Source organism: Populus nigra, chromosome 11 (genome assembly GCF_951802175.1).
Source record: "Populus nigra chromosome 11, ddPopNigr1.1, whole genome shotgun sequence".
Classification (NCBI taxonomy): domain Eukaryota; kingdom Viridiplantae; phylum Streptophyta; class Magnoliopsida; order Malpighiales; family Salicaceae; genus Populus; species Populus nigra.
The window spans coordinates 3,433,489-3,555,384 of NC_084862.1; the positions used below are offsets into that span (position 1 = coordinate 3,433,489).

Consider the following 121,896-nt stretch of genomic DNA (forward strand, 5'->3'; position numbering starts at 1 on the left):
AAATGATAATGGACTCACCCATTGAACATATATACCCTATCGTGTATTCCTGCTTTCTACAAAGGTCATTCTTGCTTGTGTAAACTAATACCAATGCATCCAATAGGAGCAACAAAATCATCGATCAACCATGACAGTTGGTGAAAGCAATCCAAACGAGATCAGAATTATCAGAATTCCACTAAGCTCTAGCATTTCTCCCTCCTTTCCGGCTAACAGCCTCACATAATCGGCAAGGCAGCGTGTCAAGGCTTGCTGCCCGAGTCTTTCCATAATTACCCAATACACCACATCTTCTCCATGCATGGTATTCAGCATAGGCTACAGGGTCATTAGCTAGGTCCTTGACATGAGAAGCCAATTCCTCCATGGAGTTAAATTTATTCCCATCTATTATTGAATGTGGAGGAACAAAGTCCAAAACATTGGGTGCGCCAAAGTATATTGGAACTGAACCAGAGTCTAAGGCATAAAATAGCTTTTCAGTCACGTAACTCTCTGTCCAGGTGTTTTCAATGGCAAGAACAAACTTATAATGAGACATGGCACAATGCAGATGATCCCACCATTTTGGTTTGAGACTGGCATCATTGGCACACTCAGGATAGAAAGAAAGGGCCTTGTCTAGCCCATCAACATTGTTCAAGCACTTGCCAAAGGAATGGTGAGGCAGCAAGCTGAGAAGGCTCTTAGCCAGCCGGTTTCTATCAGCAAGACAGCGTGACGAAGACCAATAAACAAGTGTATCCTTCGAAGAAGAAAAATAATGAAATCAACTGCTAGTTTCTTTACTGGCAATAACATAATTTCAATGGAAACTGAAAAACTAAAAGCTATCTAGCAAAAACAACAGAACAAGGAATGAGCATAAGCCCAACACTTACATTGTCCTTACGACGAGACACGTGATAATTTCGACCATTATGAAAGAGTGCACCAGCATATGTTGACTGAACATCATCTTCTGCATGATAGCTGATAAATAAATCCTCACGACCAGAGCGTTTCCTGCCGGCCTCGAGATCCATGTAAACACGAAGGGGATCCCCATTGCGCCTCTAACAAAACACGATAAAAATGGCCAATTTGAAGTAGGCTAAGAAAAACAATTGAACAAAATAGGGATGCACAAGTTACATGAAAAAACTAAACCAGGCTAACTGAGCAAACAACCAGAGGGGATCCAACATCTTGTGACAAGTAAAAAAATTGTAGCAGGGTGATCAACTCTTTTTCATTGTTAACAACAGAAAGAGTAATAATGACCACATGTCATTATCCAAAGATGTCGAAATTCCAGAATCCAGAGCACTGCCAGCTGCAGTACTGCTCGCCAATTCACCTAAATAGTTCTTCTGTGCAGCATATAGTATACAGCAGAATTTGCTCAATTTGGAATTTTACCCGCACTGTAATGAAAGGATGGCTTTTGCCTGTGCCTTCCATAACAGCCAACAAATACCTAATGAAGTATAACCCCAGAACTCCCTCTTTCATCTTCAAAAGCCAGCAGCTCTCAAAGAATTTATTTGTGCTTCATGACATTTGACCTAAGTGACACCCATAGCTTCATATATCTACTACCACAAAGTTCAAGATTGGAATCAGAGGAGCAACAAGTGAGTGTCAGATTCAGGATCTCTTTCACTGTGTCATTGCAGTGCCCACACAGCTATTTGTGCAGAAAAAGCATCTTCCTCCTTTCTTTCTAAAATCAGTTCTCTACAATTTTTGGAAGATGATAATAAAAAAAAAGAGAGACTGTTTTGGGGTGCCAAAAAGGTGTTCACCAAACACTCAAGCTAATCATTGCCGCAAAGCAGGAACGAACAGCCACTCAACTATTTCCTTGCAAAGCTAGCACTCATATGCATCACCTTCCCCATTGGTGTTTTTTTTATCATACTTTTCCCCACTGATGAAGTTCATGACTAGTAAAAACCCAAGCAGCCACCTGAGTGAGAAAAGGAGGCATCAAGAGAGAACTTTGGTATTCCAAATATCTCTCAAGGAAATCAATCTTCTCCTGTTTATCTTTACCTTTCAACAAAACTATATAAAGATTTTCTCACATCAAAATTCCCATTATTAGATATGAGCATTGCATTCTTATAAATAAGGCACTCTGCCCAAGTGTTTTTTCTGAGTCTATAGATGCCCATGGTTTGAATCATTTGATATTGATAACATCCCCCTAAAATGTTCCAAAGCAAAGACTTACACGCTTCCTCCTCAATCTATGAGAAGCAATCCAGATCAAATAAACTACAGAATAGACCTCCCTGAACATTACATGAGCTAGAAATATGGACACAAATATTGATGTGGACAACAGTGTTCCCAGATGCCAATCATACCATGTACAACTTATAGATTAATGGACTCAGAATGCCATCTTTAACAATAAAATTGTTCCAAACAATTTGCTGCAAAATCTGTCTAACTAGTCAATCCTCAAGCATCAGTTCTATGTTTATATCCAAAAACCAATTCCAATAGGCAATGTAGGAATCTTAGGTTCAACTTCAAATTCTATCATTGTATCAAAGAAATCAGCTACCAGTAAAAGGAGGGCACGGATATTTAGACCAAACAACAAAAATGTTTAAATAATATTATGAGCACAAAACCACATTTCTAAACACTACAAGATCTCATTCACTAATTACCGTATCCTCCCTATTTGATGCTCACCTATCATCACTTGATTATTAGAAACATAATCCTATATATCATTTAAGCAATACAAAATAAAAAAGGCGTCTATCTAAAAGTTTACACCACAGGTTTCTAACAACACATACATGTATGTATTGATTATAATTCCAAAAAACTGAAATCTCCAAACAAACAAATTTTGTTTCAAAACAAAATACCTGAAGTGGAGGAGTAGTTGTTTCAAACAACAAGGCATCAGGCTTGTCAGCAAGAACAGAAGACTTCGTCCACAAACAACTCAACCCACAACGACAAGAATATAAATTATCCAAATTGCCAGGAATCCAAGTCCACCCTTTAACCAAAACATTAACATGCTCCATCTTCAACTCACTACACCCCACATCACCATCAACAACTTGCAAAGAAGCAGACCCATTTGACCCCTTCGACCCAAAAGACCCCAAATTCTTGTGTTTCTCTCTAAACTGAACACAACCCACTTGAGAATCCCATTTCTTGAAAGCAACGAACAGATCAGTGAAAGGATCTGGTGTTGTTTTGACAGGAAAGTTTGGGTCTTTAACAGGTGAGGTAATTGAGGTTGTTATGGATGGAAATTCAAGAAAACCTGAGAAAAAAAGGATAAGGATTGTAAAGAACAGCATTAGTGTGATTGTGTAAGTGTTAAGGGGTTTTAATTGCATGATGAAACAGAATTGTCAACTGGGTCTATCTTCTCTTTCTCTACGGAGAGAAAGAGGAGATTTTTGGAGTTTTTGACTTAAAATGGGATCCTTTTCTTTCAGATTTTTTTTAGATCAGCAGTTTCTTCTGGTTTTAATACATCTGTTGTTCGTGAAGACAGAGGAGAATGAGAGTTGAAAATATACTAACATTACACAAAGATCAGTTAAAACCTGATTAACTAGTTTGGCCAAAGATGGATCTAGTCTTAAGTCTAGTCCACTCTGTTTTTTCGAACTTCCATTCTACTCTTTCGGTTGTTCTTAAATTTTCAATTATGATGGCTAATTTGACAGACGGCAAATGTTGTTCTGTTAAAAATAATTTCACGAAAATGTTTTTTTTTATGTTTATTTTCCTTAAAGTATTTTATTAGATAATTAGTTAACTTAATATGTTTCAACATAAAAAAAAATATTTTTGGCTAATAGAATTTTATAAAATAATTTATCAACTAACAACATTATCAATCATTTTAATCTTTAACACTCTATCACAATTATTATTATCTCACTGTAAACAATCCCTGATTATATTTATTTTTATTATTATTATTATTATTATCAACTACATTATTTCTATTATTCTTATTATTATTATTAATTTTATTTTTATCAAAATCAATTATTAGCTCTAAAATTTAACACTTTTTTCATCTTATTATTTAGCTTTTGATTTGTGTACTTGGAATCTTAATTAACCATTAAATTTTTAATTTTTTTTAATTTGATTTCTGATTTGGTTAATTTCAATCTTTACAATCACGTATCTTTTCAGTTTGGTTTTTAGTCTTAGATTTTTTCAATCAAGTCTCTAATTACCTATCAAACTTTAATATTTATGCAATCAAACTCTTGATTTGATCAAATTAACTCTTTAAAATTACAAATCTACCTCTAGACCTTTTCTTTCAATTAAAACATAAATTAACTTCAAATATCAATTTTTTCTTGCAATTAAGTTCTCAATAAAATTAATTAAAACTTCTAAAATTTATATTGAATCTTTACCTATTCAAATTTGTATTTCTTTACCCTAAATAAAAGTATTTTCACCAAATAGACCTTTGTCAATTAGAATTGAGTTGATGATTTTATCATTTTATATATTTTGATCCTCCAACTTTTTCATCTATCATTTTGGTTTTTAACCATCAGCTTAGACAATCTTCTAGGCTTTCCTCATATATATCCTCTTGTATTTTAGATTTTTTCTTTTATTTTTTCTTTTCTTGATTTTTATGGGGTAAAAAATGAGCAACAACATTACCATCTCAATTTAAAATTTAAAATTATTAAAAAAACTATAAAAAAAACATTTTAAAACTTAGGTAAAAAACTTTGAGGTTTGTCAAAACCCTCTAATGTGTATCTTGTATTATAATTTAATTAAAAACTAAAAAAAAATAGAAAACTTTAAACTTATAGTTTAGTCAACTTACTAGTTTATAGGCAAGCGCTAGGGTTAGATAAAAAAAACAATTGAACATAATAAAAAAAATATTCAAATTATAGAGAATTATTTGATATTATTATTAAACTCGGCTCAACAAGTCAACCTTGAAACTTCTCGATCTAATTTCTTGCCTAGCTTTATTTTAAAATTAAATCGTGGAGGCAAAAACCCAAGCCTGGGACCGATCCGGGTGGAGGCCAAAACCCGCTCGGGAATTGGCCCGGGAAAACCAGGTCGACCCGTGACCCGATCCACCCTGTCAAACCTGGGTGAGACCCGGTCAATTTTTTTTATTTTGACTGTCATTAAACGACGTTGTTTTTGGCTTTCTAAAATGCCAAAACACTGAAGACTGAAGAGTGAAGAAGAACGAAGCAAAATCAGTAGCCTAACTAATGTTACTCTTTGAAACCCAGCTGAGGAGTAGAGGAGCAGAGGACGTCTGGCCATTGATCGTTGTTGTTTCTCTACAAAAAAAGGTTTGAATCTCTTTCTTTCATTCTTTGTTTTCTTTATTCTTGGCCGTTTTCTCATTTCTGGCATCAATTTCAATTCAGAACTCTCAACTCCGCTGCCATCGAGCCCAATCACTGGAATTAATTTCAAGCACTGCCATAGATTCATTGTTCGTTGATTCATTCACAACCCAGTCACCTTAGGTATGTTTCTCTAGCTCGATTTTTGTCTTTTCTTCTGCCAGTCAACTCAATTTCTCTAGCGCGATTTCAACTTCTGCCAAAAAAATAAGAACCCTGTTGTGATGAACTCTAGAATGTTGTTACCGATTTTGCTGTTACTAAACTCTCTAGCCCGATTCATTGTTCATTGATTCTTTTGATGTTGTTACTGTGTTACCATTATTCGACAGTGAAAAATCATTGTGTGGAGGTGTCTAAAGATTGTAAGATTTAGCTTACAATTTGAAAATATATGTAAAGATTATGTTGTTTAATGTTTATGACTGTTTTATGAACAAGATTATGACCGTGTATTGTGTGGAATTGGATTGTTAGTTTGTTACAATTGTGTTGAATTACACGCCAAAAAAGGCTGCTAGTTTGTTAATTTTTTTTGCCTAATCAGATTTAGTGATTTACAGTAATGAACTTTTTTTCAGTGTATTTTGTTGAATCTGTATTATGTCTATTGCATTGAATAAAAACCATGGGGATGTCATTGTTAATTTCCTAAAGTATCAACTGAGTAGTCTTTTTCTGTTATATGTGATTAACAATGAGGCTGTCATTGTTAATCCAATAAATAGATTGCAAAGTGAGTTGGCTGTCATTGTTTGAAATGTAGATGTCATAAATGTTAATGATATTGAAGATGATTATGATGATGGAGTTTCAAAGGAGCATGCTAATGATTTATTAGGTTTTGACGAGATTAGCTCAATTCCATCGACATTTGATCCAAATTTTGCTCATATGGACACAGAAAAACTTAATGTGTTTATTCAACAAAAGAGAATGTGTTGTTGATTTAGAATTTATGTTGTTGGATGTTTTGTTTTAAATATTTTAGAATTTATGTGGTTGGATGTTTTGTTTTAAATATTTTAGAATTATATTTGGTTGTGTTTTGGATATTGAATTAAATTTATATTGTTGGTTTATAATTTAAATTTGGTATATGTAAGTGTTGCATTGCAACTAGTTATGTGGTTGATTTAGAATTTATGTTGTTGGATGTTTTATTTTAAATATTTTAGAATTTATGTGGTTGGATGTTTTGTTTTAAATATTTTAGAATTATATTTGGTTGTGTTTTGGATATTGAATTAAATTTATATTGTTGGTTTATAATTTAAATTTGGTATATGTAAGTGTTGCATTGCAACTAGTTATGTGTTTTTTTTTTTGTTTTTTTGGGTTGATCCGGGTCAACTTATCTGACCCGTGACCTGATCACTTGATCAGGTCGATGACCGAATCGGATTTCAAAACTATGCTAAAAACCAAAAAAAAGTCAGTGATCCTCTATGATGTCTTATAACTCGGTTCCGTTGTGAATGAATATGGGTTAATTTTGATGGCTAATTTGAGAGACGACAAATGTATTTTTTTATGTTTATTTTCCTTGAAGTATTTTATTAGATAATTAGTTAACTTAATATGTTTCAACATTAAAAAAAAATTAAATAAAATATTTTTGGCTAATAGAATTTTATAAAATAATTTATCACCTAACAACATTATCAATTAATCATTACCACTCATTTACAATTACTATTATCTCACTATAAACAATCTTTAATTATTATTATTATTATCATTATTATTATCACTCTCATCTACATTATTTCTATTATTCTTATTATTATTATCAATTTTATTCTTATCAAACTCAATTGTTAACTCTAAAATTTAACATTATTTTCATCTTATTATTTGATTTTTAATTTATGCACTTGAATATTAATTGACTATTAAACTTTTAATTTTTTAATTTAACCCCTGATTTAATCAATTTCAACCCTTACAATTACGTGCCTTTTTAGTTTGATTTTTGGTTTAGGATTTCTTCAATCAAGTTCCTAATTACCTATTAAATTTTAATATTTATGCAATTAAACTCATGATTTGATCAAATTAACTCTTACAAATCTACCTCCAGACTTTTTTTTTCAATTAAAACCTAATTTGACTTAAAATATTAATTTTTCTTGCAATTAAGTTCTCAATAAAATTAATTAAGACTTTTTAAATCCTATTGAATCTTTATCTATCCAAATTTTTATTTCTTTACCCTAAATAAAATTATTTTCACCAAATAGACCCTTTGTCAATTAGAATTGAGTAGATGATTTTGTCATTTTATATATTTTGACCAGTTTGGACAATCTTTCAGACTTTCTTCATGTATATCCTTTTGTTTTTTGAATTTTTTTATTTTATGTTTTCTTTTCTTGATTTTTTATGGGGTAAAAAATGAGTAACAACATTACCATCTCAATTTAAAATTTTATATTATTAAAAAACTATAAAAAATATTTTAAAACTCAAATAAAAATTAAAAACCTTGTGAGGTTTGTCAAAGCCCTCTAATGTGTATCTTGTATTATAATTTAATTAAAAACTAAATAAGAATAGGAAAATTTAAACTTATAATAGTTTAGTCACCTTACTAGTTTATAGGCAAGTGTTATTAAACTTAGTCCAACATGTTAACTTTGAAACCTTTCAATCTAACTTCTTATCTAACTCTATTTTAAAATTAAATCTTATAGGAGTTGTCATGATATAATCCAGTCAATGTGGCCAGTTCAAAGGCAACCTAGTTAACCAATAGAAAAATTCTAAGAAAAAAATTTAGAAAAAAAGGATGAAATTGACAGAAAAAACCTCCCAACCCAACTTCTTACCTATCTCAAATTGAAAATTAAATCATATAAGAGTTGTCTTGACATGACCAAATCAATTTGGCCAGTCTAAAGGTAATACAATCGATAGGTAAAAATAGTATGATGATGAAATTGAAAGAAAAAACTATTGACTTACCCTCTTGCTTAGCACGAATTTAAAATTAAATTGTGTGGAAGTTGCTTTAATATAATTTAGTTTACTTGATTGGTTCAAAGATAACTCGGATAATACTTAAAAAAATCTGAGTATGAAATTTAAAAAAAATTGAAAAAAAAGGGCTATTTGAAAGAAAAAGGAGTTTTAACGGTGAAGCTCCGAAAAGAATCTCAGGTTCTTAGATGTAGAAGATAATGTTAGTTTTGTACATAAGCCACCGATGATTAATTAGCCCAAATCTAAACTTACAGTACATTATGAGTTAAAAACTCTTCGAAAACCTATCTTATACAATTTATAAAATAAAATTTAGTTTATTTTTTAAATTATTTTAGGAAGAAACTATCCTAAAAACACCTTAAATATTGCTACTTGCACAGGCTCTAGAGTTGTGAAACTACGTGTGCTTTTATATATATATATATATATATATATATATATATATAAAATTGTGGTTTAAAATATATATTAAAATAATATTTTTTATTTTAAAAAAATTATTTTTGAATTAAACATATTAAAATGATATGAAAATATAAAAAATAAATTTTAAATAAATTGTTTTAAAATATAATTTTAACCAAGCTCCAAAAAACGTAGTAATTCCCTAATAGTGAAGCAATTAGTTATTATGGCACTACTTCACAATTAAATATTATATTTGAAAACCATCTCAATAAAAAGAAGTTTAAGTAATCTTACAAAAGTTTTTATATTAATTCTCTTCTAACACCTTCACTTCGATGCAGACAAATTATCATAAAAAACATACGTGTCACATTTGATTGATGACCAAGATCAAGCAAATAGTCTAATTGAAAAAAGAAAAAACAAAAGGGATCCTCGTCTAGAAAGGATGAAGATAAAAGCATAGTTTTTAGATTCAGTTCGAGTATCAAGTTTTGATCGAATTATTAGGTTAATAATTTTTTAAAATTAAAATGATATTATTTTAGTAAAAAATAAATTTAATAAGTTACAACCATGTTTTTTACCGGGTCATGCCGGGTTGCTAGGTCTTACTGAATTTTTTTTATTATTATTTTTTTTAACTCAATTCGGTTTCAATTATAGATCAACTCGTTGGTCAGCTAAATTTTAAAACTATGAATGAGGCAGCAAAATCTTTTCCACTCATGGACATATAAAATAATAAACTCTCCTTAATTAAAGACTTCGTTTATTGTTAGAGAATTTATATAAAATTATTTTAAAATTCTGATTCAACAATTTAAATTTTTAAATTAGTATAATTTTTTTTTAATATAACATAGTAAAAACAAATGTTAGAAAATTAACATAATCTCATTTTTAGGGTGTAATTTAAGGGGATATCCTAAGAGCCTTTATTGTCAAATCGCCCCAAACTGATACAGACAATTATCATATGAAAAATACAAAGATTACAGTTTTACATTTGATAGATCATCGATAAGATCAAGCAATCTAATACGAAAATAAATGGATTATTATCCAGAAAGGACGACAGATGAGACAAAATGTTTTTAACTCGTGGACAACTACGGTAATAAAATCTTTTTTTTATTAAAACCTTTAAATTTATTTGTTTTTATTGTTTAAAAATATTTTTTAAAAATTAAATTTGTATTTTATTTTTTTATTTACTTTAAATTAATTTTTTTTTTATATTTTCGAATCTTTTTAATATACTGATGTTAAAAATAAATTTTAAAAAATATTATTTTAATGCGTTTCCAAACAAAAAATATTTTAAAAAGTAATAACTATCACAATATTAAACAAGCTATTTGTCAATTATTATTATTATGTTATGATAGTAAAAACTTTGAATTTATCATCCTTATTTTTTCTAATTAAATTATTAAAGAATAGTTATGCATATATACTAGTTTTAAATTGAAAACATTTTCACTTGAGTGATATGTTAAGTAATTAATTAATATTCACTTGTTATGAATTTTTTATCTAATAATTTAAATTTTTTGATTGAAATAATTATTTAATATGATATTATAGATATAATAACTAAATAGTCATGATTTTTAATTTTATTAATTTTATTTTTTCAATTAAATTAATAAAATTAAATATAAGATAATAGTAAAGACTCAGAAGTTTAAAAAAACTTTTTTATTTAAAGATATATATTGAAAAAGTTGATATAAAATTATTATATAATAAATTTTTGAGTTGGTATGATTAATTATTTAATATACCGAGAGACACCAAATAATTGGTATTAATAAATTAATAAAACTAAAAATAATATAAAAAACCAGTTGAGAGATGGTGCAGGAGATGGCTGTGAAAGGGAAATGCAATCTTCGTATCAGCAGGCAATCTTTGTAGGTCCCCATGCTAATGTCTGGACCTGTGCACAGTCAAGAGTCCCCCACTTCGTACCATGCATCGCCATAAATGGACGGCTTCAATGATCTTGAACTCATTATCATAATTTTATTGTTGGAAAATAATTCAACTAGCTAATTGGTCTGTATCCGATCTAGTTTAATTTATAGGTATCAACGATGATCTAATCCAAAATCTTAAAACTTTAGAGATAGATTTAATAATTAAAAAGATTTACACTTTTTTAACCTTTTGAATTACGATCTTAGAATTAAAATTTAAAAATATTGTGTGCTCTTAAAGTCTAACAAAAGAGAGACTTTATAAGTAAATCCACAGTCAAAAAATTAAAATACAAAAACAGAATTGCTGATGAAAAATATTTTATTATTATTTACCGATATAAAATGCAATGAGAAATCTTTATTAGTAATTTCCAATGAAAATAAAGATGAAATAAAGATATTTCATCAATAATTTCACTGACCTTTCAGACATTATAAATCATCGACAAAATTCTTATCGGTGCTTTCAAAAGAAATTATAACCCAACAGTTCCCCCCACTTCTTCATCTTCTACTTTTTCTTCTTCAATTCAATTCAAACCTTAACCCTAATTTTTTTAAATATTTGACAACCCCCCTCTAAAATCCACCCACCCAACTTGTTAACCTCAAGACAACATCCTTTCATTAGTTCTATTTTTTATCAAGCTTTACTTCATCAAATAAGAAAACCCACCTGTTTTTGTTGTAACACCTATTTATGTTCAAAGTTAATTTATTCAAAACTTGTTTATTGAATTTGTAGTTATGATATGTATTTAAGTGTTTTACTTGTTTTATAATGATAATTTTGTTGTATTAATGTATGATTTGTAATTTAGAGTTTGTTTGGGATTTACAGGAAATGGAATTAATTTATCACTTGATGAAATTGAGTGTGATTTTGTAACTTCAGTTGGATAGAATTGAAGAAATTATAGGTAATTTAATGGGTACCAATTATTTTTTTTCAAATTTTATGATTAAGTTCAAAATTTGGGTTCTTTGGATTTCCTAAGCTATATGGGGATTCTTTTAGCAATTTAAAATAATTCAGAAAAAATTGATGTTATATTTTTGTTTGATTATTAAACAAATTGGTGTGAAATTGCTTTTAGATTATTACTAATGGGTTTTATGTATGGTATACACAATAGGCAATTCACTTTTTCTAAAGGTATCATGCCTCCAAACAATCTTAGTAGGGGATTCAAAACTCATCACTCTTATTATAGCCAATCAAGCAGGACCAATCAACTTAACAATAAAACCAAATCTCTCCCACACGATTAAGGTATCAAGCACTTTGTGTCTTCGTTTTTGTTATTGTTTTTTTTTAGAACCAACTGTTTGATATATTGCTCGTGTGAAAATTTATTTTAGGTTTAATAAGCTTTTAATATATGAAAATTGAGTGCGATTTGTATTCAGAATTCCTCATCTTTTACGTGTCTCCTTCTATGTCAATATCATTGTTTAAGCATGCATTCCTACTTTAATATGTCTATTTAATGAAGATTATTAACTTTATGAATGAATTCTACTAAGAGGTGCAATTGAATATTAGTTGAGAATGAATGAAATTAACGTGCAACCTTATTTTTAGCATGTTATTGTTATGCTTTTATATTTCAGTTCAGTTTGTTGATATAAATATAACTGGATCCATGTTGTTGTTCATGATTTTGGGTAGAGTAATTGTTGTGGTTGGGGATTATAAGATACAAAAAAATAAAAAATATTGTAATATTTGATGGAATCATTGGCAAAAAAATTCTATTAAAAGACTAAATAGTGATGAAATTGCCAACAAAATCTTTGACGAATAACGAGATACTTTTTAATGATGTTTTTCCTTTGGCAACTCAATTACCCATGGAATTTTACCTAAATTCCAATGGAATATTTTATCAGTGTTTTCTAATTTTCTAGTAGTGGTGCTCCATAACTTGCATAATTTTACCATTATTTTATATTGAATTTAAAAAATGACATCTAAAAATTAAAAAATTAAAAGGATTGAATTTTACTTCATATCATGATATTGAAACATGTTTTTTTCAATCACAAACCACCTCTTTAGTTTCTTTAAAGAAATCATTTTTGTTTAAGTAATTAGTATGCACAAAGCTTCTTTTTTTTTTTTAGAAACAAATATCTTATTTTCAGAAATCAAATCTATGTTCCATTCAATAAGTGTGTAAACTTCATTTCAATTTTTTATCATATATTTTATACATTAGTAATTTATGTATATAATTTCTTCTTGCATTTGAAATATAGAAGCTTGATTTAAGTAGTGAATACTTTGACCAAAAAAAAGGGGGCAGAAAACAACTATATATACTGATTATACATTTTAATTAAGCAATGCTTGTTTTTATTGTTTTCTCTTTGTCGTACAATGGCTTCTAGATCAACTTCGATATGATTGTATTTTATGTATGGATTGAAAAGGATGACAACTAAAATGAGGTATGGTTGCTTTTGTTAGGGTTTCAAAGATTTTATGTGCATTCAAATCCCATAAAAATGGATCACGAAACTTGGTTCATCTCTTAGGGTTCATTTGTGTGTACAATATTAGATATGTGTTTGTATTCTAGATGAATTTCCATGAACTCTGAATATGCTTATTCCTTCGTGGCCCATAACAAGTTGCTCTCCTTGTTATGTAGGACTTCTCTGTATATCTTATCTAATTCTTGATAGAAAGCACACTTCCCAATTCAAGCTTATAGGTTTATATTGCATGGTATTAGTTTTATATATATATATATATATATATATATATATATATATATATATATATATATATATATAAAAGGGGATTCTTCTCTTCCTAACCAATATAGGATACATTATATACATTAACAACTTCCCTCAAACTTAAAGTGGTAAAATGAAGACCAACTTGAGCTCGAAAACTAAATTTTAAAGACAATCATAAGGACATGCCTTAGTGTAGATATTAACAATCTGGTTAGTAGATGAAACTGAGAATAATCTAATAGTTTCATGGGTAAGATGGTGTTGCACAAAGTGACAGTCAATCTTAGAGAGTGTATGGTAGTGTGATAGCGGTTACTTTTCAAATAACTTTTTGTGTCGAAATGCATGCCAATGATTTTTTTTATTTTTTAAAAATTATTTTTGACATCAACACATCAAAATGATCCAAAACATACAAACCATAATAAATTTTAGCAAAAAAAAAATTTTGAATTTTTTAGGAACGCGGTTTGCACCGCGTTCCCAAACATATTTTTAATGTATTTTGCGTGTTCATAGAATTTATCATTGTGAGCAATCTAAATAGAACTTTGATTATCACAGTTGATGATAATTGCAGTAAAATGAATGACATCTATGTCTTTAAGTAACCAACGAAGCCAAAAAAAAAGTTGTATCAGCAAGGGCCTGATACTCAGCTTTTTTATTAGATCGAGCAATAACTATTTGATTCTTATTGTGTAAATACATAAAAGAATCACCTAAAAAGAAACAATAGCCAGTGATGGATCTATGATCAGTAAGGTCACCTACCCAATCTGCATCTAAGTAAGCATGAAGTTCAAACGACGAGTGGGCAAAGAAATGGAGACCATGAAACAATGTCCCCTTAATATATTTAAGAATATGAAGCATGACTATATAATAAGGTATACTATAATCATATCGGAGGCACTTTCCAAAAGTAAAAGCATTTTTAGATAGCAACATAACCTAGTTGAGGGACCATACTAATGATCTTAACCATTACCTACTTGCCCCTTCATTTCTTTATATGAAAGGACTTGTCTTATAAAGTACCTTTCACAGGCCTTTTTGGCCTAGTATAAAAGGAAAAGAACTAAGAGATGGAAGCCCATTATCAATATTGTTGATAATCATATAGTAGTATCTGAATATAGTAAACATTGGCTCCATATTAAAGATCCCCAACAGTTTCTTGAAAGTACAAAGGTAGGTCCACCTATTGGGGTAGAGCTAGACGAGACTCGGGTTATTGTAACAAAATACATCCTTTATAAACCCTTGCAAGGAAAACATACCTAAACTCATACATACACATGAAGGCAATAATGATAAAGTTACCCCCAACAAGTTTGTTGGTGACCTAGGTAACCCGATCATCCAACTCAAGCATTAGTATCGTGAAGTCTCTTGGTTACTTAAAGTTTGCAAATAACACTTTCTCATAAGATATTGTGCTTTGCTCCTTATCATGAGGAGCCCTAGGTATTCTTATTTGTCCCCTGAGGTCTGCAACCTCTCTAAGGATAATCTCATCTTCTCTTCCAGTAGAGAAGGGATGAGCTAGATCACTCTATGATCTAGGGCCTATTATAATGGCAATTGACCCCTAACGGGCAATCTTAATTTTAGGATTGAAACTGAAATTTCCCTCAAATGAAACAATCTTGATATTTCTAGAACTCATTTTTTAAAAAGAAAAAAATAGGACAAAGGAAAAATAAGATAAAATGTTTTTATGTTTACCTAGAAGAAAACATTTCTTTAAACGACTAAGAGACTTGATCTTCTCATTTAGGGCTCATGTTACAGAAAGCTTAGATAATGTTTTTGGAAGAAAAAAAAAAGAAATTGAAAGAGAATATAGTTTAAATAGGCCATCGTTTCTCACTTCTACTAATGAATGAAAGACATGTGGCTCATCTTCATAACACTAAGTAGGATAAGTGTTTATTACTTAGATTGCATGCCGCTAAGTGGTCTTTTCAAAGAGATTTGTGACTAGCCTCTAACATTAGTTGCAATCAATATAGGGAGGCATCGTATTTCTAGGGAAGACATAATGAATATAACCAGTTGATTTCCTTAAGGTTTTTCAGTCCTTTCACATAGAATGCATAAAAACTTGGGGGGTAATTAACGAATTAATATCCTTGAATTCAATTACACGTTGAGCCCGAGCGAACATAGGTATGGCAGCTTACTATAGACCCATCGCTCATGGGCTTGGCAATATGTAAAGTGTGAAGGGCTAAAAGTCTAGAGATTATTATAGACCCAATGTTGAGCCATAAGGCTTTAGTTATTCTTATAACTTTTAAATAAAATGTTAATGTCAAGAATATTCACCTCCTTACACCTTTAGGTATAAAAGTATTCTAAGAGCCTACCATGTTTTTATTTTTAATAATAATATGTAAATGATATTTGTCCTATATTAATGATGTGTAAGAAGTATTTTTTATTTATTAATATTATCAAGAAGAAATAATTTTTCATCCCTTCCATTTCAGCAAAATATATCACAAGGTTGAATGGCAAATCATTTATTAAAGCATGACATATATTTTGATATTAATTGTTTAGATATGTTCTCGTTGTTAAAACTAAAAGTGTTAAAAAAGATTTTATAAAAAGATATTAGCACTCTGCTTAAAATACTAGATTATATAATTAAATTAAATTATTTTTCAAGTATTTGTATTGCTTATAGAATTTTATTGACAAGTACCTTCAACATTTGCGACAGCTAAAAGATATGTTTCAAAATTAAAATTAATTAAATCTTATTTAAGGACAACAATGTTACAGGAAAGATTAAATAGATTGGCTATATTATCTATAGAGAAGGATCCATTAGCAAAACTCGATTTTAAAATTTTGATTAACCGATTAGCATCTTAAAAAGCAAGAAAAATTGTTTAAAAAATAATAAAAAGATATTTCTTAAATATTTTAAAATATCCTATTTATAATTTTATCTAAGATTTTTCTGATTCTGATCTCCTAACAATTATTTTCTCTCAAAAAGTGGATAGAACCCCATTTATGTTGTTAATTAATAAACATAATTTCAATTTGTTTTTCTTCGGAAGAAGTTTATAGGGTAGATGTATGTCAGGGGTTCGTAGAGGTTGAAAGATAGAAAATTTGGCCTTTGCAACCTAAAAAAATTCAATAAACTTTTCTCTCGGCCCATACTCTAATTCTGATCCATCTCCCCGTGCAGTGTTCAATAATTGCAGTGGATCACTTGCAAAGTATGTGCATTAATTGCAGGCAATTTTTTATTTTTTTTTTTAATTTTTGAAAGGGATTGCAAAGAATGTTCTTTATTTATAGGAAATTCATCCACGAGAAGGGAAAAAAATCAGTCACCTAACTTGGAAAACTTTCTTTTCTTCCCATACACTAACGACATTCATGACCAAAAGTTGTCTTCGTCATTCTTCTTCCTCATCTGTATACATGATGTAAGAGAAAGATATGCTACAGAAATGGAGCCAATATATAATCAGTTCTGACAGCTTGATGTTAAGCTACATGTGCTTGTACAGTGACAATGATTGGTAGTCACTAGCTCATAATATATATATATATATATATATATATATATATATATATATATATATATAATGAGATTCATTTTCCAATTTCTCTCTATTTAATTGACACTTCAATAATAATGGGATAAAATTGGTTCTTTTGGCGATTCATTGTTAGCGTTTTGTGTTTGGGTGCATTTTAAAAACATATTTAGCTTAAAAAATTATTAAATTTATATTTTCTTAGTATTTTTTTGTTATTTATATCAGTAACATTAGAACAAAAACTTTATTATTTTCATGTTTCGGAAGGTTTGTCTTCACATATAGTTAGTGGGGTATGGAAGTTTCAGTTGCCAAGTCACGAACACCATGTGAAACGAAGACATACAACGCATGCAGTACTTGGGCAATTGAAGGAGAACAGATACATTAATGGAGGGCACAATCATACGTCTCTCTCCCTGCAAATGCATGTGTTTTATATGTGGCTTTGAGTGGACATCAGGACTTGAGAAGTCCACGTTGAGCACATATCTCTACTACGGACGTACCATATCTTTTATGATAAAATGGGCGCACATCTAGCTATCCCTGGCTCTATATATAAATATTCGCCACCCCTACATTTTCATAATCCAACTCAAATGCAGTTGTTAGCCTTTTCTACCTTCTGTATAACATCACTGTCTCTCTTAAGTTAGATCTCTTCTGATGCCAAAGAAAGCGGAGAACGGAGGAGGAGGAGGAGGAAGAGCTCGGAAAGGGCACTTTGTGGTCTATGTGGGCAGTGAAATGAAAAGGTTCGTCGTTCCCACATCTTACTTGAAGAATCCTGTCTTCCTGCAATTGCTAGATAAATCTGCAGAGGAATATGGATTTGATAACAGAAATGGAATAGTTTTGCCTTGTGATGAATCCACTTTCAAAAGTCTCACTGCCTTCTTGGCGAAGCATTAATTACTCGTAGTATATGAGTTTTGTGTTTGTGTTTGCAAATGTAATTAAGTGGCGACTTGTCTGTAAATATAACACCTATTGAGAATGTTTCTAATTGTTCATCAGTCGTCAGTGTTATGTGATTAAACGATCATCAACGTTTTTTTTTCTTAATGAAAATCGATCAGAATTTTATTAACTGAATAAGCCATCAAGTGGCTAATAAAAGTATACATCAATACAAGTGATGAGTTAACTTTTTGTTAAGAATTTTATAAATAAAAATCTTTTTAAATCATATAGTTCTTGCAAATATATCATATTCAAGATACTTGGATGTTAAATATAAGATGATGTAGGTGTAATAAACATATATCAGATAACCAGTCAAGTCTAAAATCACGTGGATCTAGTCAATATGTCAGATTCAGGATACTTGAACTTGACAATTCATCAAGTCCAAGATAATATGAGTCTGACAAACATATTAGACCTAAGACACTTAGACATTATTAAATTTTAAAACTTTATGCTTAATCCTAGATAATCCTTTACAATATAAGTTTTAAAGACATAATAAGTTGTCATGCCTCTCCATCTAGAATAATTATTCATATTAAGCTAATGAATTCTCTATACTTATAGGTGTATATAAGATCTTTTAAGGAATCTAACATATTTATTATCTTATTAATAATATGTAAGAGGTATCTATCTCCCATTAATATTACAGAAAATAGAGAACTTTTCAAATTTTTCTTTTTATAAAAACGACAAGATTCAGAGTGTATAAATAACTCATAAACTATCCAGGTAAAGAATTCACAACTTCTTATTTCTTAAGATAAAAATACTTAAATTTCAAAACATTAATAAATTTAAAACTCAAAAATAAACATTTTTATTCGTTTAACCTCTTACTAATATATCCTGAAATCATCAACAACAGAACAAAAGTTGGCAGAAACCACAACCATTGTTGTTATTGATGTGAAGGAAAGGAAAGGTCTTGTCCTCTGGGTTAACAAATAAGGCAAAGGAGGCGGCTTGTGATTGAATCCTACTGGTTTAAAATGGGCTGCGTGATTTTTATTTCAACGCCCTTCATCTCGATTTTAAGATTTCAAAGTAATGAACTATTTGTATTTATTGGGGTTTTTTTTCTTCTTCTTCTTTGTGATTGAACTATTCTGCGTGATATATTTGTATTTATTTGGTTTAAAATGGTATTGCTTTTGATTATTTAATATTTTATTGTTTGATTTAAGAGTGTGAAGTGTTGATTCTTTGAGTTTATGCTTCTGTCAATATATCGGAACTTCCAAGTCTAGTGTTGGTGTTTGTTCTTCCGAGACCAAATTATCTATACCTTTTGTTTTCTTGGAAGTACCTTCTCCCTCTGCATTTATTCCCCTTGTACCCAAGTTATTTTCTTTTTCTACTCGTGTAATTTTATCGATAGTGTCTACTTTTCTGGTTTTCAAAATAAAAAAAAATAAAAAAATTTATTCACATCATTTTTTAAAAAAAAAATTATAACTCCCGAATTTTTAGCCCAAAACAGACCATGAATACTCCTACTATAAATAAAAAATAAAATAATTGAGATCGATTCTCAATAAACTAAATAATAAAAGATAACTGGAACACATAAAAGTAATTAGAAAAAAAACTTGAATTAATTTGGGTTAACTCGACTAATCCGCAACCTGGGATATGAGATTGGAAAAACTCTACAGGAAAAAAAATCATGAAATTCAAGGCTCAATAACTTGATGTCGAATGATGAAATTGAAAAAAAAATCAATTAAAAAAAATGTTAAGAAAATTAAATTGGACAAATCTTTGAAATAAGTGACCCGAGTCATAATATCAAGATTACTCTATAGAAGACAAATAAAAAAAAATATGAATAAAAACTCTTAATCATTATAAATTAAATTTTGTAATTAAAAAAATAAGAATCAAATATGACATAAAAACTAAATGAACTAAAATAATAGGGGATTAAATTGAAAAATAAAATAAATCAAGAAAATAAAAATAAAAATAGCAATTAAAATAATAATGATCAAATTGGATATAAAAGTAAAGTAAAATAAAATGTTGAGGGTTGAAATTGAAAAAAAAATCAATTTAAAAAAGCATCAAAAGCAAAAAAAATAATTATTAAAAAAATAATTATTAAAATTAATACAAATACAAACTCACATGATACATTTAATTTTTAAAAATAACAACATGAAACCCAAGACAAGAAGAAATAAAAGTGAAAGGAAAAAAATTCATTTAGCCTAACCATTGAGTCGCAGTGCATACAAGCCTAATCAGCAGGAAGAGAATGATCTTTTAATTTTATTTATATTTATTAAAAGTTCATATCGATTATAACTAAACTAGTTATGAGAAAAATATGAAAAAACTCTTAGATATTAATTTTAAATTTTTTGCTTTTATTGTGTTATCAAAATGTTAAAAGACTAAAAAATCCTAATTTTAAAAAATTTGTTTTTAATAGTATTTAAGTTTTTTAATTGTATTTGTATGATATTAAAAAATTCATTGGTTCTCGATTAATATAATAATGATAAAATGATTCTATGAAAGATATTGAAATTCTCTTAACTAGTTGATCTTGTTTGAAAATAAAAAAAAAATTATCATTTAAAAATATTAAATTTCTCCTAGTTAACTAATTTTGAGAATAGAAAAATGATGATCGCACTTTTCAAACTACAATGCGATCTAGGCACACAGTTGAGTGCTTTTATTTTATTTTATTTTATTTTAATTAGGGATATCTATATTAGAGAGTTGTTTGGATTAGCATCACTTAGTTTTTTTCTTAAAGAAACTAAAAATCTTAAAATGCACTAATCACTGAAGAAAATGGACGAAGAAAGGTTATTTTATTTGTTTCCATTCTAAATTCCAATGTTATTCCTCTACATTTTCTTGATGTATTTATGAATCTATTTAAAATTAAGATTAAAGCCCTTGATGTGAATTTGGAATTGGTTTGAAGTAATTAATCCATCATATTTTATTTTTATTTTTATCCTTTAAAATCTAACTTTGAAATCCAAAATTGATAGAGAGAAAAATTGGGCTTAGAGGCCCAGTCCAATTGTTCATATTTTTATATCAAATCTTTGTATTATATTTTATTTTTATTTTGATTATTTCTGGAACAGTAAAAAAAAGATAATAGAGATATAAATAATAAGAGAATAGGAGATGAAGTTAAATTTGTGTTAGGTGGTATTGTACAATATAAAGTGATTAATTTTTTATTATATTTTTGGTTAATAATAAATAAGATAAAATAAGATATTAAAATATCTATTTTATCATTAATATATATTAATGTCAAACTTAATAATTAGATTTTTTTTTACTTTAGTAACTTAGTTTACATTAAGTATTGAAATTAATAATAATATAATAACCTTAGTTATAAAATATGAATCGACCAGATATTTCAAGACCTTGATTGGTTTAGATTTTAAAAAAAATAAGGAAAAAATTAACTTGATTTAACCTAGTCAAAAACCCGGGTTGAGCCACGACCCTGTCAAAACCCGAGTAAAAAACCCATTAACATTTTAAAAATATATATATATTTTTTGTCGAAACAACCTTTTTTGATAATTTTTCTTGAGAAAATAGTAGGAGTTGACTCAGGTCAACGCAAATCGACACCCCCAGCCCATGACTTAGGTTAACTCAGTTGGCACTTTTAATTCATGACTTGGGCCTTGTCCCGAGTCAACCAACCCTAGACTCTAATTTTAAAATTAAAATAATAATTAATTTTATATTTACATGTCTTGGTTGAATAAGTTAGAAATTAAAATTTTTTTGCATAAACATTTTAGGGATAAAAAAGTACTATTTTTAGAAACATGTTTTTTTTATACCTCTTTTTTTGAAAATACAAAAACTTACTCTAAAATTATCCTAAAAATAAATTTAATTTTATATTTTTATTTCTTTAACTAAACATATTTATATTTTTATTATCTAACGATTTTTTAATTATGGAACCTTAATCAAAAGCTACCTTAAAATTTAACTTTGAAATCCAAATTTAAAAGATAGGAAAACTGGGCTTAGAGGCCCGGTCCATTTGTTTCTCTTTCATTATTGTTTCGGATCAAATTTGTTTTATCAGGGCATTTCAAGTTTCAACGTGATGTGTTCTAGCTAGAAAAAAATTTGAACAATCAATTACGATATCTTTTTTACCTCATGAAAAATTACAATTACTCATGAAATAACTTTAAATAGTCAACAATCTTAAAAAATCGAGAATCTCGTCCATTTATTTAAACTTCCATATAGAACCTACACCTATAAATTTTGTAAATTGTAAATTGTCGCCCTATAAATTGATTCCTGAAAATTTTGTAAATTGTTTTCATGAAGAAATCCATGGACGATGTGAAGTGTTGATACAATGGTGTTTAACTAGATTTGTGGGATGGTGGTAGTGATTATAATTGAAAATGCTTTTTATTTAGAACTGTATTAAAATATTTTTTTTATTTTTAAAAAGTTATTTTTAAGATCAGCACATCAAAATAATTTGAAAATATAGAAAAATATTTTTTAACAAAAATAAATTTTAAAATTTAAAGGAATGCGATTTGGATCGCGTTCCTAAACTTTTTTTTTTAATTTTTCATGTAACCCTTACTTATTAAAAATTTTTAATTTTTTTTAAATTTTTAATGATATAAGAAAAATCATGTAGCGGATCATTTGGCCAACATAGAGTTCATAAAAAAGTGAATTTAATTGTCTGGGTTTAATATTTTATTTCATAATTGAATGTTTTGACTATGCTAGGTGAAAAGGGAAGTTTTTTAAGTTGTTTGGTTCACGTTACGTTTGTAAAGAATCGAATACTATATTTATTGTTCTTCTTTCTCATCTTATTTAGCAATTTTTTTTAATAGCTTTAACAAACAGTAATGAAATTTTCATCTTTGATAAAAATAAAAAATTAAAGCTGACTCACTATCGAATCATGCTTGCTCATTCCCCAGTCCCCACGCAAACAATGGCCTTTCCCCGCATTTAAGGCAGAATAATAATTATTTTTTTTTTAACATGAATGTTTCTTTTTTTTTATTTTATTTTTATTAAAAATAAAAATATATATATACATCGACTAATCTCACGAATATTAAAGTTAACAATCATGTAAGTTTTAAGTAACTTTAAGAGGACTTAAACTCATAATTATTGAAGGGCAAACTTAAAATCTGACTAGTTGAGTTATTTTTCTGAGTTAATTAATGTTGTTAATTATTGTTGTAGTTGTAATGTTAAGCTTAAAATTATTTTTTTAATTTATTGTTTAATTTTTTACTTGATATTAATTTTTTATGATTTTAAATTGTTTTAATTAATTGATATTAGAAATAATTTTTTTAAAAAAATTCATGGCTACGGGAATCATACTGCAGCACAGGAAACGTGGCATGAATTTGTGGGTTTTTTTATACGACAATGCGATATTGTTAATAGCAATTAATTCAATATTTAATGTAATTAAATTTTTAGTAGTTGACCAATGCCGAAAGTATGCTCAAAATGGAAGGTGAAGTCACGTCACTTCACATAAGAGGGCATCGGCACTTCTTTATAAACCTCCTCGCCGGCGATGTTCCTCTCCTTCTTCACGTCTTAAGGGATAATTGCATTAAAATAAGGTATGTCTTTGTGGGTATGTAAGGGTTTTAAGTTCTTTATATGTACTGTTTTTCCATTGTAAAAGTATTTTTTAGATTATTTTGATATATTAAAATTAAAATTAAATAAAAAATATTGTAAAAATAATCACTGCCCTTAGAAATACTCCCTAAATGCATGCATGGTTCCATAGACGGCAATTTGAAGTGCCCATCAAATACTATGAGAGCAGGACGGCAAGAAATCAACCATAAATCTCAAATAGAACTCCTTCAGTACTGTAACCTACGTAGCAAGTACACGGCATCTAAACCTAAAACACATGGGTGTCCCTTCCCTCGTTATAGTTAATAGTTCATTGTCGGACGCTACTCCAGGGGTCAAAGCAATATATATATATATATATATATATATATATATATATATATATATATATATATATATAAAAGCATTGATAAGGTATCTCTTGGAAAATAGATTCTAATAATAAATTGAATTGAATGATATTTTTATTTAATATTAAAATGTAAATATATTAAGTTAACATGTGTGTGTTAACATGTGAAAATTAATTTTTAATTAACTCAATGTTAAGAGAAAAAAATAATAAACAATAGTACTTAACTAAAAAAAATATTAGTGAACTTAAATCAACTAAGCAAACTCGTGATATAAGTTATGTATATCATTAGATTCAATAAATTTTATATACTAGAGATTAATTTTTATTTAATTATATGACAATAAAGCGTATGAGAGTTTTTTTGTAAGAAAATTTCTTTTTTAAATGAAGAAAATTGTGATGGATGCATGTGGTTGAGATAGCAAAAATAGATCATTGATAAAAAAATGATAAAATTGTAATTTTTTAGTTTGGAGCTAAAAAAATTAGATCATCGATAATAAAAAAGGTAAAATTATATTTTTTTTTTAAATTGAGGGACAAGAAAAGGTATTAAACAAAAGAAAAAAAAAGAAAATAATAGCATGAATGATATGGATGAACTCGTTAAACTTGTGACTCGATTCATGAACTCAATTGGGTTCAATGATTTCTTTTATCAATTTTTTCTAACCCAAATATAATATAACAAAACTTTAAAAGGGAAAAAAAACAAAGAGAAAGAGCCAAAACGTAAGACCAGGTGCGTGGGCTTTCCAACCCATCCTATTTTTTTATTGGATGCTAATTTGGGTTAAAAATGTTCTTTTGTTCAAAGAAAAAGTTCAAAGATGAAATTAAATATCTAAAAAAAATTATTTTTCTAATCTACAATAATAAAAATAATTTATGAGAAGAGTAAACAGTAAATTATGCTATATGAATATATAAATTATGTACGATGTGATAGCTTTGTCTTAGTATTTCTCGCTTAATTCAACTCTTTATAATTTTAAGATTTTTGTATTTTGAATGATGTTGTCTGAATATATATATATATATATATATATATATATATATATATATATATATATATATATATATATATATATATATATATATATATATATTCATGCATGTATGTGTTTTAGTGAGTACATTCAATATTCATTATTGAATAAATATAAACTAATATAAAAATATTAAATGATTCACGTACCATTAGTTCGTGTCTTTTAGATGTAATATAAACTCAACTATCAAATTTAATAATATAAATATACAAAACCTATTAAATGATTTTGAACTTGGAATGATTATTTCGTTGAAAAGAGAAGAACACCCAAGACTTTATCAACCCACTCATAGTGGGTGGATTAGAACTAATTTAGTTGCTAATTTTGTGCTAAAGAATAATATAATATTATTTATTAAGCTTCATTTAATAATTTTATTTTTTAAATTAAAATGATTCTTTAAAATATTTTAGTTTTTTTATTTTATTTTTTTGTCAAGGCCCTCCCGGCCCCTTATAAAACTCCGTTCAAAGGGTTAGGCATGTGAAGCTCTCTACTATTTCCATGTCCATATTTTTGCTCTATTTAACCTTCTTCTTTTTTCTTTTTTTTTGTGTTCTGTGGAGACGTTTTGCCTTGATTATATTAAATTAAGAACTATGCTTAAATCAAGATATTCGTATCTTGGAGTCACGGAGCACTAGAACCAACTGGATCAGCCCATGTATTTATATTTGCAAATTACGTTATACCCTTAATGTAATGCCTCGGGCTGCTCCAAGAAATATTGGGTCGCCATCAGCAAGCACTTAATAAAATAGCTTCAGACTCAACAACCCAGATATAGCTAGCTAGTCTTAATTAACCCCTGGTAAATAAACAATTAATGGAGTCATTTGTATTAATTATCGATAATTATGAGGTCATAGATGAGTCTGCCAATAATTATTTTCCAAACTGCTAGTTGTGAGCTGCCAGTGTCTTTAGCTGGTGCAAAATGTTGGAACATATCAGACCATAGATGCTCTCTACTCTTCATAATTTTGGGTTGGTACGTGGGGCTTTGACCAAAATGTGTTCAAAGTTCAAACAATTGATTAAGATATTACTTGATATTGCAGTTTAATTATCTTTTATTTTTTTTAGTTTTAAATTAATTTTTTTTAAAATCATCGAGGGGCTATAGGGACTAATTAGTGTAATCTTAGATGAAGTGTGTGTGATTGAAAAAATGAATAAAAAAAAGTTGGATGTTGGGAGACTAAAAACATGATATGGTTCTTTATTTTGAGAGGATTATTATGGAAAACGATGGTCCCAATAAAATTGAGAGGTAACTTTGAGTTTTGGAGATTTGCAATGCCTACCAGGCTCCCCTGGTTCCTATTCTAGCTAATGATTGTTATAGGATATATTAATTTGGCATGCTTGAATAATTTGTACCAAAAAAATTTTGATTTCAAGATGTTTGGAAGTGCGGTTGTAATTTTTTTTATTTAAAAATATATTAAAATAATATTTTTTTATTTTTTTAAAATTATTTTTAACATCAGCACATCAAAAATACAAGTTTTACCATTCTCCTAAACAATTTATATGAAAAAAGGATGCATAAAGGTTATTTCATAAAAATATTTCTAAAAATTTTACAAGTTAAAAATGATTGAGGGGCAATCAAAGTTAGTTATTGTGTAACTGGTTAAGTTTTGAATTTATTTTTTAATAATTATGAGTTTGAGGTTTTTCAGGGTTATTAAAGATTTATATGATTGTTAATTTTAAGACTCATAAAATTATTCGAGATACATATAAACTGATCCGGACAGCTGCATTAATAATATATATATAAAAAGTTAGTCATTGATCTCGTGACAAATTTGCATTAGAGATTCACGTAACATCCACACATAAAATGTTGGAAAATCCATATAGTTCTTATAAACTTTTTGGGAGCATCAGTTTTCCTTTCCAGTCGAGAAAAAACCTCTGTGCGCATACGTTTGTGCCAGCTGAAATTTTACCCTCTTTTTAACAGCCGGTGAACCGAAGAAGCACCTCTAGATTCAAAATTAATGTGCCGACTTCAAGTTCTTGAAGCTTTTTTTGACATTTTCAAGAGGCTTACGTCGTTCACAGAAAGAACATCCTGAGAGTATTGAAAGCCATGCTAATTAATTAATGACCAAGCGGCAGCGGTTATAGCTTGGGAGGTGGCCGGAGGCTTCAACATATCTGAGAGAATAATTAACTCTTGTGAGAGTTGACTTCAATGGCAGATTTATTTCCCAGGTTAACTATCCTGGTAAACATGGGATCCTTGGACCAGCTCTTGAAAATGGAGACTGAGTGGCTTTCAAATCAGTAACTTAAGGAAACCATCCTTGTCTCCAAACCAAACCTACGTGTTTATATATATATAAATGTTCTTTTGTAACCCTTTTTAGAATTTAAATTCTAAATGACACGTAAAATAAAAACATATTCATGGGTCAATCTTTAAAATGAGATTTAATAGGATTTAATTTAAATTATAAATGGCCGGTATGGAATACCTAAATTCACCCTAAAAGAACAAAATTAAAAGAAAGAATAAATTGATGCCTTTTTTTCTTTTTTTCTTTTTTTTAAATCAACAAGTTTTTTACTGGGTTTTACATGAATTATGGGTCAACTTATATTTTTAATTTGATTAGACTAAATCAATTTTTTTATTTTTTTATTCAAATAAATTCATCAAGTTAATTCTGGTTTATATCGCTATTATTAACTCTTTTTTTGTTAAATAAATGATAATTTTTAATCTATCTCATCATTCCCTACTACTCACAACCTTGATTTCATGAATTTTGACAGAAGCAACATCTTTTTTTTTTTTGATAAATTTTTTTATACTCTAGCTCTAAAGATAAATTAATGGTAGCGTGCAACATGTCATCACTCTATTACGGGACTTAATTTAATCTCATTTTTAACTAACAAAAATACAATTGGCAGCCCCTGAAAATCATGCCACAAAGAGGCCATCGACCGTTGTTTAATAAAACGGCAATAATGGCAGGCATCTCTATGGTCAAAAACCTAAACCCAAATGAAAAATGAAAAGTAATGACCTTTAAATTAGGACTAAGGTCAATGATATCGAAAATGACAACAGCCGCGATTGCTGATTGATGGCCGGCGGGGACTTTTACGGCCTTCCATGTTTAAGAAGAAGACAGCTTATTTTATAGGTAAGTGGTGTTATCATTTGGTATAGATAACTATTTGGTGCGTGTCACACATGATTTAATTAATTAACTGATTATTGATGCAAGTAGAGTGCGTATATTATTATTATTATTATTTAATTTGATAATTAACATATAAGCAAGTGATGTACGCATCTTCTTTTTGAGTGACAGTTTCTAATATATGTCTATTATTATATATTATGCCGATTTGTTTTTCTAATAATGGGAGATTATTGATAAGCTTATTCCTCTGCCTACAAAAAAAAAAAAAAACAAACCTCCTCTTGGAAAGAAAGATATTGGTTCCATAATGCTTTTAAAATGTGATGAATTCATTTATTCATGTTTAAGAGTGTGGTTTCAGTTATGTTTTAAATTTTTTTCATTTAAAAATACATCAAAATAATGTTTTTTTATTTTTTAAAAGCCATTTTTGATATCAACGTATCAAAATAATCTGAAAACACTAAAAAAATATTAATTTAAAGTAAAGAAAATTTAAAAAAAAAACATTTTTAAAACGTAAAAACAAACAGAACTTTACAGAAATGGCCTTTCCTGACTAAATTGTTAACTTAGTTATATCTACAAAATAAATTTTCAATGAAATAAGGAACATTATGATATTATATTTAAGTTAGTATTTGAGTTTTGGATGCTAAGCGACAACCATAAAAAAACAAGAAGATGAAAGATTTATTTTTTATACGTGGAGGAGATATTTATGTTTTTTTTTTTTGTGTGTTCTCGGTATGGAAATATATCATTTTTTTTTGTCTTGTGAAATCTATGAATATATAATTTACAATGAAAAATATTTGGAGCGACTCACCATAAAAGATGATATTTTTCGTTATAGTAGTTCTAGCTAAACTTGTAGCTTGTACAATTCGATGTGGTTGTAGCAAAAAAAAAAAAAACAGAGAGAGAGTGAAAGGGAGGTGAGGCTCTGTATAAAACTATTCATGAATGAGCTTCACAAATAAAGCGCTTGAAATAATATTATTTATAAAAGAGCTTCATGGGTGAGGCTTAAATAGTATTATTCAATGACCAGCTTGAAATAATACTATTTAAAATGAACTCGAAATAATATTATTCATGGATAAGCTTTACGAATAAATATAAAATAATATTAATTAAGAATGAATCTGAAAAAAAATATTATTCATAAATAAAAGTAAAATAAAATTATTTACTAAAATAGTACATAAATAAGTCTTAAATAGGCTAGATAGGCACTGTAAAGTTGTCCAACCAAGCTATATGGTAGCTCAACCAAGTTGAAAATTTTAGCCCAACTAAGTTACAACCGGTTGAGTCGAGTTTTTTTTATGAATCATCTAAATATTAGAAAACATTTTTGATAAATTTCTCTATAATAAGATTTATTTTTCTTAATCTTAGTTTAATTTGTGTGTGTGTGTGTATATATATATATAATTTCTCTGTGTTTTTTTTTTATCTTATAAAACTCCCTCTTCCAAATGTTTACTCTTTCTATTTTAAGTAAATCAAATCACAATCGGCTAAGAAATCTTAAAATGGATAAATAGTTGGTAAAATCCCTTGATTTATTTTTTATATAATTTGAAATCAAATATTATCCATCTATAAATAACATGGTACGTTCTTCCTCACGATTAAAGCAATGTGTTCCCTCTTTAATCATTAAGATTCATATCCTTGGGTTAAGTAAAAGATTTGTGACATTTCACTTCTCAAAACTTAGGTTGCTTATAAACTTGGGTTTGACATGATGATATATAATTCTATTTCTACAAGCAAAAATTAAAAAAAAAATCATTTATATCCATCCATTTATATTCATTGTAGTAAAAGAATATAACCACATTTTGAAAAGGAAAAGAGAGAGAAAGAGAGCTTCTTTGATACTTATTTTTGTGTTATGAGCTGGTTTAATTTTGAAAAAATTTAATTTTTTTAAATTATTAAATCGTTTTAATATGTTGATATTAAAAATAATTTTAAAAAATAAAAAAATATTATTTTAATTTTTTTATAAATAAAAATATTTTAAATAAAAATAACGCAAAATCGTCTCATGCCATTCATGATTAAGGAATAATCTCACCTTGCTAATCGGTCAAAGCTCTGCGGGAACAGGCAGGGACATAAATTCTATAAATTGTCATTAATACATAAACATGACAGGATGATTATAATACGCTTTGTTTTAATGGTTTGACCAGACAATATAATATTGATGAGTTCGGACTTCAGAGTACATATGTTCGGATTTTGTTTCCGATTTGCCTCCCAACTAATCGGGAAAATAAGTTGATGATGTTTAAAAATGAAAGATTTGCGAGTGATTTTCAAAACTGCTTTTTTTTTTTATAAAAAAAATATTAAAATATTTTTCAATTTTTATTATTTTTATATGAATATATCAAAATTATTAAAAATTATTAAAACACTAATTTAATATATTTTTTAATATCAAACATACTCTTGAAACACATGTAAATGCAGTTTTGACTTGCACGTCAAGAAATAAGTTCCAAACAAGTTATTAATTTTAGGTATAATTTATTTATTTTTGTTAGAGTGTAAGTCTTCGTTTCCAAGTTATTTATTTGTTTTATATGGGTACAAAGACTAGTATAATTTACTGCTGTAGATCTTCTTAATTACAAAAATATATGTAGCTATGAATTATCTCATTGTCCAATCCTTTGACATTTACAAAAATTGATGAGAATCTAAAAAATAAACACATTAAATAAATGATTAAAAAGTTGACTTGTCATTGTTTCTATTCTTGTAAAATTCATCAAATATTATATATTATTAGTGATTTATAGCAAATAAATTTTAAAACTGTTTGTTTTTGTGTTTCAAATTATTTAAAAAAAATTTTAATTTTTTATTATTTTATTTTAAATTAATATTTTTTAATGTTTTCATATCATTTTAATATATTAATATAAAAAATTATTATTAAAAAATATTTTAATATATTTCTAAACAAAAATTATTTTAAAAAATAATTACCGTTCGAAACACTTTATTCTTTTAATAGCAACTCGTATGTACTTTTATGTCTTTATGCGGATATGGAAACTCTTTTTTTTTTTTTTTTTCTCTCTTAAAAGCAAAGATGACAAACTACTTTTATGGTTACGGAAAGTTGGAAGTTGCTTTCCGTTTTGCTTTATATATTACAAAAAACTAGATAGCTATGTACTGTGCACCCTCTTATAATTCAATGTATATTCAAGTTGTATTTTTTTTTAATTTTGATTTTTAGATTTTTTTTCTCTTGGATTGGATTTTTTTGTGGTCAAATTGAAAATTAATTGCTTTTAATTTATTAAATAAAATTAAAATTAAAAAATAAAAAATTAAATTGAAAAACACAAAGAAACTAGACGGTTGTTTTAAAATTAACCCAAAAAGTTAACTTTAGTCTTCTTGATTTGCAATTGACCCATTCTTAGTCCCTTGTCTAAAACTTACTTTTTATCTAAAACTTTATTTCTTTTATTTTCACTCCCTGGTTTGAGATTAAAAAAGAGAGAGTCGTCGAATTTTGATGATAAAAAAAATATATTAATTAACACTGATTCTAATTACCAAAATAATTGATCAAAATATTAATGAGTTTCATGCTACCCATGGTTGATAATTGGATTTTTTTAATTAATGATTTTTATTGCTTAATTAATGATTTTTTTAAAAGTTAAAAATGGTTGATAATTGGATTTTTTTGATGTAAAACATCTCTGCCTTGATTTTCATGCTACCCATTTGGTCCTTGAAATCTGAGCATAATAGATGATGTGCCACTTTTATATATATATATATATATATATAGAAAAAGTTGTCCACCCCTTAAAAAAAATAATAATAATAAGCCACCTATACCCACTCATCTAGGCTTTTTTTTTAGGTACTTTAGTGTTTTTGTTATATGATTTGTCTTTCAATTTCATCATTTGAATGTTGGTTTTTTTTGCTTAACTTTTTTTAAAAATCATTGTTTAGCATTTAGATTACTTTAAATTGATTTTCATAATTGATTTTGTTTTATTTTCTATGGAGTTATCGCAGTTTTAAATAAACATCCCATCATTTTATTGATGTTTGATTTTACGAATATGTATTTTTATTGTTGTTTTTCTAGTTGTTTAAATTGCCTTTGAACCCTCTAAGAAGATGAGTTATATCGAGTTAAGCTCCACATATTTTTATTTTTTTTTACTAAAAAACTTGTTAGCAACACTAACTCTTTTTTTCTTTTGCTTTTAAGAAAAAATAATTTGGCTGAAAGTATAGTGTAAACCAACGATCTAGTACATATCTAACTAATGACATGATTGTAATTTTTATTAAGTTTATGAACATAAATAATAAATAAGATTTGTATAAAGTTTTTGGTCAGTAGAGCAATATTCAATATCCACCTGAAACCTAACTTTGTCTTTACTATTTATACCAACCCCAACTGTGTATAAAGTATCATACATATTTGGGTGGGCATTAAAATATCATACCTATTTGGGGGGTCGGTATCTATTGACTTAGAGTAGAATTTCATGTATTCGCCACATTAATGGAATATTTACAGCTTCAAATTCGACAAATAATATTTTATGGGTTTTCGAGTGTGATAAGATTTTGATTCAAATCCATCACCATTAACCTAACCTAAATTGCACATCTTTTCTCTCTCTTTTTTTTTATAGATCAAGATATTTTTAAGTAAAATTTTTACCCATATTGAAATTGTTTGTTTTAGAATAATTCAATGAATTGTGTTTCAATTGATATTAATTTTCATTAAAAAAAATCTCAAATTTTATAAATATATCAAGTCACCTTTTCACCCTATCCAAATTATTTTTTATAGATTTATTTAATGAATTGCACTTCAATGTTCATTCCTTTCAAAGGATCTCAAATGTTATAAATATATTGGTTTATGTGTTAATAGTTGTTTTTAAAGTGTTTTTTTATTTATAAATACATCAAAATAAGATTTATTTTTTATTTTTTAAAATTCATTTTAAATATCAGCATATCAAAATAATAAAAAATTAATTTAAAATAAAAAATATTTAAATTTCTACAAAAACATTTTTCAACTGTAAAAATAAATGAGGAGTTAGTTAATGTTAATCTATCTATGTTAGGACTTCAATTTAACATTTAACAAATTAAACCAGATAAAAAAATTTATTAAATATCATGAATTTAAATATCTACATTAAAACTCTAATTTGACATTTAACAAATGATACTAGCTATTAAAACTTATTAAATAACTTTTTTTTAATTAAAAAAAACCAATAAACTTGAGCGAATTCAAAAATGATTTTCTAAGATAAACTAATGAGAAGTAGAGCTGACTGGAAAGTTAACTTATAAAAACTTGAATTATAAAAACTGTATATATCAATGTTCAGTTTAACTGAAAATTTAAACTTCTGATTCTGAATTTAGCTAATTGTGTATGGTAATATGGTAACTGTTGTGGCTGTAATTTGAAAAAAATTATTTTATAAAAAGTGCTTTTAGTTGAGACTGGTTTGAAAAAATATATATTTGGTTAAAACTGTGGTTGAAATTGAGGTTGAACAAAAAGTAGTTTAATGTATTTAATTAAAAGAATGCTTTTCAAATTGAGGTTATATATATATATATATATATATATATATATTGATGGTTTTTAATTTAAATATTGTAGATTTAACTACTGTTATTATATCATAAAATAAATAATATTGATATCAAATATTTTTTATTATTCTATTAAACTATGTGCAATTTCATCACGTACAAAATCTACCAAACAAGAACTATATTTTCTATGGTTTCTTAAGCGCGCAATAACAAAAACTAAATTTTTTGTTACGTCACCAAGCAATTTCTTTCTAATTTTTTGAATAAAAAAATATATTTTTTTTTACTATGAACAATGCCAAGTGAATAGCACTGTTCACTTCAAGGGTATTGTTCACTCTTGAAGTGAACAGTGTCGAGGTGAATTAATTCACCTGGACATTAAATACGGACGCGTGAAAAGCAGCTGAGAGCTGCTTCTAACAAAACAACATTTTTAATGGGCCCACATATACAATAATTCGTGTTTTATTGTTAATCAAGGCGGCTGGATTTAGGTTGTGATTACGAATGCCGTGTAAATCATGTTTTTTTAAATTTTTTTATATAAATAATTTTTTATGTTTTCACCTCATTTTGATATGTTAATATTAAAAATAATTTTTTAAAAATAAAAAAATTATATTTTAATATATTTTTAAATAAAAAAACACTTTAAACTCTATCACCTTAACAACTATCATAATTCCAAACCCACCCTGCCCTTGATAACTGTTATAACAAGTTGCAACTGAACAATCCAAGACAGTTAAAAACTGGACATGGACACGTAGATTAACTAAATCTGTCACAACTCACACGAGCCATCACCAAATTTATAATACTTACTTTAATCAATCACTTCCCAAATTGGGGTTAATAATGATTATAATTTAAAGGATTTTTTATTTAAAAATATATTAAAATAATTTTTTTTATTTTTAATAATTATTTTTAATATTAGCTTATATAAAATCTAAATATATATATAAAAATTAATTTTAAATAAAAAATAAATTTTAAATTTCTAGAAAACATGATTTCAACCGCGTTCTTAATTTTTATTTTTTAAAATAATTTTTAATATCAATACATCAAAAATAATTTGAAAACATAAAAATATAATTTTTTTTAAAATTTCTTTTTAAAACATAATTTTAATCACATTTTCAAATATTATTTTAATATTAAATTAGTTCCAAGAGATGTTTTTGAATTACGGTTGAACCGAACATTTAAAAAATATTGAACTTCTTTTTAATTTTAACTTTTTTATATATATAATTTTTTAATTTTAATATTTTATATAAAAAAATAAAAAAAATAATATCAACAACACACTAGTAGACACTTATCATATGACACCAATGAACAATTGGGCACCAACATCCCCACACAGAAACCGATAAAACAAGTGGCCAGTGGAAAATCCAATACTTCCTCATGAAAATCAGGACATAAAACTAAACGCTGTCGTGTTGTCCACGTCAGACCGTCGAATCAGCACCAATTTATCCCTGTGCCCTGTTAACCGGCCATTACCGGTCTCCTTTCTTACAGAAAAACCTTGGAGGTCCCCGTCCCTCTCTCTCTCTAGCTATAAAAATGAGCTCTTGCAGGCAAGCTCCTCTTTCTTTCTTTCAACGATATCTCTCTCTCCTACTCGTGTCTTCTCCTTTTCTTTCTCTCTTCACCGACCGTTCGCCGGCGAAATTGCCGTCGCCGGAGAGATTTTCCACCAGTCATTTTCTCATTGCGAAGGTTTTTCTCTTCTTCGAGTCTTTCCTTTTTTCTTTGTTTGTCTCTTTTTCTGTGCAGATATTAAAGAGAAGCATTTCTTTGAAGGTCTTTAGATCTGGGTTTTTGTCTCTCAATTTTGTTGCTTTCTTTGTTGAAACTCTCAATTTTGACTCTTTTTTTGTTTAAATTTTTACATGAAGTGGTCTTTTATTTTAAGATAGTAAAAGTCTTTGTCTTCCGTTATTTTGATATTTTGTGGATCTTGATCTACTGCTGTTGGTTTTCAAGTTTTCGTTTCTGGATTTTAATGGAAAATGTAATTGAAATTTAAGTGTAATGTATGTGTTTTGTGTAAAATTACAAAAAAAGTACTTTTGTTTTCCAATTTTTTTTTATGCCTTGTAGCTTTCTGTATTGTTTAAATTGGTCTTTAATGGTTTAGTTTTTCGTTCTTTTTTTTTTTTAAAAAATCCTATGAAGTTAGGTGAGACATAAGAGAACTGGTTAAGTTTTACAAGTCTCAAATTTCTTCTTCTCCCTCTTAGCCCATTCAATGTCTATAAAGCTAAAAAGGGATAAGTGTTAATTATTGGAGTATATTTAAATGGATAAGAGGTTTTAAATTTTTCTTATAAATAGAGTTTATAGCATGTTGCATTTTCCATTTTGAGCTTTCCAAGTTTTAATTTCTGGTTTTTACTTTCCTGTTGATGATATTTCTGTGTGATTGTTAAATAATATCTTCGTATGTTGGCTGTTGAATGTTTATGTTCTAAAGATGGTGATTCTTGTTTTGCATTTGGTGATAGAAACAAAGCATTTTCTGTAGCAATCAAGTATTGAAAGAGAAAAACAAATGGATGCGACTAAAGAAACGGTGGGGCTTATGAATGGGAGCTCAGTGTGGTCAATATCCGAAACGGATGATATTGATTTCTCTCGCCTCCCTGACAAGCCAAAGTTGAACATAGAGAGGCAGAGATCATTTGATGAGAGGTCTCTTAGCGAGCTCTCGATCGGGCTTGCAAGAGGAATTGATAACTTTGAGACCACGAATTCACCTGGTGGAAGGTCCGGGTTTGACACTCCAGCCTCATCTGCTCGCAACTCGTTTGATCCTCACCCAATGGTGGCTGATGCATGGGAGGCTCTACGGCGGTCTTTAGTTTTCTTCAGAGGCCAACCGGTTGGTACTATTGCCGCGTATGACCATGCCTCAGAGGAGGTCTTGAACTATGATCAGGTAATTCTTTTTTACCAAATGTGGAATTCTCTGTATGGTTTTGTTGGTTTTCTGTGTCATTAATGGAGCATCAGGCATTGGGATGTTTCTAATTGGTTTAATTTGTTTCTATGGTTAATATGTTATGATACTTGATAGATTGTCTTTATATGGTGTTACTGTATCTTGCTAATTTTATGCATCACAAAGAGAGGAGGCTCTATACTAAGCATTTAATAAGCTTAAATAAATGCTTTGAGCTGATGATGGTAATCCCATTAGGGGTTGGGAATCAATGATACTAAGGATCTCATTAAGTTGTAAATTATGTTCAAAGTGAGGGAAATGGTCGCCTTATATTTGCTCTGCATGTAAATTCATTAAACATATGAGCTGATAATGTTTGAAGAATGCCTTAGGTGGAAGTACAGAGTAAAGTAAGGCAGGAATTTGATCATGTGATAAATTGAAAACTAAATCCTCTGATAAGAGCCATTAGTTTTTGGCAAATGATGTATTGGAAATTTCATAAATCCCGTGCTTCTAACTTCTCCAAATAGAAGGCAGTTGCAATGTGATCGTATGCATTTGTCAGGGGTATGAATTTAGTATCATTTATATGATTTTCTTGAGGTCTTTTGTCCAGGTTTTTGTACGAGACTTTGTACCCAGTGCCCTAGCTTTTCTGATGAATGGTGAGCCTGAAATAGTCAAGCAATTCCTTCTGAAGACACTACATCTCCAAGGATGGGAAAAGAGAATAGATCGATTCAAGCTTGGTGAAGGGGCAATGCCAGCCAGCTTTAAAGTTCTTCATGATCCTATTCGAAAAACAGACTCTCTGGTTGCAGATTTTGGTGAGAGCGCAATTGGAAGAGTTGCTCCAGTGGACTCTGGTTTTTGGTGGATCATTCTGCTCCGAGCATATACAAAGTCTACTGGAGATTTATCTCTAGCAGAAACTCCAGAGTGCCAGAAAGGAATGAGGCTCATATTGACGTTGTGCCTGTCAGAGGGGTTTGATACTTTCCCTACCCTTCTATGTGCTGATGGATGCTCTATGATTGATCGCAGAATGGTAAGTTTTCCTCATGTCTCTTTCTTCATCCCTTCCCATGTGTATGTATATGACTGTTGTTGTTAATTACTATTATGCAACACTAAATGCCTTTAGAGATCAACTGATTTGATTTCTTCTGAAAGAATGGTGAAGATTCCAATTAATTCATTCTCAAAATTGTAGTCATTAGGCCAAGTTGGTTTGTTCATTAACAGAAAGATATTTTCCTTTTCCATTTGGAGTTCTCTTTTACTTCTCCTTTTAAGTTTTCCTTTTCCAATGTAAAATTGGAAAATGTATTCATATGTTGAGAACAAAAATGACTTTTTTATATTAGTGAACAAGGAAACATATTATCTAGACGGGTGAAAATAAGGTTGTATTTTATCTTCATTACCCTTTCTCAATAATGAAAGACAATTTAAGAAAAACAAGTTGGTCGCCAGAACTAGTCTTAGAACCAGAAAAAAAAAAAACAAGAAATACATCAAGATTACAACTGTTTTTTTTTTATAAAAAAAAGTCAGAACCATAATTTTTAATAGTCATCTTAATATTTTGTATTTGTGATAATCTTTTGTATTTGTGATAATCTAATTGTAGAATATTAATTTTATTTTATTTAAATTAAAAATTATCATGAAAAAGTTACATTATTAACTCAAAAATAATCTTTGTATTAGATCTATAATAAAAGGTAAATTTATTACACTAACTAAATATGAAAATGTAAAAAAAAAATATTTTACTTTGCTAAAAAGTGCTTATATAAAAGAAAAAATTGTATTGCTTGTCTTTTCTTCATTTGAAAAACAATGGAAAACTTGTAAAGAAAAGTTGTGGGGAACCTCTAAATATTCTTTCAAAACTCAGTATAAATTTAAAAAACTGAAAAACTAGTTTTTCAGTTTTCTAGACAGAGAAATATTGCATTTGAAAAAGAAGTTCCAGTGTTTCTGTTTTCTGAAACTTTCCAGAAAATTGGAGCATCACTCTGTTTTTGAACAATTACTTTACTTCTTGAAATAGTCTTTTTTCTAACCAGCAAACTCCAACAAGTAGTAGACATGAGACACATAATACATTGATGAAACTGGTAGCTGGGTGCACCACCTTTGTTTTAGCTATCAATTACTTGTTTCTATCCATCCCCTTTCTTTAAACAGGAGGGGAATTTTTGGGAGAATTGCAAACGATTAATATAAAGGAGTTAAACATAACCTAAAATTAACTTACTGTTTATGATTTCATATGGAGCATGTGTGAAATTTAAACACCCTGTTACATACACCAAACCCTTTTGGCATTGGTTAAATGCTAATGGAGCGTACATAGCTTGTGTTGATTAAGCTCCTGCAGCCTAGGAAGTTCCCTAAAGTCTAAGTATCCTGTTTTGTTTAATGTGAAGTACTGCATGCAATCATGTAGAGCTGGATCTGTTTTTTTTTTTTTTTTTTCCAGTTTGTATTATCATGTAGCATGCTTATCATATCACAATTTTCAATTTCTTAGTAAAATAAAGTCATATGCAGTCCAGAAGCACTTTGAAATTAACTCTTTGTTTCCTTCCAGCTTTGCTTTAAGACAACGGATGATGCCATCTTTCTGTATTCTCTTTATAGACAAATGCAGTCAAATAATCAAACATAGAGTAATATCAATACTGATTACAAAAAATAAAAGGAAGAAATTGTCATTCTATGTGAATGTGGGCTTAGTTTTTCTCATGAGCATTCACACTTTTCATCTGCTATTTCCATGGATTGACTACCATTCTGCTTGAATCAACTCCATCCAGTCATTGATGGTGCTTTGATATCTTCCTTGTAACAATAACTCGCATAGAGGCCAAATTATCATAATCTAGTTTCCATTTCACCCTCAACCACTCGTGTGCATGCACTCCTACATTAAAATTCTTAGTATTGTATAATTTCTCTTGTAGGTTGTTCTGTTTTCCTCATAGGGTTTTGATAAGTTCAAGCTTGTTACATGTTCAAGCTGCATTGATTTATTTGCAGGGCATCTATGGTTATCCTATTGAAATTCAAGCACTTTTTTTCATGGCATTGAGAAGTGCTTGCTCATTGTTGAAACACGACGAAGAAGGAAAAGAATGTATTGAGAGAATTGTGAAACGTTTGCATGCCTTGAGCTATCACATGCGGAGTTACTTCTGGCTTGACTTTCAACAACTGAATGACATATACAGATATAAGACTGAGGAGTACTCTCACACTGCTGTAAATAAGTTCAATGTTATTCCTGATTCAATCCCAGATTGGGTATTTGATTTCATGCCAACTCGTGGAGGCTACTTTATTGGCAATGTTAGTCCCGCAAGGATGGATTTTAGATGGTTTGCTTTAGGAAATTGCATTGCCATCCTGTCTTCTCTTGCAACTCATGAACAAGCAATGGCTATCATGGATCTCATTGAAGCTCGCTGGGAGGAGCTAGTGGGAGAAATGCCTCTAAAAATAGCTTATCCTGCAATAGAAAGTCATGAATGGCGAATTGTAACTGGTTGCGATCCCAAGAATACTAGATGGAGCTATCATAATGGAGGATCTTGGCCAGGTCTGTTCCTTGTTCTGTCTGTTTAATTGATTACTACTCTCTTTCGTGACTAACGTATATCAATTAATAAATATGTCCTTCCATAAGGAGTCCTTCTGTCATACTTTTTTAGATTCATTGACTATATTTGGTTTTACAAGGCTGAATCTGAATCTCAAACCTTAATTGTATTTTAAATTTAGAAGCTAGTAAAGAGAGAGAACCAATCATATGGTCTAGGTTATCAGGCTGGTTCTACAGTATGGCATTCAGTATCCCCTTTGCTTTTACTATTATTCAATTTAGTTATACTGAAGACTTTTTGCATTTATAGATATTGTGCTGGAAGTGGGAACTGGAAACTAATAAGATGCTGAGATAGTTTTACCCAGACTGTGATCTTCTTTCAGTGATCCTCAGATTGCACTAATTTATAGATCCATGAAGTCCTCAGCTTTTTGAATATTAATAACATGACCGAAGTGCATGCATAAATTGTAAATTATTGAGAAGCTCTGCCTGCATTATCATGCACTGGTAATTTTCTTATTCTTTCGCTTTTATCCCTGCAACATAGAGCAGTCTCCTGAATAATAATAACAATAATAAGATTTGAGAAGTGCCTAAGTATCAAGGATACTGAGATCATGCAAGTAGCCTGCATTGGTTGTGTTAGATAAATTTATATGTTCATAAGGGCATACAGTAAACAAATTTCCAATAGTAGGATGAGCTGCTCACTCATTCACTGTAATGATTTAGACACGAGTGTAATGGAGCTGAATTCAAGTTACTATAAATGGCACTGCCCAGTCTATTTCCTTCCTCGTTTTCATGAGCTAAAAGCCTCCAATCTCTTCCTTTAAAAATTTTAGCAATGACACTTCTTTCAGTTTGTTATTTCTGTTTCTCTTAACTGAATTTTGAAAGTCTTTCTCACATAATATGCAGAGAATAAATAGTGTGTGTGTACATAACATGTCCTTTTGTTTTGCACCATATATTTTTTTTCCTTTTCCTTTCAGTGCTTTTATGGTTGCTGACTGCTGCGTGCATCAAAACGGGACGACCCCAAATTGCAAGAAAAGCGATTGATCTTGCTGAGACCCGTCTACTGAAAGACAGCTGGCCGGAATATTATGATGGGAAACTTGGCAGATACATTGGTAAACAGGCAAGGAAATATCAGACATGGTCAATTGCTGGATACTTGGTGGCAAAGATGATGCTGGAGGACCCTTCACACTTGGGGATGATTTCTTTGGAAGAGGACAAGCAAATGAATCCTGTGCTCAAGAGATCATCTTCTTGGACTTGTTAAAGAGGGCATTCAAGCGAAGGATATAAAAAGAAGAAGAAGAAGAGGTAAACACCACAGAAGGCAAGAAATGTGGGGTTTCATTACAGCACCATTCTTTGGCATTTTGCCCTTGTAGGTTTGATCAAACTTTCGGTTTTCTGTACAATAGTTTCTGCTAAGACCATGCCCTGCTTTTCTAATAAGCGATACATTCTGCTGTTTGTGTTGCAAACATTTTGAATGGCATATTGGAAGTGGCATAATTGATTTATATTAAGGACGTTTGACAATAAAAATGGAGCAAGATTTGTGTTGATTGTTAATCAAGGACTTTCCACTGCACGACACTGGAAAAAGTTACATGATATACAGACTTTTGAATTCAAATTTGATGCACCCTTGCTGTGCAAAACATCTCTGTTCATTTCATTATAGACGCTAAACTCAGCAACAATTTCTTTTTTGGACAACATTTTGTAGTTATGTATCTGCATATGCTCAAGTATTTTATTCGGGATATGCAAGGGCTGCATGCATAAAAATGGCTTTCTTTTGATAGTTTTCCGTCAAAAAGATTTACTGATTTTACTTGTGGTCGTAACACGACATGATGCAAAGGAAGAAAATGCCATACAAATCTTTGATGGACTGCAAATGATAAAATCTTGAAAACCTCATGAGTGATGCTGGAGAACATGAAAACACATTCACGAGCCAGTGTTGATGGGGATGAGTCCCATGTTTATGTTGTTTTGTTGTATCTTTTACGTCAAAATTATTACAGAGACACGAATTTATTTTATGTTTTTATTTTTGTCTTTGTATATATATATATATATATATATATATATATATTATCATGGAACACTAAATTAAACACAACTTTGAAATTAGAATAAGATAATCGATTAATTCAATCTGAATTCAAGTTTCTCGTATTCCATAATTTTACTTAAAAAGTAAAGCTTCAGGTTCTTCTTGATGGACCCAATGTAGTCAGAGAATTTTGCCTGGATTCACCTGAATCGTATTCTTTGTTGCTCTCCTTTCATTTTATGCCTACAAGTCCAATGATATTGGCTGGACTCAAGAGAAAAACTAGTGCCTTGTGCGCGTGAAACATTCGCACAAGTCTTCATCAAGGATTCCAACCCCTCCTCTCCTCCACTATTTTGAGTCCATGGGAGAAAATAAAGAAATTCCCTGGCTGCCTATTGTGGCTGTAAATCAGCATCCAGCTTTTGCAGTAAGAACTTTCAACACTAAATTGTTAGCATTACTAAGCTGGATACCTGTTGCAAAGCCTGCTTCCAATTCTTCCGTATAAAACTTCTCAGTCCAAAAGTTATACTGAGTTGACATAAATTATACTAAAAAAGCTAATTATTCCTGTTACTCTTTATCTAGATACAAAACAATATAAATTGAAGTAGTATAATGATAAAGCTACTTTTACTATAGAGAGTTGTACAAATTGCAAGGAAGGATGAAGTTGTTTTTTTATTGGGATGCGTTTAGCATTAAAGAGGTGATTTGAAAAAAAACGGTCGGTGTAAATTTTAGTGGGGTATTGTGGACTGCAGGTTTTAAGTTGCAGACACCTGGTACTGGGGTTGTCATGTCCTGGACGTTAAGGCCAGATCCACGCGCCTGATTATAGACCAGGCAAGCTGAGTCTGCAGGCCTGCTCGTCTGGGATCTACATACCTACATGCTTGGATATTTTTTTATCTATATTTGGGTTTATAGACCTCCCAAGAGTTGCAAACCCTATAGAAAAAAATATATAATAATAATAATTATTGTTATTGTTTAATAATTTTTTTTATTGCTATAAAAACTTGTTCTAACTAAACTCGTGAGTCTTGTGACATAAAAGGTATCAAATCAATAAGAATAAGTAGCAACACCGTTGAGGAAGCTTTCCTCTTTTTTTTTTTTTTTTCATTACTTAGGCTTATAACAATAATTGAAGTCCATAGCCGCACAGAAAGTCATCGAAGAAGGGTATCGTCAATATTGTTGCGTATCGAAATCATTGGATTCAATGAATGACTTATTGACAAAGTTCTGAGCAACTATAAAAAATAGTTGAAAGGAAATATCAAAGAATTACTCGGTCAAAATAATAATAATAAAGTTATCGATAAAGTTAAAAAAATAATTTTATATTATTGTTTAACATTAACAAAAAATTATTGTACCTCTGGATCGACAGTATTTACTAGAACAGTGTAATAGTTTTATGTTCAAAAACATTTTCAAGTTCATTTGTCATTTTTAAATTGACCAAGATAAATTAATATTTTTTCATCTTGATTTCATAGTAAAATTACTATAATATCATTGGAAGAAAAATTTTAAAAAAATCAAGGGATATTTTTGTATTTTCACAAAGGCTTTTTTGTTATTAAAAATTAAATTGAGGGGTAATTTGGTATTTGATCATATATAAAAATAATAAACACTTATAATGCATAGTAGAATAATGAAAAATACCCTTAAAATAAAAAAATAAAACCCAAGGTTCAGGGGAGTTTTTAGTTTTTTATAATTTTTTTTTTGTAATTAGAAAGTTAGCTTAGTGGTGCTTTTATATTTAAATAAAAAAAAAGACATATGCGTGTGACATACTCGGGGACTCGTGGGAGACGTCCGCACCCTTCAGGCAGTGTGTGTGGCGCCTTTTAGTATCCAAAAATATATTTTTATCATGTCATTAGAAACGTCATCACACCCTCTTTTTATTGGTTTGACAAATGTCTCTGGTAGCAGTCCAGTTAATTTATTATCGGCAGACCTTCTCTTTTTTCCCCTTGTTCTCTCTCTTCTCTTTAAAAAATTACAGCTTGACCCTCTTGGTTGTTGGTATTTCAACTTCAATTCTTTTTCTTTTTATTTCTCAATTTTTGTTTTGAAGCTTTTATAAAAGTTTTATTTGTTTTTAATTTCATAATTGAATTTCAATTTACTAAATATTATATTTTTTGTTCTCATTATTTAGATTTATATTTTTTATCTACAATTTCATCATTCAATTCAAATTAATGGTATTATGTTTCCCAATTTGATCCTCATTGTTTTGATTTTTATTTTTTTCTTGATCTTTTTGTAAAAGTTATTATTCTTTTCAATTTCACCATTTAATTACAATATTTTTTTTATAAGTTTGTCAATTTAAACCTCATTTAAATTTTTTTTTCTTTTAACTAAATTAATTTTTTTTCAATTTCATCTTTCAAATTCTTTTAATTGAACTTCAAAGTTTTTAATGACTCGGATCATGAGTTTGAAAAGTTAACATGAGTTTTTTTATAGAAAAAAAACTTTATAATTTCTTTTAGTGTTTTTATCGGGTTATTCTAATCACATGATTTAGATACTAAATTTAATAAGATATCCTAAATTAACTCAGTTTTAATTAATATGGTTATAAATTTATCATGACTAGTGTTAATTTTATGTAATTTTTTTTACTCCCTTTCAAAACCTAAACATTATGTTTTCCATAAAAAAAAAAAATTAATTCTAGCACACGACAAATTATAGTCACTGAGACTAGTATGTACTATTTAAGTAAAAGTCTTTATATTTGAAAATTTCATGATTAATCACTATCTAGCACTAATTTAATTTTAATTAAAAAAGACGGTGGGGGTAATAGGAGTCAAACTCATGATTGGAAGGTGAAAAAAACATGGGGTAAAAAACAACACGTGAACAAGAAGAAAACTTTTTCCTTTTTCTCTCTTGTCCTTTTTGCCCTTTTCTACATGCTCGACGCCATGTCCGAAGCGTCTCCTCGGGCTTGATTGTGTGACGGGATAAACGAAAACACAAGAGAAGATGATATATATATATCGACCATGCATGTTTACTACAGTGCAAAAGTTTGTAAATTAGCAAATCACACAGAGATATTATCATAAATTAATCTTGATTTAATTGTTTCCATGTGTTTCTGGACAAAATGATTCAGAAACTCATGAACTCCCTGTTGGCTGGGAATTCAAGAGGTAGTAGGCGCAGTGGAGAAGTCGATATCAAGAATCCTAACATGGAGTAACCAACAAAGTAAAGAGTGATATTCATGCATGGTAAATCTGCTGTATATAGCCTGCACTCAACTGTCAAACATCATATCCTTTTTCGAAAGATTATAAATGCCTGCTAGTTGATTTCTTGCTCATTTCAAGAGAGGCAACGCATGCTCAGAAGTCAGAAGTAGAAAAACCAGAAACTCTCTAGTCTCTAGAAATGGAGTAAAGAGGGCACAGCATCTATATATATATGTGCCAAATCTTTATTCGATACATGATAACAGACAGCACGAGGATAACATTACGTAGGATTGAATTAAATTGTTGGTTTCTCTTCCTGATTTCTTACATTAATCATGACAAATCAGGTTATAGGGAAGTAAAATTAAGTGGGTTGCTTGAACAAGCCCCTCGAACAAACAGAAGTCATGCATGACTAGAATCCCTAGCCAGCAACATGGGCAGTAGACTAATTTGCTCCTTGAGATTAGCTAAGCACCCAGTAGAGCTAGATTAATGTTCTTGTCGTATGATTATCCTTATACAGTTATACTTGAGATCTATTCATTTAGGAATCTGGCATGTTTGTTACCTCAGGTTTAGCTGAAATCAAGTTTTTTAGATCTGATATATTTATTAAATTCATTTTATTTAAGATTATTTTTATTTGTAAAAATCTTGACTAAAAAATTAATTTTTTAATTACCTCTCAAGTTTTTAATGCGTTATTTGCATTAAAAAATTAAAAAATTTTAAGGGAGACAAGTGGTTAGTAGATATCTTGTCATCTTTTAGAAAGAGACAGTAAAACGTTGTAAATGTAAAAAGATTTCTAGAGAAAAGAAAAAGGTTTTTAGAAAGATACGAGGTTCCATTTGTCTTGCATTTTTATTTCTTTATTTCTTGTATTTTTTTAAACTTGTTTTTCAAATTTATTATTTTTACATTTTTTATATAGTTACGAAGAGATGATCAATTCATGATTTTTGAATTAATACTTGCTTTCATTATCATAGTAAGTTTTTGCTTAAAAAATAATATTTCTAAAAAAAAAAAAGGTTTTTGTGAAAATAAAAAAGAAATGAGTGAATAAGAAAGTACGGTTCATATTAAAACTATTTGCTTTTTCCTTTTTAGTTGAAATCATTATAGGTTTTCTGAATTGATTTTTCTTATTATTGTTTTTTTTATTCAAACTATTCTGCTAATAAAAATACCATTTTCTTTGTCAAAACAAAAATAAAAATTACATGAAAAAAATAAGGACCATTTTGATGGAAAAGGAAACATTTCTCTCCTTCATATTTTTAATATTATTCAATTAAATAAAAAATATAAATTCTAAAAAATAAAGTTATTAAATCTAGTCAGATCCATATTCCCGGTCACAAGTTACACAAACTAATATGGTTGAACCCGAGTTAAATCAAAATAATATCATATCAATACTTTTTTATATAAAAAACATTAAATCAATTATTTTTTAAAATCAAACTAGATTTTGATTGAACAGACTAAGTTATAAGTGGACTCACTAGATCAATTGGATCTCATCGATCAAATTCTCGTTTGGTTTACTTTGTAAGTCGGTCCACGTTGGAGCATGGGTTGGTAGGTCACTATGTTGAACATTATTGAAAAGTTTCCAAAGACAGAGCGCATGCAACTAAGAGCCTGCTTGTGGTTTTCTATGTTTTAAAAATATTTTTAATTTTTTTTAAATTAATATTTTTTGATATTTTCATATCATTTTAATGTACTGGTATCAGAAATAATTTTTTTAAAACAAAACATTATTTTGATGCATTTCCAAATAAAAATTACTTTAAAAAACAACCGCTACCATAAATACCATATAAGCTCTAAGTAGTTTGACCCAATCAAGAACCGGATGAAAGCATGTATTATCTTAAACTTTCCGGGTCAATGATGAGTATGCATAAAAACCCTGTCTCAACTCACCCGACGGAGTGCTATATCTCTATCGACCAGACCATGGTTGTTTATCTATAGCCCATGGTCACGTGGAGTTTATTGTTATCCATAATTTCCGACATTTTCTAAACTTGTTCACGTGGAGTTTATTATTATCAAACCAAAAACTAGCCCACGTAAGATCAGGCTGGCCCAATTTGTCTCCTGTCCTTTCGCGATTATAAGTTACTGTCTCCAATTTGGCTCTGCCTGCTTGCAAACATAAATAAATACGTTTTTGAAAAATCAATTTCTTCAAAAATAATTGTTTCTCAATTTCTTAAGAATATCCAATTTGACAATGCATTGAAACATTTTTTTCCGTGTGCGTTGAGAAATAATTTTGTTGAAGAGAAATTTACCCCGTGTCAATTTCTATATATAAAATTAGCAATACTAAGCTAATAGAGGTTTTTATCGGGTATCCTTACATCATTTTCAAGGATAAGACTAGTCCTGTGCATGGTTTGTGGTTGTTCCTTCTAATAAGTGTGCTTTCTGGATATCGAACTTGTGTTCTCATCTTTGTAAAGATATAGTAATGTCTTAACTACTAGACCAATATTTTATTGATTTTTAATTTTTATTTTTAATTTGTTATAAAGGAGAGATTCAAATTCTAAATCTTTTAAAAACTGAAAACCACTAATACCGTTTGTCCTCGATTGTTAGATTTGGATTAAGGTTGAACCGTCCATGATGTGTAAGCCCAAGTCCAAAACCAACGTTGAAGAGGAGATAAAACTCCCCTTGAAATTGTACACAACAGTTTTATTTAAAAACAACATTAGAAAATTTGGCATTTTTTTATGAAAAATATTCGTCTGAAAAACGTAGGAATTCTGTCACGAAGGAGTTTTGGATAGAAAAATACTTGTAGGAAACTATATTCCAATGGTAATTTCATTGGTAATTTTGTTGGTAAATGAAATAAAATATTATATATAAAAAATAAAATTGCTTTAGTAATTATTCCTTAATTGAAATAACAATTTTTTTAAAAATATAAAATCTGAATTAAATTAAATTTTAAAAAATAAAAAAATGATTTTTTTTATTATTGATATAAAATTATTATTTTTTTGTATTTCACATTATCAAAATTAATTAAAAAAAAATAAAAAATCCATCATTATAAACAAAACAAATTAACAAAATCACCACTTTTCTTAATAAATCATAACAGCAACGAGATTATAAAAAAAACTAACCACAACAAAAACAACATAATTCCGACTCAAACAAAAGAATTAACCATAATATTTATTAATAAAAAAAAGTAATCAAGAAACTATAAAATAATCAAAATTTCAAAAACTGTTTGAAGGGATATAAAATATTCTTGAAAGAATCACCGATTAATTTATCAAAAAAAAAATAATTTTTTTTTGTAGATTTATGTTGCTAATTAGCAAAGGAATCAGATACGAAATTTTGTTCCATCATCAGAGAATTAGCGATAGAAACAATTTTGCAGCTAGTTCTATCTGAAATTTGGTTGCTATGTTCAGTCAGTAATGGAACCTTTTTTTGACAGTGAAAAGCACAATGACTTGTAAAAATCATCTTAAATAAAATGAATTTAACAAACATATCAAACTCAAAAAACTTGAACTTAACAATAAATCAAGTCTAAGACAACATGAGTTTAGCGAGCATGCTAGACTAAAAGTACTTGGGCTTGACAGTTAGCCAAGCCCAAGGTAACACGGGTTTGGCTAGCATGTTAGACCCAAAGTACTTGGGTTTGACAGTCAGTCAATTCCAAGGTAACACGGGTCTGACAAGTATGTTAAACCCAAAATATTTGGGCTAGACAATCATTTAGGCTTAGAAGGCAGCTAAGCCCAAGGTTACGTGAGTCTGACGAACATGTCAGACCCAAATACTTGAACATTTCAAGTTCTAAAACTATATGCCTGATCGTGGATGATCCTCTATAATAAAAGTATTAAAAACATGATAAACTAACATGCCTATACTCGTAAGTGTATATAATATCTCTTAAAAAACCTACCATACTTACTATCTCATTAATGATATGTAAGATATATTTGTCTCCTATTAATGTCGCTAAAAGCAAATGACTTTTCAATCATTCTCTTCTCTGAAAAGAACAAGGTTCAGTGGGTATAAATATCCCCTCAACCATCTTTATTTCATAAGTTGTTGAAGGATTGACCGTGTGAGGGTTGGAGTATCTATTATGGCAAGGAGATCAGTAACTTGTCCTATTCCAAGAGTGCCCTGATTATCTGCCATTGATAACGATAATGAAGGAAAATAGTTAAACAATAAAGTTATATATGACTTTTTGTAAGTATTTCCCACAAACAATGCCATTTATGATGTCCTAAAATCCACTTATAGATCCCAGGGAACATGTATAAAATGTGTGGAGCAATCTGGAGCTAGTCATTCAAGACAACCATGCCATATGCAAGATCCTCCCTATGGCTAACCAAAAAGAAGCTAGCTATGCTCCTGTCGGGATAAAAAGATAGGGTGGAAGGTTCCCCAGGAGAAAGATACAGAGTAGAGCAACACCCTTGTCCTATCATTTAGGGAGGAGGTGAGCACCTTACTTTTTTGGTCTTCACTTGACGTTCCACTCTTTTTCAACTCATTTTAGGGATCGTTCTGTAGACGGGACTAGAGCCCTTCTCGGGTGACCAAAATCCGAATGCACATAAAATCTCACCCTTGTATTTTGTGGTAGTCTAGTCGGCTCGTGAGTGATCAAGGAAGTTATGCCTTAACTTCTGTAGTCTTTCAGGATGATAGAATCAGTAAACAAACTGAGATTCTTCTCAATCTGAAGATCAATCGAGTCAAAATGTTTCTTCCTCTTTTTTACATATTATAAGAAAACCTTCATTAGTGTACTATACTTTGATAAAAGGAATGTTGTCGATACTTGAAAGACTTATCCTTTGGCAAAAGCTTGACTTTCCTACTTCAATTGTTTAACCCATCCTTTAAAGGTTCAATAAAAACATGATACAATAACCTATAATCAGGTTTAGTTGTCAGCTTCAGTGACCTATATGCCAAACTTTTGGCATATTTCAGCCGAAACAAGTTCCACTAAACTCTTTGGAATCACCCAAGCAAAAGATGAGTCTACAAGGACATACCTCTAAGGATTCAACGAGGAAATGCTTAAGGTTGAAGACTTAATCAAACTGGTAACTTCAGAAGCCTTTATTAGTTGGGTGAGGGAAAAAACCTTATAGAAAGAGTTGTATGCTCTACCAGATAGAAGATTATTGAAGATGAAGCAAACTATGGAGAGCCATATTCAAGTAGAGGAGGCAAGTACGCTACGTCATGGTCCTCCTCGTTTTATCATAGACAAACAGTCAAAAAATCCTCTAAATGAGGTCGTTTGCCCAAGCGAGACTGCTCTCCTATAAGATATAATAATCCCAACAGGAGTTAAAAGAAACCGTTCAAGGAACATTTGGGTTATCCTGTAGCATATGCTTCTCCATTGAATACCTCCATCACTAAAGTCCTTGCAACCATCCAAGGTAAAGAGTTTATCAGATATCCTTCGCTCATATAGTCTCCTCCTAGTATATGCACATCTAAAAACATACTACCTTTTTCACAAAGACAATGGACAAGATACAGAGGACTATTATATCTTGAAAAATAATAATTAAAAGACTGATACTTAAGGGCTACCTTTTGATAATTTCTAAAGAAGGATTTTCATCCTGAATAGAAGACCATGATCAATTTGCTACAACTTTACCTGAGATTAATGCAATCTTAAAGGGAACCTCTATTGGGGAGGTGGGGATTCTAACAATAAAAAAAAAAAGTATAGGAAATAAGTCCTCACCACTACTAGATCGCTGGTTCAATAGCTCGAGCCAATAGCCTTTACTCTTGAAAATAGAGAAGAAGTGACTTTTTCAGATGAAAACGCTCTTGTCATTTCTACTATAATCTCTAATCACATAATACATCGGATAATAGTAGACGATGACAGTGCAATTAATATTCCACATAAGTTATGGTATGAATAAGAATCCTCTTCTTCAGAATTAACACTAGTAAAAACTCCCCTCGTTATCTATGTGTTAAATTTAGCCTAAAAAATTAAAACATATTATGCAAAATAAAATAATAAGTGGTAGTTTTCAACACAGCAAAGAATTGCAGGAAAATGAATAGTGAAATTGTGTCTTCACTGAGTATATAGTTAATCAACGAGGGATACATGTCTGATCTAACAATACCCAAAATATCTCCTCTTCTTTTTTTTCAATGATTATTTTCTTTTCTGAGCATATGTAACGCAAAGAAATCACTAAAACAATAAAAAATTTATAATCCATGCATTGCAACCATAAAATAAAAATCATTTTCTCATCAAATCAAACTCCTACATTAATTTACCGTGGAGCATGTGAAATTTTCATCGTCTCTTATTGCTCCGTTTGTAAGCTACCAGACAGAACTTATTTATCAGAGCTAGACAATTTTTTCTCCATTAGGAGAAAGAGATATGTGACCTTTGATTTGTACACACAGGTCCTTGTATACATGTAGCTAGAGAGAGAGAGAGAGAGAGAGAGAGAGAGAGAGAGAGAGTCCATTTGTCTCTTATTTTAGTGGATAGTTTCGTGTCTTCCACGGAATATACGATGCAAAACATAATATTAATTGTTCAACAATTTAATTTTAGCATATATATATGAATGATCCTGTATCGAATTCTTTAAGTGTAAATTGATGCAATTGGATTCTTTTTCATCTTGTTAAGAGGATTGTGTTGCATAATATGAGGTATCCATACACGATGTAGAAGTTGAATATAAAAGTTGGGGAGCTTGGATTACTTGACTTTGTCGAATATACTCCAAAAATATAAATATTAGAAGAAGAAAAGCAGGGTCATGTCGGAGTTGACTGGCGGATGTCTAGTTTCCTCTTTTATACAAGGGTGTTTAGCTGTTCGATGCAACAATTATTTTGTCAAAAAAAAATTATTTATTTATATTTTATCATGATTTTAATGTGATCAAGATATCAGAAATAATTTTGATATATTTTTAAATAAAAATACTTTAAAAAATTATTATTATTATTATATTTCTAAACACTTTTTTATATCTTATATATAGAAGTTTTGGCTGGAGGAATTTTCTAATAAATGTAACAAAAGAAAAGCAAAAGCAAAAGAGAGAACAAGAAATTGTAGTGTATTGTGGAGTGGGGCTGTGCTGGGATGAGTTGTCATCGTCCATTAGATGAGGCTTCGCTGTGCTGTCTAGCTTCTGCCTCTGGAATGGACACCATTATGGCCATGCTGCTTGTCCTCCCAAGCTCTTACTACGGACCTCCTTTAATGGAAACTTTCTCCTTGATTCACCTTCTTTGAAAAGGAATTCTATCATGAGGCAGAGTCAGTACTGAAAAAGAATTCCATACTTACAAGGAGTTGGAGATATGTGGATGTTCTTGGGACATCTCAATTATTTTACAATTGATTAAGATTGATTACATTAATTAGATCACATTAATACTTTGGTTTACATCTGGGCCAATCTAATTTTAGGGTTTGAGAAGTATGGATTTTGCTTCACACGAAGACATTTAGCAGCTGCACTCAGTTGCAAAATTCTAAGTTACTTAAGTTATGAAACACAAAGTAAAAGGATGTTAAAGAGTGGATTTTCACGTTTTACCCGATCACTATAGTATAGATAGAAAACATCGTTTTACCCAAAGTAGAAGTATTGCTTTTGAAAATGGAAAACTACTCCTACAATTTTCCTATTAGAAAATGCGGTATTGAGTAGATTTGACATTATCAAGGAAGAATTATTAATAAAAATGGTGAATCATTTCAATAAGTTTCTTGTCCGAAAAGTACTATTTCCAACAAAATCACAAGCATGTTATAAGTACAGGATGCTACATGTTAGATGTGAGGAAACACAAGAGGTCCACGATCCCATGGCATCATAAAAAAGACATTTTTCCATGAAAGAAATTCATGGAAAACAGCATCCCTCTCTCTCCAAAAGAGTTCATCACAAGTGCCTTGGAAAATTAGTGTAATTTACCTGTATACTGAAAATCAAATTCCCTGATTTTCAGAAAAAGAAAAGGAAAGAAAAGGAGGTCTGTGTGGTTCTACCAGAGCCTCAAAATTGAGTGGCAGGAGATCAGCCATGGGGTTCATCGATGAATACCTACCTACCTGCAGATTTTAAGAAGGGTTATTTGTCATCATTGACTAACTCAAAAATTGAATAAAAATTGATGAGAGAAGGGGGGAGCTTAAGCTATGGAGGGGAGGGGACCCTGGAGTGAATTTCTTCAGGTATATGCGTTCTGGAGATCCTCGAAATAGTGATAGTGGTTTAATAAAACGTTGAAATAATATATTTTTTTAAAAAAAATTGACATTAACATAAGATATAAAAAAATTAATTTAAAATAATAAATTTAAGATTTTTGAAAATTCCAATTAAAAACACTTAAGTTGTGTTTTGTCTGTACCCACACACACACCTGTAAAAGAAAATCACTGTCATTTCTTGACACTTTCACTGCACAGAATTGCACACGCTGGAGTGAGTACGTAAGAGATAGAGAAAGAAACACTGTTACAGGATCTAGATGTGCTAGACAGATTAACCTGGTAATGAAGTCTGATTTAAACAAGTTATTAAAAGAATTTAAGAATTTTTTAAATGATATTATTTTTAAAATATTATATTTTAAAATAAATAAATTAATCTCCATCAACTTAACTTATCAGCCAAGTTCACTTCACATTTCTCATATATATATATATATATATATATATAATTTATTTTTTATTTTGTTATTAGGAATGATTAATAGGTTAGGGGCGCAGAAAAACACCCTTTATAAAAACATTATTAATATTTTTTTGTACAGGTCTATTGTAAATATATATTTTATAATTTTATTTTAATATAGTAAAAATAAAAAATCATCACTTCTATAAATATAAATAAATTATCAAACTGCATTAAATCTTATATTTTTTTTTCTAGCATCATTCCTATTCCTATTGTAATATTCTGCTGTAGATTTTTCACAACACCTCTCAATTAAGTCTTTTAACGAGGGAAAGAAAAGAGGAAATGGGTTGTTGGAGTTGATCATTAACGTCATCATGATCGTCATTATCAACAAGAAAACTAAAAAAATGGGCAAGAAAAAGCAAAAAGATAGAAGATGGATCATCATGGATAGGTTAATAAAAGCTAATAAGAGAAGAAAAAGGCCCCTATTTGTGGTGTCTTTTATCTATATATCAGTGATTAAGATGTTTTTTTTTTTTTTTCCTTTTTGCTCAGCTTAATTTTCAACACTATGATGCCAAAAAGTCCTTAGCCCCTTCTTCTCAAATAGTGTAACAGTGAAGATTTTGAGATATGAAATCTTGGAAGCCAAGCCCTACTTATTGCTACGAGTACTAACATTCCTCTCTCTCTCTCTCTCTCTCTCTCTCTCTCATTTTATGGAGGAAGAGGGAGAAAAAGAGACCCCACGGGTGGGGCACCATTACTGTAATCTTACAGGCCCAGCTATACTGATTCTTTTTTAGCTTTATTGGCTCTCGTTTCTCTCTCTTTGTAGAGGGACAGCAGTCAATCACAAGGAAGAAAAGAAGATCCCCACGCACTACCAGACTATCAGTGCTGTGCTGTGCTGTGCTGTGTCTTGTGAGAGAAAAAGAGAGAGAGAGAGTCGTCAAGACATCACAATTCACAAGATCAAGAAGAAATCCACAAGTTCTTTCTCTCTTTTTTTGTGTTCTTTTAATCTTATTTTCGTTTTCAGAAGTAGTGGTGTGACTCGAAGAAGAAGAAGAAGAAGAAGAAAATATGAGATAGAACCAGGCGATTATTATTGAAAGTAGTCTAGGTTTTGGGAAGAAGAAGAGGTGGTTGCTTGGAGTTGAAAGCACCACCCCAGATGGAATTAATGGAGCCACAAAGAAATACTCGTAACCAACAAAGAAACAGTGGTGCTGACGAAGATCGCCATGGCCAAAAAGAGGAATCAGTAGCAGCTTCACTGCAATTAGTAGTCCCTCTTGGAAGTCAATCATCACAGCTTCAACAACAACATGGGTCTACTTCTACTACAACAACTAGCCAGGGCCCATTTATGGGCTCCATATCTAGCCAAATTGGTGTCCATCCTTCCACTTCAACTTCCAATTCTACCATTACAAAATCCACCATAAAGAGGCCATCAAAAGACCGCCATACCAAGGTAGATGGCCGCGGCCGACGCATCCGGATGCCAGCCATGTGTGCGGCACGTGTCTTTCAGCTCACAAGAGAATTAGGCCATAAATCTGATGGAGAAACCATCGAGTGGTTACTACAGCAAGCTGAGCCTTCCATAATTGCTACAACTGGTACTGGTACAATTCCTGCCAATTTCTCCACTTTGAATGTTTCTTTACGTAGCAGTGGTGCTACTATTTCAGCACCTGCATCAAAATCAGCTCCTCTTTCTTTTCATAGTGGATTAGCTTTCTATGATGCTAATGATGCCAACGAAACTCGAAGAGCTATGGCATCTAACCCTCATATGTTAGGATTCCACCATCAGTCGTATCCTCAAAATCTTGTTTCAGATGATAATTACATGAGGAAGACTTTTCGAGAAGATCTTTTTAAGGAAACCACACAGCAACAAAGCACGGAAACAATTGAAGCTAGTAATTCTGCTAAATCAAGAACTGGAGTTCAAGATCAAGAAACAGCTGGTTCTTTTAGGCCAGCAACAAACATTCTGCCAACTCCAATGTGGGCAGTTGGGCCGGCCGCAACCACAAATGGTGGCAATACATTCTGGATGTTACCGGTCGGAGGTGGTGCCACCCAAGCAGCTGCCGTTACAGAACCCCAGATGTGGACTTTTCCTACAGCAGGAGCAGCAGCTGGAGTGACATCAATGCAAAGAGTGAATTTTGGTGGCAGCGGCCGCGTTTCGAACCCAGTCCAACTTGGTTCCATGATAGTGCAGCAGCAAGTGGGAGCTAATCAGCAGCTTGGATTAGGACTGTCAGAGAGTAATATGGGGATGATATTTGGTGGTGTGAATGCTTATAGCAGTAGTAGGGTTGGTTTGGGCATGGATCTAGAGCAAAATAATCAAGAAAAACAGCCACAAGGCAGTGACAGTGGAGATGAAAACCCTAATGATTCTCAATAATATTGTCAAAATAAGCAACTATTTTTCAGTCTAAATTCGATCGGTTTTGTTTGCGGCTGTCTTTTATTGCTTTGGTAATGGCTTTTTAGCAGTCATTTTTTGAGCTAAAACTATCCGGGTGTCTCTTTTGATTTTCTTAATTCGCTTTGTAATCGTAGAGTTGCCTTTTGGCTTCTTGGAAGCAGCCATTGTTGATTGTTAGCCATGTTTGTTCATATGAAAAGAAATGGAATTCTATGCATAGATTGGTGTAAAAAATGCCTTTATACTTGATGATTTTGTGCTACAACATGAATTCAGTGGTCACTCTCCTGTCATTATGAGAAGTTACAGGGTTGAATCAAGAATTGAACTTGGCCGGCCCCGGAGGGTCAGAGAAGGCCCCATTTCTCTACCAAGATCTGGCCATAGTTTCAAGTTTCCATGTTCCTTTGTACCGAAGAGATTTTGGTGGGTAAAAGGTAAGAGTACATCAATTATTATTATTTTTCTTTTTATATAAAACTTACTTTTATTCTTCTTGATTTTTTTTAATTGTTTCTTTATATATATAATTCAAATTATAGTGTTACATATTTAAAAAAAAAAGGAGGCATATATAAAGAAACATAAAACATGTTTGATTAATTAAGAAATATAAATATAAAATAAATCTATTAATTTACTACGAGACATAAACTCAACGCTATTTCTCTTTTTTCTTGTGCTAAAATGTTCGTTGATTTTTTTATATATATAGAATATGAAGAAATAAAACCAAGGTTTGGAGACAGCAATATATATTATGACAGTAACATTGCGAAGCACACACATTAACCAAATTAAAGTCCAAAACAACTTTGTTATTTCTGCAACCACATTTGTCCCATGACAGCAGTCTTATCATGATCTGTACAAAGAAATCTTTTATGGGATAAATCTATCTGCAGAAATCTTCATTGTTTATATTCCAAGTTCTTGCGGTTGTTGTCGTGAGCAAATGATTATTATATAAAGGAAATGGAAGAACAACAAGAGATCAGTATAACTAAAAGGTTATAGAGAATTTAAGTATCTTAAAAATGGGATTCTCCTCCCACATTATGTTCGAGACAGGGAACCTTAAAGAGTGTGAGAATGGAGGATGGCCTTGCCAGTTTCCACATGGCCCTTCATTAATGGATTAGGAGGATCCATCTTCTTTTTCATGGCTTGATCTGTTGGATTAGGGTTTGCCTGGTTATCCACCTGTAATACATATATGCAAATGGTGGGGAGCAAATAATGAAGAATCTCTGGTCGTCTACCTTTTGTCCTTCTCGTATCCTATTTTACCCCAGCAACGTCCCAGTCGCTATTTTAATTATCCTTTTTCTTACTTAGATTTTTCCTTTGCCAAAATAAATTTTTACCAAGGGAAACTTTGTTTTATGTAAAATAATTTAATTTATTGTGTTTGTTTTATGTAAAATAATTTATTAAAATATTGATTAGTGTAAAATACTTTATTGTTTTAAAGACAAATTAATTATGAAATCAGTTTATATTAAAAATATTTTTGATTTACAAAATTACTTAAAATATTTTACAAATAATAATCAAATCTAATACCATATAACTATTTTAAAAATTATCACTAATCCTCTTACTCAGGATCATCTCCTTTTATTTCACCACTATAATCATCATCTTTAATATTCTCGTATTTTTTTCCATAATTACTATCACCTAGCTCATCACTCTCACTACTATAATTACTTCACCATCTTCGTTATTTCATTACCATTATTTTTTTATATTATTATAGTATTACCTAGCAATATTGTATAACTTTCATAAAAAAACATTTTATGATAAATTCATAATTAAAATATTTTGTATAAATATCCCTTTAAGTCTTTAATTTCTCAATGTGATTGTTTTTTTTATATATATAATAATTGAGATTTCAATGTGATTGTAATAAAAATCAAATTTTAAATCTTTAATATGAGATATTAAAGAGTAAATCCGAGTTTGACAATCAAAACCAACGTCATCCAATGAGTAAGATTTTGAAGGGAGTATATATAAGGGGAGACCATAATTTATTTATTTATTTATTTTTATAGTAAATAGGCCAATCAAGATGCCAAAGACCTGAACATCAATGGCTTCAGTCTCATAGTTCCAGTGAGAAAATAACCACAAGAATAAATTATATATATATAAAAATGAAGGCATTTTAGTTTTTTCTAATTTTTAACCAAGAACGGAGAGATTCAAAAGCATATATATATGCTAGAATACTTCTTAATGAGCTATAAGAGGTGGTTCAACCTCAGACGTATAAGATTTAGGTTTAATATTTCTCAATACTTTCTTGTGGAGCCCTGTACTGCAAAGTTTAAGACTAAGAATGTGATCATTAAGAATGATTAAGAATATTCGAACTAGTTTTTTGAATATTAGAAAAGAAAAAAAAAAAACAGCACCTCTCTATTTTACTGCCATTTTCTGGGCAAGGAATTAAGAGCTCTAATAATGCATGATCCAAAGCATAGTGGAAGCAAGGTAGGCAGATGGAAGGAATGACTTAAAAATAGCTCCCACGCTATATTAAAAGAGTTTAAGACACACAGATATATAATTTCTAACAACAACATGGACATTTTCAATTCCAACATTAAATCTTAATTCTTACCGAATGTTGATTGTTGTTGTTCTTAATATTATCATCATAATTATTATTATTATTACCAATATTAATATTAATATTAATATTATCGAAAGGGATGTTGCAGCATCGTTTAAATCTTCTTTGACATGATAATATATATATTATATAGTCCACTGGCAGAAAGCAGCATGATTAAACCAAAGTCGGGACTCCCTGCAATTATTGACCATGGTTAGCACCCAAGATGCTCTCTAGCTAAGCTTATCCAAAAGAACATGATCACAGCCGTCACATCTCTCGAATCTTCATAATTTTTAACATCCTACTTTTAATTTGTCCTAAAGCAAAATGGTCTATATCTTAAAGCACCTTCGCCATTGTTCAAGAAAGAAAAAAAACCATGGCACCTTCAACTTTTCATGCATAGACCATGGCCACCTTTACCTTGTGATTACTTTATGCAACACATGGAATAGAGAAGTGATAAATCAACAGCCGCTCAAGACGATAGATAGAGACGAATTAGTTACCAATTATTCGAGCCCGTTTGGTAATTTAGTAGTAGGGCAGGCTATCCATGAAAACCATGTTCTGAGATTTGAATCCCCAAACGTTGTTCAAGAGGAACGAATCCCCTCATCATCCATCACAAAAATGGATTGTTATTCATCGAGGAACATCAATGAATAGAAACTGGATCCAAGATTTTCCAAACCAAACAGCAAAGTCGAAAACCACAGTAATCTATGATAAGACCCTGTAAATACATGGCGGCACTTCGCAAAAGTGATGGATAACCATTCAAACAGCGTCCAATTTGCGAGCCATGTTCAGATGCCGAGGATATACAAGGAACATTTAAAGCTAGCAGAATGCGAGGCAAAAATAAAGGGCTAAATGGCCAGGGCTAATACTTTGGTAAAACAAGATGGTAGAAAATTGAATGATAACCCGTTCCACTGGGATGTGCCTGACGACCATATCAACTCATCACAACAGCAAAAAGAAATTTGAATTCTCAAGTGATCTTAGGCATGATAGACAAAGCAAAAAGAAATCTTAGGCATAATACCATTCGACGGAATTGGTTTCCCTACAGGAGGATATTATTAAGATGCAGTATTGAATGTTTATTTCCAAAAATAAACAGTGAAAAGCAAATTGAACAGTGAAAAAAAACAAATAGGAAAACTATCAAATTGAACCCATGTCAACAATCCACAGCACAGGTGCTACAAACTTGTTCCAGTTATTGCAAAAGAAGCTCTGAATAATGACCTAGCCAGATGCGGTCTTTTTCTGCTGGAAAATGACAGCATAGATAGGAACCAGGACTCCAATGCTGAAGGCAGTGAATACAGCAATAGGCATTTTGATTTTCTGATACTTCATCCTGTCCAAATTGTACATGTGCTTTGCATGAAGATAGAATGGTTCATCATGGCCATGTGCATGACCTCCACCCATCTTCTTCACCCCTGTTGAGTGGATACCTCTATTCACTGTCACAAGACACGACCGGTTATTTCTTCTGTTAATTCAGTCCTAGTACCATAAGAATAATCCTGACATAAACCAGCCACAAATAGGCTGGGAGCAAAAGCAGTTGAGGAAGAATAAAAGTTCTGCATAAGCTTCTTTCAACATTTCAAAATGACTTTGGGAGAGCGAGGGAGAGAGGAAGGAAAATGGGAGTGGACAAGATGCAGTATTGTTTTTCAAAACAAGAAGCCTGCCTTGACAAATTAACTTATGTAAAAGAACTAATGTGAACAAGATGTTTACCAAAATTTATAATCACATTCAAAACTATCTAGTAGAAACTTCAGCAAGTACAATCCAAAGAGGGAGACGTGGTCAATAACTGCATAGACACTTAAAAAGTATTACAACTCAATCATGTCTTCCAGCACTCTTCCATGGAGTTTATCAAATCTATTAAAAAAAAACAGACCAGAAGGACACCAGGGTGTTATCTGCTGATGTAGAGGCTGTGGCATTCAATTCTCCCACCTAACCAATCTCTATCAGAAAAAAGAGTAGAGTAACAAGAGGGGGTGATAAAAACTAGTTGGCAAAGAAAGGGAATTGTGGATGCAGCACCTCCGCTTCACTGATAAAAGGTATTATGCTCACTAAATCTACCTTTCCAGCAAAATGAATCCAACAGATCATCACTTCACATCTGGCAACAATCCATTTCCCACTCATCTTTGCATGAAACCACAACATGAAGTTTATCTAAAACCTCATAGTTCACACATCCATCAACAGCATCTGCATTCCCATACAATCTTAAGCTGGGATGACATAGGATTAGATAGAATTGGAAAAAGCAAAGATGTTTGCTAGATAGGTTTGGTTGAAGACTAAAATGCAATATAATGGATTTACATGTATTTCATTTATCAATTAAACACTAAAATACATTGAATTTACTCAATTGTACTGAAAGCTGTAGCTTTCTTATTACATACCCCTGATAATTAAAAGACAAGATCTTGTTTTTTTCACAATAAAACAAGAGCTGAGTTTTTTTTTAGGAAAAAAAAACACAGATACCAAAGAGAGGATCTAAACAATCATTTTAATTTGTTTTGTTGCATGAATTAATGTAAAAAGCTTACAAACTTTTAGTAAGACCAACCAAGGTTCCATAACAACATGCATTTATCATTCAACACGATTGTCAGTGTATATTTCACCCCTATGATCATTATTATAGTCTCTTACTAGTGGGGAAATAATAATCTTCATTGAAAGCAAAACTATGTCCACGTGGGTAAGAAAAAGCTTGCCAAATAGCTTGTCTTCATACAACAATAACCAAGCCTCGATCCCAGAAAATAGCCGACTTCATAGAGTAAATATTACCTTACACTGGCCATTACATTTCATTGCAGACTAAAAAGATTCGAAACAGCTCAATTATAATCCTAATAAATGTGCAATGACTCTTATCACAGTATATTGAACATTACCTAATAATCAAAAAACAAGGCAAGAAACGAATAGCTAATCCAAGTTTGCAGGCACAATAATACACTTCAGCTGCAAATTTTAGTCTTTTCCATGATGTATAAACAATACCCAGTAAACATTAACCCTCTCACAAATTATAAAACAAAACCCACAATTTCACTTTTTTAAAAAAAACACCAGAAACCAGTCATACGTGAAAACATCAAAAAACCTAGTGTCAGATCTAAAAAGAACATAACCCTCCATTTCTATCCTAAGACCAAAATCCCAAAACCAATAAAATCCCAGTTACCCACTACTTTCCCTCACTTTCTGATCAACCAAAACAGACCACAATAGAATTTTTTTTTTGATAAATAATCAAAAGGCTTACTAATTAAGATCTTTGTGGTTGAAAAGAAGAGAGTTACTGACCTGACTTGGATAGAAGAGATTCGGAAGCATTGAATAGCTTGGAGGCGGATCTAAGACCGTTGTTCAACGCCATCTCTTTTGCTGTTTTACCTGACAGAAATGGAACAAAAATCTTCCTCACACACTTTTGTTTTTCAGGTTTCTATTCCACCGGTTGGTTGCATTAAAAAATGGAGTGATGATGGATTGGCTCTAGGGTTGTTGGTTTTTGGGCTGCCTTGGGCTATTTCTTGGCCCAATTTCACTGCCAGAACAATCACTAAAGTCAGCCGGACGCGCCGTCCAAAATCAACAGAGTGACTGATGTGTTGGCGAGTACTTTACCAACAGCTTTTTTAATTGCACAAAACTAAAAATACCCTCAAGAACAATTAACAATAACAAACATACTAACAAAAATTACCACAAAACCCCTAAATACAAGGCTAAAAAATTGGAATAATATGGGTAATGTTGTAATTTCACTGTTTGACCAACACATGAAATTACAAAATTGCCCCTGTGCATAAAACTTTGAATAATTTTATTCAAGGTTAAAATTTATTATTTTATTATGTATATTTACAAACACAATTATCAAAGTAACTCCATTTAATTCCCAAAAACATTCATGACTTCTACCAAGTAAAGGTTAAAGAGAAAATAACTAAAAGCAAGACAGTAATTACACTATTAAAATAAATAGTAAGAGGTGTGTCTGTCTATATATATAAAATTTGCAGCTTCTGCAGCATTATGGTGGACCCCATTGTTTTTGTTAACTTTTTATTTTATTTTTTATTTAAAAAAAATGATGGGACGTGGGAGTTGACTCGCTGAAGCTTTATGAAACTATTAAAGAATTGATTATAATTTGAAAACTTGGTTTGGTTGATTGACTCATAACTTGGTTAATTTGGGATTAAAACCGGACAGAGTTAAAAAAATAGATTAAAGAAAAATTTAATGTGACCCGGTTAAAAATCCAGTTGCAACATATTAACTTTTGTTTTTTACTAAAACAACATCGTTTTAATTAAAAAAAAATTGTTCGGTGACCCTGTTAAAATCCGGAACTCGGGTCTTGAACCAGATTGGATCTGAAAACTATGATATTGATCTCATGACTATTATTGAAATACCATGGGTTACATTAAAACTTACCAAAAAAAATAGGATTGTTATGAAAAATATTAAAAATAGAGGAATGTGATAAAATGAACCTAAAATTAGAGGTACCAAAGTGTTCCTTTTCGTAAGTAAAGGCATGGTCTTTATCAATCTACGCCTAATCGCTCTGAATATAATTATTACTCCAACCACATTTTCCTGCCATACTTGTTTGTCTGGATAATAAACGAAATTACTAATGTCTATATATATATATATATATATATATATATATATATATATAAAATCCGCACTACATTGCATATCGGATAAAAAAAAATTTAACTTAAAAAAAAAATCAGGATAAAAAAAATTATTTGACATTGTTATTAAATTTAACATACCAAATCAATTTTAAAACCTTTCAATCCGATTCTTTACTTTACTTGAGTTTAAGATTAAACAGTGTGAGAGTTGGCAAGGTATAATCTAGTAGAATTGGTCTATCCGAAAGCAACACGACCGATCGGTGGGATGAAATTGAGAAAAAAATAAAATTAACAAGGAAAAAACTTCTCAACCTAACTTCTTATTTAGTTTAAATTTAAAGTAAATTGTGTGAGAGTTGATTTCATATAACTTAGATCCCGTTTGGGAACGCGGCTGCGGCTGCGTTCCCAAAAAATTTGAAATTTTTTTTTTGCTAAAATTTAATATGGTTTGTACGTTTTGGATCGTTTTGATGTGCTGATGTCAAAAATAATTTTTAAAAAATGAAAAAACATCGTTGCCATGTATTTTGGCACGAAAAGTTATTTGAAAAGCACTCGCAACCACACTGCCAAACACGCTCTTAGTCAACTTAACAATCTAATGGCAACCTAGTTGACTAGTAAAATAAGTGTAAGGATAAAATTGATAAAAAAAAAAAGATAAAATTGACAAAAAAAAAATCTTTCAATCAGACTATTTGCCTAACCCGAGGTTTAAAATTAAATTATGAACGAGTAGCCCTGACGTAATTTAATCAACTTGGATGGTCCAAAAGCAACCTAGATAATTGTTATAAAAAAATCTGAGAATAAAATTGAAAAAATAAAAGGATGAAATTAAAAGAAAAAAAGGTGGTTGAATTGAAAAAAAAATTGTTTATGTAAATAATAAAGTTTCATAATATAATCCTATTAGTTTGTTTAGGTAATGTAATAAGAAATTTTATATAATATAATAATATTTTTTATTGAATTTTATTTTAATATATAGCGTGATAAAAAAGAATCTTCTCAAATATCACCATAAAATATTGATAAAAAAAACACATACCTTTTTTCTCTTCAATTAATTAGTGAAAATCACTATCAACATCAAATGTTAACCAAACATTTTTATTTATTTAAAGGACAAGCATATAAAGTCCCAAATCTTTAAGGGCAATCTAGATTATTAGGTCGTTATCTGTTCTTCATCTTCATCGTAATTAGATCTTCAATAATATAGTAACGAACTCACAATCAAATCCATACTTCGATTTTAGTATCTTTACGTGAAGCTTGTATATGAGTTATCCTTTTCATATATATATATATATATATATATATGAAACAAAGTTTTCTAAAATCCTCGTTTTGAATAATAATAATAAAAAAAAACTCATGTTATAGACTAAATTATATAAAAACTCCAAGATTTGACATTCTTTATATAGTTTGTCTTTATCACATGTCAAGAAGGATTTTAGTAAATCCTGAATCTATTAATATATATTAATATATTGAAGATTTAATTGAAATTAACTCCTTAGATTGGATATTTTTTTATATATATATTTTTAATCTAGCTACAACCAACCTCTAAGCCGAAGGTACACTTGGGAGTAAATCTTGCAAGAGGATGGAGTTGGCTTCATTAGAACTAATAAATCTGTCTCGATTATTATCCAAGATAAATATGCTTGTGTAAACACTTTGACATCTTGAACGCGCGACTGGTCACATGAAATTGAAAAATCAATGCTCTGATTGTCTTCAGGAAACCGAGGATCACGGCATCCTGTCTGTTTTAGATTAATTTTCCCAAAGACCAAATCTGTCAGCCACTAGGGCTTACCAGCATGTTTGAATAGGTTTAATATGATATATATGTCTGTTATCCGCATGTTCATAGATTTCTGAGCAGACTAAAGAATGACAAAGGAAAGGAGAAGCAATATGAATTTTTATATTAAAAAAGCTCCAGATTAAAATATAGATAGATAGATCGATGAAGACATACATATTGTGAGATGAAGGGTCTATCTTTGACGGAATAAATAAATAAATAAAGATGCCACGTTCCTTTTGCAAATGGCAAGCTCCTGAAGAGCCTGAATTGTCTGTTACAAGCTAGCTAGGAAGTTATGCAACTCTCTATATTCCCCTTCTCTCTCGCTCTTGTGGAGTTCATCGGAGGGCGGATGGAGGCTCTAGTCTTCCGATCCTTGCATCTTGATTCTCTTCATTTGAGGCTTTAGTCCTACTTTTCCGAGGTCCGTCTATCTTTATGGGAGTGGCTCCCCTCTCCCCGCCCTTCTCCCTCCACTCACTCGGAGTTTAGGGTCTTTTGATATCTATCCTTTCTTGGTTCTGATCTGGATTTCAAGTGCTTTAAGTGTTTAGTTATGTTTCCTTCTTCAACCTTTTTTTCCCTTGTTCGTTAATGGATGGCAAAGATATTGACAGGGAGTTTCATGCTCATGCCAACTATTTTGGGAGGAAGTTGCTGTGTTTGCTCGGCTGTATAGGAATAGGATTGGCGGTTCATTTGGCTTCTGAGGTGGCGAGTGTGTTAAAAAGTGGCGGGTGTAGGTGGTGTGCTAAAGGGTTAATCCGTCGTTGCTAGATTCAGAAAGTTGAAATCGAGATGTATTATATTCTTTCGTAATGGAGATGTATTGTTCTGTAATAGAGATATTGCAATGGTAGATTGGACATCGTACTGTGCTTTGCAATTTACATGTATTTGATTTTCTCATCAATGATATACTGTATCTCGTGTTTTTTTAATTAAAAAAAACGCTTTATTTTTTATAAAGCATTAAGTTACTGTTCTAAAAAAAAGGGACAAAAACAATAAAAACAAAAGAAATAATACAATAAAAATAGAAATTAAAATGATTATCTTTATATTTTATTAGGCTACGGTGAGTAAGACAAAATAAAATATATAAAAGTTTATTTTATTCTTAATAAGTATTATTATTAAAATTACATATTTTAAAAAATAATTAGATAATAGTTTTTTACTTTAGTTTATATTAAGTGCTAAAATTAATAATATTACAATAACTCTAATTATAAAATCAGTACTATCTTGATAGATTGATCCAGAAACCTAGCCAACTTGAGGATTGAATTAATCCGAGTTTAAAAAAATAAAATAAGAATTGACTCAGCCTAACCGTAAAAAATTCAAGTTAACCCGAGATAAAACATGAATAAAAAAATATTAAATTTTTTTATAAAAAAAATAATCAAAACAAAGCTGCTTTGATTATTTAAAAAAAAAAACAGGTCAACCTTTTTGACCTATAACCTAAACCTTGCATTAAGTTGACTTTCTAATTAAGATTTAAAATTATAATAATTATTATTTTTATTCTTATGTTAACCTGCGTTAACCCGAATCGACTCTCCTGATATGCGACTCGAGACTTGTCCTAAGTTAACCTCCAAGTTGGTGTTTAAAACAATGATAATAACCACTTCTCAACCTCACTCGTTACTCAAGTTTTTTCTCATATTGACTCTCGAATTATATTTTAAAAATATAATAATAATCATTTTTATTTTTATATGGACTCGAGTCAACCCGGCCTATGACTCAAGCCTCGACCTTTGACCTAGGCTTTTGCCTAATATCAATTTCGAATTGAGTTTTAAAATTATGATAATAATCATTTTTATTATTATATATCTTAATTAAATAATTTAGAAATTAAAAAAATTACAATAAAATTTTAAAAATAATAAATAATCTCTCCTGAAATATATCTCATTTGTACCTCATGTTTTAAAAATAAATTCCCTCTAAAATTAATATATTTATCTCTTCAACTAAATATATTTTTATCTCTACCATCTGTACTTCTTCTATCCTAGAAGAATAACCAAGCATACCTTATATTTCGTGAAGAATAAAGCTTCAAGCCTAAAGCAACCAAACATTGGATTACCAAAGCATTCAACAATCATACAACCATCTCTACATCTCTAAATCCTAATGTTAAAACAATTTTTACATCCACAAAGAAACTAGTCACATCATCCAGAGACATGTCAGACAAACACGCAGGTACCTCTTTACGTGATCCTGGGGTCAAGAAAACCAGGGCCAGACAGACAATCACTGGCCAGACATGAATGACATTGCCCGAGTAAAATCTAAGGATTTGAGAGCAGACTCGGGGAAGTGTGCTCCGTTTGGTAAAAGCAATCCACCTTCATGAGGTAGTACGACCTTTCGCTGGTTAACACCACCGTCACCCTTTGTAGATGGAACTTCCTTCATTTTCTTCACATGTTTGAAAAATTCTGCAACTTGGCGCGCATAGCTTCACAAAGAACATCATTAACCAAATTAGTCCAAAAGCATATGGGGCTTTAAGAATCAAGCGTGTATAAGATTTTCAGCATAACCACTAATAATTTAAGAAACCTTCCATGCCAGGAAACAAGAGCATTTTGATTTTCCTCACTGATTGCAGAGCTCATTCAAGTTGGTGGTACATGCCTACTACACTTTTCAAATGGGGCTACAGACCAGGAGGCAGCAATATAATTCTAATTATAACAATAACTACAATGATAAACTTCTCATCAATATTCCACTCATGAATTCAACATGTCTTCGCTTTTGTTTTCGTACAAGCACAAGAGAGTCATAGTGTGTTTGTGTTTGTGTTTTTTTTTTTCATTCGATAGCTGTAGAGTGCAACATTGAGTGCAATGTCAGTCAGCATGTTTGTACCATATATTTTTTTCTTTAAGACTTGACATATGAGAGACATGGTTGTACAATAAACTTAAATTTCCTGCTCCTGCGCAGCACACAGACAGGCCCTCTGCATAAGACTCCTCAATTAAAATTAAAAATAAAAACTTAGACATACTAAATTTGGTAATATGACTGTTCGCAGACAGCAATTCAACACCACATAACAAATAAATTGGATTTATGCTAGTGCAGCCACCAATTCAGGAGATATGATGATACAGCCAGCTTCAAAAGATTGGCCAAGAAACTGAAAGTACATGGGAAGACTCGTGTTTGCTGTATTCTTACAGAGAAGGACTGTAACTTAACGCTTAGTGGTAGCAAGCCACAACTTGAAGTTGTCTGGAGTTCGTTAATTGGAGCTAACTCTCTTTTCAATGCAATTTTGCGGGGTAAGATATATTATTTTATCCATTGCCCTTCTAAGTTGTTTCATTATTGTTTCTACATTGGTGGATGCCATTTTAAAATCTGGGATTTTCTACATTAGAGAGGATGCCTATTCTCCTCCTTTTAATTCAACATTGTTCCAATTAATAATTCTTATTCTCTATCTAAAACATCATATGTATTACGGCAAGGGTGACCATTTTAAAACAAAATAAAATTATATATCTGCTCATAAGATGAGAGATTTAAGTAAAATGATGGCTATCTTACTTCTCCTTGGCTTCAACATCCCTGCTGAAGTCAATGTTGGCTTCACAGTCAAGAATCAAAGCAGGGACCTGCTCAGAACAAAAGCTAAGTAAGCCAGTTTTTCTTTTCAATCATGTGAATTTCATAGGAAAGGGTACGCGTTTGATACCTTTTGAATACTGGAGTGCATATGATCACCTTCCAAATAGAACACCCTGTCTCTTATATCAGGATGTAGGGCATTATCCAAATTTAAAGGTAGCTTACTTACAGAAAGTACCCCATGATTACCACTTTCAAATGGGAATAGCCAGCTCTCATGCTTGTCATGCAAGTCACGAAGATAATCTAGGCTGACTCCACCTTCCTCAGTTCTTTTCCTATGCATCATTCTCTTGTGGCAAGTATCAGGGCTTGCTCTAAGGTAGATGAAAGCATCAGGAATAAGCCCAGGCAAAACTGAGACAACTGGATCAAACCAGGAGTCATAAATGCTGATTTCCATCTCATTCATCCACTTTGCCTCATGCACAGCTCGTACGAAGACCTTTATCAAGTAAGAGTGAGATTAAAATTTATCAGCCTTGAACGCTTAAATCAGGTTTTTGTTCCTCTCGCATGGGATCAACCAAATGAGAAAGAACTGCAAGGTTTTGAATCCATGTTTGATCATAATCAAACTTAAAGGAAGTACTTTAATCCAATCATTAGGGATGTAAGAGAACAGCCAATCAGTATGCTTTGGCCCTTCTGGTAAAAATGAATTACATTAACTAATATAACTATTTGTCAACTTTAAAACCATGATTCAAAGGATGCTTACCATTCTGTCGCTGAAAACACTTCTTTCCATCAACCTGAGTGGCTTCAGCCCACCAGATGATTCTCTTTCCTGCATAACCCTTGTCACAAAGACATAATTCTGGAAGGTATAGGCATACCTTGATGGGTCAGCATAGAAAGCATCAAGTATATTAAAGTGGTCAGGCCCAACATCCTGCCACTTATCAATGGGTTCAGGCACCACCTCAACAAGATCTCGTAGCTCAATTGTATCACTAACTATTCTCTTAAGAAATGTTGTCTTTCCAACACTGATATTTCCCTCAACACAAAACGTGAGTCGCTTCTTAGGTTTGGGCCTTGCATCAGAATTCAAATCCTTTAACTCTTCATCCACGCTCTCTTTGATGAAAGTTGTTATGCTCTCAGCATGATTTTTGTGAATAATTCCCACAGAACTCTGTAAATACTCAACCATTGTCTCGCTGGATTTTCCAAGAAACTGCAACAAGTAACCCAGAATTCCTGTTGGTAACTTAGTATACAGTTAGAGAGAGAGAGAGATGGACTATGTCCAACCTTTGAATGAAATTTCCTCCATTCACCATTAAACATCGAATTATACTTGCTCTATTGAACTATTTATTTCAATCCGCAACCACAGAAGTCTGGAAATCACATGCAATCAGTAAGCCCAATTTAGACCGGCATAAGAGATCACCTTTAACAAATATTGAATTGCAGTTTCGCAACAGTATAAAGCTAATTGGACCAAACAATTACATCTATAGAAGTGATTCCTCTGTTCTCATCAAAACACGAAGTGAAATTTAATCTCTTAAGATGTTTGCTCAACTCCATGGCTGTAAGAACTTGGTACCAATGACAATCATTGCGTCCAATTAGGACATGATTATAATGAATCTTGCATTCCTATAGTTACAAAATTCTAAAACTACTGGCATTTAGCAAAATCATCAGCACCAAAAGGAGCTGGTTCGCATAAACAAAACCAAAACCCCATTTCAACTCTCCTAAATCTAAACCTAAAACCCATCAAACCAATACTTCATACACAGCAAACAAACTCCAAATCAGGAAAAAAAACCTCCAGAAATATAACACCAAAATTTAAAAATAACGAAAACAATGACCATTACCTTATCCTTATAAAACTGCTTAAGCTCAGCCATTCCTGTAAACCCTTTCTCCACCAATTTCCTCAAATTCTTCGGCCCTACACCAGGAATTATCAACAAATCAGCATTCCCCTCCATATCACCACCCGTCCCCTTCTGCCTCCTACTCAACCTCGCGGCCTTTTCCTCCGCACCCTTTTCACTCTTTTCACCTTTTCCTTCCTCGTCTCCATCCCCACTACTCCGCACACCTTCACCAGCCGCCAAAGCCGCAGCAGTCACAACAGACCCTTCCTGCCCACCCGCCACCGTGCAATACCACGCCGGCCGTGCCACCACCCATGACCTGATTGGGGTATTTGTTATAAGCCCAACAGCGCAACGGGAAGCACTGCAGGCAGTCGTTGAATAGAAGCGGGAGGGCAGTGCGGGTGCGAGAGTGAGTTTTTTAGCTAAAGAGGCAGCTAAAGAGGAGCTATTACTGTAAAAATAAGTAGCAGCTGGCATCGAAAGAGAAATATAGGAATAGTTTTTGTTTTTAAAGAGAAAATAATTATTAGAAACAGAAGTACAGAGGAGGGGGCTTGAGGGGTTTCTTTGTAGTAACTTCTGCATCCCTCCTAACAAGCATTTGAGCTCACTTCCTTCTCCTTTGAGTAAATATTATGTCTGTTCCTGTCCGTCTATCTGCCTCTGTCTGCATATATTCTTGTGTGGGATAGTCAGGGGAGGCGGGAAGGCGAAGGATGCTGTATTGTTAAATGGGGTTTTGCCCTAAGAAGAGGGATTTTAGGGTTTCGCTTGGGGTTCTGTCAGTGGGAGGTTTATTTTGTTTTGTCTTGTCTTGGGTATCTACTTAAAAGCATATTGTCCTGTTCTACGACCTGGTTTCACGGATTTAGGGAAGGGGGATTGTCCTTGGGGTTTTTGGCAGACAAAACAGAGGAGCTTTCTCTCTCTCTCTTTCTTTCTAGGAATACTCACAGTGACAGAGATTTTTCAACAATAAAACATTTAAAAAACTGGGAGGCCAGGAGTCTGTTCCGACTCTGATCCGATTGTGTTTTAAATGTTGTTTTTTAAAAAAGAAAATTGAGTTTTTTTTATAATAATTTTTAATAATAAAAAATATTATTTTATTATATTATTAAATAAAAAAATTGAAAAAACAACTATCCGGAAACATCCCACCTGTGTAGCAGATCGCACCACGTTATTATCTGTTTTTAATAAGATTGCAGCATGTTATTGGAAGATTCTATCTCTTGTCCGGGATTAAGTATAGGCAAAATGATAGGCAATATCTTCCTCTCTGGTGTTCTTAACCGGCAATCTCTTCTCCTGGCCGTTGCCGGATCGGTGTGCAACAAAAAGATTGTGTTGAGTGGCCCATGAAGGAGATTTTTGCCGGAATTTGACGCTAACGTTTACAAAGGTTTGAGGAGGAGGAACATTAAGCTGCCGGGGGAGCGGGTTGCTTGTTGTAGTCGACGGGTCATCAATAGAAGGGGAAGGATAAATTTAATCTCTTGTTCCTAGCATCAGTTGCATTAGTTTCTTTTAAAAAATAAATATTTTTATTAGTTTTTTTTTTATTTTGTTTAACAATACTAATATTAGTTAGATTTTATATATATTAACTTTATAACTATTTATTTTCTTTTTTTCTTTTTCAATGAAATTTAGACCGAGTAGTATAAAATAGCTTCTTTAACTTATTTCTGGTTGAGTTTTCATATTTTAAGATTTTAATTTAGAATTTAGAAAGATATATTTTTATATTTATTTTAAATTGTCTAAAACGTTTTTGATAGTGTTCTTATTGCTTTTGATTTTTAAGAAATAAATGACATCGAGCAAAAAGTTGGGATTTTTTTTAAAATAAAGTAAAAGTATTAATACGAAAATGAAGATTTATACTTGCAAATTAATTTGTTTCAATTAAGTTTCAATTATTACTCTTCTTATGAAATACAATGACGTACAATATTGAATGTTAAATATCTTAATCTATGTATATATTTAATTTTTAATTATAATTAAAAAAATATATTATTTTAATATATTTTCAAGTAAAAAGTACTTTGAAAAACAATCGCAACCACACTTCGAATGTTTTTGAGATTGTGATAGCGGTAACGATTTAAAGTGTATTTTACTTAGAAATATATCAAAATAAAAAAAATTATTTTTAACATCAACACATCAAAACAATCTGAAAATAAAAAATAAATTTAATTTTAAATAAATTTTTTTAAAAAAAAATTTAAAAAATATATCACATTTCCAAGTACACCATTCCAACCACCTCAAAATTTCGTAGTTTTCCCGCACAAGACATTCAAATTCTTAGAAAAGTATTCTCTCGAAGGGGGCAAAAATCCTACAAAAATATGGGATGGGCTTCCCATTTCCTTCTCGGCTGTCGTGGACATTAACATTCAAGTAAGACCCGGCCCGAACTGGGTGCGCAAGAGCCTGCTGAAGTTGGACCTCGTTGGCAGTAGAGGCCAAGCCCACCTCTCAAGCCCAAACATATTATAAATAATCCAGGCTAATTATGTTCTGTTAAAATAAAAGCCCATGGTCACTATTTTGGGTTTTAAAAAAACCGAGCCCATAGCTTGATACGATCCTAAAAATCTTATAATTTTTAGTATTTCTATCAATGAAAATCCCACATCACCATTTTTGTCTCCTTTCTCTTGAGTTGCATTTATTAATTTGATCATTATTAGTTCAGCTAAAAAATGGAGAAAAAGTATAATTATGAAACTTGCCTATTATTTCTACAAATATAAAATCATACCCTGTGTACTACTTTAATTCTAATTCTTTGCTCATTTTAGTTTCAAATTCTTAAGGAGCTCCACATATTTTCTTTTACATTATGCTCTTTTGTACATTAAATCTAGTGGATACTAACTATTTCAAGCTCCCTTATGGGATGAATATTTTTTTCTAACAAAAACTTAAACATGTAGGTTTTTTCGACATGTTTTTTTACATAAAAAATATTAAATATAAATTGAAAAATATATACACATATCTAATTCAAAAATTGAGAATCGCATGTGTCAATAAATAAAAAAAAATAATTAATGATAAATAAATATGTATTTGAAAAAGTTTAGAGGAGAATGTAAATAAAAATATTTGATCTCGTAACATGAAATATTTACCCGATAATGTTCAATGATTGTGTTAATTAAAATCAATTTTTTTATTTTATCAACTAATAGAAGAAATAAACACACAAATAGAATTAATTTAATAAAATCAAAGAGAAAACATATCTTGCAAGGTTGTACCTATTAGAAATTCTATCCAAAAAAAATATTTTTAACTTTTAAAAATAAAGTTCAATAAATAAAACATAAAAAAATTATAAATAAATTAGAATAACCTTGCCAAAAATTAAATACATACAAAATAATTAAAAAACCAACCACTATTTAAAAAAGAGTAAATACAAAAACAAAAACAAATCATAGAGAAGTGATATTAATTTAAATATAAATTAAAAATATTTTTAGAAAAAACATAAAAAAAATTATAATTAAAAAAAATAAGGTTAAATGTTACTAGGTTTGATCCATTTATAAAGAGCCCGCGCGTGGGCCTTCAAGAGCAACCCACGGGTGGGCTTGATTTTAAAAACAATTTAATTGATCATGTCATCAACTTGATATTCTTTGAAAAAAAAAATCTTAACGACACTTCATCTGGTTTTTCCTAAATTTCAATCACTTTGGGGCTAAAAAATATTCTAGATCCGTGTTTTTTATTCAAAAACTCATTCTCAACTTATTTTAAACTCAAAATATCTAGAAAAGAATCTAAATACTTTAACAAACCCATAAATGACCTTAAAAAACAAAAAAAAACACATAAAAATCCAAAATCAACTCGAAAAAAAAACTTCACGAGATCAGATATGAAGTTTTAGGTAATTTCAAAGTAAAAAACACATCTAAGTGTAACTACCCTAACCAAATAAAAAACATGTTGATACGAAGATCAATCATTTTGGTGATTGAAATCGGTGTCAAAACTAATTTTCTCTCTTTACCACTAAAATTCAATGATTTTCCTTTTACTCTTCTCAAATCGTGGACTAAAATAATAAGAAAAATAAAAATTTGTACCATGAATTGCAAAAATATTGAGGGAAAGGAGAAATACATTGAATTAAAAAAAAACTAAAACAAAAAAGTTAAAAAAAAATTGTAAGAAATTTATGATGCATTTTTTACTTTGATTCTCCACCTTGTAATTTTTCTTTTTAGTAAACAAATTTAATTCAGTTATTCTTTAATTTATGCTACAAAAAGCGCAATCTTCTAAGAAGAGAGAGTTAAAAGACCAAAATAAAATTAAATAAAGAAAAACTTTGAACAATAAGTCTATAGTAATGTGTTACACCTTTCAGTGTTTTCAATAAATGGACGATATAGTACTTGAGGGCCTAGTTGTTGTGGTGAATCGTGTACCTTGTTCCGTTCTCGTTCCGGGTTCGATTCTTTATGTGCACACTAAATAAAAATAAATAAATAAATAAATGGACGATACACTTTGTTTTTCCATTTGTCCCCTGAAGAAAACTCCAGGCCTCGCCACTGGTTTTATTAATGGCCATGTGTTTGACCCTATATACTGCAGAATTTAATTAACCAATAAGACCATTTTCCCAACAGTTTTATGCGTTTGATTATAGTACTGATCTAGCTTTAAAAACCAATTAGTGTGTTGAGAATATTAAACACAACGATGATGGCGACCAGTTGTGTTATTGGCTCTCCTCTCCCATTTTTCTCAGGCTGCCATGATGATCATCTCCAAGTGGGGGTTTGATTTCTCTGGTATACAATGCGGCTGCCAGTTGCCAGCATCAAAATTCTTAGCTGGGGCTAACTAGAAGGGTCTTCTTTCCTCAGCATGTGACTATTAGGTGAATTATAGATGCCATGGAAGCTCGACAGTGACATGGAGAGGTGTCACAATCCAGAGAGAGATGCAACAGGTCAACAGAGTTAGGTAGATGTAACATGGGTTCTTGCGTGCAGCTCTTCTAGATGCAAATCCAACTCCCATTAATTTCCCTCTCTTTTCTTATCAATCATTTTACACAGCAGAAACCCTAAAGGAAAAACCAAAAGTAGCCAGATCCATGCATGCATTGATGAACAAAGACAAAGGTAGCTGTAGTTTCTAACGTCACTAAGCCTATCAGCCTCTACCTTTCATTTTCTGGATGCCATGGCCCGCGTCTTTGTAGCTGCTACTGCTTAACCCTCTGTAGTTTCTATGATTTTTTATTTTTTATATTATCCTCGCTATTTCCATCTTATTCCTTCAAATATCTTTAACAAAAACGAGTAGATAAGTATTTTAAGGAAGGTAATTTTAGCATTAATTTCTTCTCTTTTAGTGTAGTAAATAAAATTGATTTTTAGATATTGAATTTCTTTTAGAATTCAAACATTTAAAATGATTCTAAAAGTTTTATTAAAATCTCTGAATCCAATTAAAAATTATCAAAAAATAATCCTAACCCAATAGTTTAAGCTGTTATGTGAGATTTCAGGATATGATTTATATTATTTTCTAACACATCTTCTCATAAATGGTGAGATTCAGTCGTAACTATTTGGTCATCAATGCTTTAATACCATGTCAAAAATCATTTCAACTCAATAGCTTAAACTGTTAGGTGAGGTATCAGAATATAATTTATATTATTCTCTAACAAAAAAATTACAAAAATATAAATGATTAGTAGAATAAAATATTAAATTAATCAATTATCTCAAGTTAAGAAGACCTTTTACAACTGAAACCAAGATTATAACTCATATATAATAATAAAATTAGAACAAAATCCAGGTCCCAGGGACCTTATTTTTTTTATTTTTTTTCCAATAATTAAAAGGCTCCTTGCGCATTACACAATTGAAGTAAGATCACTCCTGCTTTATATCTAAATTCTTTTCACCCTTATTAATATATATTTATAATTCAATCTTTGATCAATATAAATAAAGATTAAGTTCTTTTTTTCAAAAGTTTAACAATATATTCTTTACATAAACCCAATCTACTCAAAATAACTCAATATTACTTTCTTGATATATATTTCTTAATATTTAAACCCATAAAATCTCAAGTTTTAATCATGTCATCTTTGAATCTTGTCGTCATTATATTTTTAATCCAAGATTCAATTACCTGTCATTTGTTGCTGAGTTGCGCTTACGAGTGGCACAAGACAAGAGAGGCTCAACACGACGTGAACTCTGTAGATGCCACCTGAGCTCTACTAGTTTTTGATAGATAAATGGGCACTTTACAGAGAGGTGCTTTCTTCCTATCATGTGATTACAGGCTTATTCTATGAAGGAGTTGGCACTGATGGTGTCATCACTCCTAAAACTAAACACACTAGGGTTCTGTGGGTAACCCTTTTTTTTTCTTTTTTCTTTTTCTGATCTTCTAGATGCTTCTACTTTCTCATCACCGTCTAACATATATATATATATATATATATATATATATATATATATATATATATATATCACCGAAATTAAGTATTAAATAGTAGTAAAATGGAGAAAAATGTGCATGGACAAACAAGAAAGGGGCCAAAAATCAGACCCCACGAATTGATGACAAGAGACAGGGGCAGTTAAAATCTCTAACATCACTTTTCTACCCACCCTTTGATCAATCTTCAAAGGTTAAATGTAAATTACTCCATTATTTATTAATCAAGAAAAGAACCCCAGCCACATGGGTCACGTAAATTGCTTCCTTCTACGCTATATACGGCCGGGTAGATGGGCTCACGTGGAATTATGGCCTAGTTGACTTAAAATTCAAGTTTATTAGAGAAAAATAAGTTTAGAAAAATCAAGTTTATAGTGGTTAGCTTGATAAATATATGCGTTTTTTTTAATTATAATTAAAGTTATTGATAAGCTAAAAGTATTTCTAAAGAATTAAGATAAAATGAAGGTTTGAATTAATATTAAAGAATCAATTCAATCAAAATAATTAATCTATTATGTGATATTTCAAGATATAATTTATATTATTTTTCAATACATTCTCTCAAATAAAAGTTGTTTATCTTTAAACTTGCACAACCCAAGTAATTATTACCACACTCTCGATTTTTTAATTATAATTAAAGTTATTGATAAGCAAAAAGTATTTTTAAAATATTCAGATAAAATGAAGGTTTGAATTAATATTAAAGAATCAATTCAATCAAAATAATTAACTTATTAAATGAGATTTTAAAATATAATTTATATTATTTTTTAATATATTCTCTTCAATAAAATTTCTTTACCTTTGAGACTTGCACAACCCAAATAAATTTAAAATTAATTTATATTATTTTTTAATAATAAATTTAAATATATTTATAAATCTCATATCTCTCTAGGATATGGAAGAAGAAAAGAAGGTAATTTTGGTACGTTAAAAGTAACAAAAGGTTAAAATAAAAAATTAAATGGCATAACATTGATTGATTTGATTGATTGAACCCAAGTAAAAAAAGTCGGTAGAAAATGCTTCCGAGGATGGACATCAGTTATTGATGGATCCCACAAAAAAAAAAAAACAAGGTTTGGTTTTATACAAACATAAAAGCTACCTAAAACAGGCTACATGTCTATATCCAAGGTCAAAGGGTGACTGATTAATCAAGATATCCTTGTCTGTGGGCAGGTATATATCAATTTTCTTACTATGAATTCCTTTTTAATTTATTTTTGGATAAAAATTTTGCTGTAATTGTCATTATGAGGCTATAAACAAGCTCATTTATTCCTATTTAGGATTAATGCATGTTTAAATGGGGATAATGCTCCTCAATTACATAATAATCAAATAAATTATGGTAATGAGAAGGGAAGTTACTAATTATAACTGTTTGTGTTTTAATATTTTAATTATAATTAAAACAATCAATTTATTGTTGTTTTTAACTTCAACCCTAATTTGTTTTTAAATGATTAGTTAATTTTCCAATGAGGGGGCAAGACTTGTAAGATACAACCTAATTAAAGGAGTTGTTCTAAATCTTTTACAATTCAGACGTTTCCTACCCTAATTCCCCTGTTCTTCAATTTTCCTCACTCTAATTTCTTTATGCTTCCCATATGGGCTTTGACAAGCAAAGAGGAGGCAAAAAATACTATACAAAGGACCAGGCAAGAAAATATATATATATAGAAATGGATTATGGCAGACAGAAAACTCTTTCATCCATCAACTGCTAAACATGGGCGCATGCAGAGTCAGATTGACAGGCAAATTAAGCAAAAGGGTGCCTCATGCTTGTACGTAAGCTTTAATATTGCTCGTTCACCTAATTAGGTTTGCAAAGGCACAGAAAACACCCGACCACATGTACCACACGCACCAATTAACTTGCATAATAAATGTCTATAAATGAATATGAATCAACCAAACATTTCTACTTGAAGGAGTTATATATATATATATATATATATATATATATATATATATATATATATATTAAAGGAAGCTTAGATATATAGCTAAAGGCATTGGGTACCTGTAGACAACTGGAAATTTAATTTTGTTTAAAGAAAAGGAAGGGTCAAATTTGTTTGGATGGCTAAAATCCCATGAATTCCCATTAATATTTGCAGGGATCACATATACCTCAGTACTGCATGGGCACATGACACCCTCTCTGTCTCTCCTGTGACCCTTCCTCACCACCAAACCCTAACTAACCTAAACTGTTCGATCTCTTTTCTTCACAATTTCCCATAATTTTAATCCTAGATTCGCTTACCTACCTACCTCCCAAACATGTCACATGTTCTTTTCGTCTCTCCCCAGTAAGCGAGATCGACGTGGTTCTGAAATTAAATCCTTTGACTATACTGATAAATAAGGTTTAAGGTACTACTGCGCCCCAGAGGTTTGCCTATGGCCAATATATATGGGATAGTATAAGCTCTGATCTCTTGTCTCCTGACCACCATAGGCGTTTTGCAAAATCTGAAAAACCACACTAGCTTGTACCGGTAGGGATTTGGATAGTTTAACACAGAAGACGGCCAGATTATTATTATTATTATTATTATTATTATATGCATTAATCAATTATGCACAGATCATAGTATCATCAGCCAGTCCCATGCATACAAGCTAGCTTGAATCTCACACATTGCACAAGGAAACATAAACTACTAGCTTACGTGTCTATAGTTAATGAATTGGGAGAGAGTTCCGGCATGCTTTGTGGACCATGCATGTAATAAGATTCCATACAAACACGTGGTTTATGATTTTTATATATATATATATATATATATGCCAATTTATAAACCAATTACGGTCCCGTGGATTGTTGGTAAGCCTACCTCTTTTGCTTTGGCATTTTCCCCTTTGGTGCTATTAAGGTTCTAGAAGTACCAACTAAACCACCGGCGGTCGGTCTAGGACTATAAAAACACAATCAGAGTACACTGATTTGTATTGTCAATTTTACTAGGTTGTTGAGCACATAACAGCACAGTTAATTCGTGCAAACCAAAAGGTATAATTTGACTGGTATACATGGTTTATAAATTTGACTGGTATATTTGCTGGCGTTGTGTTACGGGTATGATTAAAAATATTAAGAATAGAATTTTTTTGATAATATTATTAAATTTAATTAAATAGTTTGATTTTTAAACTTGCTAACTTAGTTCTTTACCTAACTTGAGTTTTGAATTAAATCGTGTGAAAGTTGATTTAAAGTGAATCATTTAATTTAATGGATCTAAAAAACACTTGAATGACAGGTAAAAACATGACATGACTTTAAAAAAAATTAAGACGATGATTTTTTTTAATATTAAGACGATGTCAAATTGGATCGACCTCGGTTACCTTGCGACTTGGGTCATGTATTTCAATGGGTTTGATTACTTTGTTGTTTATGTAAATTCTTTTTATTTAATTTTATAATAAAATTAGATTCTTACAAAATCGAGCACCAACCCTAAAAAAATGTTTATTTGTGATCGTGATAACCATATAGAAAGTAAAAAAAATAAACCATGAATTCTATTTTTCAGCCAATCCAATATTGGAGAAGAATGAAATAAAAAAAACAATTAAAAAAATTAAAGGACAAAAAATTAAAAAGCAAACATATCAGGTTTGATGGGTAAACCTATTAAACCCATGAATCATGTAACTCGAGCCAACAAGTTAAACCTGTAAACCAGGTAATGGACTCCATTAGGATTAATAATTAACTTGTTTTTTTTCTAAACTATTTTTTATTTAACTATATAATAACAAAAATAAACAATTGCAAAATCAAGCGTCAAATCAATACTTAAACTTTTTTTAAGACATGATAACCTCATAGAAAGTAAAATAAAATAAATTATAAAACTCAATTCTCAACAAACCCAATATCGAAATATATTGAAATCAAGAAAAATAATTTTTTTTAAAAAAGAGAAAATTTCACTAAACCTGTCAACAGGCCAATGGACGTTCTAAAACTTAATAACATGTTTTTTTAAAAAAACTATTTTTTTAACTATATGATAAAAAGAAAAATAAACGATCACATAATTGAGTTGAATTAATAAAAAGAAAAACTATTGTTAAACCTGCGAACCTAGGTAACAGGGTTACTGTGTCAAACTTGCAAATCGGGTTATTGACTCCACAAAGTTTAATAACTTAGTTTTTAAAAAAATTATTTTTTATTTAATTGAACTTTTTTAAAAATAGATCATACCACAATACTGAAATATTTTTCTGATACTACTCTGATGTTGAAATATTTTTTTGATATCGCAATAATTATGTAAAAGATAAGATAAATTAAAATAAATTATCAACTCTAAATTCCTATAAACACATTATATAAAGACTAAATTAAAAAAAAATAACCAAACAAGAAAAAAGATGAAAAAAATTATGGTCGCAATTCAAAGTGCTAATAGGTGCGTTGAAACTTTTTTTTCCACACCTTTTAACTTTATGCTTAATCCTATAAATACATCATATAAAAATTAAATTAAAAAAATAACCACAAAAAAAAATGAAAAAAAACTATGGTCACAATTTAAAGTGCTAATAAAGTGCGTGGAAACTTTTTTTCTCACGCCTTTTAACTTTATACTTAATTTGTGTTGTAGGTTTGACCACTTCCGTCGTCCTGTCTATTTTCTACCTTTGTTAGGTAACATAAAACCATCTCTTGCCGACGAGGTTTTAACTTAATTTGTGCTCATGTCTAAAGTTTAAATTCGAACATTCTTTTTTAACAAAAAAAAAAAAAAACAGAGAAGAAAAGAAAGCATAAAACTTTCCATACACATGATTTACAAATTGTTAATTTGTAATCACTAAAGCAGTTAATTAGTCTAGTTAGGGAGATTTAAAGGAAATAAAATTATAAATAAAATATTTTAAAATATTTAAGAAATATTTTATTATTATTATTCATGTATATCTGATAATTAGGGTCTTGGATAATTTTTATTTTGTATTCGGAATTTTTTACTAAGTAGAGGTAATTTTCATTTCATAAAATATAAATGATAAATATACCTTATTTATTCTAATTTTTTTTTTGTTAATTATTAATGGGTTTTTATAAAAATAGAAAGGAAGAAGAAGAACTAAATGTAGAAATTAGAGAAGAAGAATGATTGTGTTTATATCTCATAGTATAAGGTTTCTAATATATTTTTTTGTATATCCGTGTTTCCTTTTATATTAACTGACTTGACCTGCTTTATACAACGTAGGAAAGGTAAAGATATAATCTCGTAATAGTAAAATAATATTACTCTACTACTCGTTTCATCATATCTAATTAATAAAAATATAAACCGTTTGTTCGTATTTAATGGAATGTGATGGGTAACATAATTACTAATCCATGCCCAAAATACGAGATATCCAGTATAGAGTTACCTTTTAGTTATACATTGAACATGAAAGGAGTTATGTTCAACTCATACACTGAACCTAAAAAAAATTGAATTAGCTTGTAACTACACCTAATAATGATTAGAGATAAGCGCACCATAGCCCAAGGAGCCTATGGATACTTTTGAGTTTCATGCACATATATTTTATAAAAGCACAAGATGTGGAATTTCGTATTATTTCATTGCTTGTGTAGGATTAAATGCTTCTACGATTTTAGTTATGATGTTAAAACATAAGAATTGTACTTCCAATTTCTAAACTAATTCTCCTACATTAGAATTAAATTTAATTACCATTTTTACCAAACTAAGAATAGATTATTTATACAGATGGTGCCTCCAATTAAATATTAATCGTTCCATTATATAATAAGGTCAATGTATACTTTTTTTCTCCTTTTTCTAAAACAATGGGACAACACTCTCTTCTATTGACCCCTTTTCGGGTCATGGGTGGATGTGTGAGATTTCTGGAAAAAGATTGAGCATTTACAGTGTACTTTGTTCGGCAGGTCTAGTTAGGTGAGATAGGGTCCATCGAAATTAAGAGGAACTCGCCCCTAAAATCATGTGAAAGCAAGTCAAATATCCGGATCAGGAGAAAAAAATAAAAAAACCCTTTCAAGGCGACAATTTTATCCAATTGTTACCTGGTTAAATAGTACCCTTCCGTAAATTTCTGGGTGTTTTTAAGTATATTAATTAAAAATATATTAAAATAATAATAATTCTTTTAATTAAAAAAAGTTTTAATTTTTACAAAAATACTTGTAAAACATAAAAATAACCAGTATTGGCTATAAAAGTTCCAAGTATTTGTGTTACGGCATAAATATTATTGACCCAAATAAAAGTCAATCCATAGTTTAAGAAATTTTTATTCCAATGGAAATTGGAAACTAATATTTTCTTCTTTAGTTTCTTATTCAATATACAGGCAATGACTAATGAGGTCAGGGGAGAAGGGCTGCTAGATCGATTTCTCTCTGGTTTTTCTTATGATCAAGGCCTAAAAAATGAAAAACGTTGCGTGCTTTGACCTAAAAATATTTCCAGTGTTAGATTAATTAATATTTAATTTATCAATAATACGTAAAATATAGTTTTTTTAAAAAGAGTGACAAGAGATTACTTTACTCCAATGTTAAAAGGATAACATAAAAAATTGTAAAATAAATTGTAAAAAATAAAAAATATTATTTAATATATTTGTAAGAAAAATATTTCAAAAAATAACTTCTGCAGTCAATTATAGAATCTAAAAAAGGCCTTGCTCCATTTGCAGAGAGTAAAATTGTTTTGTTTCTTTCTTTACATGCCGCGATAGGGATGTAGCTTCACGTCATCTTCTTTAATTGCCTTTATGATTACAGGGTCAGGTGAAGAAGTTGAAAATGGTGGAGTTCCTAAACAAAACCATTTACTTCACACATCTAACCAGAAAAAGAAAGAAAAATTAAATCTACCATTAACTTTAATTTACTTCCAACAATAATATCTATGATTCTGGCAATCCCTGCACGATTCCCATCCTGCACCCCCAGATTGCCAACACAAACAACCCGGCCGAGTTGACACACTGCCAAATAACTGGCGAGAAGAAACTGGTTGTTGTAGTCTGGACTCTGCCGAGTTGGAAGAAGTATGAGTTGACTCTCCTTTGGTTGTTGGAGCCAGCCCAATAGTTAAGTCCAAGTTGATATCTTGATCATGATGACTCTCCCTCTTTTGTTGTTGTTCTTCATCAGTTGTCGTGCTACAGCTTGTGCAGTTGTTTTCTTCAAGAGAAGCGGTCTCTATTTTCTTGGGTTTGAAACTCGAGTACAGACTGCTAAGAAAGTCATTGCTTTTGGTGGAGTTGTATTTTGAATCAAGTTGGCTTTTTAAGATGCTGATTTCAGCTAGTGATTGAGGTGGGGTGTTTTTAAAGTTTAACTGGGTGGTTTTGGTGGTGGAAGTAGCGGTGGTTGTGGTGGTGGTTTTCTCATTGAGAGGTCTGTGTGTTTGCGGGTCAATGCCACGGCTAATTAGCTTTCTTTTGATATGCGTGTTCCAGTAGTTCTTTATCTCATTATCCGTTCTTCCTGGTAATTTCCCAGCAATTAAAGACCATCTGCAAGTAATAAAATGATTAATCAACAAGCTACCCTATTTAATTACCATTAGCAAGAAAGAAAGCTTGCTCCTTTTGAATGAAATCCATAAAAATATCCATGCTTTCCGTTCATTTCTTAAGGACAATAGAAGCTTACTTGTTTCCTAGCAAGCTATGGAGCTTAATAATAATCTCATCTTCTTCTTCAGTGAAATTCCCTCTTTTAAGATCAGGCCTCAAGTAGTTTATCCACCTCAATCTACAGCTCTTCCCGCATCTAAGCAATCCTGCACAAACAAAAACACTGAAAAAATTTAGAAAAGCTAAAGAGAGAAACAGAGAGACAATAGATATCAAAGAACAACTTGTTAATTACTCCTTACCAGCAGCTTTAGGGAGAGAGCGCCAGCAACCTTCACCATGGACCCTGATGTAGTCTATTAGGCGCTCGTCTTCCTCCTTAGTCCAGGCACCTTTGTTGGTGTGTGCTTTTTCGCAACAAGGTGAGCGACCCATGAATCTTTCTGATCGTCTTCGAAATCAAAATACTGGGTTAAGAATGGGATATTGAGAGAAACAAGAGAGTAGCTAGCAGCTAGGTTTATCCTAGCCAAATAAATAAATGGTGTGTATGTTTTCTTTCGCTTGTTTTTACCCTTTTGAAACTAGATAGCAAGTAGGAGGTAATAATTGCTTGATTGAATAGACAAAGAGCTAAGTTTTTGACACGAAAAGACAGAGACAGGGGGGAGAGTTTGGCTGATGCTTGGAAGGAGCAGGGGGGAGAGGATTTATATGTAGAAGAGGGATGGGATGGGAGAGAAACAAGGGAAGAAGTAAGAACCATTAGACTCGATCGATGAGACGAGAGAGAGGTGGTGCGGTGGGATTTGACCAAGTAGGTAAGGGAAAGACAGGTGGTTACAGACAGGGGCTGGATTTGGTAGGTAGCTCCACTTCAACGTCAGATTTGGTCTCTTTTAGGTTTTGTTGTAGTAAGAAGAGCTTCTCGCTCTTCCCTCTCTTTCAAATCAAGGAGTTGTTTGCACAATTCAAAATCAAAATGCTTCTACACACACTATGCTATGATTTATAAGTATGTTATTTTGACCTTGTGGGATTTTTCCATGGTCCTTGCTTCCCATTTCTGCTTATGTTGAATTCAACCTTACTAATTGGAGTTTAGGAAAAGGTATTTTTCTAAACTAATACATAAAACATTTCTCACATGTAAATAGAAGTCACACAAATACCGTATCTGTAATACATATGCAATCACTAATCATGCATGTAGTACATGAGCAACCTATAATAATGATAGTTATTTGTTTGTCTCAATAGTTCCAGCACCATGTCTAAGAAAACAAAATTTCAAAAATAACAAAATCATAAAGACAATAGCTCAAGCCAACAAGTTGTTTGTCACAGCAAACTTAACACAATCATTTAAATACATTCACTTAATTTCATTCCAAGTAATTTCATAGTTAAAGAGATTTAATTGCAATCACTAAACTACATGATTACATAATTAAACTGCATCTAATAAATTAACTCGTCGATGGGTCTGCAGCATCAAAACCATGAGCATATCGTCATTGTGCATGATAAACAACCCTATTCTTTTTATTGCGTTTTCCAAACGTTCAGCATCCCCAATCTCGTCAAATGAAGAATATCATGATGAGAACCAAATATTAAAAGTGTCGCACAAAACATCCTCGGTAGCATCACGAAGTATAATTGTAGCTCTCTGACACTCGCGTATTAAAAAATTTACCTAATATTCGAGAAAAGAACATATCATCAATTATAAGATATAAATAATATCTCTATTACATGTTAAAAAAAAATTAATCTATACATACCGACTGATTATATATTGGTGCACAAGACTCGTAATTATCTGGATTATCGTCAGCTGATGCATAGTCTCATGTGATGTCTCAAAACACATTTTTATGGTGGTGTCATGAATCGCCTTATTATATTCATGTACCAAGACAGCAGAGAAATAACTCAATAAACGAATAACGCTTTGTAAATATACAATCTCTCGTTGCATGCCAAAGATTGTCATACTCTACATGAACCATCGATCAATCGTCATCCATTTTATCTCGATGATTAACAACATGCATGCCATCAAATGTGTCAACATCATTAGGGATGCGTTGATGCAGTCCAATCTGATGCATTACCTAATTAGGACAAAGTAACTCAACTATATCAAAATAATGCATAGGGACCGACATTTGATTTCTCCAAACATCAAGACAATCGATGTGAAAATTCTCCCACGACCATAGCCTCATATTCATAATAAAAAAAATTAGTAAATATTTAAAATAAAAATATTCTACAGAACATAACATCAAATTATACCATTTATCGTTATCGATGATTGTACCACCACAATAATATAATATTCTCATTATGGAAGACATATTATATGAAAATCTAAACAAAACACAATGATAATTTATCAATATAACAAATTAATTAAGTTGCATTAAAAAATCCTAAACTACTAAAAACCATAAATTAAATTGTAAAACCCTAACACTAATATAATCAACGTAACATAATTCATTGATTTTTCTCACTAAATAAGATAATTTATACACTTAGATAATTTTATATCTAATTAATCTTAAACTATAGTTAATTTAGGCAAAATAAAAAAAAAAAAGCCTAAACTAAACCCTAAAATCCTAATTCTAAAAAAATCCATAAATTAGCCAAGTAAATAACAAATTAATATAGGGGGGAAATGAATACACCTCAAATTGATTAAATAGAGCTCTTGTAGGTGCTACCGGTGGTGGTGACAAAATACCAGTGATTGCCATAAATGGATAGTTAAAGAGAGAACTAGCAGCAAAGATAGAGAAAGAGAGGGAAAAAAAACTAAGTTTTGTCACATAAAAGGGAGAGAAAGGGTTTTCTTTACGGTGGAGAGAGAGAATGGATGACCTGAATTTTGGGCGGTGCTAGAAAAATGAAGAAGACAGGGGAAGAAGTAATAAAAAAGGAAAAGAAAGGGGAAACTAGTTTTGAGATAATAGATCAGGAAGTTGTGTATGTATTATATACGTAATCTATTAAGATCATCATGCGAGTCTATAATGATATGTGATGGGATAAGAAGTAAAATCAAGAGTACTTTTAGATTTCTTCTTATTTCGACTACCTTACTATTAGAAATAAGCTATAGTTTAATTAGTGTTCATGTTTATTTTTTTACATATGATTTAATTTGAAGTTCAAGTTAGACAATCAATCAAATCAAGAGGTTTAAAAGTTGACTCTCTAAACCAGGGTTAATGATATTATTAAAAAACCAACATAATTTAGAAATTGTTTTTAAAACATTTGGACAACATTCTCTCATGGATTTTTTTTCTTTTCGGATTTCGACTAGATCAACTTTTTACTTTATGAATTTATGTCTATTCTTTAAATTAAATATTCACAGGGACATTACTAACATCTCAAATTTATACTCACAACAACAGATTGTGGGAAACTAGTATGAACTATATATATTTAATAATTTTAAATATATGTTGCCTTGGAGTCGCAAAACACCTTATATTGTTTTCTATTGATGTTAATTATAAGTATATATATACATGAGTTTTGATTTTAGGTAGCTATCTTGAAATAAATAAATTCTTTTTAGGGTTTCATTGTAATAAATCAACTTTAATTATTTACTAAATTAGACCACATAAATTGTCATTCTTCTCATGAAAAAGATTATAAGGAGCTCAAAACCTAGATTGTGCCTTGATAAAAAAAGATTTTATTTTTAATAACATAGGTTTAAAAAGGTTTTGGCGAACTTGCATAACTCAAATAATATTTAAAAAATAACATAGGTTAATAGATTATGTTGTGAACAACACAATTTATAGATTATGTTGTTTTTATCAGTGTAACTTAATTTTTTAAAAGATAAATTAATCTGAATATCTTTCAGTTTGGTTATTTTTTTTTAATTTAAAATTAATTTTTTTAATATTATATTTTGAAATCTGAAATTTAGAGATGGGTAACACTTTACATCTTCAAGAGTTAACGCCATAAAAAAATAAATAAAAAATATGTATTTATTTATAAATGTATCATTATATTTGATATAATAATTAAAGAGCCCATTCTTTTTCAAAACACAATCTTGTATAAATACAAAGAAAAAAAAATCAGAAAACCCCAACCCCATTATTTTCCATCTCCTTCCCCTTTCTTTCTTACAAAGACGTCAACAAGTTTGAATCTTGGTACATAAATTTTGTTACAGAAATGAAATGAAATGACTGCTGATGGGTAGTTATGAAGGTGGTTGGGCCTGCTATTATGAGAGATAGCAAATGTTGTCACATGCTGTAAATTGAAAATTGAAAGATGATGGCTTGTTTTTGTATTTTAAAAATATTTTGAAAAAGTTTAAATTTTTTTAAATTAAATTTTTTTAAGTATCTTTAGATAATTTTATGTGCTGATGTTAAAAATAATTTAAAAAATATTATTTTGATACATTTCTAAATAAAAAATATTTTAAAAAGCAATCGCAACTATACTTTCAAACACGCTTGAAGTAAATTGATTGTAAGTTAATAAATACGATGGTGTTATTTTCATTTTTTTTTATTTTTAAAATTTACTTTGATTAGATTACAAAATATAATATTTAAAAACTTGATTGCAAAATAAAAAAATAATCAAAATATAGGATACTCAAAATAATTTATAAGTTGCCATGTTCCCAACAACATTTTTGAAATTGTGGTATTCTCAACAACATAACCTAAAATTTTTTTTAAAAAAATTAAAAAATTATGAAGGCTAAGTTGTCCTCATAGCACAACCTTCATGATTTAAAAAACAAAAAAGAAGAATACAGTGTTATATGCAACATCACATACTTGTGCCATTTTTTTTTAAAAGTTTTTAATTTCAAAATGTCTTATGTCAAGGTATTAAAATGAGTGTTTATATTTTTAAAAGTACTTTTTAAATTATTTTTTATCTAAAAAACATTAAATTTAATATTTTTAAAAGTATTTTTAGATAATTTTGATGTGCTATGAAAAAAATAAAAAAATTATATTAATATATTTTCAATTAAAAAATATTTTTTTTTTAAAAACTCACAGTACTAAACATATACTTAAGTCGGTTTGGGCCGCATCATGGCAACACATCCATACTCGACTGGAGGGTAACAGTTGCGAGCTTCATAAATCTCGATCACTTCAGTCGCTAAATGCCTCTGTCATGGGTTAATTCAAGGCTTTTGCTTACCTGCGTTGTCCTTTCTCTTTTCTTTATTGATGGCCTTTTCTTCCATATCCGACACGCTCCATCTCATAAAGGCCACAAGTGCCCGGCCTTGATGCTGATGAGAGAGCCCAGTTGCCAAGAACAGTTCTACTTGTCTCTTTTGCCATGGCTCCTCGAAGAAAACATCCACTGTGTAGAGGGGATTATCAAGAGCCAACCGCAGGAATTTTGCAACCAGGTGCTACCAACCGTGCTTTGTAAATGAATTTTACATGGCCATTCACGTGCTCAAATCCTGGAATATGCTCCTGTGCTTGTAATTCTTTCTTCTTTTTTGTGTCCTTGATCCAATGGGCTGTGCCCCTTGGAATTCTCATCCATGCCTAATGAAAAGCAAGCAATAGTCGGGGAGAAACATGTGCAGATGAACAAATTTTACCTGTCTAGAAGAGGATTTCCAAAGCTGATTGCTAATATATTGCTGGCTGGTGTACAGCCACTTACAAATGGTTGAAATTAAACATGGAAACTGAAAAGATAAGAGGTGTCACAGTAAATGATAGGCTTACAAGTGCGCAACAATATGAAGAAACTGAAAATCACATAAATCCTTCATGTACAAGCATGCCTGAAGAATGCTTTTATGTGACATAACATTAAACATGTAAACATTAAAAACAATATAAAACTAGCGAGTCAAGGGCCAATGTTAATAAAGGGAGGAAAGAAATGGACACAGAGAATCGGAGAAGCCATTCCAACAAGAAAAAGGAAAGCAAAATTGCTGGCCTCAGTTCGTGTTTCTGAACATATAGTGCAGACGCTATTTTACCATTAAAGGGATTACTAGTTGAAGAACAAGTGGTTGATATATTTGAACTCTAAACCTATATGGATGTAAAACAAGCAAAACTGGTCTGACAACTATATTTCATGTTCCTAGATGTAAGAATGGAGCCAGATGGAAGCTAGATTTCTTTCCACGTGGCCAGATCGTCGTGTTTTTTAGGTAGAATGTTAACCCTTCTAGTGATAACAAAGAGTACCTAAGAAACTGTTCCCTGAAAATGAAACCTAAATTATCTTGAAAAAGAACCTTGTTCCAATGGCAATGACCATACACCAAGAGTAAAACCCTGCATTTTGGGACTGAGCAGGATGATAATAGCATCAATGTTACAAAATATTTAAACATCTAACTTTGCTTTAGATGCACCAGGAAAGACAGAAGTAAAATAAAGAGGAGTAAATGACTACAAACAATTTTTGCAAAATGCGAAGTTGCAAACACTAAAGAACCCAAAAAATCAATTATAGGGATGATTGCTGTTTAAACAAGTACAAGTTATAAATAACTAATTAACATTTCAACACTGTTATGTATATGAAATTTTCAGAAGCTAAAAAGGTAACCAGTAATGATATAGTAAGTATACCAACCAACTGTATAATAAATACATTGAATATCATGGATGCATCATATCCGTTTTCCACCAGTCCAGAATCAATGATTTCTTAATAGCAGAAGCATTTGTAAGAGGATCACCACAAATGACTTCAAACACGTATTGCCTCAATAACCCACGATATAGACATGTAAGTTATGGCCGTCATCATCACATAACCTATAACCTAGAAGGAGTGAATGTACCTCAGTAACAGGCCTCTTGTCAAGCATGTCCTATGCATTCAGATTCCAAACCTTTTAACTCATTGCTATTGGAACATGGATGAAAAATCATTTTAGTTTGTCCAGTCTTGCCCATTCATGCACTGTATTCTCTCCCTGCATCTTCAAGAGTTTCTGTTGTGATGCCAGTGCACTTTCAGGGAATGCAACCATGTTGTTGCGCAGAATCCTCTATTAGTAGAAGAATAAAGCTTCTAATGCATTGAAAGGACACTGAACGTTTTACTTATAGAGCATGACTATGGATGTTTTTGTTCCAATTAATGCGATAAGATGAAGCCCACCTCCCCCTCTTCATCTCAGATCATTTGCGCACACAAAAATCAAGAGCTGCAGGTCCAAAGCTCAACTAAAGGGATTTTTGTGACAGCAGAAATAGCAAAAGATGGCAAGGGGATTGAGACAAAAATGAAGAAAAACCAAGCATACGAATTCACAAGCTTGGGATGAACGCAGAAATCTAACATAAAGCAACAACCTCTACCACTCACCCTCTAACCAGTCAGCAGAAGTCCAAGTTGAAGCTATTTAGGATCAGATTTTGACTGTCACAGGTTCATTTGCTTAATAAGCAATTCATTCCTTCCAGGCTGATAATCACACAAACCAACTGGTGACTGTCCAAGTGAAATAGATCTACATCTTAAGCAGCTAGATCAATAAATCTATATAATTCTAAAATATATATGATGCAATAGAACTATCCAAGTTAATTATTTTGTAAATTGGCAGATCGTGAAAACTCTGATCTTGAAAACATGGTAGCATCTACCGTATGTCTTCTGCTCAAACTCCACAGTCTCTAGCACTAGCTTCTACACTCACATCAAATCATTAGTATTATAACTACAAAAGGTGAACCTTATAGGTGAAGTGACTAATAGAAAAGGAACCAAATAATCTAAAAAGAGTTGTTAGGCAGAGCATATCCTACAAGTTCTACACAGTTATGATAACTCATCAGCTTTAGCCAGTAAGCTTGCAACCATTCACACTGAATATAATTCAATTGTAATCCAATTCATGCGTATTCAACAGACAAACACGTTCCCGTAGAAAATCCACTAAACCCTTTCCTTAACCCCACAATTAGATTGTCCTAAAACCAATACACTCTGCTTTGTTTGAACAAATGAACACATAAACCACACATTCTTGCTTAAAAAAGTCTCATCATCTGGTCGCAAAATATAAACCTTTAGAGCTGGTGATCATATTGGCACGACAGTGTTTTGCATTAAGAAACATTAACTTCACCATTCATAAAACAAGCGAGGTAAAAACATAACAAGCCACAGATTTGACATACAATATGCTATCCAAACACATATGATTATCTCAATATATAAAAAAAAATTGTTAAATGAAAATTCAAGTGAATAATCACAATCCATTTATTCCACGTAGAAATTAACAACATGCCCTCAACACATCTTCATGTCGCATGATCAAATAATTACCTTTAATCCGATTATCCCTCGTCGGTGACAAAATTAAATCTCAAAGTTCTCTTCTTTTCTTTTGTTAAATAAAAAATAACAAAAAAAAATCTCACTTTTCTTTCTCATGAGACTCTGATTTTTCGGCTGCAGCAGCAGCTTCCTCCTCCTCCTTTTCCTTCTCCAACTGCTTAACAGCCTCTTGTTCTGCAGCCTTCTCAGCCTTCAAAATGGGCTCATAATAATCAGCATGAGCCTCCATACACAACTTCAACGCGCTGGTAACTTCAAAACATTTTTCCACAATATCTTCATTCTTTTCCTCCGCTTGCTTAATACAATCTTCCCATGCTATAAACGCATCTTTGCAACCTCCTCCTTTCATGAACAAACAGAACCCACACTCTCCTTCCTCCTCCTCCTCCTCGTCCTCCTCTTTTTGATTTTCACTCATGGGTGCGTTTGTTTGGTCTGTTTCTTCAAGGGTTTTTGTTGAAGTGAATGATTCTATGGCTTCTTTTGATTCTGGATCATCAAAAGAGGGTTTCGGCTCTTCTTGGGTTTCAGGATCTGAAGAGGACATGTTGGGTTTTGAGAATTGGTAAAGAGGAGGGTTGATGCTTTCCTTGCTTAATTGGAACGAAGGTAACATCAATGCCTGCTTAAAACCTCTTAAAAACCCTTCGCCCCCAAAGAGGAAATGGTCATCTGGGTTTATTTGAACGACATGTCATGTATTCAAACTGCTTGTTACTAAAAAACTTGAGACCACCCCAATTTTAAACTTGAATTAGTCAAAATTATCTAGAAAACCTTCTATACAGTTTAGTTTTAAACTTGAGTTAAGCAAGAAGTAGGTTCAGAAAAAAAAAATCTATTAATTTCACCATGTTTTTCTCAATTTCATTCTCGGATTTTTTTTACTAGTCGACTGGGTCACTTATGAATCGGTTAAGTCAACTAGGTCATGTATCTAATTTTAAATTCGGACTAGGTAAGGATTAAGATTAAGAGGTTTCAAGGTTGAGCCGAGGGGCCGAGTTTAATAAAAATATCAAATAGTTCTTTATAACCTGAATATTTTTTTGTTATGTTTGTTGCTTATAGTGAACGACCATATTAACTCATGTTTTTACGCTCTTCAATGAATGATGGTAAGCTGGATAGGGATCCACCTAGATTAATAGTCTTAGGAACCTAGTAACTGGTCCACCGAAGTCTAGGTAAGGGGCTAGTACATAAAGGAAATATGAACTTAATCAATGATACTCATCTAATGCTTATCATAAAGCCAGCTGCAGTGTACACATTAATCATAGAAAAACTCTCTGGTTATTATGTTAATCAAGGAAAAAGGGTAAAAAAGTAGTACATAAAAATCCCCTTTCTTAGAAAAATGATGGCCTAAAGACTCGATAGAGTACATAATAAAATAAACATATAAGCATTTAAGAAAATAAGATTCCAATTATTAATGCAAATGATGAAATTCTTTATTACCACCTTTTTAACACAGGATAAAACATTGAATCTGATTGAACCGGACACGAACTGCACACCAAATAACATTTCCTTTTATAAGATGATGTGTTGTCTTACACACACACACACACACACACATATCATCATCTCGTAAAATAAAATCATGAAAATATGATAAAGAAAATATATTTTCAAGTGTTCGATCAACAATGAACTGCTAATGGTGTATTAATTAGAAAACACAAGTTTTGAAAAGGTTCGGTTAGACAAACTGCTTATGGGTGAACTGATGAGAAAAAACAAGTTTTTAAATTAGCTTGTCGAAATAAACTACTCGTAGATAAACCTACAAACACAAGATTTTTAGAAAAATGATTGGTAAAAAAAACTGCTTATGGGTAAATCGATCAAACACAAGTTTTAAAATCAATATGTAAAAATAAATTGCTTATGGGTGGACCAGTTAAACACAACATTCTAAAACGAATCAATCAAAATAAAATGCTCATAGGTGAACCAATTAGAAAGCATAAGTTCTTAAAAATTATTTGGTTGAAATAAATTGTTCATGGGTGAACCAGTTAAACACAACGTTTTAAAAATGATCAGCTAAAGCAAACCACTTATTGGTGAATGATTAGAAAACAAAGGATTTTGGAAAGGATCGGTTGTACAAACCGCTCATGAATGAATCGTTTTACATATAACTAGTTGAAATAAATTATTTATGGGTAAACCGATATGAATAAGTTTTTAAAATTAACAACTAATAGGTGAAAAGACAACATTTTAAAAAGGATCGGTCAAAATAAACTGCTCATGGGTGAACCGATTAGAAAACACAAGTTTTGAAATTAACTGGTCGAAATAAACTACTCATGAGTGAATTAGTTAAACATAATAATTTGAAAAGGATCATTCAAAATGAATCACTTATCGGTGAGTTGATCAAAAAACACAAGATTTAAAATTAATTGATCAAAACAATCTGTTTATAGGCGAACCGGTTAAACATAATATTTTGAAAATGATCGGTTATATGAATTGTTCATGGGACAACCGATTAGAAAACATAATTTTTTGAAAAAGGATCGGTTAGATGAATCGTTCATAAGTGAACCGATAAAAAAACAAAGGATTTTACAAATTATTTGATAATCCTTGAAATAATCTCATATCGATTAAGACACAAAAATAATTAGGGGAACAATATTCATCAAGTTATCTCATATTAAGAAATCATCCCGTTTGAACGGTGTCGATTGATATTCATCAAGTTCTTTTATATGAAAAAATCAAGTTGTACAATCAAAATTAGAATGCAAAATTCAAGATTTTATTGAAGCAAACATTTCACGAATATGCATCATACATAATCAATCATAAGACAATCAATAGATAATCATGCATGACAACAATTGATCAGGTAACCAATCTTGTAAATCACAATCAATCAATTGTTCATCAAGACTTGATTCGACAAACATCGGAATTGACACTCGTCCTGGATAATCTCTAAAAATTAAATCACAATCTCATCCTTTTAGTCACACACACACACTATATATATAAACATAAAAGCGCAAACTAGAAATGATGCTTATGATATATATGCAAAGCTTAACCCAAAATATTTTTAGTGGAGTTGTCATCATGTCATTGGCCATAAGCAACCTAACCAACTCATGTTTTCATGCTTTTCGATGAATGGTGGTAAGTTGGACAGGGGTCACCTAATGAAATGAAAAAATAATGATCACAAACACACAATAAAAAAAAAAAGAGTTTCCACTTAGGGTCAATAATCCTATAAACCTAATAATTGATCTACCAATGTTTGGGTAATATCCCTTCATCGTCTAGCTTAAAGCAAGCTGCAGTGCATACATCAATCATATAACACTATGCGTGCGTGTGTGTGTGTAACACATCACCACATAAAAGAAAATCACATATATAAAAATATGATAACAAAAATATGTTTTGAAATGGTCATTAACAATGAACTGCCATGGGTGGATTGATTAGAAAACACATTTTAAAAAGGATTGGCCAGATGAAGTGCACATGAGTGAACCAATAAGATAACACAAGTTTCAAAGTTAACAGGTTAAAACAAACTGCTCATAATCAAATTGATAAATATAGGATTTTAAGAAAATGATCACTCAAAATAAACCACTTATGGAAGAACTAGTTAAACACAATATTTTTAAAATGATTGGTTAAAATGAACCGTTCATGAGTGAACCGATCTAGAATGGAAAATTTTTAAAATTAACCAATCAAAACAAACTGTTAATGAATGAACCAGATTGATAAACACATAATTTTCAGAAAAGGATCAATTAAAAACAAACTGCTAGCTAATGGATGAACCGATTTGAAAGCATGAGTTTTTAAAATTAATTGGTTGAAATGAATCGCTTATAATGAACTAGTTAAACACAACATTTTAAAAAGGATCGGTCAAAACAAACCGTTCATATGTGAACCAATCAGAAAATATAACTTTTTAAAATTAATTGGTCGAAATAAACTGCTCATGAAGGGAACCAGTTAAACATAATATTTTGAAAAGGATCAGTCAAAATAAACTGTTCATAGGTAAAACGATCAGAAAACACAAGATTTAAAATTAGCTTATCAAAATAAATAGTTTATAGATAAACCAATCAAACACAATAATTTAAAAAGAATTGATTAAATGAACTACTTATGAGTGACCAAAAAAAATAGAATTTAATTCGAAAAGGATCGGTCAGACAAACTGCTCATAGGTGAACTAAAAGGAAAACATTTGATTTTTAAAATCAATTTGAGAATGCTTGAAACTCATCTTTATCGATAGTTATAACATAAAAATAATTAGGCAAACAACATTTATTGATCCATCTCATATCAAGAATGAACCTGCATGATCAGTGTTGATTGATAGTAATTGAGTTCTCTCATATAAAAAATCTAATGAAGAGGAGACCCCATGTTGAAGGACATGCGAGCAATTTTACCATCTAGCTAGTAATCAACTCTAATAAGGTTCACATTAACAAATTGAATTGATGAGGTAGTTGGCTAGCTTCATAAAATTATAACAATAAAGGGACAAATGAGATGGTTAATTAATCTTTTTTCTCATCAACTATAGTTTGCTACGTAAGGGGATTGGTACTCTATGGTTTATTTCAAGGTGTAAGCGTTGTCTCGCAATAATTTTTTACGCAGAGACTAAATCAGTTATACATATACAGCCAAGGGCAGAAACAGGTGAGGCAAACAGGGGCTCGGCTCCCTGCAAAATACTTTAAATTTTTATAATTTTAATGTTTAAATATAGAATAATATAATATATTTTTATTTTAAATAAATAATTTTTTAATAGTAAATTATATCTTGAGTTTTGACTGTTTCTATTATATAATTTCAGCTCCGAGGATCATTTTTTATAATGGGATTGGATCACTCCTCAATCGAATATTAAGTAAATCATTTATAATTAAACCAATATATTCACAAAAATGATTTTAATATTATTTGAGGGATATTTGACACAATTTTTGCTCCTGCTTTTAGGTGTTTTCTAAAAATATAATGTTTTTTTAGTATTTTTTCTATAATTTTATTGTACTGATGTTAAAAATTAAAAAAAAAATCTAAAAATATTATTTTAATATATTTTCGAATGAAAAACTATTTTGAAAAACACATTCACCGTAAACTCAAACACCCATGGTTTGGTAAGATTTGAATACAAAGTATACTCATTTATTTACTTAACTAAGCTTTCAAAGTCATGGTACATATTCTAGTTTAATTTATTATGCATTGTTTTAAATCTGTATTTATCTAAATTCTATACTTTATGAAGATGTGATACGATTTCCTCCTGTCGAAGATACACAGACGACATGGAATGCCATTTTACTTTAAATTATTCATCCAATCTCATGATCGTTGGCTTTTGGCCCCGATGTAGTACCTCTCTTATTGTTTTGGTAAATAATAAAGGCTTGCGTGCATGTATCTCCATTGATCAGTTCGCATTACAGATTACTTCAAAGAACCATCCACAAATCTAAACAAATTTAAGATCATTTGCATAATTTATGCCCTCCCTTCATGCCCATCAATCAGATCTTACTCGGTAAAATTAAGATGCTATATATCATGCTAATTATGATAGTAGTAGCGGTAGTAATTAAGATACTGTCGAGTTTTAAAGAGGCCAAGAAAGAAATTGAAGATCAGAGTGGAACAGTAATAATTACTAGATTAATTATCAATTATTACTAGCTAGACTCCAACGGGCGGAGGAGGAGGAGGGGCCTCGGAAGACACCGGGGGAGCACCATCTCTACGGCGGTGGGCATTCTTGTTATTATGCATCCAAACCTTAAGAACATTTCTTTTGACACCAACTTCATTGCAAAACTGATTAAGAGCCATATCATCATGTTTCTGTATTCTCCACCCTATCTTTTCAGCAAACTCCAGCATTCTCTCCTTTTGCTCCTGCGTGAACTTTGTCCTAAACCTCTTATTATTGCTGCCAGCATTCTTCACCATAAACCCTTTCCCTTCACCTCTCTCAGGAGTCTCTGAGCGTCGATCATGATCAAGGTCGTCATCATCATCATCATCATATTCATCCTCATGAGGACGTGAAACGAAATCATGAACTGGCCGGTTCATGTTTATATCAGTGGGCGCACCGTACAAGAGAAACTGTTGTGTTTGTGGTGGTGGAGATAGGAGGAGTTGTTGCTGGTGCTGTCTTTTGGTACTACCTTGTCTTCTATGGAAGTTGCGGTGGCAACCACAGGCAGCACAAGTGAGCCAATCACGGGTGCCTTCATCACCACGTGGCATGAACTCTCCACAACCGTCATTGGCATGGCCACCAATAGAAGCAGCATGGTTTCTCATGCACTCTTTGTACTTGACAATGTTAATGTTGTAAGGATCTTTAGTTGTTTTGGAGTTCGAGTTCATGGTGGTGATTGGTTTGGTTTGGAGTACCATGTCAATATTATCCTGGTCATGGTCAGTTTCAGATTTGTGCTGCTGCTGCTGCTGCTGTTGATGGTAGGGTACAACACTTGGGTCCATTTTGGAAAGAGAGAGAGTAGCAGTAGTGTCTTTCTGTCTGTGTTTTTGTTGGGTTAAGGAGATGGGACTATGGAGTTCACGCTGAAGGCTGGATTTAGGAGAAGCAGAGGGCTTAAGAGAACTGTCGAAGGTTTTTTGTCGACTTGTAATAATAATAGCTGTGGAAAAAAGCGTGAAATGAATTTAAGGCATTCATGACCAGAGAGTGAGTAAGAGAGAGGATACGCAGAAGGGCGTCACAAGTTCAAGTGACTCACATGTGGCAGTTAAAAATAATTAACAAAATATATAGGCCGTGACCGCTTTACCATAGCAGAAGACATAAATTATTAATTATTATTATTATAGTGAAATTAGTATTTTGTTATTTAGTAAAACAAATGGTGGTATTTGTTTAGGGATGCCTCTTGATCATTAAAATATTGTTAGGGGATATTTAATTTCTTTTTGTTTTTTTACAGTATAAACATATCTTTAATGACTGTGTCAATAAAATTTAGAGTTGTTTATCAAGAATTTTTTGACTTTTTATAAGTTTTTAAATAATAAAAATACTTCTTAACCCCATAATCAAAAAAATATTTAGCTGTTGGACAAAAGGTTTTTTAGTTTTTTCATTCTTAATGTACAGTTAAAAATTAAAATACATATTTGATCTTAGAAAAGACAAAAAAAAAATTATTTGCATTCGGGGTTATTTTTGTGCTTTCACATGCGTTTTTTAGGTAATTATCAGGGTTATAGAGGTGTTTTGGTATTTTTATATTGTTTTTTAATTCTTTAATAAAAAAAGTAGTTAACACGCTCTAGCGAGTAAATAGCATTCACGTCATTTAGACAGTGCGTTCGATGCCATCCGATAGCAAAACCTGATCTTTCATTGTCTCTCCGAATGCAACACCATGTTCTCTTTCACATGATGTTATGTGTGACAACATGTTAAAAAGAAGGTAAAAATCACCCAAAATATCATATTCTTCAAACCCAATTACCAATTACTCATCGCATGATTAATTCATCGCATGTCTCTTTCAATTTCTTTAATTGACGAAATACTTCCTTTTAAATGGAGGTAAGTTTTCTTTTCAATTAAAAATAATTTTCCATCAAATCAACAATCAACCCTTCAGTGCATCACTACAAGTATTACGCAAATAAATTCACTATAATTTCATCGATATTTGAATTTCTAAAACATCAAAATTTATATTTGTCATATAAAAATAAGATTAGTCATCTAAACTATTACCAACATGCTTGGTTATCATAATTTAAACACATTTTACAAGAATAACAAAAATTCATCAAATCTCCATTCTCCATTTTACGCATCGAAATTTTTGCTACAACGGCCGATATAAAGGCTGAACCGAAGGTCCAATATGAAAAATGAAGAAGGAAGCGATGGGATGGGAACAGATGATTACATACATATCAACTCATTATCCTCCACCTACGGCTCCAATTTCTTTTGAATGTATACAATTATATGTAATTGATTTTACAAGTGAATTAATAATATAAAATTTGTTTTTTAATTTAATTAAAATGTATAAAAGAGGACCCTATAAAGTGACAACCCCACATAAAAAAAAAAAAAAAAAAAACCAGCCAGCACTAATCAAAATGGCATGCCTGCACCGAGGGCGTATACAAATGAGAAAGAAATAGAGATGCAACAGCAAGACAACCTCGTTACCTTTCTGGTTGTGGTGTTGAACTTTATTTAAAAAAATATCAAATTAGTACTTTTGGGATATTAAAAGATGTCTGATTAGTTTTAATTACATCTTAAACTTGTTTTAGAAAAAATATTTGTATCGGCTGCATACAAAAATTACAATTACTACAAAGGATTCTTTTTTTTAATTAACAGATGTAAGGTAAAGCTGCTGCCACGTAAAATTCTGTGGGAAAAATGATGGGAGAGATGGAAAAAATAAGAAGAGAGGACATAGAAACAATGTGAAGGCCCATGAAAAGCTAGACCGGCCCTTTTCAAACCCAATTTGAGCGCAAATTCCAGACTCCTCTAGAAAGCCCAGATATATATGTTTTCATGAATTTACCAGAAAGTTCGTCGATCAAGGCGTAGCCGCCGGATAATCCTCGAAAGTACCAGGTGTCTCCTACATTTCCTATAAATACCAAACATATCCCACCCACCTCTCCACAGAGAACGGCAAGCAAGTTCAGCAAGTTCCAGTCAAAGCACTTTCTTGATAAGCTATCAAATTAAGCGAGCGACGCAGCTTCTCGTATACAACCCTGTAAAAGATGGCAATGATCCCAAGCTTCTTCGACAACAGACGAGGCACCATCTTTGATCCATTCACTTGGGAACCCTTCAAGGACTTCCCTTTCCCTTCATCCTCACTTGTCTCTCATGACAATTCAGCCTTTGTTAACACACGCATCGATTGGAAAGAGACCCCAGAAGCCCATGTCTTTAAGGCCGATCTTCCCGGTCTTAAGAAGGAGGAGGTGAAGGTGGAGATCGAGGATGACAGGGTGCTTCAGATCAGCGGGGAGAGGAACGTGGAGAAGGAGGACAAGAATGACACCTGGCATCGTGTCGAGCGTAGCAGCGGCAAGTTCCTGAGGAGGTTCAGACTGCCTGAGAATGCTAGGGTGGATCAGGTCAAGGCTTCTATGGAGAATGGGGTGCTTACAGTGACTGTGCCGAAGGAGGAAGTGAAGAAACCTGATGTCAAGGCTATTGAAATCTCTGGTTGAGTGAGATTATACCTCATGTTCCTCTTAGCATTAATCAAATTGCAAGGATTGGTGACTGTAAATCTGTTTATGTTCCTAAGTTAGCAGGCTGAAGAGATTGTTAATATGCAACAATGTGTGTTTGTTTGTTATAAGCTTTTGAAGTTCTGATTGATAAAATCAAATTGTAATTTCGTAATTAGAATTTCTTCTGACGTTGCTTCTTTTTTCTTCACCTTTGTTCCAAGTTACAATTTATATTCAAGATGATAGTACGGTAATAAAATCAATTTTATATATTTTTGTTAGGAACATAAAATCTCAGTATTAGCTATTAGGCTTCCAAGAGATGGAAAAAGGAAGAAAAAAAGAAAGAGATTGTTATGTTTTGGAGCTTTTTTTTTCTAGGTGTTTTGTGTACTGTTTTATTTTTTACATGCTTCATAGAAAATAAAAAATATAATATTTTATTTATAGAAAACCTTAAAACTTTATAAATAAATAATATTAATTTATCCTCTTAATAATATCATACTTGTAAATATAAAAAAATTATTTTAATTATAAAATTGTGAAAAAAATTCATCCTGAAATTGAAATAATAACTAAGATGTATGAGCTACAATATAAGCTTTGTCTCTAACTTGGTTATTCCTGAGAATATAAGTATGATAGAATGAGTGACTCCTTACTATTGAAATCTATAAATATAAGAGGAGATGTGATGCATAAGAGAAATAATATCAAGAGAAAAGGAGAATGTATATTGTGTTTGAAAATGTTCAATCTTATAACTTTGTCATATTTACTAGTGATCTATGGTATTTATAAACCTTAGATGCGTTACACTTTCAAATATGAAAGTTGTACAACAATTGATTGGAGTAAATGTTATGTCTACCTTGTTATTACTGGAGAATTTGATGATTATCAGTGATATGTTGGAAGACAATAACCATTAACAAAGAGAGAGACACCTGCTTTGAATTGAATAAGTTGTGTACTTGCACCGTGACCATTGATTAGAAACGTGGTGTCAATTATGTATAAAAGCATGTATTTCTACAGAATTTGTAATTAAAGCATAGAAATTTTTGTGTTCATTGATAATGTATCGATGCCAAAGAAATTCACATTTACCATGTAGAAATAAAATTAATTATTTAAACTATTACCCACGTATTTGGTTATCATAATTTCCACACAATTTACAAAAATAATATGAATTCATCAAACCATCCTTTTTTACTCTCTATGGCCTACCCTTAAGCTTAATTACCCATCCAAAATTTTTTTATTCAATTTAACGAATTTCTTACTTCTTCTAGTCATTTAATCATTCATAACAATAATTAATAATTAATTTCAAATTCCCCTAAATCTCATCTCAAGAACCCAATTCAAATGTTGTTAATCTTAAATTAAATTATTAAACACTTGTTCAAATCAATACAAAAAGGTTTTGAACACCTTACTCTATTGCTAAACATATTTCAAAAATCAATCTGTCAAGATTTTTTCCAAGCTTTTCTTTTTTTTTTTCTCCCTTCATTTTCTCACTCTAACTTAGTTTTTTTTTTCCTTTATCTCTCTAAATTTCAAGAGTAATCGTGTTTTTCTCTCTTAAAATATTTTTTTACTCCCAACCATTGTTTTTTAGTCATTCAATGTGAAAGAAAAGAAAAGAAAATGGATTTGTTTTTTTTTGCTTTTGTTGTAGAACATCAGGTTATAACAAAGACATTAGCTAAAAAAAATTTGATTGTTTTATGTAAATTGATCTATTTCTTTCTCAAAATAGCTAGATTAGTTTTTGCTATTGAAAAAAATATATATTTTCAGCCAAAAACTCTTTTCTTTTATCTTTATATTTTTTTTTTTTTTCATTGCTTTACACCTTAATTTTTATTTTCAATTTACGCCAGAGTTTACATCTTCTCTCGCCTCTCCTCCATGTTAGCACATGAATTAATACATGCTTGTGTGCAAGGGTGCATTGAATGCATGAAGGCTTGTGACGTGGGAAGGATTGCTTGTGTTGAAGAGAAGAACAAACAAATGCATAAAAAAAAAAAAAATTATTGTATAAGCTGATTTGATTTGAACACCTAGATTATTAAAAAATAAAAAACCCATGACCTATCCTCGCCGTTCGAGATTGGTCCAAATGCTTATAAATTTTTTTAAAAAAAAAAAATCATTTTTTATTTTATGTCACCAACAATGAAATTTCTTCCCAATAATAGTTTCATCATCCAATAAACCCTTTTATAAGAGTAGATTTATACTTTTATCGATTAAAAATATATATTTTAAAGAACCTTCAACTGATATAAACAAAAAGCAAAGAACTTGGCTTGTTAAGAGCAACAAATTAAAAAGCATTGTATTTAGAATATATATAGACCTTCATCGCTACCAAAGAATTGTCCGATGAGAAAAGCAATGGAAAGTATTCATCAGGCATTGCTGATTTAATTAGTGATGAAAAATATTTTGTGAATAATTACTAATGGAATTGTCAACTAAATAAAAATAAAACTATTATGCTAATGATTCTATTAGTAATATAACACGTAATTATTTACTAATAAATTTAACGATGAAAATATTTCATCACCAGCATACAAAAATTACAATTACTAAAAAGGATTTTTTTAAAAAATAACATATGTAAAATAAAGCTCGTAAAATTGGGTATTTAAATCTAATGGGTTTTTTTTTTTGTTTTTTTCTTACATTAGTCGAACACTTGATTCCGAATATTTTATGTGATTTAGGAAATATTTTATATTCATAGAATAAGTACTGCTACTATTATTTTTTACACCAAGAGTAGAAACAAAATAGATAGTGAAAAATGATGGGAAAGAAAGAATATACAAGGAGAAGACACAGAAACAATGTCAGGGCCCATGGAAAGCTAGCCCGGCCCTTTTCAAACCCAATATGAGCGCGAATTCCAGGCTCCTCTAGAAAGCCCAGATATATATGTTTTCATGAATTTACCAGAAAGTTCGTCAATCAAGGGGTAGCCGCTAGATAATCCTCGAAAGTACCAGGTTTCTCCTACACTTCCTATAAATACCAAGCCTATCCCTCGCACCTCTCCATAGAGAACGACAAGCAAGTTCAAGTCAAAGCACTTTCTTGAAAAGCTATCAAATTAATCGAGCGACGCAGCTTCCCGTATACAACCCTGTAAAAGATGGCAATGATCCCAAGCTTCTTCGACAACAGACGGGGCACCATCTTTGATCCATTCACTTGGGAACCCTTCAAGGACTTCCCTTTCCCTTCATCCTCACTTGTCTCTCATGACAATTCAGCCTTTGTTAACACGCGCATCGATTGGAAAGAGACCCCAGAAGCCCATGTCTTTAAGGCCGATCTTCCTGGTCTTAAGAAGGAGGAGGTGAAGGTGGAGATTGAGGATGACAGGGTGCTTCAGATCAGCGGGGAGAGGAACGTGGAGAAGGAGGACAAGAATGACACATGGCATCGTGTCGAGCGTAGCAGCGGCAAGTTCCTGAGGAGGTTCAGACTGCCTGAGAATGCTAAGGTGGATCAGGTCAAGGCTTCTATGGAGAATGGGGTGCTTACAGTGACGGTGCCGAAGGAGGAAGTGAAGAAACCTGATGTCAAGGCTATTGAAATCTCTGGTTGAGTGAGATTATACAGCCATTGTGAGAATTGGGTGCCTATCTGTGACTCTGTGTGTGTTCTTAATTATGATAGTAGCTCAAAATCTTGTGTCGCTGTTAATACGATAATGTGTATGCAAGTGTTTGTTTCAAGCTTCTTCTGAAGTTTTAAATGATGAGTTGATCAATAGAATATGTTATCTGTTTCTTCTTGTGATTTGGGGTCTCTTCTCTTCTCTTCTCCTTGATCAATGTTCATGTCTGGTTCGCTCGATGTTATCTTGAGAGGTATAAAGCATGTCCTGGGTGACCCATTAAGCTAATAAAATCAATAATATTCACACAGGATGAAATGGGAAACCGAATAAAAAACCATCGACAGAGAGCTTTAAAAAGGAACCTGGGCTCTTAAAGGAGAGAAACATTTGGATTGAAAAGAAGAAACAAGGATCAGGACAAGATGAAAATTCTTTCAGACGACATGTAAAAAAGATAACAATGTATATATAAAATCTTGATAATTAGAAATTCTGATTGGTTTTCGAGAAATTCTAGGTAAGGTGTTGAAGTAAAGATGCACATCCAACTAAAGCTGATGAAACATCATTTACGGGCAAAATACTTATCCTTTACAGAGTGACAAGGGTAGGCATGTAGACTTTGAAAGTAAGAGGCAACCTTGTGCGTCAACATTTTATGTTAAAGCATGTTCGTCCTATATTTCCAAGATTCTTGTTAGGTTTCTTTGCAAGTTCACCTCGAGATCTTCTGGTCCAAGAAGCTTCAATGAAAGAAATCTGTAGATATGAGTAACAAATATAAGAGCTTAGTTGTTTCTCTAAAGCTCACCTAAACAACAGACTGGAAACCTCTCTGTCCAAGCAATTCAGAGGATTCCAGAAAATTATTTAATGCACATCCAGCAATAACAATCACATAACAGTAAACCTCAAATTTCTATAAGGCTTCAGTTGATTCTTAGTGTTGGGTCCCTTAAATTTTCCTTTTATAAAAGAATATTCAAGTATTCAAGAAAAAAATCAGAAATTTAAATTACAAAAATTATTTTTTGATAACAAATAGAATAGCCGCAACAGTTCAGAACGCTGGATGGGTAGCTAGTTTTGAATATTGTTGGCAAAAAAAAAGAAGGTTGGCTAAAGGAGGACTTATTAGTCATAAAGGAGAAGTTGGGATCAAATATAATAAAGTTATTAAAGATCAGGACAAACTTGTAAAACAATTAAGTTTAGGAACCTATTTGAACTTTTGATGGGCTAAATTGATATAATTGAAGAGTTTATTCAAAAGAAAAATTAAATATCTTAAGTTTCTAATTTCATCAATATAATAAAAAAAATATCTTGCGCGTAACTTTTCTTGAACAGAAATCTTACCATCATGATAGAAGAAGTGTGGGTACTCGTCGAGCATTTCTTTTTCAAACTCTCACGTCGCCACCTTGAGCCTCTTAGCAGAACCGATTGTTATTTCATCCTCTAACTTTCGTGCCTTAATAGCCAGCATATTTATACAGACGTGTGAACTTCACGTCATACCTTGTCACAACAAAGTCACCTTGAACCAGCCTCTCAAAAGCATAGGATTTGGCGTCCCTCACATTCTTCGGTAGAAAATCGCTTCAAGAACATATCCGGGAATTCCTTCCATGTTATAAGAGGAGAATTAACTGCTCTTTCTCTCCTCTTCGAATCATACCAGTTCACAGTTAACAACTACCTCACCTTCTAGCCTGAAAGATGCTAAAGTCACTACACAATGATCCGTGCATCCCATGGCCTCACACCTGCTCCACACCGCATCCAAAAATTATTGTGGGTCCTCAGAGTTATTGACTCCCTTAAAGATGAGAGATGCCAGCTTAAAGAACTCTAACAAAGGCACCATCACCCCATACACAATATGAAAAGTCAAAGATGCATTCTTATTCTTCTCCTTCTCTTTCTCTCTCTCAACTAAAAGATTAGCTAGGGTCTGCATGGCCTGTCCAATCTTATCCAAGCACTATTAGCATAAGGCAGCCTACCCTGTAATTCTTGTTTTTGATCCTGACCAACATCCAAACCATAATCTCTCTCATCCTAAACTTCTACCTCTATTTGGCTGAGGCAAAGGGGTTCTAACCTTCCTTTTACGCCTCTCATTTTTTAGCTGAATAATAGGAATGTTCTCCTGATCATTACCAATATAGTCAGCATTAACTACATGTCTAGCTCTTGGTATTTTTTCTAAAAGAATGCAAGTATATCAACATAAGTATAAAAGAGTTCTAGGACGACATACAAAACACAAGGATGAAGAATTATAAAAGGAATGACATCAAGACAAGACAGATCCTAAGCTCCACATATTACGAGGGTTTTAACAAAACCAGATTACGGGATTTTAACAAAACTGGGTTCTGATATCACCTTTGTCACGATGCAATGCAGGTTGTGTTGTAAGGATACCCCACTTACACTAAGTCTCTATACAGACATATCAAAAGAATAAGTTATTTAAAAATACACAGTATTTCATAATCTTATAAAATATTATGATAGTTCAAGACTTCTTATTAGTAATTAAAACAAAAGCATTAATCCATAATAGTCATTAAATTGTCAAAATTCAAACTTAATTAAAACAAAATAATAGTGGAGCGTCTAAGACATCGAATCAAAATTAAAGAAAAGCTTCGCGAAACAAGTAAGGCATACTGATCAAAATTGAAGAAGAAGAGACACTCAACAAAGTTCGCATGCTAATAAAAATTGAAAACATGAAATAAAATTAAAAATAAGAGGTGAGTTCAACCAACTCAGTGAAGGAATAATATTTAATATACATTTTAGATATTAATAATTTGCAAGTCGATTTATTTTGATACACATATACATACTAAGCATATTATCATAAAATAGTGGAATAAATGTCAGAAATCATATAACATTCGAAGGTAACCATTGTGGGAGGATCAGTCGCCACAGACTGGTGTCTCTCTCACCAGCTAGGTATACAAAATATTATGTGCATATAGACTAACTACTCCCCATTAGCATGGAGTTAATGACAAGTCCTTTATTAAGGCATAATAGATATTTATATAATTATCAAAGCATTGTATATCATATCAAATAGAATTTAGTTCAAAAGAATACGAGTGCAAATTCAAGAAAAGATGAGTACTCAGAAAATAAAGCAACAAATATAAATATTCAAGAAATTAACTAATCGTACTCATCATATAATCAACATACATATTTATTTATATTACATGCATATTAAAGATGATCTCACTTACCCAGAAAATATAAAAGTAAAAGGAATATTAGATGAAAGACTTGAAAATCCTATTGAAAATTGTTAGAAGTACCTGAAATTAATATATAGAATATACTAAAAAACAACTTAAAACAACACAAATAAAAGACTTCAATGCATAAAAGAAAATCAGGTTTAGTCTTCTAAGTTTAGGGACTAAAATCCTTGGTTTGATGAGAAAAGAGTTACGACACCCATAAAAATTAGAAGAGAGAAAAACAATTCTCTTACAACTTTCTTTTATATACCTAGGTTAACTTAGATTGGGTTTGGACTGACTTGAACTTGAGTTTGGGTTAAAAATTTAGGTCTTACAAAAATTCACTAATTTTATCATTGGAGAATCTATAAATTTCACCAAAATAAACTGTCTTTCAAGTGTTTAGATCTTCTATCACCAATCATCAACTTCATGAAACCTAGATAATGAATATTAATGTAAACATGTGATCACTCTTTATCCAAAGATTCTAAAAACCATTATTCTTGAGTATATTAGATTTTAGAACATTATCACCTCGTCACTAAAGTTATGCTCTTCAATTCACATAAAAACATCGCAAGATCAAAACTTGTGTGCGTCATTGGACATAGATATGTTTTATAATGTCACAATTGGATTCTTCTGTCGGACAAGGATATGAATCCAAAATTTCTGGCTTTGGTTCGGTGAGGATTTTCAGAGTTGATGAAACTGTCGTGAACACAATCTGACTGGGTGCAAAACCAAATTTTTATATGCACTGAAATTTCTGCAACGCCTACTATGAAGTGGTAATATTGCTCCTGAGTTTGCATTAGAGGGTCTTTCTCTTTTGAGTCGAATATTTTCAGCTACGTGCTGTTGTACTTGGGATTGTTGGTGTAAAAGGAAACACAAGGTGCTATCATCCTGAACAATTTTTGAACCTTCTAGGCCAAGTAAGTTTGTTGACCCTTCCAAATCATTCACATGTTCTACTTATTTCCCTACAACACAACTGCCTCGTAATGCGTTTCACAAAACTGCCATGACAACCGTGCTTTTAATGAAACTGCTACCCTTCCAGATCCTGAGCAACCTCCTCCATTTAACGTAAGGAGATGCCCCAAGTCAATAAATCAATCAGAAGCCTGCTTTCTCTCTCGGGCAAGAGGACCAAGAATCAATGATGCCCCATGTCACTCACGTTCTAACATGCTATTGATGTCCATTCTCCAAAAGATGATAACAGCAGAGTATGCCAAAGGCACCACAACCTCCATATAAAGAGCTAACTTGGATACAAGTGGAAAGAGGAAGAGAGAATGCACACGCATCTAGGAAGGTAGGGCATGGCTCACTACTGGTCCTCAGCCTCCATTTCATGCAACAAAGTGTGGCACTCGTCAAACTCAGTTGGTGGAGTTACTCTCTTGCGTATCAACATTTCCACAGTGGGGAATTTCCGCTTCCTCCCACCTCTTGGCCTTGACCTGAACTGCTGATCAGACTCCACAAAATCACCCTGATCCAAAAGCAATCCGGTTCAGAATGCCAATTCATTTTCTAAATCCACATTGATGAACGAAATGTGCTAAAAACTGCGCACAGAACTTACAGGAGTATAGACATGCAAACCAGATTTTTCATGGTTATCTCTCACATGCTTGTATGGGAATCTCATGTCACAACCTGGAAATCCACACACATAAGGCCTTTGTTCAAGGTGCACTGCCTTCACATGCTGGTTAAGATTTGTTTTCTGCACACAAATAGGAAAAAAAATTAACTAAAAAGAAAATGATGCTGCGTGAGCATGAAATGGTTCGCTGGTCGGGATTAAATACTATAAGAAACAGAGCAGTGGATTTTAAAACATTTGTTAATCTTACAGTAGAGAATGTGTGCTGACAACCCTTGAAATGGCATTTGATTCTCTCTGTTGAACCACTGACAGGTTCGTGGGTGCGAAGATGTCTATTGATGTTCTTTCTCAGCTGTTTCGTGCCACAGATATCACAGTTAATGTATTGGTGGCAGGACTGAATGTGGGCCTTGAGGCATTTTTTATTAGAAAAATGTTTCATACAGCCTGGTTCTATACACATTGCCTCCATTGAGTCCAGGTTAACTGCGTTAGAGAGGATGATAATCAGAGATTGCAAGTAAGATAAATTGCCAAATTTTTAAATCATTAAATATTCTTCCTCATTTTTTAGAAACATCAATTCTTATACTTGTGTATGAGTGAAAAGAAAGAAACTTACTATGAGAATCCTCATGCTTTTGCAGCTTTGACGGGTATCTGAATGCCTTTCCACATCCCAGTTCCTGGCATACATACTGCTTCTCACCTCCAACACTACTGGAGGAAGAACTCTCATCATGAAGCTCTCTAACATGCCTTTTCAAATTGCTTGGGTAAACAAATTTACGATCACAATTCTCAATTTCACAGTTGAAAAGTTTCCCTTCGTGGTGGAGAAGGTGGCGAGTTAAGTGATCTTTCCTTCTATAGCTGGCATGACAATCATCAACTGAACACATAAATGGCCTCTGCAAAATAAATAAATAAATGACAAAAACATTAGAAGAAATGATTTCTTAGATCACTATAAATAATATCAAGAGAAAAAAAAAAGCCTTCCTTCAAACCTGAACTTCAACAGGTGCGTGATCGAGGCTCACTTGATGGAGCTTCTCAGGAGGTCTCCCAGCCTGATACTAGTCCATTCAAGCCAAAATGGAAGCCTCTCGCATTTTGGAGTTCTCTGTGTGGGATCCAATGCTCACGCTTTAATTTCCAGGTGTTTTTCTATACTAAAATGGCATTCCTGCAAAATACTTAGTATTCAATCGCTGCAGATCCTACTATTAAATATCATTAACAGCACACTTTGAGCTGCTTAGCACATTGCATTCTTTAAAAAATGCATTCGAACAAGAAATCAAATATAAAGCAAAACCTTGTGTACAAGCAACCCATGCAAGTAGAAACATGGTCAAATACCTCAAGAGAATGACTTTGCATGTGTTGAACCAAATACGCAGGCTTTTTGAAACTAGCACCACATTTTTCGCAAGTATTGGATCTTACTCCCTCCTTTACCTCATCCCCACCAACTCGTTCTTTTTCTATCTCCTCCTAAGCAAAAAGGAAATGCAGAGGTAAGACTGCAATTTAACTTAACCAATCTTCAATTTGACATGTGTGTGTGTGTGTGTGAGTCATTGATATCGATTTGAGCAGAAAATACACACAAGCTTTATTGTTTATTCCCTTCAAGGCTTCAACAGCCACAAAAGAATTAAATACCACAGAAATCACTTCAGGAAATAAGATCATGCAAATTAATGGCAAATCAAATACAAATAAAAAAACCCACAGAATCATGAAAAAAATCCAAACCCAATAAAAATAATTAATAAAATCAAAACAATTAACAATAAATCAAAGCCAAATCTTTTTTCTTTGATGAATAAGAAAGCACAATCTTGATTCCTATATATATAGAAAAAAGGTTCTGCCTGTGAAAGCTGCTACTATTAACCAAGAAGATGAGAAACAGAAACAGAAAGAGAGATTAAAAGACGGACCTTGTGATGGGTGAGGACATGAGAAGTGATAAGAGACTTCTTGGATCTGCAAATTCCACAGTAATCACAGTAATATCGCCTTATATCTCTGAATATAACTGCCCTTCCTTTCTCCGCTGCTTCTTCTTCCATCATCACCATCGCTCTTTCTCAAAAGGGGTTTTTGGTTGGAGAGAGGGCAGAGAGAGGCGCCAAAGGGATTACTTATAGCTACACTGGCAGGAACCCTAGGGTTAACGTGCCGTTTTGTTTCTTTGAAAAAAAAGTATTGAAGTTAATTCATCGGTTTTCACCACGTCAATTTAGTGACCTCAAAGGCTAAAACTCAATCGGTGCAATCAATATCTTTTTGGTTTAACCTAAAATTTGACCCGGCTCAAGTTTTGGACATCTAGTTTTCCGGATTAACTCATTGAGCTGACTTCAATACCTATATTCATAAGTCATAAATTATATTTGTGTGCATTTTTTGGGGTTAAAGATGAAGATTAAAAGCCCACACAAAATCCAATTTCTTTCAATACTCGTAAGAAATCACTAGATAACCAAAATTCTTTCTCAAGCTGCGGGGAATTTATATATATATATATATATATATATATATATATATATATATATATATATATATATATATATATATATATATATATATCATTAAACTAAGGCTAATATATTAATCTTAAGATTTCCAAATCTAACTTATTTTTAAGTTAAAATTTTAAATTAAATCATATAAGAAGAGTTGTTCCAATATATTTTAATAGACTTGATGAGTCCAAAAACAATCTAAATAACTAGTAAAAACATAGTTTGACTCTTAAAAAAATTCAATATGTCAATTTTAAAAATATTAAAATAACCTAAATTTAGCGAGTTAATCTGTCAAACTCGCAACTCAGATCAAGGACTCCACTTGGCATGATAATTTAGGTTACCCAGTCAAACATGTGTTCTTCAATCCATGGGCTTCACGGTGTTTAATAACTTTATTTTTTTAATTATTTTTTAATTATATGATAAAAAATTGACGCTCATAAAATCAAGCGTCAACTCAATATCGAGATATTTATTTAAGATCGTGATAAATATATAAAAAACAAACCAAGATAAATTATAAAATTTAATTCAAAATTAACCACCAAACATGCTACTCGGTTCTCATTATATATTATGATCAAAACTTAGGTTTTGTTAAGTTTTTTTAGGTGGTTCAAAAGGCTTCATCGTATACGCTTGTGCATTCAATACTACAAGACAGGAGAAAAGTTGGAGGAAACATTAATGCAAGCGAAGAAAAAGTTTGAGACATTAACATAAATGCACATCCAAGTAAAGCTGATGAAGACTCTAAATAAGGTTCGCTGGCAGACTTCTAAAATAGTAAGCAACCTTACACATTGGCTTTGGATGGAAAAGTACGTTAAATATCATATGTTCAAGACCTTGAAATCACAAGTTCAAACACCAAAATCCAGTGATAGGTAATTGCTGAGACCAAGTCTTTCTGTTAAATGATGAACGCATCGAAGACGCAAGTAACTGATAATTGTAAAAACTTCAAATTCAATTCCATAAAGCTAAAATTCCTTAACTACAGGGCAAGGAAGATGGAGTCAAGTATGCACACGGGAAAGCAAAGAGGGCTCAAGAATTAAATGAGCAATTTTCTATTAGACATGTTTGATAAATGAACAACGTTAAACCAATTGTGTTTCTCCACTGTCATTTACAATAACAAAACCTAGAAGAGTAATGAGTAGCCTGCTTAAACAAATATGATCCCATTCTCTTTAATGGTATCAATAACAATTCCAAGTTTACCTTCAATCCGCTCATCTTTTCTAGGTTCATAAGACATCGCATATACATCAGCTTCCTTGGATCTCTCAGCAATGAGCTTCCCTACAATTCTACAGGCATTGTGATCTGTAAGTGATGGTAAACTGTGTCTCAGATCCTTGGCATTTGTGGTGGCAACTGATACCACTTTACTTGTTCCCCGGTGCATCACTTTTGCCTGGATAAATCTCCTTGAAAAGAAAACATTTAGTAAGAATGGCCTCATATACATATCTGTCCTCTGTTTCCATGATTTCTTGTTAGGTTTCTTGGCAAGTTCACCTCGAGATCTTCTTGTCCAGGCAGCTTGAATGAAAGAAGTCTGCAGATATGAGAAACAAATATTAGAACTCGGTTCTTCCTTGCAAGGTCATCTTAAACAACACTAATTTCTGCTGTAAAGATGACTGAAAAGTGAAAACTGTAGAAGGCAATGCTAGATTCTCTGTCAAACCATTTCAGAGGACTGCAGAAAATGAAGTAATTGACAACCAACAATAGTAAAACTACAATAAGACTAACACACAAAAAAGGAAACCACAAATTCCTGTAGTGCTCCCGTTCATTTCTACAAAAAGCATATTCTAATGCTCTGTGGTGGAATTTGGAGGTGAATCAAAATTCCACTCACATATAAACAGAAAAGAAGACCATCAATGTCAACTGATGGGAAATGAACCTGCAGCATTTGCTCTGTGGTGCAAGCAAATTACTGCCAGGCCAAGCACAAATGGTCATGAAACAATAGAACTATAAATGATTACACATTAGGAACAAGGTCTGGTAAATATTCTTATGCCTTTACCATAAAGAACATGCATCAATGTCTAATAAATGAAGTGTAAAAACTATCTTCAACATGGAGAAGCAAGTAGCAGGTAAGATTTTGTTTCTCTCTTTGAAGATAAAGCAGTAGCCAAAGTTTAACAAAGCAATTACACAATCATGGGTAGCTAAATTATATATTGAACAAGTTACAAGCATGTCTCTTCAGAACAAGAGCATTCTTGGTCAGCGACCATACTAATAGCAAGAAGATCCTAGCAATAACTGTTTCTCAATAATTTTTTCAGCAGTAAGAATTGTTGAGAAACTTTGCGCGTGAAAGCTTTTCCTTTTGAAACCAACATTAGAAAGTTTAGCTATGTTTTATCATATTCTACTACCACAACTTCTATAAGATTAGAACACAAGCAATCTAATTTTCTATAATATAAAATGATTTCTCATCTAGCTAACCTGCTCCTACTACTTTATCAATACTTAGAAATTGTCCAAAAGTTAGCCTTTTCCTCTCACTTTTATCCTCCACTTTCATAAACTGATCAACCTTGGCAGATTCTTTACATAAAAATAAAATAAAATTGAATTATCCATTGTGCAAAAGTTGAAGGTGGGAGTTCCAGTCTAATTATCTACCTAGTGCAAAATAATTGAAACATTTTCTTCTTCTTCTTCTTCTTCGCATTTTACCACTCATTGAGAAATATAATAACACCCCATCTCAATAATTGACAAAAATAACTTACCATATCCCTCTGTTAAAAGCTCCAGTACAAAAACATTTGATTCTAATAACGCTTAACAAATCATCAGTTGGAAATAAACAGAAAGATGATGAATTTCATAACCTATTAAACCAAGAGAAATGCATATATAACCAAATATAAGATAACAAATGATACCGAAACAGAAAATCGGCAAACCCATTTGCTGTTCAGGCAAAGATTCAAGTATAAAAAACCAAAACAGCAGAAAAACATGAGACTCGGCTTATTATTTAAAATTTGTTCCCTTTTCAAAGTAGTTTCCAGGGTAAAGAGAGATTGAAGAAGAGTGTGTGCAAACCTTGTTGAGAGAGGATGGGTGGTTGTTGTTGATGGAGATGTGTATGGTGGGAAATGAAAAGCCCCATGAAAGGGAATTGGGTTTGATTGAGCGAGTTGAGCTAGTTGGGAGTGAGTCAGCGGAAAGAAGTGAGTGGGTTGAAAGAGCTGCACAAGAAGATATTATGCAGGCCATCTTCTTCGAGGGACTCACTGGTGGCTCGCTCGTTAGAGTCAAAAACATGCAATAAAGAAACCTATGTTATAATACTTGGTTTTATCAGATTTTTTTTATTTAATGTTCAGTTTTTTTGAAAAATGTTTTCGGATTTTTCTGGTGTGTTTTTCTTGCATTTAATATCTGTTTGGAAATTTAAGTAGAAGTTCTATTTCAAAGTTACCAATCGTGTTTTAATGGTATCATGCCAGGCCATGCTCTACACAGCCTACCTTCTTACCCATGAATTGATAGATTTCCATGTTTTGGTGCATGGACATTTTTGAAAGCCAGCTTCACCGCATTCTTCTGTGTTTATAAAGTGATCAAATGTTGAGATACAGATTCTATTTTGGAATCGGGATAAGATTGAGGTTTAAAGTATTTTTTTGATTATAAATATATTAAAATAATATTTTTTTATTTTTAAAAAATTATTTTAACTAAATGGGTGTTATGTCTTCTATCATGTGACAATGATAACATAAGTTAATTCAAAATAACTTGATTAATACGTGATTTAAAATGTAAGATTAAAATAAATCTATTAAAAGAATAGCTGAAAAATCGTAAAAATCAAGGTCTAATAATTTAACGTTAAATGATAAATTTTTTTGAAAAAATCAATTTAAAAAAACATATAAGAAAAAAAACTTGAATCAACCTGAATTAACTTGAGTAACCCGCCGTACGCTATATGAGTTTTAGATAAAAATAAATATATTTTTTTTAAAAAATAACATAGAAAAAAAGAACTGAAATTAAATCAATAAAAAAACATTGAAAAAAATACCTTAGTCGACTCAAGTTATCTTTACTAACTTCTACCCGGGATAACCCCGCATAAAAGAAATCAAGAAAATTACAAAACTCAATGACCAATAATTTAATGTCAAAGGATGAGAGTGGAAAGAAAAATAAATTTCATAAAAAAAACATTGGTCAACCTGAGTTAATTTGACTAACCTATTACCCAAGATATAAGATTATAATAACTTCATAAAAGAAAAGTCAAACAAATCACAAAACTCAAGGGAACTCAATGTCAGATTGTGAAATTAAAAAAAAAAATTAATTTGTAAAAAAAAAACCTAAAAATAGACTGGAATTAAATTTAGTTAATATTTAAAACTAGTGAATTAGTTAATGAGACCGATATTATCTCATAAAAAGGCAAATACAAAAAATAACAAACACAAAATTCTCAATCATAAAAAAATTAAAAAATAAAACAATGAGGACCAAATATAGTATAAAAATTAAATAAAAAAACATAACTAGGGACTAAATTAAAAAACAAAATAAATTAAAAAATGAGGACTGAAATTGGATAAAAAATTAAATGAAATAAAATTTTAAGAGAAAAAATTAAATAAATAAATAAAAGAATAAAAATATAATTAAAAAATGATGATAAAATTGAATACAAAAATTAAATGAAATTAAATTTTTAAAAATAATTTTTTTTTCAAAAATCATAAATAATAATTAAAATAATAACTATCAAAATTAAAATAAATATCAACAGGAGGATATAATTAAATTTTAAAAGGTCCAAGTAAAGTTGTCAATTCCGTTTCGTTTCGTCCGGAATAATCAAAATATTCCATACAAATTCAAAAAATGAAATAAAAGAGAACAATTTTCATCTCATTTTAAATCTCGGTCCGTTTCGAATTTTTTAGCTAAATTTCGGTCAGAATGTTCCGGTTTCATTCCACATGTTCCGTTCTGCTCTTGAAAAGCCATTGAATCATTGAATCAAATTGAACCTTGTTCAGTTTAATTAATTAAACCACCCAAGTATAAAAAACTCTTTTTCATTACTATTTTCAATAACAATGATATTAATAATAATATTAAAAATTATTATTACTATTTTCATTAACAATGATATTAATGTTTTAAAATTAGATTTATCACTAATATATATTGTTTATATTCATCTTGTTTTTTTCATGTTTGTACTTTATAGGAATTTAAGCAAAATAAGAGATGCTTTAGATTCTATTAGCCTTGATAACATTGACTTAACTTTATATTTAAAATATTTGTGTTAAAACATTTTACTTTTATAATATTTTGATATTTTGTTTAAGTTGAATTACTTTAAGTTAAAGATCTATTTAATCTTAACTATTTAAAAATATTTTAAATTATATTTATTTGACATTGTGTTTATATTACATAATTATATTTGTTGAATATATATATATAGCTTTAAAATAACATGTTAAAATATTTTAAAATTAAAATATTTTATTTTAATTAAAAAAATAAAATATTTATCAAAATAGAATTGATAAACTTGATTCCAAAACAAATCCTGAAATCAAGGAAAAGGCGAAGAGAGAGAGATGGAGAAAAAAATCCACCAACACGAATCTCGCCGTACAGACCACCCAATCAGCTGCTCACCAGCATATTGACATGAGAAAAATGCGTGAAAAGACAGACCTGCACACAAAACTTACAGGAGCAGAGACATGCACACCAGTGACCAGACTTTTCATGCTCCTCTCTCGCATGCTTGCATGAGAATCTCATGTCACAACCTGGAAGTCCACACACACAAGCTATAATAAAAACTTTTAAAACTTATAATAACTTAATTAATCATATTTTGAATTCATCTTTTAAAAACTATTAGTTACTTTCACTGAAAATTTAAAATATCATTAACTTTATGACTTGTAAAATTAATCGAGATTTATATAAACTGACCCGAACACTAACATTAATAAAAAACTTAAAAAATAAAAGCTTTTACTTTCAGAGAGATAGTCAGCTCGAGTACCATAAATTTTAGAGCCATTAAAAAATTACATGTCGTTAATTTTAGAATCTTGAAAGATTAATAGAGACACACATAAAATGATTTGGACAACCACAGTTAAAAAAAAATACAACTTTTCTAAGCGAATCTCTAATAATTTATAATTATAATTATTATAATATATTTTACAACTATGATAAAAAATTATAGCTCTCTTCTAAAGGATTCTTTAATTATTCATAACTATCATTATTATAAAGAAAAACCGAATTTTTTATGTTAAACAAATGATTTTGTTCAATAGTTTATAGTAATTTATTTTTTATGCTACAAGGTAAATATTATATTTTTTAAAATAACAATGTATATTTTGAATTGTAATTATAAAATAATATTACTAACAAGAATAATTAATGATAATTAATTAAATTATATAATATTAAGATAGAAAATTAAGATATAATAAATAAAAATATGTAGTAGTTTATAAATTCTTTTATCGGATAATAGTTTGTGACTTGAAACCAATAATGACTTTGATAAATTGCCCTAATTTAATTATATTCTGGGCATGTTTTGAGTTAAAAAAAAAAAAAGGTCCGAGGAGGCTATAAATGCTGGTGGGCCAGTTTCTGTTGTCCACACATGATGCTATCTACGAAACCAAACGGCCCACTACGTACTATAGTTACGTACCATAGTTGCTGTAGTTTTGTCGGTGCTATATTTGTTTTTTTAAAACAAACCTTAAAAATACCATTCAAGTATATATATTCTTAATTTTACATCAAACAGTTTTTTTATATCAATTTTAATTATTTGTATATCAGTTATATTTTGAAGTTTTTCAAAATTCTCAATTAATTATTTTCATCATTTTTAAGGTTTTTTATTAATATTGTTGTCCCCCAAAACATCTTTACATACAATAAGTAGGAGGAGTAAAATAAAAGAAAATGAGTTCCATCCCTGGTTTATATAGTGATTAAAAAATTTAATTTTTTCTTTTGAATATTTTTGAGTTGGGGCTAGTTACACTAAATAAAATAAAAGGTAAAAATCATCCTAAAACATCTTAAAATAAATTGTTTTGAGCTAATTT

General features: G+C 31.0%; 12 protein-coding genes and 2 long non-coding RNA genes across 15 annotated transcripts in view; 4 read left to right on the forward strand and 10 right to left on the reverse strand.

The window, feature by feature from the left end:
• Nucleotides 1-3,668, reverse strand: part of LOC133668736 (alpha-(1,4)-fucosyltransferase-like) — a 3,914-nt gene extending 246 nt beyond the window's left edge. Inside the window, exons 1-3 of the mRNA XM_062088716.1 lie at nt 2,877-3,668; nt 885-1,058; nt 1-748 (exon numbers count right to left, since the gene is read on the reverse strand). The exon at nt 1-748 is cut by the window's left edge and continues 246 nt beyond it. Coding sequence (XP_061944700.1) covers nt 182-748; nt 885-1,058; nt 2,877-3,365 — 1,230 coding nt within the window. The 5' untranslated portion in view covers nt 3,366-3,668 and the 3' untranslated portion in view covers nt 1-181. The remainder of the gene's footprint in view (nt 749-884; nt 1,059-2,876) is intronic.
• Nucleotides 3,669-35,437: 31,769 nt separating this feature from the next.
• Nucleotides 35,438-42,160, forward strand: LOC133668400 (probable alkaline/neutral invertase D). 2 transcript variants are annotated; one of them, XM_062088214.1, is made up of 5 exons: nt 35,438-35,575; nt 36,506-36,939; nt 37,565-37,996; nt 40,000-40,558; nt 41,563-42,160. In XM_062088214.1, the coding sequence occupies exons 2-5, from the start codon at nt 36,553-36,555 to the stop codon at nt 41,856-41,858; spliced, it is 1,674 nt and encodes a 557-aa protein (XP_061944198.1). In that variant the 5' UTR covers nt 35,438-35,575; nt 36,506-36,552; the 3' UTR covers nt 41,859-42,160. The 2 variants fall into 2 exon arrangements, with proteins under 2 accessions (XP_061944198.1, XP_061944197.1); XM_062088213.1 differs by lacking the exon at nt 35,438-35,575 and adding an exon at nt 35,582-35,717.
• A 13,202-nt stretch (nt 42,161-55,362) lies between these two features.
• Nucleotides 55,363-57,320, forward strand: LOC133706350 (transcription factor TCP23-like). Its single transcript, XM_062131870.1, has one exon. It carries the CDS (start codon nt 55,826-55,828, stop codon nt 57,077-57,079), a length of 1,254 nt encoding a protein of 417 aa, XP_061987854.1. The 5' UTR covers nt 55,363-55,825; the 3' UTR covers nt 57,080-57,320.
• Nucleotides 57,321-60,791: 3,471 nt separating this feature from the next.
• Nucleotides 60,792-63,408, reverse strand: LOC133668729 (uncharacterized). Its single transcript, XM_062088680.1, has 2 exons — nt 63,114-63,408; nt 60,792-61,219 (listed from the first exon to the last, which is right to left on the reverse strand). The coding sequence occupies exons 1-2, from the start codon at nt 63,184-63,186 to the stop codon at nt 60,996-60,998; spliced, it is 297 nt and encodes a 98-aa protein (XP_061944664.1). The 5' UTR covers nt 63,187-63,408; the 3' UTR covers nt 60,792-60,995.
• Nucleotides 61,498-63,107, reverse strand: LOC133668730 (uncharacterized). Its single transcript, XR_009833777.1, has 2 exons — nt 61,672-63,107; nt 61,498-61,581 (listed from the first exon to the last, which is right to left on the reverse strand). It is a non-coding gene; the product is annotated as an uncharacterized LOC133668730 (long non-coding RNA).
• Nucleotides 63,409-68,380: 4,972 nt separating the features above from the next.
• Nucleotides 68,381-72,846, reverse strand: LOC133668502 (uncharacterized). The gene is made up of 5 exons (XM_062088398.1): nt 71,816-72,846; nt 70,696-71,157; nt 70,042-70,419; nt 69,894-69,961; nt 68,381-68,790 (listed from the first exon to the last, which is right to left on the reverse strand). Exons 1-5 carry the CDS (start codon nt 72,407-72,409, stop codon nt 68,583-68,585), a joined length of 1,710 nt encoding a protein of 569 aa, XP_061944382.1. The 5' UTR covers nt 72,410-72,846; the 3' UTR covers nt 68,381-68,582.
• Nucleotides 72,847-85,039: 12,193 nt separating this feature from the next.
• On the reverse strand, nt 85,040-86,928 carry LOC133667917 (transcription factor MYB8-like). The gene is made up of 3 exons (XM_062087628.1): nt 86,269-86,928; nt 86,043-86,172; nt 85,040-85,903 (listed from the first exon to the last, which is right to left on the reverse strand). Exons 1-3 carry the CDS (start codon nt 86,399-86,401, stop codon nt 85,270-85,272), a joined length of 897 nt encoding a protein of 298 aa, XP_061943612.1. The 5' UTR covers nt 86,402-86,928; the 3' UTR covers nt 85,040-85,269.
• A 7,249-nt stretch (nt 86,929-94,177) lies between these two features.
• LOC133668270 (uncharacterized) lies at nt 94,178-95,058 on the reverse strand. The gene has a single exon (XM_062088045.1). The coding sequence runs from the start codon at nt 94,953-94,955 to the stop codon at nt 94,416-94,418; it is 540 nt and encodes a 179-aa protein (XP_061944029.1). The 5' UTR covers nt 94,956-95,058; the 3' UTR covers nt 94,178-94,415.
• Nucleotides 95,059-100,078: 5,020 nt separating this feature from the next.
• On the reverse strand, nt 100,079-100,894 carry LOC133668661 (zinc-finger homeodomain protein 2-like). Its single transcript, XM_062088613.1, has one exon. The coding sequence runs from the start codon at nt 100,892-100,894 to the stop codon at nt 100,079-100,081; it is 816 nt and encodes a 271-aa protein (XP_061944597.1).
• Nucleotides 100,895-103,053: 2,159 nt separating this feature from the next.
• LOC133668350 (17.3 kDa class I heat shock protein-like) lies at nt 103,054-103,808 on the forward strand. Its single transcript, XM_062088127.1, has one exon. It carries the CDS (start codon nt 103,172-103,174, stop codon nt 103,628-103,630), a length of 459 nt encoding a protein of 152 aa, XP_061944111.1. The 5' UTR covers nt 103,054-103,171; the 3' UTR covers nt 103,631-103,808.
• A 2,895-nt stretch (nt 103,809-106,703) lies between these two features.
• Nucleotides 106,704-107,470, forward strand: LOC133668715 (17.3 kDa class I heat shock protein-like). Its single transcript, XM_062088663.1, has one exon. The coding sequence runs from the start codon at nt 106,818-106,820 to the stop codon at nt 107,274-107,276; it is 459 nt and encodes a 152-aa protein (XP_061944647.1). The 5' UTR covers nt 106,704-106,817; the 3' UTR covers nt 107,277-107,470.
• A 267-nt stretch (nt 107,471-107,737) lies between these two features.
• On the reverse strand, nt 107,738-109,806 carry LOC133668716 (uncharacterized). The gene is made up of 2 exons (XR_009833772.1): nt 108,651-109,806; nt 107,738-108,050 (listed from the first exon to the last, which is right to left on the reverse strand). It is a non-coding gene; the product is annotated as an uncharacterized LOC133668716 (long non-coding RNA).
• A 1,653-nt stretch (nt 109,807-111,459) lies between these two features.
• On the reverse strand, nt 111,460-114,430 carry LOC133668714 (transcription factor IIIA-like). The gene is made up of 6 exons (XM_062088662.1): nt 114,137-114,430; nt 113,550-113,684; nt 112,807-113,095; nt 112,432-112,670; nt 112,158-112,301; nt 111,460-112,064 (listed from the first exon to the last, which is right to left on the reverse strand). The coding sequence occupies exons 1-6, from the start codon at nt 114,275-114,277 to the stop codon at nt 111,900-111,902; spliced, it is 1,113 nt and encodes a 370-aa protein (XP_061944646.1). The 5' UTR covers nt 114,278-114,430; the 3' UTR covers nt 111,460-111,899.
• Nucleotides 114,431-115,780: 1,350 nt separating this feature from the next.
• Nucleotides 115,781-118,067, reverse strand: LOC133668241 (uncharacterized). Its single transcript, XM_062088014.1, has 2 exons — nt 117,824-118,067; nt 115,781-116,297 (listed from the first exon to the last, which is right to left on the reverse strand). Exons 1-2 carry the CDS (start codon nt 118,043-118,045, stop codon nt 115,902-115,904), a joined length of 618 nt encoding a protein of 205 aa, XP_061943998.1. The 5' UTR covers nt 118,046-118,067; the 3' UTR covers nt 115,781-115,901.
• Between the last annotated feature and the right edge of the window lie 3,829 nt (nt 118,068-121,896).

Coding starts and splice junctions, on each gene's coding strand:
- LOC133668502 (XM_062088398.1), bottom strand. CDS start 72,409: ATGCAGAAGTTACTACAAAGAAACCCCTCAAGCCCCCTCCTCTGTACT. Junction 70,420..70,695: donor GTGTTTTCAGCGACAGAATG/GTAAGCATCCTT, acceptor TACTTGATAAAG/GTCTTCGTACGAGCTGTGCA. Junction 68,791..69,893: donor GATGTTGAAGCCAAGGAGAA/GTAAGATAGCCA, acceptor TTCTTTGTGAAG/CTATGCGCGCCAAGTTGCAG.
- LOC133706350 (XM_062131870.1), top strand. CDS start 55,826: ATGGAATTAATGGAGCCACAAAGAAATACTCGTAACCAACAAAGAAAC.
- LOC133668270 (XM_062088045.1), bottom strand. CDS start 94,955: ATGTTACCTTCGTTCCAATTAAGCAAGGAAAGCATCAACCCTCCTCTT.
- LOC133668729 (XM_062088680.1), bottom strand. CDS start 63,186: ATGGCGTTGAACAACGGTCTTAGATCCGCCTCCAAGCTATTCAATGCT. Junction 61,220..63,113: donor ATCTCTTCTATCCAAGTCAG/GTCAGTAACTCT, acceptor GTCTTGTGACAG/TGAATAGAGGTATCCACTCA.
- LOC133668715 (XM_062088663.1), top strand. CDS start 106,818: ATGGCAATGATCCCAAGCTTCTTCGACAACAGACGGGGCACCATCTTT.
- LOC133668714 (XM_062088662.1), bottom strand. CDS start 114,277: ATGGTGATGATGGAAGAAGAAGCAGCGGAGAAAGGAAGGGCAGTTATA. Junction 113,096..113,549: donor TGCAAAGTCATTCTCTTGAG/GTATTTGACCAT, acceptor TTTATTTTGCAG/AGGCCATTTATGTGTTCAGT. Junction 112,671..112,806: donor AAAGCATGAGGATTCTCATA/GTAAGTTTCTTT, acceptor TCTCTAACGCAG/TTAACCTGGACTCAATGGAG.
- LOC133667917 (XM_062087628.1), bottom strand. CDS start 86,401: ATGGGTCGCTCACCTTGTTGCGAAAAAGCACACACCAACAAAGGTGCC. Junction 86,173..86,268: donor CTCTCTCCCTAAAGCTGCTG/GTAAGGAGTAAT, acceptor TTGTTTGTGCAG/GATTGCTTAGATGCGGGAAG. Junction 85,904..86,042: donor CATAGCTTGCTAGGAAACAA/GTAAGCTTCTAT, acceptor TATTACTTGCAG/ATGGTCTTTAATTGCTGGGA.
- LOC133668241 (XM_062088014.1), bottom strand. CDS start 118,045: ATGTTTTTGACTCTAACGAGCGAGCCACCAGTGAGTCCCTCGAAGAAG. Junction 116,298..117,823: donor ACCCATCCTCTCTCAACAAG/GTTTGCACACAC, acceptor TCATATCTGCAG/ACTTCTTTCATTCAAGCTGC.
- LOC133668350 (XM_062088127.1), top strand. CDS start 103,172: ATGGCAATGATCCCAAGCTTCTTCGACAACAGACGAGGCACCATCTTT.
- LOC133668400 (XM_062088214.1), top strand. CDS start 36,553: ATGGATGCGACTAAAGAAACGGTGGGGCTTATGAATGGGAGCTCAGTG. Junction 36,940..37,564: donor AGGTCTTGAACTATGATCAG/GTAATTCTTTTT, acceptor TCTTTTGTCCAG/GTTTTTGTACGAGACTTTGT. Junction 40,559..41,562: donor TAATGGAGGATCTTGGCCAG/GTCTGTTCCTTG, acceptor TTTTCCTTTCAG/TGCTTTTATGGTTGCTGACT.
- LOC133668661 (XM_062088613.1), bottom strand. CDS start 100,894: ATGGACCCAAGTGTTGTACCCTACCATCAACAGCAGCAGCAGCAGCAG.